Source organism: Callionymus lyra, chromosome 3 (assembly GCF_982586985.1).
Source record: "Callionymus lyra chromosome 3, fCalLyr1.hap1.1, whole genome shotgun sequence".
NCBI classification, from domain to species: Eukaryota; Metazoa; Chordata; class Actinopteri; order Syngnathiformes; family Callionymidae; genus Callionymus; species Callionymus lyra.
In genome coordinates this window covers 21044856-21166751 of record NC_141820.1, presented here as the reverse complement: position 1 = coordinate 21166751, position 121896 = coordinate 21044856, and the positions used below count along the sequence as shown (strand labels likewise).

Genomic DNA, 121896 nt, shown 5'->3' with positions numbered 1-121896 from the left:
TGAATGAATGAGGATGAGAGTCACGCGTCGATGTGACATTAAACCATCTCCATCCTTTTGCCTCGAGCTCGTCATCCATTCATACCTGTTCTAGGCTCGTAGACTTCAGTGATGATCATCACGTCACCACTGGAGTCCACTGGAGGGTAGAGTTACAGGCGGGGGGGCGGGGAGGGAGGGGGTCGAGAGACATAGACAAAGAGCGAAAAGAAAAGGAAAGAGAGAGAGAGAGAGAGAGAGAGAGACCTGCGTGTCGACGCGAGAAAAGGGGGAGGTAGAGCGAGGTAAGACCCAGAGAGAGCGAGAGAGAGGGGAGGTGGGTCCCGCTGAAGTCTCGGGGAAAAAAGCTAATGCTAACTTAGCCATGTTTCTGTCGCCGCTGCCCGTGGTGTGTGTCTGCTAGCGGGCCGCCCTGGACTCCCTATCCGCCCTGAGGTGCATCATGCCCGGCTGGAAGAAGAACATCCCAGCCTGTCTCCAACCGGACCAGGAAGGAGGTAAAGGACGGAACCCGTTGATTCAAGACCCGGCGAATGTGTGTGTGTGTGTGCACGCGCGTGTGTGTGAGGAGGCGCGCGTTATCTCCGGTGCTATCTGTGTTCAGCGTGCGGTCGCTGGTTCGGCGCCGGAGCGAGTGAAAGTTGAGACGGTGTTGAATCGCGTGTAAATCTGACGCAACGGGTGAGGTTTGGATGACGCGACGGTTGTGTTTTTTTTTTTTTTTAACTCGGGCGATAACGTGCTCGCTGACCGCCGAGTCAGCAGCTTCCACCGCCGGTTTAAGGGTTCGGGTCGCAGATGTATGGATGGTCAGCGAGGTTCTGCCCTCGTGCCCTTGTGCCCGTGTGTGCGTGCGTGCGTACCGCAGACGTGCATGTGAGAGTGACACCCGAGTGACGTGACTTACAGGTATGACGCGGACATGTGTGACCCTTCGTACGGTCACTGTTGGTTTCGTATTTATGGTTCGTTTAGTTATGATTTATTGTTTATATTTAAGAACATTTTTAATTAATTGAATGCCGCTTAACCAACACACTCTCGTGGAGTTTCTGATTCCATTCTTTAATCTCTAGTTTGTCCTTTAAAACACAATAAAAATGACACATTTCCACAATATTATATTATGATTCATTATGTATTTATTACATGTCATTCTAATCTGTCAGAATACATGTGAAAGGATCAAACATGTAAAGTTGATTGTGAACTACGTTATGTATTTTAATATCAGTTAGAAACATTTACAATATGTCCACAAATATGTTGATTTAAATAAATCTAATCCCCAGTAATTGACATTCTCCCTGTACTTTTAATTGTTGCTTTTTTATATTTATTATTATTATATTTATTAGTATGTTTTTCCATATATTTTTTACTTTATATTCTCCTGAACAATTCATATTTCCCCAAAAATGCGAGACAAATAAAGGATTATCAATCAATTAATAAATTCCAACGTTGAAGTTACTTCCTTCAAATTTTTTTTCTCGTTGAAAATTTTGCAATCTTTCCAAAACGCTTTCATGTGCACTAACAAAGACACGATTTTTTTTTCTATAGATGACATCACTCAAACCTTTTTAGGAGCCAAGGTCCCTATCCTTTCTTGTCGGTATTTTCCATAATGCTTAACCGTACCATCCACGTACTGCTGCAGAGTTGATGGATATTTCAAACTGAAATATTTGTATCTGTTATTTTAAGTGAAGGGCCTTTTAAGATGATTGTATACTTGCTAGCTTAGTACATAACTAGTGCTAGCCGGGGTCATGGAGGTCAAATTTGTAGCACATTGTATCGTTGAATATTTTATAGATTTGAATCTAAATGCTGTAAATCTGCAGTTGAAATCAATAATCTACAATTCTTATTATGGAATTAAGAATATCTAAAAGAAAACGTAAAGTATTTGATACATTATATCTGAAATTAAGTGCTTCTCGTCTATTATGGGATGAATTCAGCTGTTCTTAAAAATGACACCTGGGTGACAATACAAAAGACAATAAATATGACATTTAATATTATGAGACTGAGGTAGTATTTTTTTTCCTTCCTGAATGTTTAAAAAAAGCTTCTTTCTTTACATGATTTAAAAAAATATATTATTATTAATTGATCCAGCATATACCTTTAAAGTGTAAAGAATGCTAAACATCTTGCTAAAAAGGTTCATAAATAAGATAAGCTGTTCCTAGTGAGGAAATAAATTGAATATGATTCTGAAGTGCCCTAGATGTGTCACCAGCATACCACATTCAGAATTTTTAAGAGGGCCAAACAGTTCCAGAACCGCACATATACGGCTGCTTAGCGAAGAGATTAAATTGTAATCGGAAGGTTGTTGGCATGGATCCCCGTCCCTGCAGGGATTTTGATTTGTTTTCCTAGAGAAAAAAGTCTGGACCTTCAATTAATCTAGTTTTAATTTTCATAGGAAATATTCTCTTCAGAGATAAGATGCATCCACTTGTAAATACTTTTTTATGAACTTGAAGAAATAAAATGGATGAAAATGACATTGAAGGAAGAGTATTTTTTATTCGTTGTTTTTTTTGACACTTTGTGGTTGAGGAGACAAGAACAATTGTAGCCACACAAGAATAGAAGTAATGAACTGATCTGGAAAAGCTGTCAGTTTTAATTAGAACACACTCAGTTCTGCCCAGCAGCCTCTTGTTTTATGATGAAACCTGACAGAAAACACCTTTATGGAGTTCTATCAACTGCTAACTTTGTCCTCTTTTGTATCGTGCTGTATTAGTAATCCCTTCTCTATCTTATTCAAAAATGTTTTTGTTTTGTTTTGTGACCTGATGAAGGATTACAGATACAAATACATGAGACTAGATTATACTAAAACAACTTAAATCCTATTATGTCACTGGCAAATCATATCTTTTTTTAAATTTAAAGCACAATGATGGTCAGGAATTAGTTAAGAGAATGCAGGGGGGAAGTAAAACTGATAAATAAAGTACTCCCTCTCCGCCCTGATACTATTTCTCTGGCTCCCTGCCAAAGATCAAATTTGATTTACACTCTACTTCATCATCCTAGTAAAAAAAGAATACATAAGGTGGAGGAGAAGAGTAGAAATGGAGAATAGGTTTCATGTTCGAGACTGTGCAGAGAGAGCCAATAAAAGCTAACCTTAATAAAAAAATTACATCCAAAACAATAATGTGGATTTAATAAATGTATAATAAACATTTTCTAAGATGAATACATCGGTATATAAATACCAAATTATATTTTGTGGGGATATATTTACACAATGTATATTAAAAAAATTACAAAAACGATGAGTGGGGAATTCAAAATGAATTACGTGGGAAAAAATGTAATTTAACAAGATGAAAAAATAACAACAATTATGTTAAACCGTGACATTTTAAGAAATAGAAAATGTATTACGATAAACACTGATGCTTTTTAATAACCTCTTTCAGAATCTTATTGGAAAAAAAGCAAGATTTAAAATCCTCAACTTGTTGTCTACTGAAAACTCATTAAATGTTGATTCAATAAAGGTGTTAAGCTTCTTTTTACCATGATTTATGAATGTCATTGCAGCTTTTTTTTTTTTTTGCACAAACCTTGCTGGCTGCTCATTGTTCACCTCTTCCTTTTAATCGTGTCATTTTCTGCACTGCCTGACTCATACCTTCCTTGTTCACAGGCGGCACTGATAGAAAAAGAGAATTGTAAGTTGACCTTGAGTAGTTAGTCAAAAAAAAAAAAAGAAAAAGATGTGACGTGTCGTCGCCCAACTTAACTCGTAATTCTCCATTTACACGAGGTGTCGGATTCAACGGACCATTTTTAGCTTTGCATTTAAACGGTTTGAACTCCGAACTGTACACGAGTTGCTGAGGCGGGATGAGGCGAGCCTCAGTTCTAGCCGGTGGATTTAATGAATACACCTTGGTGCGATTCTAACTTTCCTTCCCCTCAAGGTTGACCAGTCAAGTGTTGATCCAGGAGTGTTTGGTTAATCTGTAGTTAATTTCACTCCTGGACGCCAGCGGCGGCTTTTGTTTGCTGGTTCGCGAGGTTTTTTTTTTTTTGGAGTGTGACTCCCGACTAAAGTGTTTTCACTTTACGACCAATAGTCGATTATGTCCTGTAGATAAAAAGTAATTTGCTTTATGGGCTCTCATCGACGAGAGCAGCAGCTGGGAACAGGGAGGTGACGCTCGGCTCCAGGTGAGAGTGAAACATGGAGCGTCTTCAACCCTCCTTCGTTCCGGGGGTCGAAGATGTTCCCGTGGAACATAAGGTGTGTTCTCAAGGGGGTTCCAGAGATGCAGCGAATCTCCCGTATATTAAAGCAGATGACCAGCTGGTAAAAAGTGATGAGAAAGTAAAGATGGCAGCAGAGAAAATAGATGGACACTGAATAATGGATCAACCTATATTTTAACAGATGAATATTTATCTTTATTCATTTTGAATCTAAAATGTTATTTTTCTTTTTCTTATTATTGTGCTTTAAATAAACTGATTAAATTTTTTTTTAGTAAATAAATAGTTTTCTATATTTAGATAATAATTTCAATTATAATATTATTTTATTATGTACTGCCACCACAATAAACCCTATTAATGTTTTTCCGATTCTGAAAACGATATATATATATTCGTTTTATCTGCCCTTTCAAAACACTCGAGCTCACTTTATAAGTACTGAAAGGAATACACAATAAAGTGAGGCACTTAGAGATGAGAATGAACTACGAATTATACGCTATCTGGAGCAGGTTATCTTGGATTTTAGTTTTGAAGAGGATAATGGAGTCATAGTTGCAAAGTGCTTAAGAGTTTCGTAGCTATCAATAATATGTGTACAGAAAGAAAGAATAGTATACTATCAAATAATATGTATATTTAAAATTGACATATTATCACAACACTGAACAAATATACAATAATTAAATAACACTGTATATAACTGAATTGAAGAAACACTGTAGGCCTGAAAACAAATGTGTTTGAGGTATCCCTTGTGTTATCTCCGGGTCAAGGTGACCCGAAGGCCCGAAAACAATTGTGTTTGTATTTAGCTCACCTTGACACAAGGGATACCTCAAACACATTTGTTTTCAGGCCTTCGGGTCACCTTGACCCTGTGATAACGCAAGACTTCTAATTCAAAGAATTCTAATGATTCTTACTGACAATCTAAGCTTCTCAGTGGTTTATTTCGAAACACGTTAATTGTAGACGTTTCTAATCTCTTCTTGCTTGAAAGCAGCCTGAAAGCAATGCATTATAAATATAATATTAAATCTATTTTTTTTTTTAGCAAACATTACATTTTTCAAGCTTTTCATAACGATTTGGCTCCGGGGTCTCGCGTTTATTAAGTTTGGCAATAATCCTTTTGGTAATTCATGTGGGCTTTGACAAGTTGTGGAAACAAAATGTAAATTAATTCTAATATGTAATAGTTTAGACACAGAATGCAACATCAAAGGCTCTGTTTATAATTTGAGGCCAATTTTAACATAAGTAATCTCTATGGCTCAAGGGACTTGTTACGCCAAACACATCCTGAAATACAGGCGTGCGTTGAAATCATTTCCTTTAAGCTTTTGAAAACATTGATTATTGACGGTTAAACCCCGAAAAAAACAAACTGTCTTTTAAACCCTAATATAATGACGTAAGACGTTTTTATTTGTTCAGGCTTTTCATTGATTTTCTGGAACTCCTGTTGTGTTATCAGTTTTATCTTGACCTTTAAAGTATATATTTTATTGAATATTGTTTTGATTGTTTAAGCGCTTTGTGACCCTGGTCTGGAAAAGCGCTATACAAATAAAAATTACTTACTTAGTTAAGTAGCTAAAACATTATGCAATTTTCTTTTGTTGTGCATTAAATATACACTTAAAACGATATAAATTATTACGTTTCATTTTATTTTGAACCATATAAAAAGCTGTTTTCGGGGGCCTCGTAAAATGACTTGGCTGAATTCGTCCCTCGGGGCTTCGAGCTTGACACGTTGTTGTAATGCATCCAGAACATCACCGAAGTGACTCTGTTTTGACTTATGTCTGTTTGTGTTTAATTGGAGCCAGTATACGAGGCCGAGCCGTTCAATCACGAGACGTAATTGTTTCCTCCGCGTGAAGTATAAGCTGTGATTATTTCAATAAATGTCGTTTCATTATGATAATTCATCCGCACGTCGAATAAAACAAATATGGTTTCGGCTCATTGAGTCTCCTCAGCAGGACCTCGGTATTTACAAGGCAAAAAATGTTGGATGAATCCGGAAGAGGATAAATCAGGCGACCCAGAAGGCGAACCAAATAAATATCCGATAACAGTTATGGTGTTTACTCGCTGTTCGCCCGAGCGTGCTGAGCGTGTACTATTAATCACCGCTGGTCATTGATATAGGTCACATCATCGATGTGCGAGAGTTTAAATGTTTTTCTCAGCGCGAGTCATTAGTGCAACAGTGACTGAATGAAGGAGGGAGAGACGGATGAAAAATGGAACTCAAACTATGAAACATTAAAATCTGCTTTAACAGCTAATTGGTCTAGACGTGGAGGCTAATAACACCCTCGTGATTCATGTCAGGGGAGTTCAAACCTTCCCCGCCGAGACATGATGAGGTGCAAATATGTAGAGGGCTTCTGCTCCACCTGGTTTTTTGTTTATACATGAGTGTGTACACTGTTGCAATTACACTCTTCTAACAGCGGGGGGAGCCAGAAACACATTTGTCCAACCTACATAGGGCTGCTTTAAAGGCCAATTTACTTAAATGAAAGTTCTTTTATAAGTTTGCTAACCAAGGCATGCCGATGAATCTCTTCTTTTCCAACATATGTCTTTAAATATAGTTTCTTATATCTGAATTGTCAGGCTATGTTTGAAAACGGACTGATATTGGATATGTGAATGTATGTCGACGTGGTTGGTCATATGTGAGACTGAGTCATCAACAGATAAGGGTTATATTTTTGTTGTTGTACAAGGAGTTGCTATGTATATTTGTATTTTACAATTTAAGTGTTCGTTTTCAACCATTTAAGTAAGTAAATAAGTAAGGGTAAGTAAAGGTTATTTGTAAAGATCTTTCTAGACCAGGGTCACAAAGCGCTTTAACAATCAAAAGAATACACAGTTAAAATATATACTTTAAAAGATCAAGACACATAAGACAAACACAGAAGTTCTAGAATATAAGGGAAAAGCCTGCACAAATAAAAATGTCTTAAGAAGTTTAAAACAATATTATGAGTACATCTACAGAAACTGAATCTAAGATCTAAGACGGGCCGCAGTGAACTCACAGTGGAATAATACTATATGAATCAGAGCAACGTGTACGCTTTGTCCATTAAAATTTCCTGTGGCAGTACGATAAAGAGGAAATGACTCCCACAGTGCTTAAGATGTTTAAATGAGGTCCCCGCTGGGTTCAACTACATTAGTCTACGACCGATTGTTATATTAAAAAGTTATTTCCAGCAATAGACCTCAACAATTAATGGTTTAACACAAACCTGAGGGTGTGAGAAAACTTAACGTTCATGTGTAGAGAAATTCTTCAAATCAGCAGGGCATTTCTTATGAGAAGAAATATCACAAATAATAATATTTAGTCTATATAATTAATAATGACAGTGTAAATTATATATGACCATATTTTAAGTCTAAGCGTCAATTTCTTTTTACCCATTTCCTTCAATATATATCCCTTCTGTCCACAGAAGGTTGTTTATTTTCCTTATATATGGTTCAACAGTGATTAAAAAGAATTCTGAAAAAGGCTACGTGTTTCACCGTAACAATTGCAAGCCCTGCAAACTGCAATTGTTATTTTAATTATTGGTAGAAGAGTTTTAAATGTTGAATTCATGGATGCAATAATAACTGCCTTCTAGTTCAAGCAGCATTATGGAATATTGAACATATTTGTTTCTACACCCCCCCACTGGTAGAACAGTGTAATTGCAACTCTATTGACGGTTGCGAAAACTGCCACAGTCTGCGGAAAAAGGGCGTTTATACACAATTGAAACAAGTGCAACTGTCGGATACTATAGTTTTTAAATAGTTGGGTGGTCACTTGGGTAGCAACCACGTCTGGTTTGGTAACTCAGGTTAAGTTGCGTAATATGGACCACCGTTAAATAGCTAGAGTTCTACAGTGCGAGTCATGACTGTGTAAAATGAAGGTAACCATCAGATTTTTTTTATAAATGATAAAATGCAAGGTATTTCTTATTTAAGTTCATACGTTATTGCTGCTGAAGTGTAGAATGGTTGTTGTGAACACTTCTTATTCTGAATTGCTATTTTTTTCTTTTCATAATGAAAACATGGATTGGAATGTTAATCAATACCTTTTAAAATGTCGGATTTAACTATTACTATTTATTCAGCAAAGTTATCAACATTGTCAACATGTTATTTTCCTGCTATACGTCAGCTTTGTTTCAATAAAAACTTAAAAACAAAGTTTTTTTTTTTTTTCAAGCTTCTCAGTCAGTTTATCATTCCTGGACCAGGTCGTGACCTTTGCATCGGTCTTGTGAATGTTTCGAGGAAAAGTTAAAAAACCAAGCAGTAAAGTACGTTGTGTTTCATTTTCAGGTGGATTGTTGGGTCGACCCGATGCTTTAATAGAAACCGGCAGTGATTAATAATGTCAAAGCTTTTTAGAAAAAGGGAATCTCAAGACGCCGAGTGCTTTTATTAGAACACACTGCTGACTCAGCCGAGAGGCACCTAGATAAAACCGACTGTAAAACAAATGTAAGTTCGGGAAATAGTCTGATGTAAATTACCTTTTATGACATTAATACATGTTGTTCAGCCCTCAGACATATTGTATTAAAAACATATCCTGACAGATAGTTGGCTTTTGTAACCTTCTCTTTCTGTGCTAAACCCAGCTTTTCATCCAATATTACACAATGGAACTGTTCCTGTGAGTAACCACAGGTAGGAAGGTCATGTTTTACAGCCTCACGGCGTTGTGACCTCTATCTTAAAGAGTCCAGAAGGGACCAGCACCTGTTTTTTCCTCTCAGGGTCTTTCTGAACCCATTGTTGGGTCCTCACTGTGTCCTAAATTCTCAGCTTCATCCTCGGGGGTTAATGACGTTGAATTGTTTTTTTTATGATGACGGAGACTCTTATTTACGACATAATCTGTACGTAGGTCTGTGTCCTCACCTTATGTGTGTGGATGGACAGTAAACTGGACTGGTCCTGCAACACAGACCATGTGTATAAGAAGGTTCAGAGTAGACTGTACTTTCTGAGGAGGCTTCGATCATTTAACATCTGCAAGAAGCTCCTCTGCATGTTCTACCAGTCTGTGGTGGCCAGTGTCCTGTTCTATGCTGTGGTGTGTTGGGGTGGAAATGTGTCCAAGAGGAGTGTCAACAGGTTGGACAGGTTGATCAGGAGGGCTGGTTCTGTGGTTGGAATGAAGCTGGACTCACTGGTGACAGTTGCTGAGAGGATATCATTGAACAAACTACTGTCCATCATGGATGATGACAGTCATCCTCTGAACACTGTCATCAGTGAGCAGAGAAGCAGAATGAGTGCACGAATGCTCCTCCCAGGTGCAAAACAAATAGACTCAGGGACTCATTCATCCCTCGGGCTATTAAATTGTACAATTCTGAGTTTGGGGGCAGGAGTGGAGTGAAAGTATCTGGATGTTCTGTTCCATGTTAGTCTTTGTATCTTTGTCTTTGTTGTTTTTCTTTCCTTGACCTATGTCCTTTGTCTTTGTCTTTAGACTTAGATTGTGTCATCTTGTTCTTCCTCTTTATGTTCTTCTTATTTTATTTTTTATGTATTATTTTTTATTGTTTATGAAAAATTGCTGGCTATTGGTAAAAAACAATTTCCCAAAGGAGACCTCCTGAGGGATCAATAAAGTTTTACCTTACCTTACCTTACCTTATAACCTTCTTAAACTGCAACGGAACTGACCTTTGAAATATCCCACTATGGTCGGAACAGTAAGTAATCAGGGGAACAAGTCTTAACAAAATGTTTATACAACATTTAGATGGTAAAGAAATTGATATTGTTACTCAACTAATTATTTCATCTTAGGGCGTGCAGAGATAATTGACATCAATAAATGACTGATGAGTTACAGATGATTTATGTTCAGTATGATTCAAGGCTAAATTACATTTTAATGATCATCGTTCAGTTTTTTTTTTTTACTTGTCTAAATAACATATGGTAATAATCATTTTGTTATGTTCATGAGCCCCTCACGTCTTCTGCATACTTGCTTCTCCACTCGGTACCGGTGGTCCACTTACTACCAACACACTCAATTAGAGTCAAGTGGGAATCAATGAATTAAAGGAAAGAGCCTCGCGACGTCGACACGTGAAGCAGCTGGTGACTGGCGTGGCGACGCCGTCATTACTGCTAATAAAGGCTAATGAAAGCGGGGGGGGAGGGATAATAAAGTGGGTTCACGTTACTGAAGCCATTTTTTAAGGGGTGTGTGCTGCAACCTGTGAGGGATTGTTGTTTAAACATCGTGATGTGAAGAAAATGATGATAAATTGAAGATCCCAGACCACGGAATTTCACAGTCTCAACTGAGAAACACATTATTGATCCTCATCTTTCGTAAATTATCTTAAATAAGATTGTTTTTTACATGTTTTTTGTTGAAATTAAACACAGTTTAATCTCTATAATGGGAAGGAGCCCCTGATATTTTGTGTTAGTCTTTTATGTGATTATTAACTTATTTATTGAAGGTACATTTTGAATAAAGAATTCAAAATATAGATGAAGGCATTTCAATGGGTGAGACACAGTTCAATACTTCTGCTCTACAGCATCTATGTTGTCATTTACTGTAGATGACGTACATTGTTTATGGGATGTTAGAGATTGGAAGTCCCGCCAATATCATCCATGTTTAATTCCTACATCATTTCTCCAGCACCAGGCAGCCAGACTGTAATTTTTTTTCCTTTTAAATTTAGCACAACCATTCATCATACCATGTATATTAATTATTTAAAGCATGAACCTATTATTAGTTTTCTCTTGCCTGGAAAAAAAAAGCCTTTTTTTTTTTCTTGTTCCAATCTGAATACGCATTTAACCTCAGTGCATCCTCTGCTCATTTCCTGATGTATTCTCTCTTTCCTTTTTGCAACTCCACTGGAGTAGCTTTGCATGAGTCACAGTAAAACAAAAAGCAGCGCCTCATTTAACACCGAGTTTTGACAGCAAGTGTGTCGGATACTTTTTTTCTCCTCCTGTGTCTCACGCAACAGTTCCAACGATTTTTATGTCCGATGTCAGAGCATGCCTGTTAACAATGGTCAATTCCTCTTTAGATCTGTAATACATACAATAATTGTGTTGTATCAGTCAATTTTTATACTTTAATATACCACTTTTTAGTCATTTCTAAAACAAGTATTTAGAGTTAATGGTCTGTTTTTGCTCTATTAATAAATTAAGTTCACACTGGAATTTAGAGTGCTCGAGTACTCCCTGAGTGGCTTTTATCGGCGTTAAGTCGTTCAATTTTCCTTTTTTAAACTTTTCTTCGTGTAAAATGGTGTCGAGCTGGGAGTAGAGCTTAACTGTGTGTTGCTCACTTATTTGTTAAAACCTAGAGTTGATTGGAAATCGTCCTTGACGTGTGTTTAATACAAAAGTAGGGTGTGACGGCATTGAAAACGTGAGTCAACATGACATCATGGACCACTTTAAGATTTTTTTCTAATGTCTATAAAAGACGATTTATTAGTATCAACCTCAGCTTAGACCTCAGAGATGCATTTAAGAAATTGGCAACATTTTCATTTTGCAAACATATTTTTAAATTCACTAGCTTTTGCCACTTTATTTCAGTGATTCATTTCACTAGAGACTTCTTCTTGTATTAGTGTGGGGAGGTCATCCATGCCCTGTTGATTGTGAGTTTCACATCTTAAGTCAGAATATCACAATAATAATTTGTCCCAGACTGGTTGTAGTATATATATTTATAAGTTTTTCATGTTACCCTTCGTCAGATGATGCCGCAAATGGTCGGGTTACCTTCATTGTTCTGTACTTGACTGTAGTTTGCCACCAGTGGTGAGTAGAAGCTAAAGAACTGATACTATTAGCATCAACAACTATACAGAAACTTCCAGGAAGAGTAAAACTTGTTTCCAACGGACATTAATTTGATTTAGGACAAACACTGAGATAATTAAGAGCTTCCTGTGAAAGACAATATCGTGATCAGACTCATTATTCTTTTTAAGGGCCTGTGGTTAATAATAATACACATTATTGTTCGCCCTGGAACATAGACTGCGAGAAGAGTTTGACCTGCTGTGGGATTGAGATTGAAACCATGATCTTGTGTGTTTTGATCCACATTTCTGATCCAAATGACATCAAATTGTTATGTCTAGAACAGCTAAAAATGTTATTTTGTAGTGTTTGGTTTTTCATTACTGGTTCAGCTCTTGCCGGGTCTTTTTTTTTCTTCCTAAACATCAAGACTAATTAAAAGAAAAAACACCATTTATATCATGTTTTGACCGGATTGACATTAAGAATATAAAACAAGATCTGTAAACAAAGGTCGCCGGTTCGCTTCCAGGTCGGGAGGGAGCCAACTTCTGACCTTTCTCTGTGGAATTTGTATGTTTTCCCAGTGTTTACTGGTTTACTGTCCCCAGGGTTTCCTCCCCCAGTCCAAAAACATACAGAGGAAAGACAGAAGGAAGTAAATTGTCCATAGGTTTGAGTGTGTGTGTGCGAATGATTGTCTGCGACAGACTGTCTTCCTGTCCAGGGTGTCCCCCGCCTCTCGCCCGTAGAATCTGGGTATTAAGCAAATGAATGTAAACAATCAGGTAATATATACAAATTCATAATAATGTCAGCTTATTTTTTTTATAGTATAATTCCATAGTTACACATTTCAATATTCCTATGACATTAAACATTTGCTTCGGCTCTTCTGTCATTTTGGCCCCAACAGTCTGTGACAGTTCACACTGTGGCCCCCATCACAGACCAACTGGTGTTGTTTTAGTATCATATTCTTTTTAGTTATATGGCATTTTACTTGTCATTCACACCGGCCTAAAAAACCCTTTATTGCCACGAATGCTTAAATGTTGTATTGTCTTACAGTAATTGTTTTCCTTCCCCTCTGGTGGCCCCGTGTTGTGATGGGAAAAATCATTTCCATTCCCTTCAATCCAAAGCCACAGAAATGATTTTTACCCCCAAATTGCCTTTTTTTTTGGTTGCCTGTGTACCTTTGCTGCAGGAGTTTCAAACCTGTGCCTCACAAAGATAAGAGCGTGAGCACACACGCCTGTGTTCTAAAAGAGGTGCTGATGTCAGAACTCTTCTCATCTCGGCTGCGAGTGTGTGTGTGTTTGCACACGTGTGTGTGCATCCATTTTCCTCAGCTTAATGTATTATCCCTATCGTCTCCGACACATTTCACCGAGGGACTCTCTCTCTCCCTCTCTCTCTCGCTCTCTCTCTCCATCTCCCTCTCCGTCTGCAGCGTCGTCTCTGCTTCTCTTTGACTCTGGGATGAAGTGCTGACTGTGTGTGTTTGTGTGCGTGTCACCGAGTGTGCTCATCGCAGTGTGTGTGTGTGTGACTCAGAATTTGTCAATTTAATGACAGTGTATTTTAAGTATGCTTTCGAGTAGCACTGCATTCGTTACTGCAGCTTTATTTTTCCCGTCATCGCTCTTTTTCTCGGGGTCGTTCCTGTCAATCGATCCCAGAGAACACACGATGCTCCCGTGAACGATGCAAACGACATCCGTCATCGTTCGAGTCCTCCGTAATCTTTTATTCAACGGCACCAACGTGCTCAGCACCTGCGTCAGGTGCGCACAAACATCTGTATTCACGGTTTTATGGGGCGGCGTCGCGAACGTTTCCCCAGATGGATTACGAGCGGCAGAGTGTTGCCGACAAAAGGATGTCGACGCATGACTTCAAAAAACATGTGCTGTGTCATAATCCAGTTAACTTGAGTCTACTTGTGCGATGATCTGTCGCCTGTCACACGACTTTTCCCTGGTATTTATATCATATTTCATCCATGTGAAATATTTACTGCCTTGAAATATTTACTGGCCTCCTGGTCATCTGACATCTTTGACTGTGTGCTAGATCTGAGGACTTGCGAGTGAGGACTTCTACTTCTTCTACTTTGCATTAAAGAAATGATCGACGATGGGCCGTTCACTTGAAGCATAATAATCCATATTATGCTTTTTATCGTGGTTCAAGTACCTTTTTACCACCTTGAGACAGAACTAATTTTCACTTAAAACTTCCTCAAATGTCCAAGTATGTAAGCTGAACAATCTCACATAAGTATACTTTTCCTCACATTTTCTGTAATAATTCATTTAACACAGTCGTGACTCATGCAATAGAACTTCCTGGTTATTATTTGAATGATGTTTTTCCCTACACAATTTGCTGCAGGTCACCCAACCGAGCGGCGGCACTACCTACGTGACCACTGCTTACAGCATTTGGTCGGGGATGGTGATTGCATTTATTTCCATATTGGCTAAAGTCCTTTTTTTTAATTTTTCAAAAACGGTAAAGCAAAGATTTCCCCTTGTTTTGTAAAGAAATAAACATGTGGAAAGGGCTGGAGATTGTGTAATTGCAACAGTAGTAACTCTCACTTTTTGTTAGGGAATTCTTAATTCTTTTGTCGGTTTTTCAACTGTTGCAGTTACACAATCTCCAGTGGTGAGAACAATCTAATGCTGCTGTAAACTGTCCTTGACTTACAGTTGGAAAAATTAGTTTGAACAATTGATGCATTTTTTTGGTGTTACGGGATGTTAAGGCTAATACTTAAGAGAAAATAAATTGAACTTTAAATACAGATGCTATATTAGCTTGTCAACAATAGTGCTAGTTTCAGTCGTCCTAAGGTAAAGTGTACGATAGTAAAAATGGCACCTGTGTCTCTATAAAATGAATAAATTAAACTTTAAATACAGATGCTGTATTAGCTTGTCAACAATAGTGCTAGTTGCAGTCGTCCTAAGGTAAAGTGTACGATAGTAAAAATGGCACCTGTGTCTCTATAAAATGAATAAATTAAACTTTAAATACAGATGCTGTAATAGCTTGTCAACAATAGTGCTAGTTGCAGTCGTTCTAAGATAAAATGTACGATGGTAAAAATAGCACCTGTGTCTCTATAAAATGAATATCATCATTAGAGAGCTACATTTTTATTTGAAGTTTATTTGGCTTGTTCTAGATGATTCTTGTAAAGCGGAAATGGCACTGGTTTCAAAGAATGGCCTGTATTTTTAATGAAATGTACTGTCCCAGTGGTGTAGTTGTAGAACAGGCTCGACTTCAATAGAATCAATGGCTGTATTTCTTCTTGACGGGATTCATGCTTTTAAATAAATGTTTGGCCCGGTTCTTCACTAGACGTGTTTGTGTCTGCGTCAAGATTCACTTGGCAGAGGGTCTGGACGAAACCCGTCCCTGTCCCCAGACTGCCACACACCAGTTGTCTCTTTGCTTGCAAATTAGGATATTAATTGGTGAACAAACCGTTTGGCATAATCCCATCCTCAACCCTGCTGAGTCAATCGTCTTCACAAGCGACGGGAGCGACGACAGCGGAAGCTGCCACTGGCCACTGCGTCGAAGTCAGGGACGTGTCGGGGAATCTGGCTTTGATCGTCCTTCTGTTGACTCACACGTGTCCTCCTGAAGCCGACCGACATCATGCCTTCACCGCAAGCTGGACTATCACAACTGCTCTTTGAAGATGTCTCCTTCTCCCTCACACATATGCACACCAAACACACACACACACACACACACACACACACACACACACACACACACACACACACACACACACACACACACACACACACACACACACACACACACACACACACACACACACACACACACACACAAACAGCCCTGGGCGGCTTCCAGGTGGACTGTCGAGCTGTTGGCAGCTGATACACAGTCATTTTCTACATGGATAAACCCAGCATGGACACACATATTAATATACGCTCCTCTCTCACTAAGACACACACTTATAGCTGCACCTTTGGTGTGTCAATTCTAGGGCAGTCCTGCAGTGAAACCTGTGGAGAAAACACAACATACTTTATTTTTTATTATGCAGGTTTTGTTCATCGTGGATCGAAGGGAAATTGGACCAGAAATGAAGAAGAATGTGGTGGAAGGATTGTTGCCTCTGTAAATAAGTGTATCAATCTATCACAATTCCAGTCTCTGCTTTTCTTATAGATGTAGTTTTTCGTTCGGTAACTGTTTCCATGAAAACTGCTGCGATCAAAGCAGAGGTTTCTGGATACATTTTCTTCAACGGATTCAAATGGGCCGTTGAATCTTTAATAATTGCTTTTGTTATTATAGTATAAGCGTTAAGTATTGAAAGAGGTCACCATCACCTTTTAACATTCTTTGTGTTTGTGATAGCTCATCACTACAAGAGAAAAAACATGCACTCTATAAAAAACGGAAGCAAAATCTATCAAGTTTAATTTTAATATCCTTTCTTTCAAAGATGTAATGGTTGTTGCTTAAACATTGCTTTTGCCTACAAATGAAACTCTTACAACCAAATAATGGACTTTGTGAAATTGGTTGAACAACACGTCTGATAGAGAACAAAGAACGAATATTTTCTTAAAGAACTAGTACTAGAGAGTGTGAAAACCAAACTCTCCTGATGTTTCAAATGTTGAAGTCTTCCTCTCCAAGATGTAGTGTCTCATCATGACCATGTTTTGAACTTATTACTTCTGCTTATATTACTTCTTAAATCTTGGCGAACGAGAGGTTATAAGAGCAAAGTCTGATATGATGTAATAATGGGCTTCATGCCTCCTCCAGCCAGTTGTTATCATGCCTGCTTTGTTTATGTACTTTATTAAGTACATTTTGCACATGTAAATATTTCAATGAAAAGAGAGTTTTGTACAAACACATACTGATGATACAATAAAGTCCAACATCTATTTAAGACACACTTAAATCAACACATTAATTGAACTTTAAATTCAAATACGTCTCCTATTGTAATGTGTTTACTTGCATTTTATAAGTCAAGCCATTATGCTATTTAGTGTAGTACAATCAAATGCTATGAAATATATCAAGCATGTGAACATTTGATGAAAATAATCTGATAAAATATTACTTGTCTTCCTTTATACATAAAAATCAATAAATATGTGACAATCTTACATTTAATTTTTAAAAAATCTAAGTAAAGATAATATCATTCATTGATTTTCTACTTCGGGCAAGAGAAACAACATTCAGACATACTTTTATACCTACAGAATATTTAGAAACATGTAAATGAGATACAAATATAATTGATCAAAGTTGTTTAATTTGAAGGCTATATAAAGCTGCAAAAATGAAAATGTAAATTCTCAACAGTAGCACTTTGCCCAGGTCTGCCAGCCATGTCTGGTCAGCTCTATAGATCTATGGACCACAATTCAATTTTTCAATGTTAACTCTCAGTGGTAAAAAGCACTCCAACCACTTAATCCGCAAGTCCCATAATGCACTGCAATGGTGGAAATTCTCATGACATTTCAAATATGGCCTTTGTATACCTTTGGCACTTTACAAATAATGATTACTTACTCACTTTATGTGCATATTTTGGACAATAGAAAATGCATATTAATGCAGTTGCTCGTCCTTCCCTTTTATAAATCGCAATAATGTATTCTTTTTATGCAGAAACCAGGCCGGGGGTTCAACCCTGGAAGATAAAACAATTCCTAAAATAAACGTTAATTTAATTGTCTCACTGATTTAGTAACTGCAAACTCCAACAAGTTGTCCTCTAATTGTGTTCCAAGAAGCTTTGTTACATCACGGATCCTTGTGCGTCCGACTTCTTCACCCACTGCATGTCGGCTCTGCCTGCAGGAAGTGAACGGATGTCAATGAGTGTTTGTCCATTAGGAATCAGGGTCAGTCACTCAGCAGTCCATTAAGAACACAGATTCACTCATCTTTTTCCTCTTTTGTTGTTTTTTTTTTCTTTCTAGGTCTCTCCCTCGGTTTGCCTCAGGCTTTATCAATCGCTTTGTGTTCGCCCCTGATCCTCAGTAGAATTCTGGGCTCAAGTTCTCGCTTCTCACTTTTTTTTTGGTTCACTGATGCAATAAGCTGCAGGAGGGCTACAACCAAGACCCTTATACCGAACACAAAAACCCATTTTGTATCTTTTGAGACATTTAGACAAGTCCTTGTTGACTTCAAATGTACACTGTGATCTTCATTTAATCTTTCAGATTAACCAACCTACCTAACTATCTACCGCCTGATCGACCGCACCCTACATCCATACTATCTAAACACATGTCAACTTCCTTACTACCTACCAACCTACTTGTCACTGTCTGTATTTCATTCTGTTTGTTAAAATTGTACTTTATATGTGAATATTTGACTGCATAATACAACAAATTAGTCCAAAACTATACTCATTTGATGGATCTACTGACTCTTTCAAGAAACATCTTAAGATGTTTTTATTTGTTCAGGCTTTTCCTTGATTTTCTGGAACTCCTGTTGTGATATCAGTTTTATCTTGACCTTTAAAGTATATACTTTATTGAATATTGTCTTGATTGTTTAAGCGCTTTGTGACCCTGGTCTGGAAAAGCGCTCTATAAATAAAAATTACTTACTTACTTACTTAAATGAGAGGTAATTTTTTTTCTTTCAAAGTGAAGTTCATTAAACGTATATATATAATATAAATATGAAATAAAGAACAATACTGCAACAATACTTTGTATTCCGATATGAAACATAAGCACGTCAGATCGACAGAGGTCAGGATGGAGCCGAGCAAGAGGTTTAAAAGTTGTCATAGTCGCCAGCAGAGGGAGCCATAGGGCAGCTCCTGCGTGTGTGAGTAAGCGTGTGAGAGTGTGTGGGGGTGTGTGAAAAGCATGGAGAATATGATTATGTACACACATCTTTGTGGCGCCGAGGCTTCCAATCCGCTTGCAGAGCGGCAGAGGCCTGGGAGCGATATGCAAATCAGCCCACATTTGTCATTTTCAGCAGCAACACTTTTCGTGCATCTGTGTTTCCACGGCTGCAGCATCCACCTACGAGCATCACCTGCGGCAGCCTGTGGGACACTGGGGCCCCTCAGGTGTGTCTGACAGGTGAGATGTGATTAATGTCTCGGGCGACGGGACTGACCCGAAACCTGCATATAAAGAGAATAATTACATTTTCTTTATCGGCAATTCAAAAGATGTGGGTTTATCTGAACCGGCTGCAGACGGCTGGATGAGATCCTCCCGTGAGGCGCTTGAAAGTCGGAGCACAATTCCTGTGTGCAGATGATTTCATTTTTTGAAGTGTGACCAAACTGTCCAGGATTGAGCAGTTAAACCCTTTATAGTTTCTTTTTTTTTTTACGCTCGTTTTAGCTCTTTTGGTGTTATTTATAGTCCAAATCACATTTAGACGTGGCCGACCTTTTTTTTTTAAATTCAACTTGTTCAAAGACTTCACTCGGAGAATTATTCAGGTGAGACTCACAAAATCCTTGAAGTGTGAAATCTGAGAGGTGCCAAAATATCTTTTTGTCCCTGAGTTTAATTAGTATGAAATTGTTTTGCACAGAAATTTTTACTCAAGAACATTTATTTTTATTTTTATCAAGGATGCTACACGCTTTAGCTAACATTAGCTGGTTTTGCTAGTGGTTCATTGCACTATTTGCTTTTGTCTCAGGCCAACATCATTTGTTGTTTGATTCATGTAGCGTATTTTTCGGACTATAAGTCGCAGTTTTTTTCATAGTTTGGCCGGGGGTAAGGGCGACTTATACTCTGGAGCGACTTATGTGTGAAATTATTAACACATTATTACCGGTATATCATTTTACATGTTATTTTCACACTAACCCACAAGAGGGCGCTCTAGGCCTGTGTTGATAATTTCCACGTAGAAGAGGAAGCGCCGCATCTTCTACCTCCGGAGTTAGCGGAGTTGTTTAAAAGTGACACCGAGGATGAAGATTTCATTGGATTTTAGTTATTTGGAGTTACACGGATGGTTAAACTTCTTAGCATGTTATTTATGCTATAGTTATCTGAATAACTCTTAATATGTTATGTTAACATACCAGTTCTCAGTTGTGTCATGTAACGTAAGCATACCGTACAATTATTCAGCCTGTTGTTGCCTCTATTCTATTTTTATTTTAAATTGCCTTTCAAGATGACATGTCTGTTCTTGGTGTTGGATTTGATCAAATAAATTTCCCCCTAAAAATGCCACTTATACTCCGGGCTGGTGCGACTTGTACTCCGGGAACGACTTATTTATTTGCATTCTTTGAGGTCCTTGGCAGAGGTATGCAATCTCAGCGTGCCTCCCTAGTTTTAGACTGTGTCTCAGTTACATGTTAAACACTTTCCATGTTTTATAATTGTTTTGCAAACTTAAATATAAGTGGATCATGTTATCCACATGCTAGTTCGTCTATTGAATCTTATTTTTAACCTTCAATATGAATGTAAAGCTCTCGTGCCGTGGAAGTATATCTTGAGGATTATAGGATTGGCATTTTTGTTCACACACTCTTGGTACAAGTGTATTTCTTTTATTAATAATATTTGACTAGATGCACTCGCAGTGCACCATGGGACTTGGATAACTCACTTTTGCTAAAAGTTTTTTATTCCTTTTTTTTTTCTTTTAAAATGTTACTTCGTTACACTTTTAACTAATAATTTGACATAACTTTTCTTCCCCCACAAATCAAAATGTCAATCTGTTCCCGTTATGAAAGTGAATTAGCTGACATTTAAACTAAATGAAATTAAGGACGCGAGCCAGAAAAGTTTCCCCCGTTAAAGCTGCCCTGACGTCTCGAATCAACATCCCAGTGTCTGGCTCGTGGTGAGAAGCGTGTTCGCTCCGGGCTCTCGTTCAGTCGGCTTTGTTTTCTCGCCAATCCTCTCTCCTCCGCCGTGTGCCTGAGTGGCCGTGACTGATGCTGGTGAGAGCAGAAGAAAAGTTCAACGCAACTTTCCGTCGACGAGTGCCAGGCGACGCATAAAGTCATATCTGAACAAACGACGTATACACAAATATTTGGTTAAATTCAGATTGTGTCAAAGTTTAGACTAGCATTTGTTGTTGTGAATTAAATGTCAATCCAGTGAAAAACATGGTTTAAAGAAAGAGATCATTTTGACTTAATTTTTTTTTTTCTATATCAGACTTTTTCTTTTAAAGCGTACATTTGTTTTTCCAGCCTGTGGGTCACCTTGACCCTGAGATAAAACAAGTGTTAATCATCCGTTATATCAACAACACTTGCATTAACAGACACCTTTTTACTTGTATTTAACCATAAACAAGCGACACTAGTTTCTCTGATAAAAGCAACAATTTAGAATTTCAACGACTCAAGAATTTTTCTTTTACTGTCATAACATCATGTTCCTCACCGACATGTTCGACACAGTTGTCGTAGACGTATTCTTTTGTTCCAACCCTCCGATGGGACCGAGGTTGACAGACATTTTACCAGCTGCGGTTATTTTTACAGCTGATCTTTCGTCGCTAAACTGACCAGATGACCGGAGTTATGGATGATGAAGCTGCTGCTTCACGAGCAGAAACAGAAGTTCATGTTGGAAACACAACGTCTTGTCTTGGACTTGGGTTCAACATTCTGTGAAGGTTCTTAATAATCCATAATAATCACAAACATACTATTTATTTTATTTTGTTTTTAACAAACACACATCAAAATTTGAGATTCACATAAGAATGTGTATAACATGAATTTTTTTGAAAAGAAAGAACAAAAAAAAGATCATATAAAAGTTGAGACATGGAATAAATGACAACAATGGAGGTAAAGAACACAATAAAACAATAAAAAACACTAGTTTACCATAACTAATTGATAAAGCCTATGTGTAGCTTCATAAAGTATAAAGTTTTCTCTGTAAACTTCAAATAAATAATCAAGACTTGGAACTAAAAAGTATTATGCTTCTGTCACAGGGTTACTCAGGGGTCACAGGCATTGTAAGTAAGTAATTTAAATGTATTGTGTATCAGGCCAAAATATAATGATTTGAAAAACATGATCTCAGTTAGTTTTATAAAAAGAGTCTAAACTTTAGACTCTAAAGGTTTGTTGAATATTTATATGTTGGAAATGATTCATAATGACCCTTGAGTGACAAAAACAGAAACAAAAAACAAAAGATTTGATCCATACTCACTATTTTAAGCACTTTTTTGGTATGATTTCTGCCCAAATCTAAGTAATAAGTAATTACTGAACAGGAGGTTCGTACCTATGTATTAGTTAAGATAAAGGAGTAAATATTTCCTCTGAGAACCACACGAGACTCGCAGGAGAAACAAAAACAACAATAACGGATGATGTGGGTTTGGCTCCGGCTAGAGACTGCAGAGCGGATAAAAGAACAACATTTGGTGCAAAAGAGAGAACAGAGCTGAGCGATCAGAGAAGCATGTCATCTGTTTTCAGGCGAGATTGAAATGATGTTTTTGAATGAGAACATCAAACGACTCCGAAAACCAGACTAAATGAAAAAGACCGTGTTGCGTCAAATCTACAAGGTAAGCTCTTTGAAATCATCTCGAGTCTCTCAGTGAGTGAAAGAAGCAAAGTGTCGGACCGGAGCTGATGCAACGTTCACACCAGAAGCACTTTAGAGAAACTGCATTCATGCCTTCGTCGAAGAGGTTAAACCCCGTCACCAGTCCGAGCAACTCGCACCTGCTTTGTTCTCTGGGTGGATTTGTCGTGTGCTCGGGTCTCAAAATGTCAAAGATTCTCTTGATGGAAATTCTCTCGGATATCTCTTGAGTTGAGAAGTACATATCTTAAACTACACGTGTCAAACTCATGGCCAGGGGGCCAAACATGGCCCATTAGGTCGTTTGATGTGGCCTGTCGGATCGGTTGTCTTGAACCAAAGTAGATGGATTGGTTCATGTTGATAATTAGATCTATAAAGATGTCATTGTTTGATATAAGATAAGGAACATAAGATTATTGATGTCAACACTTATACAGAGTAAGAATAATGTTGAAAGAATACAATTAGCTTGGTGAGTGTTTAATGGATTACATTTCATCTTAAATATGATTTTTTTTTTATTGAAATGTAAAATTAATTTATACTATTTAAAAAAAAATGGTGAATATGTTTCCTTTCATGTCCCTCAAGATTTAGAAAACCTTCTTGAAATAACATTAACGTATATAAAAACCCATGAAGCTGAGAATGCAGTATAAACCCCCCGTCCTGGTAAGTGCAAGTACATTTGAAAATGTTAACCCCTTGTTATCTCAGGGTCAAGGTGACCCGACGGCCCGAAAAACAAATGGGCTCGAGGTATCCCTAGTGTCGTCTTTGGGCCGAGGTCAACAACCTCTCAGCTTCCATGAATGCATATGCAGTGGCTGAGGTCGTTCACAAAGGGCAACCAACACAAGGGATACCATGAACATATTTGTATACAGAGTCACCTTGACCCTGAGATACCACAAGGGTTGAAAAGAGTTTGTTTTTCTTTGATTGATGGCAGAGGATTCTCCGAGAGCAGTTGTTTAATTTTAAACTCTAATGTCTTATTCCCAGCATGCATTGCAACGGAGTGGATATTCTGATTATATATCTTAACTTTCTTTTCTAACTACTTTTTGAGGCATTAAATACTGTGAAATTTACACGATAGACTAGAAGTTCCTGTTGTAACGGCCAAGCCGGGCCACTTGTTGATGCTTTATAACAATGATCATGATCATTAAAACACAATTCTATATTTCACATTATTTTTGTCGACTAATACAGTTATCACAAGAGTCACACCAGCTGTGGTACATGATGTTGGTGCTTCTGCCACTGGCACGATTCTGAGCTGTCATTGCAGGACAGGGGTCAGGCTACAGACATACGCACATCCACACACACTCCGTCCCCCCGACAGTCACTGTGCGCCCCCGGAGGCCAACTGTCAATCCCACTGTTGCCCAGAGGTCAGAGGTCATGCGTTTTGCACCGGGTCTGCTTCCCGTCTGCTGCCCGAATGTCACGTCACGAAGTGTGCCTTTGATGACGCAAGCGGAACACCGAGTCTCCCGGAGAACGCTCGGGATCTTTTAAGGTTTAAGCGCGAGGCTAACTTTTGTGTCTCAGAAAAACATTTGCATTCATTTCCCTGCTCGACTACGTGTGTTCTCCAACCTGTTTACTCCCTCGCCGGCTGTGGTGGGAAACACAAACAATGCTGTGTGTTTGAACAGGTGGTCTTTTCCTTATACGTCTCTTCTTGGCTTCACCTATTGTTTCACTGTGTTAGGGTGTGATGTCTGTGACGACACCGTGGCATGAGAACTCGTCTGACAAAGTGTGGAGATGCAGAGCTTCTGCAGGTGTTACAGCTTCTTCTGCTGATGCACGCCCCCCAGGATCGATATGCCCCAAACAAAGATGTGCAGCATGGGCAGTGCCAGGGATGGTTTAAAACCGCAACTCTAAATCCCTGTGAAGAAGAAAAACTCCAAAATATGTCATTTCCCTCCTTGTTCATGGAGACGGATCCATCGCTCAAAGTCGGTGTCGCCCACCTAACAAGACCAGCCTCTGCATGGAGTTGAACATGTTGGTTGGCACTGTTGACGGGCGGTTGACGGGCTGTTGACGGGCTGTCAGGACAAAGTGAAAGGGGAACAAAGAACATTTCTGTTCATATCAGAATCAGAAACAGCTTCATTGCCACTGATGTAAGTAATGGAAGTGAGGCGAGACAATAACAGACACAAAACATTAAATACTGAAGACGACTTGAGAACTAAGACATTTACATTTTAACATTTTATATTTGGTTGTATACAGATTTAATTTAAAAATACTTTGTACAATTACCTTTTTTAAATTAAACCATATAGATCGAAGGAAAAGAAGGAAAAACAAGAAAATTAAATCCAAAAACATAGATATTTAAATATGTATCATAGGTGATGCAAACTATTGACCATTTAATAACAACATTGAGTTGAACCTGGAAACTCAACATTGAATAACTCCCATAATACTTTGCCAACCAATCACAGCTGTCGATCACTTTCAGATATCAACATTGACGTACAAATCAAATACAGCCTTGTAGCGACCAATCAGACCTCACTAAAGAGGCATTATGGGAAGCATGGAAACCATTAGTAAGTAACCATTTGTGTGGTTATGTTTAAGTTGATCTGCTGTTCAAGTAAATCATCTTCAATGTAACATTGTGAACAAAAAATGGGTGTGTTGCAGCTCCTGACTGTAGCTTGATACATATACATGTAAATATGAGAAGCAGTGAGTGAAAGAGAAAACCCGGATATGGCAGAGACCACTTTATTTGAATTTGAAGTAGTAACATTTTTGTTTTACTCTAACCTCTTGCATCATGACAGACAAAAGGCTGCATGGGCCCTGAAGGCCACACTTTTTAAAGGCCTACTTGGTGAAAAGGTTGTTTTAAAAAAAATCAATGAATTGCGAAGAATATTAATTTAATATACGTATTCATGATTTATTTTTTTCTCAAATTAATTAGTTAAAATACCTTTTTTTTCACTCAACTTTGGGGGTTTGAAAAGTGAAGAATAAGCCTTAAAATGTGTCATTTTAAATAAATGTATAAAATACAATTAAATACACTTTATATTACGTATCAATTTATCACCATCCTTGTGCCACAAGACGCATCATTTCCTGTCGCCCGCTCCTCATTTCCTCACCCTATTTCCCCACCTCTCCGGTTAGGATTATGTTACAGACCCCCGTGGAATTCATACCCACCGCCTTCATGCCTGGGGAGACCCTCCCCCCCCCCGATGTCATCCGATGAGCCTGAAGAAGGAAGGAAAGTGAAGGGGGGAAAATAAAAAAAAAGGTGAACGATGCCAAGAAGTATGGATGGTAAAATAAAAGAACAAAGGGGGAGGAAACTCATCTCTGCTGACTCTTCAAGTGCGAGCGCACACACACACACACACACACAAAGCCAAAACCTGGAGGAGGAGTGGTGTGTGTGTATGGTTAGGCGCGTGTGTGCAGCCGGGCTCTGTGATTGGTTGAACGTTTGTAGATGCACCAACAGCCGAAGGAAGCCGAGGACGGAGGAGGAGGAGAGAGGCTGCAGATAGAAGGCGAGAATACAAAGAGAGTGTGAATGTGGGTGTGCGTTAGTGAGCGGCGTGTGCGACCCGACATGTGTGTGGAGCGGCGAGCTTAGAAAGACGACCGGGTATCATCGCCTTCCATTGGACATGACAGCCACTCATCACTATTAGCCGCTAGCCCCGCTAGTTTGGCCCCGGCTCTTTGCCCCCTGGTTCCCCGAGTCCGCCCGAGGGGGGGTGAGGATGGAGCGGTTCCTGGCCCTGCTGCGCCTGCTGAGCAGGAGGAGGAGAGGGAGGAGGTACCGGGCTGACGACGACTACCAGGAAGGCTATGAAGATGTGTACTACTACACCAGCAAGTACAACACACACCTACTGAGTGAGTTCCATTCACAAACATTTTTGCCGACACCGTGTCGCTGGAGATCGTCGCATGGATTACTCTAACCTGCCTTCATTTATAATACAAGGCCGTGCACTCAGGTGGTTTCCAGGTGACCGGGGCCAGGTGGTTTGTGGGTAATAACAAGGAAGGGAAAGGAATGTGAAGAAGCCACTAATACAGGGGTTCGTGAAAGCAATTTTGGATCTTCAAAGTTGTGCTTTTTTTGTAAGTTTCCAACAGTAGAAATGTGTTGTTTGGCTCTGGATCCAAGAAGCTATTTTATCTCCTTCTCTCACGACCGCAGTTAAAAGCTCATACGTTCATGTCAACATGTCAACAAAGAGAATATATCACCAGCTCATAATTGAGGAGCAGGGGCAGCCACAGGGACACAAAAATATGCTTAGATTTATTCTCTCTGGTTGTCAGTAAGCGCCATATTTTATTCATTTGACCCAGATTAGTTTTGCGGTGAGGCATTTGAACTTAATCACTTACTGATGTGTTTGTCATCGCCAGCATTTTGTGTAATTATATGAAATATTTCTTGAACGTCGCTCCTAATCGGAGCCATGAAGAAGAAGAAGAAGAAAAAAATGCTCATTTTGCAATTCATGAACCAGAAAGGGACAGAAGATCATGAATATTGTGATGTGGCCTCTCGTGAATCACGCTGACGACGGATATTAATGTCTTAACTGTGGATTGTTTTGGATTTTTAAAGCGCTTTGTGTCTATTCTTTCATGTTTTTTATATTATATTGAACATTTTTATAATTTCCTCTGTTAAATTCTACTGCAACAGCAACACAAACACTTGTCTGAATGTTAATCATGAACAATGAATAATGGATGACATTTAAATCCATATATTGCCCAAAACATCTGTGGGTTTTGACATCAGAAGGCAAATATTTCAAGCGATTACAGCCTCTTAAGAATAACTCAGAGACCAGCCACTCACTTTCATCCACATATTCTTTTACATTATTAATTATAGAATGTTAAATATCCTTTAATAGCACTGACAAGGTGACATTACCTGATCGTAGACCTCGCTTAGACAATACACACAGTAGGACAAAGAAGAAGGTTCAGCAGGTTGTTTAAGAGAGGTCCTATTACATTCTTCTAAATATTTATGGATCCCGATGGTGATCTATGACGGCAACAAGTTTTTATCTTGCTATTTTTTTTTCACCGAGACTCCATCCATCCATCAATCCATCCAACATACAACCAGCCAGTAAATCTAACTTTTGGGAAAGACATCATCTTGTCTTACAACTTTTTACTTATTTAGTTCCTCATACGAGTCCAGATCGTGTCGGACCATTTCACTATTCTTACTTTATTAACTTTTTCATTTGAGCAAAAGATGGCTTTTAAGGGTCTGTAAGAGATCCAGAATTTACACCATATTTTTTTTTTACCTCTGAAACATTTTCAAGAAATGTTCTTCTCGATAAAAGAAACAATATTGTCTATATAAATATATTCATATTTATTTGGTAAACACAAGATATTTGTAATATATATATACATACCTGCATGGAAATACTCAGACGGGAGCATGCCAACAGGAAACTGAAAACTTAATAGCCATTACTGTAGGAGTGTAACTCTTCCTGTGCTTTCAATACTCTTGGATATCAGCAAAATCTAAAAAGCACTTTAAAAAAAACTGGCAATGGAAGTTCCTGAATTTGCAATATCGCTAAAGATTTAGTAATTTTCTGCTACTACACCACACAGGAACAAGTAGCTTGTTGACAGTGGAAATAATTTGTATAAACATTTTGTAAGGTCAATACTGAAGATCCTCCTGAAGTATTATAAGTTGTCTTTAAAAAAAAAAAAGAAGCATCAAGCCAACTGGTATCGATGTAACTCCATGTAATAGCTTATGACCAAAATCACCTTCACTTGAATTTCAAATTTATTATGGAGAAAAGATGTCTGTGTTGAAAATTCTGTTGAATTATCGATTCATTGCCTTAACTAGGCTGTCGTGGAGCTGCAGGATTGAGCGCTAATCGGAGTGACCGAAGGAGTCTTGTGGTTTTGTAGGTCATTACTTACACACTAACCAGAAGAGAGTGTGCGGTAAATCAGTGCCGTGTGCGGGAATTCCTTTGTAAATGGACTCAAACAACTGCAGCGATCCTGGAGGGGAAACACTGGGAGCTTTATGCAGGGAATGCGGAGCTTCTTGTTCTGTTGGTGGTTCAGACCTCAGAGTGGGCTTGAGCCCGAACGCCCCTCGACGTGTCGTGTCTTGTGCGTCCGTCTTGTTTGTTTCTGACGAGCATCCTGTTTCGTCAAGTGTTGGAGACGCTCCAGCAGTCAGTCAGTCACTGAGCGAAAGAGCAGAGAAATGTGTTGGGGGCTCCTTTAATAACACAACCGGTCACTGTACGCTTCTGTGAGTCTATTTCCTAAATGTTCCTTGAAGCCAGACTGCCCCTGATTCCACCCTGTGTGCTTTATTTGCTGCTACGCTCAAATCTCTTGTGAACTGCAACGTATTAAATAACTCTAGCTCACCCCGGGGAGAGGTCTACAAGCTCTCGCCCTCCCCAAATCTGTTTACACTTGTGGAGCGTATAGAGCCATTAGCGAAACATGTTTTTTCACTTCAGTAATAATGTTCTTTTAATGACATTTAACATTTTAAGTGATTTAATTCATTTATTTCTGTTGAACTGCAGCAACCCTTCCTCGCAGAATGTAGGTTAATCCTTTATCAACTTTACCATGTGTTAATGTAAATTATAAGTCCATCCAAATTGTGTCAGTGGCTTGATCTGCCAAGAAACATCCCTTCAAGCAAGCAACCAGCTCATTCTGTGTCAGCTTGTGTGTGTCGTGTGTGTGTCGTGTGTGTGTGTGTGTGTGTGTGTGTGTGTGTGTGTGTGGGTGTGGGGGTGTGTGTGTGTGTGTGTGTGTGTGTGTGTGTGTGTGTGTGTGTGTTAGCCAGTCACCCAGCATCAACCTGACTTCGTAAATGATCACACGCTGTATTAAACACATCATACATACGCACGGATTTTAGCCTTATTTGACCTTTGATTTTCTTGAGGATATTATCTTACCCTTTTGATACAGATTAACTAGAAGTCATTTCTCAGTTCCTGCCTCTTTGTGTTTCTTTGTTTTGTGGTATCTTTGCCTGCGTTTATATTATATATATAATTCATACCCTTTGAAACGTAATTGATAGTATGAAACGCAATTAGCTGTAATGCCCCATTTCCACTTGCCCACAGTAGGCGAGGAGGAGTTGCTTTAGCGCTCATGCTGCTTGTTTATAGGTCAGGAATGATAAACCAATCGTATTTATTTTTGGGATACGTTAGGATGAAACAGGGATGAAAACACACAAGAAAAATGTTAAACAAGTACAGAAAAGCATTTTTGAAACTCGTCTTTGTATCATCATCAAGTTTTATTGAATCTTTATTTGAAATCGCTTCATGCTTTTTTGTGTATTTTAATTTAATTCGATTTTAATTAACCATTACCACATTGGAAAGGTTAAACTGTAAGTGATCTTTAGTAATTTACTGCAACATTGACCTTCAACAAGATCATTTATTTCCAAATAGACAGTATTTATTGTAAAAAAGTCTGTTTTTGCCTTCAAGTAAGTTGGTTTTTAAGCCCTTATTTTTTATTTTTTCAGCAACTACTTAAAAAAATAAAATTAAAAAAATGCTGGTTATTTTTAATCATCAAGTAAAAGAGGTTTATTACCTGTCAGCACATGGGCTTGTTTACCATTATTTTCTTTCAATATAGTCCTTGCAATACATAAAGTTGTTTTAGTCTTCCTTAAATCATAGAGTGTAGTGAGATAACTTTGTTATGATAAGACACTTTAAATACAATTGAATTAAGCTTGTTTGTGTGCATCAGGAGTGTCAATCATTGAAGGAAGGAAATATTGATCCACCGGCATTTAACAAGAATCTAAATGAAATGTGATAGAAGTTTTGATTCTTGAATGCTAATACATGATGCTAATGCTAGCACATTGCCCGTGTGTGGCTTTTCTCACCATTCAACAACTGTCCTCCTTCATCATTGACTCATAACTCAAGAGACGTATGCTTTCCCATCATTTATTAAATTTCCTTCCATCTACATCAATTTTTCAGTTTTTTAGAGTTTGCAGATTCATTGTGAAAATTGAAGATCTTTGCTTGCAAGATAGCAGCCTCTAAAAGTACAAGGATTGTATCTTGTGATCTCAGCGTGTTACTTTATCAACATGTACTGTTTGTGACACACTTAATACTATTAAATACAGGTTTTACCATTTAACTCGATGTAACTTTCGTGCCTCGAGTTTGTCACATATTATATATGACTCAACTCTGGCTTTTTATATTCAACTTTTATTTGACAAAGATTGTCTCAATCTTTCTTGTTAAATAAATGGCCAAAAGTCATGTGTGCAGACATGTGTAAAAAATGACATTCATTGTACAAAGAGACAGATGTTGGGTCAGAAACAGCTGTCGTTGTAGGTGAATTAAGCAGTCACCGAGGCAGAAGCATGAAAAATAGGTGACTGACTTTATCAAGGGACTGTTGACTGCATGACTCTTGGCTTTGTCACAGTGTAAAGAAAGTTAGGAAGAGAAGAACAAAACACTCTGATCGCTCTATTGTGCTAATGATTCCATGTTTTTTTTTACATTTTTTTATTTAGAAGTACCGTATTTTCCGGACTATAAGTCGCAGTTTTTTCATAGTTTGGCCGGGGGTGCGACTTATACTCTGGAGCGACTTATGTGTGAAATTATTAACACATTATTACCGCTATATCATTTCACATGTTATTTTCACACTAAACCGCAAGAGGGCGCTCTAGGCCTGTGTTGATAATTTCGACGTAGAAGAGGAAGCGCCGCATCTTCTACCTCCGGAGTTAGCGGAGTTGTTTAAAAGTGACACCGAGGATGAAGATTTCATTGGATTTTAATTATTTGGAGTTACACGGATGGTTAAACTTCTTAGCATGTTATTTATGCTATAGTTATCTGAATAACTCTTAATATGTTATGTTAACATACCAGGCACGTTCTCAGTTGTGTGATGTAACGTAAGCATACCGTACAATTATTCAGCCTGTTGTCGCCTCTATTCTATTTTTATTTTAAATTGCCTTTCAAGATGACATGTCTGTTCTTGGTGTTGGATTTGATCAAATAAATTTCCCCCAAAAATGCGACTTATACTCCAGTGCGACTTATATATGTTTTTTCCTTCTTTATTATGCATTTTATGGCTGGTGCGACTTGTACACCGGAAAATACGGTATTTGAATGCTTGTCCTCTTGATGACATGACTCTCAAACATTACTTTAGAATCAAAAACCAGCGTCGATGTCTGAGACTCGGAGGGTCAGGCTCCGTCGTATTGGGAAAATAAAAACACAAGATGTCCCGAGCAGAAACCGGCTTTGTTTTTCCGAGCGTTTGGCGGCGATCAACCGGGTCCAGTCATGAGGCAGCTGCCACGCCCACATGTTCTTTAAACCATCACCACCATCGTGTGCCAGACCGCCGGCACTTCTTCGCTGCATTTTGATCCAAGAGTTACAGATTCCTCGGAGGCGTTGTTGCTCACCGCCGCTCTTCAAACGCAGCTCATCTTGAGCTTTCAAAACCTCCGTTGACCTGTTCAATGGAATACCGCAGGGTGGCTTTTGGCTAATCTGGCGAAGGAAACCCGGCAAAAAACATCCAATCGTCGGAGTTAATGGAAACACACATTTTCACGGAGCCTGGCATTAATTAATCCGGAGGCCCCTTGAGTTCCTCAGCCTTTTCCCCTCATTATTCAAAGAAGATGTTTAATTAGTTTTCTTAATTTAACTACAATTGTCGTCGTTTGCCTTGAGGGCATTTTTTCTTATACTCAAAATAATCCTTGAGTGGAAATAAAGCCGCGCAATTTAAAGAATCCAGCACAGAGGTTTCCAGGCAAACGTGGTGACGCTGGTACCATAAACTGTGGCCCTCTGGATAATAACTGAGGGGAAACTGATAAAAAACACGTTGAATTTTTAAAAGCGCTTTACAAAGAGAAAGGACCCTGGGTGATTTTATTTTTTTTCGAGTGTCGATTTTTGCTTTTGGATTGCTTAAATGAACAACTTTGAGTTCAAAATATGAATAAAGCCAAAGAGCTGTCAAAATAGCTTCCTGCACCGAGACAACTGAAAATAGCTGCAGTGAGAAAGTTCTCACCTCGTGAACTTCACACCAGTCAAGTGTCTGTGATTTTCGCATCTGCCGAAACATTTTATTTCACTTGAGAAAAGTTATCGCTAATTTAATTATATCCTGTTTTTCCACTAGTCCATCCAGGGTTTAGAGTATTAGTTGCTTTGGGTGGAGCTTGATTTGTCCACCACAGCACCAGCGAGAAGAGAGTAGGAACAGTTGAAATCTACATTTCTCTGTCAACAATAGCATTCATAGGTTTAAAGATCTACAGTGCAGAGACCTTCAATTCAAACATAAACAATTCATAAAAAATGTTAATTATTAAAAATAATGAAAACATGTAAGACTCCGATTTTAAACAAGTTTGTCCTGTTTAATGTAAATCTCAACTGTATCAACTTTTGCTATGCACATGTTAAAAATACTAACAGAAAATATTATTATAGCTCAATATTAAAAAAAAAAAGTAATGAAAGCTTGTGTCAATATTTCAAATTATCCTCCATTGATGTTCTGAAGTGACGAATTCAAAGAAAAAGTTAGGAGTGGCTTTAAGGACTTTTTTTTCTGGTTCTGTCAACAAGAAAAGAACCAGACATTTCATCATTCTGGTACCAGATTTCAGAAAGTTGAAAATACTGTAAGTGAAAAGGGAGAATTTATGTAGACAAAAGAACATTCCGACACATAACATGTGCAGATGCAAACTGTTTCCATATCATCATTGTGTTAAACTTGTTCAAAGAAAGGAAACATCCGGCTTTTTAGGATTTTCCCTATTTTTGTCTGTTACTATCATTAAACTCTGATAACCCTTCTTAGAAGGGAAACCTGCAGCCTCTGTCTTTCTGCTCTGTTATGTTGTTTAGAGCCTTACATTCTTTTTTTCCCTCCGATTTTCAAAGAAAAATCATGGATTTTGTATTTGTAAATATCCACTTTGAAGGTTTTTCTGTGGTTAAAATCGTTTTTGTCTAAAGGAAGAGAAATATATAGAAAAAAACCCAAATGATAAGCACACATGTGCATTTTGTTCAAATACCATCAGTGTAAATACAACTATGAACAACATGAAAACATAATATAATTATTTTTTATTTCATCTTGAGATATCACATTAAATGTCATCAATAAATAACTCAACCAGTTTCATTCAGAGTTCAACCAGGAATTAATAATGCAAAGACCATTAAAATGTTAGTTGATATTCTAAATCAACTCTACACTGGAAAAAGTAAAAAGTATTTCTTTACAATATGTTTAATTTGCATTAAGTCAACACAACTGCCAACATTTCTTGAAACAAGAGAGTATATTTAGGCCTAAGGAGATCTTAAAATGATCTCGGAGGAGTGCATTCTGGGAAAAACAACCACACTATACTTGTATGTATCATTAGATGATAAAAAAAAGAGTTATATTCAAGTTGCATCATCTGAAAACAAGATCCTTATATCTCACTGAAATGTTCATCTTTAGGTTATTGTGTCTTATCTTAGGTGTGTTTTAAATAGAAATTAGATCACAGGTCAATACTCCTCCAGCTGAAGGATTTTTGGCTGGAAAAATAACACAAAATAAATAAAATAATGATGAATGTATAAGTAATTCAATCTCAAGTTATGCATTTATAGCGTTAGAGCCAAATGTTTAACTGTTAAATGTATCAAATTGAAAAAGTAATGACATTTTCTACTTTGGATATTCAGTAAACTTGAATATTCAGTTTATTTTTCCCTATTCCTCCATCACAAAAACTGCCTCTTCCCTGTAACAAAACACCTCGCCAGTCGCTGACGTCAACGTCCTCTGAGACGAGGCCAATTTCAAAACTACAAATTGAGTTTGTTCGCCAGCAAACGAGACGACTCGGGATCCCCGATGGGCTAATTGAGACACACACCACCTGAGCCCCGCGAAAAAAACACGTCGAAGGGGCCCACATGGAGTGGACCGGATCCGACCACCCGGGTCCAGGTCGAGCTCGTCGAAAGCCCACCTCAGCCCCCCCCCTGAGTAACCTGAGGAAGTGAAGCTTGTGTCTCTTCCACAAGACTGCTGATATTCCCACCATCCGTCGACTCATCGGTCTGACTGTGAACGTTCGCACTAATTAAAGGTTTGCACTTCCTGCTCCAGCGCCTCCGGTTTTCTCAGCGCTCAGTGGCTTTGTGCGCTCGCCTCAGCGTTTGTGTGCGAGGATATCATGATGACTCAAGCCCACCAGTTTGACTTCAAGAGACGGGTGTTAATGGTCCGTCGCTTTATTTCTTGAGCCTCACGATAACCGCTGCGATGGTGCACATGTGGAAGAAAAAAAAAGTGGGTCTAAGGTTCAGGTGTGTATCTGTTGGGGGGGGTCGGTAAATGTGGAAGTCATATCCTTCCTGGGATCCACGCATTCGTGAGCGCACTTCCTCCACCCTGAGAATCACTCTTTGTGGTGGAGGGTCGCTCGCTCCCCTCAATTATTCATCAGCATGTTTCCATGGTAACAGCTGCAGCTGTGTGTGTGTGTGTGTGTGTGTGTGTGTGTGTGTGTGTGTGTGTGTGTTGAAAGCCATTTTAAATTCCACATCCTTGATATCAGTGATGGGCCGGGTCCACATGTACACCCGTGAGGACTGAGAACTTTCTCTCGTAGTGTAAGAAAAATCTGGTGGACTCATGCTCAGATTGTTAAGTACCTGTGGGAGCAGCTTCACACGCGTGTTCAAACGCTCACACGTCTGAGATACTGTCAGGCCACACGGATTAACACGGTTATAACACAAGGATGAAGGTCACGCATGCGTTTTAAATATCAATATAATGTCATTTTAAAAGTATATTGTTGCTGTTTTGTTTTGAATCCACCAATTTATCAATTACATTATTTAACAGACAAATGACATCTTCCTCACAATGAACTCCTGGAGGTCAGAGGTCAGTAAAAGGTCATGTGGCATCCTTAACAGATCGTCAACCTCGACAACCTGTAACAAAAGGTTACTTAACACAGATTTTGGTGTTTATTCCCGTATGGGTTTTGACATCAGGAAGGGATGAGTGATAACGTTTTACGCCTGTGCACATGAGGAGGAGAACAAAGTACATTCAGGTTAATTATTTATTAATTTAATTGTATTAAATATGGTATAGATGTCATCAATCTACTTGAATCTTCATGCAGATCTTTTACCTCTATTACCATTCCCTTACATTTACAATTAACAACACCAATTCTGGAAATATGTTTTATATATTTATGGTTGATTTTGCCCTGAAATTACAAATATTTGATTATTCATGGGAGTCTACTTGTGTCCCCTTTCCTTTGACCCGATGGACTTAAAATCACACTGCAATACCTTCACTGAGAGGACAATAGTCTACACACACTTACAGACACGCACACACAGTCACACCTTCTATTTTATATAAAATATTATAGCTACTTAAACTGTAAAGTGTTTTAAAATGACTACGTTATAATTTGATAATTCAAATAAAATTTAATCAAAATCAGAATAAAGAAACGTTTCCCCATTTCCATTTTTTAAGTACCATTCCTGGGATTTATTATTGGAAACTTTAATTTATTTACAAGGCAGCGTTAAATATATATAATATATATATATATTGTATATATATATATATATAAATCGAATTTATGTCCCTTTCTATGCATCAACATGTTCATCACAAACATTCTTAGTATTTTACTAGCAGTAAACTACATTTATGAAGTATATGAACCAATAATTTACTCAGAAATATCATCACTAAGTTGTTCTGACTCACCACAGATCCATGTTGCAAACAGTTCAGATGTTGTTCCAGAAGTAAAGATACATGATATCCTGGAAACATTTGTGTTATTTCAGCCAAACAACCAAAGAAAAGACTAAATAAAAAAAACGTTTTTATTTGTTTTAAATTTGACAGGCAGCAACAACTCTCCTGTCAAACACAGGACTCTAAATAATTTTTAGTTTTTCTTTAAATTTCGAAATATTTCGAATAAATATGTAATCATCAGCGCCATGTAGTAGCCACAAGTGTCCAGCAGGGGCCATCGCAGACCAGGGTTAGAGTCGCAGCTGGTTCGTCCAACAGGGGGCAGACAGGACCAGCTCAGAGGACGGATCACGTGACGGCATGTTTAGCTCCAGTGACGAGTGGACACAGACACACGCAGCGTATGGTCATAATATCACTGGTAATACCATCAGCACACAACCAACGGACACTAATCCAGAATAATCTGGTGGAACACTGACCTACATGTGACTGCTGTCACTCACGAGCACCTGCTGGCTGAGGACACGCCCCCTCCTCAAATACTCACACACACCAAAGACAGTGTGACGTGGTTAAGGAACGACACCTGGCACCTGGGTAGCTGGGATCAGTTCCATCTCCTGGAAAGCATGGAGTACAAGAAACATGCATCAAAATCAGACTCAATTAATGTCTGATCCACAGCGCCCCCTGCTGTCTGAATATAGTACAGTCAGATACATATAGAAGTGTTACATGATGTTACATGATGATGTTGCTCTCATGTGTCGTCACGACAGCAGCAGTTTCTGTCAAACATTTGAACTTTGTGTATTTGTTATTCTAACTGACGCACCCTTTTAACAATAAGATGTGGGTTTAGTTTACTCCAGATCTATAAATACACATTTTATCCATGAAATGGAATCGAACACGTCAAACTGACATGACAGATAAAGTAATTGAGTTTATTTTAGTTTAAAAAAACCGCAATACATTGGTCATTTGTTGAGTGGTGTGTATTGTGTTCAGTTGCCTAGGGAAAAAATAAAATCACCAAATTGTGTCAATTTATTACTGTTAAAATACAATTGACTTTAAATCATGCGTCAATGCATTAAAAGGAGGACTGATATATCCTCCAAAAATTGCCTCCAACTACGGCTATAGCTGCACCATGTTCATTGACTAAAGATTAGGAATCAGTGTCTTCTCGATCAGGGGTCCACCACCTTTTTTTTGCATCGTTAAATGGCTTTAATATTGTCAATATATTCATTTATTTTTTGAGTAAACTTGACCGAGAATCACAGGCTAATGTTACTTTCAAGGAAAATCCCATCTTCAAAAAAAAACAAACGACGGTAACAATCAATAAGTACAGAAACAAATGTCAGTTATTGTTACCTGTACCGGTCCCCTAGACTGGTTGTTGAGGACCAAGGTTCTAGAGGACGGGGGAGGGGGAGCCCCCTTGTGGCTAGATCTAGAAAGTATTCGAGGATATGGATCTGTTTTCTGCAGATGCAAGTGGACTGGTGATCTATTTCATCGCACCTTTCACACACACACACACTTATATCTTGTGGTCTGTTGACCAAGTCCCCCCCCCCTCTCCCCTCACACCCTCTCTTTCCTCCCTCCATCTTTTTGATCCGTAGTCATTAACCTTCCATTTATTTCCACCGTGCCTCGCGTCCATCCAGCTGCTGGGATCACGTTACAAGCCTCCCCTCTCATCCTTCCATCCTTCCTTCCCCTCACCCCCTCCTCTCTCCTCCCAGCGCTCTCCTTCATCCTACCCTCTGCGCAGACTCCCTCTCCTCCCTGCCTCGTTTTTTTTTTTTTTTCTATGGCGGCTCCTAACATCTGCAGCACCCCCGCCCTCCTCGTCCTCCTCCTCCCCCCTTCCATCTCCCCCCGCCTCCCCTCGTCATCCGAGTATCACCGGCCGCCTGTGTGACGGCGTCGGTTTGACGAGGAGGTCCGTCAGTCAGTCGTCGGAGAGGAGGAGGAGGAGGAGGAGGAGGAGGAGGACGAGGAAGAAGAAGAAGGGGGTATAGCTGGCGGAGGTTACATCTGCATGGCGCCGCGGGGGGAGACGGCGCTCAGCTCGGCTTCACCATGATCGCCGTGTCGTTCAAGTGCCGCTGCCAGATCCTGCGCAGGGTGAACAAAGGTAGTGATGGAGAGAGAGATGGAGGGATGGAGGGATGGAGGACGCATGCTTTTGCACGTTGGGTCATCGGTGGGAATTGCTGACATTGAAGATACCGAGGCAGGTTGTTGATGACAGGATACACCTGCTAGTGTGTGTGTGTGTGTGTGTGTGAAGATTTGCGGCGTAGTCTGGATCCATTCAGTCCATGGCTGCAGGTCTCAGAGGACGCCAGACCCTCGCCGTGAGTGCAAGAGTGAGAGAGAGATGGCATCTTTATTTTCCTGGATGGAATATTCATGCTGTGTGATGACAGGGGAGACTTCCTGTAGCTTTTCAAGATAATCCTGCAGAGAAGTGTGAGCGAAAGTTGAGCCTTTTTCGCTTTTCTCCGGCGACCGTGAGAGCCTCTGTGTAGTTTATGGGTCGACGTCAAGAGTGATGAAGCTTCTATGGATTTTTTTGTTGGCCTCGGTTGATGAGATTGAGAATTACAATCTTGTTAAATTAGCTGATACAACTTTTTTTTATGGGATGGATGCCGAAGAGATGGATCGTAAAAATGATCTCAGTTTTGATGAGCCGGGGATTAATTTCTAGATTGCTTTCAGACGCGATGAATAATTAAGACGAAGATGAAGATTCATGGCGAAGATTTTAATGACTAATTGTTTTACTACCTATAGGCTAAATTTTACATGAGCTTTCTTGTACTTTCAGGTATAAGTGTTTTCACTTTCATGATGATTTTGTCTGGATGTGTCAGTTTTACGCTGTTGTTTTTAAATATTTTTGAATACCCGCCTCATATAAGTCAGTTTTTCTCGATAGTGAGTTCCTAATTTTAACACTGATCATTGGTGTGTTCGTTTGTTCTCAGTGTAGACGGACTATATGGTTCTTCTTCTATGGTCCTCTTCTTCAGGTGTTAGTTCAGAAGGATTTGTGCGGTTGTATCAGCGTTGTGTGATCTCAGCGCATTTTATTCAAATATAAATGTCTGTTTATTCATCATGAATATACATTTTCTGGTGTGTTTTCTGCTATGTGAATTGTTTAACCTTGAAAAAGGAATGTATTCTCTATGTCCTAGATCTAGTTTATTCCTATTATTTTGACTAGTGTCAACGTTTTCCTCAGTTCTCAATTTCTTATTGTCTGCTGCCATTGAATACTTGCATCAATAAACATATAAAATTGTAATAAAGTAATAAAGAAATGGAGCAGATAATGAATACATGTGGTGTGAGCGGTGACTAAAACAAAAACGTGTGCGACCAATGCTAATGTCACTGCCAAAACTTGTATTGAAGTTTTCTGAAAAATAAATGTACTGCAACTATATTTTGTAGCAAAACAAACGACAACAAAACTTAAGATTTCCGCTTTACTAGATGTTTTATTTGGGAGATTCAACTGAGGCTTTGGCTAAAATGTACCATATTTTAATTGAGATTAAGTGTATTTTTTCTCACAAATTAATGTAAAAATCTTGCAGCAAGAATGTTTAAGTGGTTCACTACCTCAGTCATGTTAAAGTAGAGAGACGAGATAGTTTTTGCTGTGTGGTTTTGAAATGTGATAATTCATTGAATGCCGTGCGAGTGTGGAGCGTCACTGAACAGACTGTTACTCACTGTTGTCAGACTGTTACTCACTGTTGTCAGACTGTCACTCACTGTTGTCAGACTGTTACTCACTGTTGTCAGACTGTTGCCTCCCTTCATCATGGTTGTATGGAAATATGTCACTTTTAATCCGGATTCTTGTGTTTAAAACTCAAAGAGCCTCCCGTCAACTGTCTCACCGGGGTATTATTCAGAGACAGCATGATGAAGTATTTGCAAACAGTTTGGGATTTTTTTTAATTTTTTTTCCCCCTCCCAGGCTGTGCCAGGATTTGAGATTAGTACCGTCAATTAGAATCCAGTCGAAACCAGTCACAGTAGAGATCAGTACATCTGCCCAAATCAAAGCAATAACGCCAGCGTTGTCTCCTCACTTCAGTCGGCTCACGGTAGAAAGAGGAAACTACATAACAGTGGTAAACAGGATGAACGAGTGGGAGTGATATCGCCTCTGAAAACAACATGAATAAACCCTCGGCTATAGTATTAGTGAGATATCTGTGAATAGACACAATTCATATGTTCAGTGAGCCTATTTGAAGTTCTTTTTGGTGATTAATAATATAAAAAAAGTATCAATGAAATACATTTCTATACAATCAAATAGTTGATACAGTCATAGCGTTGCATGTCTGGTCTATATTGTAACAATACCATCATTATATTGTAGCTTTTGATGTAATTGTATTGTAACTTTTTTCCTGGACTAAAAACTATCACAACTAAAAAGACCTTGACACGGTTTTATAATGGATCAGTTTTATATTTCCAGTAGATTTCAACAGTTGATGGGACAAACACAAAATAACAAACACACACACAGGAAAAAGAAACTCATGTTAGGTGTTCAATTAAACACATGGAGGTGATGGCAACTGACATTATTGTGAACCATCACAACTCTTGAATTAATTCCTTGATTTGATGGCTGTGTTTAAAAAAAAAAATTGATATCAGCCCCTTGGGGGAGGCATGCGCTGTCTCTCCGCTTTTTGAATTCCACCTATTATTATATTATATATAATTATTATTATATTATATATAATAATAGGGAGGAGAGGGAATAATGTATATATATATATATATATAATATATTATATTAGGAAGGAGACCTCCTGAGGGATCAATAAAGTTCTACCTTACCTTACCTTACCTCAGCTATGGCCACAATTATGACGACTATTTTGATGGATATTTTTTGTCATGATTATTTATCACGATTATACTTGCTCTTAGGGAAAGTACTTGTATTTGTATCGCATTCCATCAAAACAATATGTACACACTATGTACAAAATGAATAAATAATGAATGGAATAAAAACTAATGTACTAGATTATAATAACCATCAAGTAATTGATCAAAATACTCAGTGTATAAAAGCAGAGTAGTGAATAAAGAATATCTGTCTGTGCAACTCATTGTCTATTTCTGTCAAATCAAATTGGAGTTTAATCTGGCCTTTCTTGGCACGACTTCATCATGGAGGCACGACACATTTTATAAGACGCTTTATTCTGAATCATCTCGACCTTTAAAGACGGAGAAGAAAAAGTGGCACAACATTGAAACTTTAACAGTTTTTTTCCAATTCATTTTAAAGAAAGACTCTTGTGTCCTGTTTCAAAGACTCTTTTTGGAACGATAGGACACCTCAGCCCAGATTACAAGACGCAAGAGATAAAAAGAAGAGCAGCTTTTACAATGCTGAAGTGTAATGACACATGAAAGCAGATGAAAAAGGAAGGAGTGAAGATTTAGACATCTATAGACACCCATTTTAGAGCGTGCCGAGAGGTATCGGGGGATTTATATCCCTCCCTCGGCTGCATTCGTGGTGAAATGATGGTGAATTTACAGCCAAAGACATTTGTCTTTCTTAGCGTCAAGGCAGACCTTAGAATTCTATAGGTCCTATTTCTTCTCCTTTAAAACATGTTACAAATATTTTGAATTAATAATTAATATATATATATATCATCTTTACATTATTTTGTATATCATTATATGAACAAATATATATAAGATATTTTATTTATCATATAAAAGCCATTTTTCTGCTTAATATCTAACTGTATTTGGCTTAACAGCCCCTCATAATAATCGTGTATTTCTAATGTATTTGTATTGTTCTATGGTGAAGTTTTAAAATATTTAAAATATTTCTCTGAAATACTGTCCTCATGTTTTGAAGTTCATTTTCATCTCCCCTCTAGCAGGAAAATGTTAAACCCTGATTTTTCATTGTGTTTTTTAAATCAGTTCTCTTCTGTTTTAGAGTCGGGTCATTCAGTCATTCAGTAAAGTCTGTGAAACGTCCTAAAGACAACCTTAAAGCACCACCTTATTTTATGTGTATATTTAAGAGCTGTAGACCGGTTTTAAATCGTATTTAAAGTTCACCTGAAATGATTTAATAACACAAATACATCATTTTTTCAGATTTTGCTAGACATACATAGGCGGTTTTAAATGTATATTTTCAAAGGGGAAAAAAGACTCGTATATACTGTTTAGATTCTCAGTTATAGACCAGGGATGTCAAACTCACACAAGGAGTCGAAATCTTTAAGGATTCGCAGTCACAGGCCACACAAACTTTGTATTTCAAGCACCATCTTGTTTAATTCCTGGGTAAACACAAATGAAAACACCTGCAAAAATAAGCAGTGATTTTTCAATTTAGTATGAGATATGAGCTGCGTATGATATAAGACTTACGTTGTCCCTGACGTATGATGTCATGTAAGTTATGATACCCTCCTTCCTGAAGCAATATATATTAATTTGAACGCATCATAAGTCTCTGACTATGATTGATGTCATCCATTAAACGCTGTATGTTCCAGTCATCCTGCTGCTTCTTCTTTTGAGGGTTTGAATGGTCTTTATTGACAAACCAGATATTCTTTGATATCATTTGTATTAGTAATTTGTTTTTGTTGAATTGATTTGTTTTTATCATAATGTAAAATGAGCTCCTTGGCAGAGGTATATGCCTACTTTGAACTTTCCAGTAACGTATTTGGGTCATGATGGGCCTTCGTAAGCAACAGGGGTCAGAGAAGTATATATTTAATGGTAAAAAAAAACACACTCCGTCTACATTATTCCCTGTTGATCTTATGCAGAATCTCTGTGACTGGGATTTCCTCTTTTGGTTGTGGAGAAAACTCACAGTTTAAATATTTGATAAAACCGGTGTCTTCCTTTGACATTTCCCTGATTCTTGGTTTTATTCTCAAGTTTACTGTCTGTCTTCAAAATCTCTGCTGTAACTCTTTTAAAGGAAATTAGAAAAGCGTGTCACAGTGACTCTCTGAAGATGGCGAAGATACGCGGGGAACAAAAAAAAAAGAGACTTTCAGCTGGCGGCGGAGAACACGACTGTTGGCTCTGGGGCCTGTCATGAATAAACATGATTTGTTTCCCATTCGAGTCATTCACCAAAGTAAATAAAGCTGCTCTAAAAGCCAGCAACAAACACATTTTCGTTGAAGCGTATGACTCTGGCAGGCAGTTCTTTTGTACAATGTCAGTATCACGGGTCGCACATACGTTCGCAAAACTGCAGTTGAAACACTGGCCGCGCTGATAAAAAACAAACGCATCATAAGAAAACTCATTACAACATTTAACAATGGAAATCGATTGTCTTACACAAGCATACGTGCACTTCCTTTGATTCTTTTTCCACTGAAGTAAATGAACCTGAGTTATAAATTCAGTGGGAGCAGCAGCACATCAAATAATCAACACAAATTAACACAGAACATCAATGAAATATGGAGGATCGGACGTCATATCGGAGCAGATTCTATCACTTATTCACACTCCTGCCATTAGGGAAGTCAAAACATGTGAGTGAAGCAGACAAAAGAAGACGCACTGATGCGTCTTTAGTTAACACTTTGATTTCTACGCAGAGAAAGTCACCGTTTTATCAACTTTGAGTCCATTTTTTATGAACGGGGTTAGAAAAGTGTTGCTTTCTACAATTCCCATCAGAGTTTACCACGAGAAAACCTGCACCTGAACTCTTCACTCGGCATCCTCCCTGCTGACTGCTGTTCTTTTGCTTCTTGAACAGGTCAATGATCTGTTCTATTTCTCAGTTAGGCATTTGTCACCACAGAAAGAATCGATTATATCATTTACTTCTGTTGTTTTTATTGGTACAGTCTGAAACAATGACTGTAAATATGAAAAACGAGCGTATTTTCCTCAAAAATAACTTTTGCTTAGAAACCTCTATGTGTCAAGGCACTATGTTAGTCAAAGAAGAACAGTGAAACAAAGAATGAGTAAAAAACAAACTTAGAAAAAAGACACGGACAACCACTGATATACTCATTATAAAAAACATTGTTTTTTTTAAAGTTTTCTACTGTATATTTTGCTGTCTGCGACTCTTTGAGAGCCACTCAGCCAAAAATAATGCCTTTATTAAACCTGTTCAATACATTGGATATTTTCAATTATTATTTATTAAATGTCTGCCCAACTAAAAGTTTCGTCCCGGGTTGAATTAAGAGAACATCCTCCACCACTGCATATGTATTTATGCAAGCCAGAGAGCTCGTTCACCTTGACCCAGAGACAACACAAGGGTTAAGCAACTACTTTAAACTAACAACGTGAATATACTAAAAGACAAGATGGATTATTTGGTCCAGGCATATTCCAAGATGGCAGGATCTATCGTACTGTGGGCGAGACATGGTCGTCATGTCTGTGATCACTTGTCTGATGTAGCTTTGAGCCAGACATTGAGTTTAGATAAGAATGAAATGGGGAAACCTAATAAAGGCTTATTGATGTCTGCTGTAGAATCAACCGCTCAGTCATCTTCCACGGACTCAGAGTAGAGCTTCTCCATTCCATGGTAAAAGAATCCAGAGCTAACTTGAGCCTCAGGGCAAGCGTCACTGCAGATAAAAACCATTCAATTCAATGTAGTTCAAATCACACCGGCTACATCTGTGCTGCTCACTGCAGTGGATACTAAAGGCTTCTATTTGTGTCACGGCAAGAACATAAATTCAGCTCAGCCCTGCACCAGCACCTTTGACAGTGGAGTCTGTGTGTAAGACAATCTAATCTAATCTAATTTCAATGAAATCTCAAGGAAAAAATCTACAATTTGAGGTTCACTCTTTATTCAACTATTTGCAGTACAATGTATTGGTTCTTGATTGTAACTAACACAGATGCATAGGATTTAAATAGAGACATTTCTTGTGTTTGCATGTATTATTATAAAGCCGTTATCAGGTCAGATTTAAGTTTTATTTATTAAAAGCTCTTAGTTTTTGGTATTTCATTTTCTCAATTTATTCTTCTTTTCATTCATCATTTATGGGTATTTGGTGGGAATATTTTTTGCTAAATTGGGCTTTAATGCCTTTTGTACATTATTATTTTGTGATTTAAATCAAAATTAAATAAATAAAAATGCTATTAAATACTATAAAATAATCTATGAATAAATGAACCATGTTTTTATTTTTATTTTGTCCTGTCAATTAAGTTCCCCCAATATTTCAAAATGTTCTTTCATTTGATTTTTGCTGCCCTTAAGGTATTTAACGTGGGCCCAAATGTATTGCTGACCCTTGATCTAGAAGTAATTATTTCACAAGATCAGGTCTTGGAGGTACAGTTGGGAGGCATGTGTCTGAAGAGCTGAGTTAGCAGTTTTGGACTATTCGGGAATTTTAGGTCAGGAAGTGACGGTGGAGAACTTTGTATGTGAGCAAAAAGGTTTTAACTAAAAGTTACTCAGAATTGTGTGTAAAAGATAAATGTTATATGTCGAGTCAAACTCACCCCCCCCCCCCCCTCCAAGTCATATTACGTGACCCGCTGTTTGACTGACTCAAAGTACATTAATGTTGGTAAAGTTACATTTTGTCTAGCCTGCGACTAAAGGGTTTTTACCTCTTGTGTGATTGAAATCGACACTCCTGCTCTTGATGAAAGAGAAAAACCTGACATTTCTGACATTGAATGTGTGAGTCTGAACTTTAATTATCTTTATATCCAACTCTGTTGCTTCAGTTTTTAATGTTCATCAAGACAGGAAGATGTACTTCTTATTAGCCGTCCTCAGTCAGTCGGGCTCACGATGAGATATTGAGGGTTGGTTCTTAAAAAGGTTGTCACCTCTCATTGCAATCTTGTTAAAATTGGGTTTAAATATTCATTCCTAAAGCGGCGAAACTCACAACTTGCTTGTTTCTTTCACCTCGGGTGAGCACGACGGGCTTCACTGATATGGCCTCCTAATGGACCACGTGTCGTGTTCCATACGTTGGAGTTCAGTGGAGACGCACGGATCACGCTGGCCTACATCCTGAGGAGGAGGAGGAAGGATCCGGGCTTTTATCTCTGCTGAGCTGTGGTGTGTGTTCAGTGCTTCGGAGCGTTGCCGCTGGAACCAGACGAGGGAGAGAAATGGGACGTAATGGACGTGAAGCTGTTTAGAAGCGAGTGGAAGATCAGAGGAAGATGAAGTCAAAGACTGACCTGGTGTTATAGCAGGTGCTGGAAATGAAGGACCGGCCGCTCCTTTTCTTTTTACAGACTATTGTTTCCTTTGACAACTGAGCACTTTTGTAATCAGGGCTTGTGTTTTATCTTGTTGTTTGTGGACGGGTGATTAGCGTGAGCATTGTTCCCCGCAGGAACGAGGCAGCAGCAGCTAGAGGTGCATGAATGATTCGGCGTATGCCGGATGACAGACCGCATTTCTACGGCTCACAATGATTTGAAGCTTTTGTCCGACTAACAATGAGCCACAACAGACCTTCTTTTCTTTTTTTTTCTTCTCCAGTTTGATGTCAATAATTATCAGTTCATTCATGATTTCATCCAAAAATATAGAAAACCCTTTTGATATGTGAGAAATATGCTAGAGAAAGAAAATAAAACGGCTTCAAAAGGAAAACCTTGTAACAGACTATCATCAGATCTATGATCTAAAGCAAAGACTCCTGGCATAGTAGACAAATCTGGACCCCAAAGTCATTTTATGTGGACGCTGGATGTTGGTTTAAAATCAAAGTACGTTCATTTTAATATTAATATTTTGACCTTAAAAGATACATATGTTTAAGATAAGGTATGAAACCAATGTTTTCTAGGTCAAAAATTGTGCAGTGACCTGCATAAGAGTAAAACCGACGTTAAAGGAAATATATTTGATGGTCAAACAAAGACAAAGATATATTTTTTAATAGATTTATTTTCCAAGACTGACAATATGTCGATCAGACTCATATTTACTGTCACACACAAGTTTGGTTAACATCCTTTTTTTGGCCCACGACTAAAACTGTGCCTTTTTAAGTTTGACACAATAACCTTGTTTATAAATTGAGTGAGAATACACACTTTCTGGAACTCCAGTTTCCTTTCACTGTCCAAAAAAAGTGTATTATTGGCTCTAAATCAGAGAACGTGTGATGGTGGCTTCGTGCCAGGTTTGCAGGATTGGCTCCTGTCAGCTTCGTCTTGAATAACAGGAATCTGATTTATTGCCCGTGTTGTAAACACAACAGGATTTGTTTTTGTGTTGTCATTAATAATCTTGATGAATTATTATTAATTATTGAATTCAAACAGTAGTTAATTACTTCATTGTTGGTGTTTATGTGTTGAGTTGAGTTCAGATTAATGTCTACCATCTGTATCTAAAAATGATTTAAGGTTCCATCACTCTCTGTGGTGCAGAAGCAGCTGCTGAAAGCTAGAGCGTCTTACGCGTTTGTCTCTTGTTATAATAAAAATGTATCCAAAATAAATCTCAGAAGTACTCTAGGTACTCCTGTTTTACCCCACACACCAAAAACATGCCTCTATACGAATGAATGAATGAACTTATTTATTTAGACTTTTTCAAAAATGTCATCTATTTGTACAAACAAAATAACAAAACACCAAATAAACAGAAAATATCAGAATAAAAAAATCCTGTAGTTCAAAAAGGAGTAGGAAGAAGTAAAATACTACCCCTTTTTAATTATTCCTTTGTTTGTGGCACATTGCCATTTATTTTTACACAGACATACAATGTGTAATCTATAATCATATGCTAAATAGGTATGAATACAAAAGATATTAACAATATATATTATACATTATTACTATCATCGTTGGTTCTCACATGTCCTCTTCCATATACTTACATCAAGTTTGTGTTTAGGTCTTGTGACATCTAAGTAAGTAAGTCATTTGTATTTATATAGTGCTTTTCCAGACCAGGGTCACAAAGCGCTTAAACAATCAAAACAATATTCAATAAAATATATACTTTAAAGATCATGATAACACTGAGAACAACACAGGAGTTCCATAAAATCAAGGAGAAGCCTGAACACATGGTAACAGTTGTAATGGCACAGAATAGAGTTTTCATCGTTCAACTGCTCAACGTATATTGAGGAATAGAAATAAATGTAAGAAAGAAAATCCCAACATGTTGTCGAATTTCTAGTTCCACAAACATCTTACCCTCTTGTGTGACTCACCTCTTTTATTTTTGCCTTTGTGGTCCACTGAGCCTCACAAGCTCAACCTTTCTCATCCCCCCCAGCCGGGCTCTTATCCTCCTCTCGTGGATTTACTATTGTTTCATTTGTAATTCTGTTGCTTCCATGTTGCTGTATGAACAGCCGTTTCCTTCCATCTCTCAAAAGAATCTACAATAACTTCAAGCACCAGATCTTGATTTTCAATCCAGCGCTTCCTTGAACGTGGAGGGAGGCGTCGAGTTTAGTCTTTTAATGATTTTACTTTTGCAACGCCGCTCACGTTGTAACCTGAATGATCGCAAATCGATAAAAGGCCTGAAGCTCCGACGTCGGCAACAAGACCTCCCTAATTTCCTTTCTTTCTCTTTTCCTTAAATGATTGACGTGTAATCATCCCTCGCTCTTTCTCGTTCCAGATGAGGGGCCGTACACCAAACACTCGTCCGGGTCGAGACCCCCCGACGGAGCGCTGGCCATCAGGAGGCAGAGCATCCCAGGTGAGTCCACCACGGATTCTCAGAGGCAGAAGTTTGAAGACAGAGTTTTTTAAATAGTTTGAAGGAGTTCAGGAGAAACACTTGTCCTTCAGAGCAGACAAAACGTGAGACACAAGATTCTTTTGTATCAGCAGAACCGGAGAGAACATTATGTACATCGAAGCTGGTGAAGAGCAAAAGGAAAAATGTCTAGTGTCTAATGTCTGTATTTGCAAGAGTCTAGTTATTATTTCAGACTGACGCCTCGCTTTGACACGGTCACATTTGTAAAGCTTTCTTCATATCAAAGGCGAGGATTCTGTGGAAGATCAGAGACGTTAAGATGAAGCTGTTTTAACGAAGCCTTTTGTTTCATCTGCTCGGACACGAAGCGTTCACACCGGGCAAAGGTGTGCGCTGATATTTTCTCCTCTGTTAAATATTGCACGCTTTTTTATTAAAAATGGATGAGCGGAAGACTTGGGCTTCACAGTCTGACGAAAGGAAGAGACACCATGTCGGACACGGCTGTGTTTGTGCTGTGGTCCAGATGAGTTCCGGGGGTGTTCGGTGGTGGAGCTGATGAAGAAGGAGGGGACCACTCTCGGGCTGACGGTCTCCGGTGGCATCGATAAGGACGGGAAGCCTCGGGTGTCGAATCTGCGACAGGGAGGCATCGCTGCCAGGTAAGGCACTTTTTGCTGACTCCACACTTTTATGTAGGTGACACATTAAGTTTTTTTTTTTTATAGTTTCATCTTTATTCTCTCATCATTCTGCTGTTCTTGACACGGATGATGGGTTGTGATTATTAAATTAACTTGTATTTATTTATTTACAACACCACTGAATACTGTTCTATTTTTTTTTATTTCAAATCATATTTTAATTTAATAATAGTTATTTAATGGGTGTATAATTTCAAAAAGCATATTCAAAATAAAAATAATGTGATTTTTCTTTTTTAATTTACAATTAATATGCAAATATTCACAGCATTTGTTCATTTTTTTTGTTGCATTTAATCATCTGGCCACTAGATGGCAGCAGTCATTACGTCCTCTGCAGCTTAAGAAACAATGAAACCCTGTGAGATCCCAGTGGTGACTGAGGACGAGAGGATAAAATAGGGATTTGTTTAAGCTGATGGACTGTTGGACCTATTTTGGTTTCAAAACAATATACTGTAAGCCAAGATTAAACTCTGCAACGCCTCTGTCAAGTACTCGGACAATACTAAAAATACAAATCGCAATAAATGGTTTTGCTGCCACTATAAGTTCTATCTATCTATCTATATCGTGATATGTATCGTATGGCCCATACACACCCCTGCTGCTGGTCCTAGTTTGGCCTAAAGGTCACTCATTTCAAACATTTAAAACCTGGAAAGCATTATAATTATTATAAAGATTGTTGTTGGCACACCTTTTAAGGTTTGTATTTTTTGTGCTTCTGATAGTTTCACATTATATGATAGTTTTATTTATTTACATTAAAAAAAGGTGCTTAAGCCCCGCCCATTGAAACACTTGAAACACTTGTGATTGGTCTAGCATTGAGGTTTGTCACCACGCGTCATCAATCTAGGAAGTCTCCACATCCAAAAGACGTGTATAAAGAAAAAATCAGGGCGTTCTTCGCTGCGGGAGGAGGAGTGAAGCTATTATTGAATCATAATGGACTGGGCTATCGTAACCTCTTGTTTGCCGAGATTTCAGCCAGGCAAGAACTTTATAAAGTAATAAGTTAAAAACATTGTCATGATGAGGAACTTACTACATCTTGGAGAGGAAGACTTCAACAGTTGAAACATGTGGAGGTTTTCACATTAGTTGACCTTTAAGGTTTTCCTTCAAGTTTTTCCCGTTCAGTCCTTTTAATAGACTTCAAACTGAGATGATTCAAATAATTGGATGAACAATCTTCTAACATCTTTTCAGAAGCGATCAGCTGAACGTCGGCGACTACATCCGCTCGGTCAACGGGATCAACTTGGCCAAATTCAGACACGACGAGATCATCAGTCTGCTGAAGAACGTCGGAGAGCGGGTCGTGCTGGAGGTGGAGTACGAGCTTCCTCCCGTCTGTAAGTGGAGCCCGGTGGGAGCAGGACGAGGCGAGGGGGGGGAGACGTTTGAGTGACAGAGCTGTGTTGTGTTGCAGCAGTGCAGGGGTCAGGGGTCATGTTCAAGAACGTGGAAGTCACGCTCCACAAGGAGGGAAATAGCTTCGGCTTCGTCATCAGAGGTGAGTGTGACACACTCAGTGTGCGAGGCCGGCGATAACAACACACATGTTCTGGACGTGTAGGCGGAGCTTACGAAGACAGGAACAAGTCTCGTCCCGTCGTCATAACAACCCTCCGGCCGGGCGGACCCGCTGACAGGTGCGAGACAACAGGTCTTCCTGTCCGGTGCACTCGTGCGAAGGGTGAGTCCTCATCCCCGTGTTTCTCTCCCTCCAGGGAAGGAACCGTCAAGCCCGGTGATCGCCTGCTCAGCATCGATGGCATTCGACTTCACGGCAGCACCTTGTCAGAGGCCATGAGTATCCTGAAGCAGTGCGGTCAGGAGGCCACGCTGCTCATCGAGTACGACGTCTCCGTCATGGGTGGGTTGAGTCCTCCTGCTCGGGTCGTAGCTCGACCCCCTCACACAAGCGCCTTTGAGTGTTTGTACACTGTCACCTTCACTGTCATCTTCAGAAGTTTTACCTTCATCAAATCATGTTTTTATATATATATATATAGTGTATAAATATATATATAATAAAAAGTATACTTCCTAAAGATAAACCTATGAAACATGTTTCAAAAATAACTTCTCTATTCTACAATAATAATTATCACTTTCAATTTCCCTGTTTGTATTTTAATCTTTATATACTTTTTTAAATCTTAATTTTCTCCTAAAACTTGTTAACTAACCATGTCTTTAGTTTGTAGTTTTAAAAAAAATATTGTAATTAAAACCAATTTAATAAAATGTAATAAAACATATTTTCCCAAACAGACAGATCTTTTTCAACAAATTCGAATATATATATATATATATATAAATGCTGAATACATTCTTATATTATATAGAAAGCAGAAGTCAAATATATCATAATTATATATATATATATATATATATATATATATATATATATATATAAATGCTGAATACATTCTTATATTATATAGAAAGCAGAAGTCAAATATAACATATATATAAATGCTGAATACATTCTTATATTATATAGAAAGCAGAAGTCAAATATAACATATATATATATATATATATATATATATATATATATATATATATATATATATAAATGCTGAATACATTCTTATATTATATAGAAAGCAGAAGTCAAAGTGAGATTTTATTTCTCACTTTGCAAAACCAATTTAAGCAAAGTTAGATTAGTGTTTTCCTTTTAAAACACTTTTTTTTTTTAACTTAAGTGGCTTTTAATTGTAATATTCATAATGTTAAGCACTTTTTGTCACTTTACTCAAGCTCAATCTTTTACTTTTTATAAATTATTTTCACAGTAATAATAATTTAATATTGACTCATATTGAAACTTTACATTTCATTCTTAAATAAACGAGAAGATAAAAGGTGAATTATGTTTGCGGTTCATCCTGAACATGCAGAGTTTTCCGAGACTTTTAGAATCAACAATGGCAGGTTGATGTTTAACTACATATACTAATGACACACGTCATTCATCAGACTCGGTTGCCACGGCGTCGGGGCCACTGCTGGTGGAGGTTGCCAAGGCGACCGGTTCCAGTCTAGGCGTGGCTCTGTCTACGTCCATGTTCTGCAGCAAGCAGGTTATCATCATCGACAAAGTCAAACCGGCCAGTATAGCGGACAGGTAAAGTCCAGGAACGTCACTGATTTTGTGTGTGTCGGCTTCACACTCGTGTGTGTGTGTGTGTGTGTGTGTGTGTGTGTAGGTGCGGCGCTCTTCACGCGGGCGATCACATCCTGTCGGTGGATGGAAAGTCAATGGAGTTCTGTTCTCTGGCCGACGCGACTCAGCTGCTCGCCAACTCCTGTCAGACGGTGCGCCTGGAGATCCTGCCGCAGCACCAGGCCCGACCGGCCCTGAACGCACCGCAGCATGGTAGAGAGCTCTCTCCTCATCAGGCGTCACTGAGCCGAATCAAACGGACACACACTCCTCGCAGCTCAGAATAAATACTCACTTAAAGCTTGACTGATTTCAAACTAGCTAAAAAAAGCTCGACCGGCCCCTGAAGGCACCGCGGCTCAGTCACTCACAGCTCGACGGTGCGAGGAGGGGACGGGGGGGGGACGGGCTTAAAGTGAGCGTATTTATTCTGACAGCAAAGCTGAAAATGATTCAGTTGTAAACGTGTTGAAAATGTTTGAGCACATGTCTTGTGTGTGAAAAGATGACACACACGCGTGTGATCTTTTCTCTCCACGCCTCCCTCTGATTTACCTGAACCTCCCCGTGTGTGCAGTCAAGGTGCAGCGTAGTCCCCGCCCCCTTCCCTGGGAGACCAGCGCCTCCACCCCCATCCTACCCCCTTACCACTACAACACGTACCACCCTGACCAATCAGGCGCCAGATCCCACAACCGTCATGCAACCAACCCTCGTACGTCCACCTCTCTCTCTCTCTCTCTCTCTCCTTTTATCCTCGAAAAAAAACATGTGTAGTTTCAGGGTCGAGATCATCACCGCCGTCTGTCTCTTCTTCCTGCAGCTCTCAGCCACTCCTTCTCGCCCGGATCCATGTCGGCCTACAGCCTGTCCTCCCTCAACATGAACACTGTGCCCAGGAACATGTACCCCACGAGTCCTCGGGGGACCCTGATGAGGAGGAAAGGCAAAAAGAAGGACTTCAAGAGTTCCCGTGAGTCGAACGCCGATGATTCTCCTCTGCGGTCGGTTTTTCTAACGCCTGCCGTCCTCCGCCAGTGTCTCTGGCCTCCAGCACGGTCGGCCTCGCCGGGCAGGTGGTCCACACGGAGACCACGGAAGTCATGTTGCTAGGCGACGGCATCATGGGGTTCGGCCTGCAGCTGCAGGGAGGCGTGTTCGCCACGGAAACTCTGTCTTCACCGCCGCTGATCGCCTACATTGACCCGGACAGCCCTGCAGAGAGGTGAGCATCACCAGACATCACCACTAAACATGGACACCTCTTTACTTCTCCAGAAGACCTGAGCCATGTGTGCACAACTGTTCATGTAGAAACAACTTATATTAAATCCTCTGAAAATTAAATAGAGTAAACTTGTTCAGTTTTTGGTTTATTATTTAGGTTATTTTATGACTTATTTGATGGTATTTTAAATTCAAGAATATACCACAAAATAACACATAGTATATATCTTTACACAATTGTATATATTTTTATTGTTCTTAAGTTGATCAATAAGCTGGTTTCTTGCTGAACATTTGGTTTCAGTGATAAAACTTTCATTTTTAAGCTGCTGTAGAAGTCCTTTGCTAAAATTCCTGCCATAATGTGGATGAAATGTTGTAATACTACATTAAGATGGTACATGTTGTCTGAAAACGCTAATACAGTTTTTTTAAAAGCATTGTGGCGCTCAAAATCATAATTAAACGTCCCTTTTTGAGTTTTACAAGGTTCATGAAGTCAATGGTGACAGCCTTATTAAGATTTGTGAGAATTTAAGAAGGAGACATTATATACTGAGATTGTTGTGTATTATTTCTTGTAAAGAAGGACAATTATAAGACATACACAAGTATTACTGTGGATAAGAAATATTATTCAAGGAGACTTGGCTAAAAGAGGCTTAAAAAGATGTTGACGAATAAAAAGTATAATTATGCCACAAAATGTTGTTTTTTTTCGAATTTTTATATCTTCAACATCACAAGAACAGACTGGACCTGAGATATAATATAATATTTAACAATCCCACAGTCGTGAACTCCAGATAAACCAGGCGACCTAAAGAGCTACAACGCAGTTTTACATCAATGGTTCGGCATCAAAGATCTTACAGCGAAGAGCTACAGTTGCTAAGAAGGCACAGAAAATCCCTTGACAGGCGTTTGAAATGCACGTCGCAAATATGTATGAATAAAGTTCAAGTAACTCAAGCAAGTCAGGAGCTTCATTGTTTAGTGTTTGGAGGAGATATTGTGGAGAGAGAGCAGACGACGGAGCAGGAAAGAGATGAGAGGACAGTAAGGTGTTGAGAGCAGGACGAGGTGAACCTCCTAAGGATGGAAGTGAAGACAGAAGCACACGACTAGATCCTTCAAGTCAACCACGGAAATGTTCAAGTCACGGCAATTGTTCAAAGAACTTTATGGACATTTCTTAAAATAATTTCAGACCCCTTTGTATTATAAAAGGTGTTGATAATCGTATGTAGTATGACCAACAATGCAACAATATAATGCTTATATTTCCGCTCCTACTATTATTTATTTATTTATTTTTTGTAATAAAATAAAATATAAGATTGTAGTAAAATAGAGTGTTGCACCTCCACGCTGGTAGATGGCGACGAGGAGTTGCCTATTTTCCTGTAGAGCAGTGCTGTGTCTCAAATCGCATACTAGCGTACTTAAAGTTAGTATTTTTAGTGCGTCTCAATTCTTAGTATGCGAAATTTACTGCGCCATACACACTAAATTGTCGTACTAAAACGCCCACAAAACTGAGTATGGTTCGATGGACACTATCTACCCTAAAAGCTCCATCTTAGTGACATTGTAAACGGAAGTTACGTCATATATAAATGCATATATATTCATATACTTACAGGTATATTTTCAGCAGCAGTAGGAGGATGACACTTCTTCGGTGCTGATACCGGTGTAAATATCTCGCGAATATTTCGTTTTTCATATTTTTTCTTTATTTCTTCTTCCAAACTTGCAAAAGGTGCTGCCAGCAGGTGGCGATAGCGTTCAAACAGCTGGTTGCAACATCATTAAATAGAAGTAGAAGAAGAAGCTGTCGCATCACTTCCTGTTAGTGCGTAGCGGCAGAGTTTGATTTGAGACATACTATCTGTGGAGAATTTGCGTACTAGTTAGTACGTACACTATCCTGATGCATACTAACTTCTAGTATACTAATAGAAGTATGCGATTTGAGACACAGCACTGGTCAAATTGCACCAGGTGCCGACATTATAGCAAAACCATTTAAAGCAGATTTTTTAATGTTTTAAGTATGTATGTATGTTACACATCATTTAACCAAATTACAATAATCATTATTTTTATAAAATGGTATATTTGTGTTGGATAAAACCTCAAACTCATCCTCGGTGGAAACTCAAAACACACTAACACAGCTTTTAGAAATCCTCTCTCACTTGAAGACATGTTGATGATCAGGCGTTAAATCAAGATTAAGATTTAATTGTACTAATCTGAGTGTGTTACTGTGTGTGTGTAGATGTGGTATCCTGCAGATCGGCGACAGGATTCTGTCCATAAATGGAGTTCCTACCGAAGACTCCACGCTGGAAGAAACCAATCAGCTGCTCAGAGACTCTTCCATTACCGCTCAGCTCACGCTGGAGATAGAGTTCGACGTGGCTGGTACACACACACACACACACACACACACACACACACACACACACACACACACACACACACACACACACACACGCACACACACTATTTCCGAGCATCTTTGATAAAACGCTCACGCCTGCTCCTCCCTGCCTCTCGGGCAGCTCCACACAGACACTCTCTGTCAGTGACACACAGTCGGCATCTATGGACGCCCACGTCTGAGCTGAATAATGCTAAATGATGTAGTTGCTGACTCACCGTGTGATCCGGACCAGCGGGGAGTGGACTTCACAGCCTGCTTCTGTATATAGTTACTGTGTTTTATATGTGTGTGTGTCGTGGAGGAGAGGTGGAGGATCAAAAAGTTAGAGGGTTGGTGTAGAACTAGTGCAACGTTCTACTCACACATCTTTTTTTTTTTTCTTTTCATTTCGACTCACGTCCCTTTTAGACCTTCCTGTATGTAGGTCATATTTCCTCATTAACTCTATTTCAATGTGCGACGATCACAGTCTAATAAGCCAAAAACTATATTAATGATGTGCATTTCATCCTCGTACATCCATGTTTTAAATGGATGAACTGTGTTTGACCTTCTATTATGGGAACAAACACGTTCGCTTCAGAGCTGAAAACAAACAAACACAATGTTCTTTCTTGGCTTTATTTACCTTAGTTCAGACGGCCCAAACTCTGTGTGGCTGCCATCGTTAATGTCTGTCATTTATACCAGTGTTCCCTGGTCCGAGGACCGGTACTGGTCTGTGAGGCATTTGTTACAGGGCCTCACTGAAAGAAAGAAATATGTATTAAATTTTTGTTCTATTGATTATTACTGTCTTACATCTTGTGTTGTCTCTAGGTCAAGATCACAACACAAGGGATACCACAAACACATTTCTTTCCAGGCCTCCGGGTCACCTTGACCCTGAGATAAGACAAGGGTTAAAGGTGTTTTGTTTAGAAAACAGATGGTATTTTCTCTGCAGTAACATTAGCCACTGAAACTTTTTCAAGTCACAAATATCCAGTGTGTAGTTGAATAAATAACAAGATTTATACAATGTAAGTTACACATGGTATCAACACATCTTCACGTCAGATTCTTCACACACATGTGGAAGGTCCCTTACATCACACCATCCCATAATGAAGTTCTAATATTCCTACAATGACTTAACTTAATGAGTCACTGAACACGAACCGAAACATATTCTCGACATGATCAGTTTTCTATGATATATCATCAGTTTCCTGATTCACTCAGAAAGTTAAATTGTTTTGAAAACTTCCCAAAATGTTCTCACTGTACACAAAGGTTTGTGCAAAGTTTAACACACAAAAGGATGTTATTTATTCCTGTAAACACCATGGTCATCCCTGAAAGCACAAACAAGTCAACAATTAAATTAAATTAAAGGGTAACTTGATATGTAGCTCAAATATGTAAATCCACTTGTTATAGCACTTATATGACTACTTTGCTGTCATAAATAGAGATTATTGATGCAAGTCTTGCCACTTAAAGTTGAGAAAATGTATTTTAGTAACGTTGCTAAATCAAACTATCAGTTCAACTCAAAACTCTTGTAATCCCTCTAATCTCCTCTGTCAACACTTCACTGAATCATTTATCGACTGCGAGTTAAAACTCATTTTTAGAACGTGTGAATAAATTACCATGTCATTGAGTTATTTTTACACTGCTTCCTTTTTTCTTTTCCACTGTGAATCTACACTTCCTGCGGAGAATTAATGTCGTGTTCTTTTGTTCTTCCAGAGTCGGTTATTCCATCGTCTGGAACCTTCCACGTCAAGCTGCCCAAGAAACCCGGAGTGGAGTTAGGAATCACCATCAGCTGTAAGTGTTTTTAGCTCAGACTCTACTCACTGACAGACGTCCGGACTCGGGTTCAATTATTTACCGCCGGCTTGTGCAGCTCCGTCCAACAGGAAACCAGGAGACCCTCTGATCATCTCCGACATCAAGAAAGGAAGCGTCGCTCACAGGTACGCCAACACTGACGCAATACATGTAATCCAGGTTATAGTGTTTGACTTTTATTTTTGAATGTCAAGAATTTGTTAATTAAAAACTCTATAATAGATTTAACAATATGTTAGAAAATAATAATAATTGCACTTAAATAAATACATAAGATTCAATTAAATCCGAAAATCCAGAAAGAACAAAAAGATTTATTATGATGAATAGAAAACATGAAACAGCCTTACACCCCAGCTCGGGCTCTGAGGTCTGTGGATCAGAATCTACTGATGGTTCCTGAACACGGTTCAGGACCAGAGGAGAGAAATCCTTCCAGGCTGTTGCTCCTAAGCTTTGGAACGATCTTCCTCTCCCTCTGTGTTTGATGATCTACTGACTCCTTCAAGAAACATCTTAAGACCTTTTTATTTGTTCAGGCTTTTCCTTGATTTTCTGGAACTCTTGTGTTGTTCTCAGTATTATCTTGATCTTTAAAGTATGTACTTTTTGGAGTATTTTTTTGATTGTTTAAGCGCTTTGTGACCCTGGTCTTGAAAAGCGCTATATAAATAAATATTACTTACTTACTTACTATGTGTTTAAACTTCGTATTTTGATAGAAATCAAAGAAAGTGAGGGACCATTAGTAAGATTTACAGACTTTCAAAATCACAAAAGGACAGTTTTCTAGTAACATAAGGCGTAAAGATGCACATGACTGTAGAAATTGGATACACCAACTCGGCTGCGGTGATGAGTTCACTGGGAGGGTGCCAGAGACGGAGAGAAAACCAGCTTGAAGTGAGTTTTGGAGTGTTTTTTAAGATGGAAAAAGATGATTTTAATCGAGTAAGTAAGCAATTTGGAGTTTTTTTTAATATATTTTTTATCAAAATTCAGACACTGACTTTTCTATAACTGTTTCTAATGGTGGTAAAATGTTCAAGGTTTAATGTATTATTAGTATCCGTTTCATTTATTTCTCTTTTTGAATCTAAAATGAAAAGAAAGATATCCAGTAAAAAGCCTTTAACTCGCAGCACGTTCTTTTTTACCCCATAAAAATCAATATTAGATAGTTATAGTTATAGTCATGGGAGGTTTCAAGAGTCTAGATGGAGTCTGTGTGATGAATTATTCTTTCCTCAAACACACCAGCTTGAAAAACCTCCAGCTGTGACAAAACTCAGCTGCGATCAGACGTCGTGCGCAGATGTGTGTTTGTAGGTCACCGAGAACGGGTCGTCCGGGTCTCATCTGGTTCTCACAGTGCTTTCGAACACAATGGTGGATCCGTGTCATGATAAGTGCTCGCGCCTCACAGGACCGGGACCCTGGAGCTGGGAGACAAGCTGCTGGCCATCGACAACATCCGGGTGGAGAGCTGCTCCATGGAGGAGGCCGTGCAGATCCTGCAGCAGTGCGAGGAGCTGGTGAAGCTGAAGATCCGCAAAGACGAGGACAACTCAGGTATCAGAGTCCAACTCTCCAGATCTAGATCTAGGCTGCCAGGTCATTTGATCAATATAAACATGTTGATATTGTGACATATTAAGATGCTGTGGTTAAGATAAGAGACAGAGAGGTCAAGGACAACAAACACAGATGATTCCACATGGTCATGTTCGTGCAGGAGTAAAGACACATAAAACTCCTTTTTAAACACATTGTTTTGTGTGTCCGTGTTGCCCTTTCACTTGTGATCATTTGTTTAATAGGATGGTCATTAGAATTCAAATCTGATCATTTTATCTGACACCCTCGCTGGAACAAGTCATCGACAACAAAGTCTGCGAGACACAAGAGGTCAAAATAAAACTGACATTTTTCCAATGAATTATTTAATTATTTAACTCTACAAATAACTTACAGATGTTTGTTATGTAGACCTTTTATCTCAAATTTTGTTTTATTTATTCTTTTAATGGTTAATGTTTTTATGTTTTTTTTTGAATGAAATGTATATGAAAAGGAATATTACACAATTTAATTAATGGCATATTATTCTTTTATTTCTAAATTTGATGTATTGATTTTTTATTTTAAAAATATATATGAAATACTCTTTGTTTTTTATTTAAAATCTTAAAATGAAATTAAATAAGACTCAAGCTTATTTTGGAATGTTAAATTTATATGTTTGTTTTTACCATATTTAATTATTTATTTGTCCCTGTCTTATGTGTCCCTGTCTTTTTGTTTGCTGGCCCCGTACAACAGTCAAAATGTTTAATATGGTCCTTGACGAAATGTAATTTCCCTCCCCTGGTCTGCTCGCTGGAAACACGTCATAATTTAAGATTAAAATAATCTGGTACAGTCGGTCCAGAAAAGGGTTTGGGCTTTAAAAATATATATAAATAGAAGGTAAATCTTACTGAGTTGATCAGATACTTGGATACACGTGTTTAATAGATTTGTCTTCTGATGTAGGTTCAAAGGTTGTGCTAACAGTCGGCCAGAAGGAGGTTTAAGATTCGTACTTTAACCTCTAAGAGCGTTTAACTTGGACACACTAGTGTTAAAGTGCTGCTCTCACTTCCATCCTCTTGTAACCAAAGTGAATTGTGAACCTTTCAGACGAGCAGGAAGTTTCTGGAAGCATCATTTACACAGTGGAGCTGCAGCGATACGGCGGCCCGCTGGGAATCACCATCTCCGGCACCGAGGAGCCCTTTGATCCCATCATTATCTCCTCGCTGAGCAAGGGAGGGCTGGCAGAGAGGTACGCCGTTAATGTCACTCTTTAAATAATCATCACGGCGGCTTTTTATTCACTAGAACACTTGCTGTGTGTGTGTTTGACTGGCTCACTTCAAATATCAAAGAAGCTCCAAAACCTACAACTACTAACTTGAAATAATCGGATCAATAACATCAGTTGGATTTTTTACATTTTATTTGAACAAATACTGTTGATTAAGTGATTAATTCATCCTCTGTGGAAATAAGTTGAGAACATCGCCCTCTGCTGCAAGAAACGAGTACTGGAAATAACTTCTCTACTAGGTTAGGTTGGGTAGAACATTATTGATCCCTCAGGAGGTCTCCTTCGGGAATTTTTTTTTTTTCCAATTAGCCACAGCAATAGAGCAATTTTTCATAAAAAATTATATAAGAACAAGAACAAAGAAAAATAAAGAGAAAGAACAAGATGATACAATCTAAGTCTAAAGATAAAGAACATAGATCAAAGAAAATAACAAAGACAAAGGATACAAAGAATACATAGATAAAATACTATTAATGTATTTTAATATACAGTATATATATATAATAATTGGTCATATTTATTATTTTCAAATGATTGTGTTTAAAGGTGTAAATATAATTTTGATGAATGTCAAATCCTAAACATTTAGTTCTTCGGATGACGTCTTTATAAACATTAAGTCGAGCTTGTTTTCATTTTGTCATTAAAGAATGTAGTCGAAGGTCAGCTGTGGTCTGGATGTACGGACCACGATCTAGAACTGCGATGGTTGACGAGTGTTTGTTGGTGCTGCAGGACCGGAGCCATCCACGTCGGCGATCGTATCCTGGCCATCAACAGCAGCAGCCTGAAGGGGAAGCCTCTGAGCGAAGCCATCAGTCTGCTGCAGCAGGCCGGAGAGACGGTGACTCTGAAGATCAAGAAGCAGGGCGAGCGTGAGTGGGAGCGACTGGAACCTGAAATATTCATACTCACTTTAGCTCTCAGGGGCCATGACGGCCCTGTGGTGCTGACCTCCTTGTGGACACTTGTCATTCGCATCTGTGTTTCCTGACCTTTTTGAGTCACGACTCATATTTCACGTTAGGAAAAGTATTTAATTCATCATTTAAAAGGTTTAAACGTTCATTTTTCTATGGAAATTTCGTTTTTAACGCAGTTATTTCTTCTTTTATTTTTTTGATTTATTTATTTTTATTTTATTATTTATATATTTAAGGGTTGAATTAGTTTTAGTTCAATTTAATAATTTGAAAAGGCTGAATTTGGTATGGTTTTCCAAAATCAATGAATAAATCTTTTTTTTTTTTTTTAGTGAATCATTTTTTTAACATAGAGTTTTATATTCTTTTTCTTATCATTAAAAAGTAAACCTTCTGAATTCGATTAATTTATTTTTTTTAATTCCTGGCCTTTTAAATTCAATATAAAAAAATCCAAGCATACCGTTGCTTTGGAATCCACCATCTTGAATTGACCTGCCGGTTCTTTTATGTCACATGATCGTCTTTGTGTCGCATGATTGGCTGAATGTTCGAGTAGCTTGTTACGTTAATATCTGGTTTCAAATATTGAATTTAAAATTGTTATTATTTTTGGAATTCAAATGTTTTATTTATTTTCAAAATATTCTTATTTTGAAAAAACTAAAGAAATTTGACCTGTTTTAATATAGAAACTATTACATTCAATAATAAAAATACAATAAAATGCTTAAAAACATGCAGATGATCCGCTGATAATTTATTGTTACAAGCTTCTCACAAAATATAAAGTATGAAACATTGTATTTGTTTCCTATTCAACTAGATGTTCCATCTGGTCTCTCTCTGTGTCTGCAGTGTCCAGTCCCAAGTCCTGTGTCATCGGCTCCGGGCTGGGTCTGGGCGTGGGCCACCACCAGGACCACCAGGACGGAGAGGACGAGCCTGTCATCGTGGTGGCGCCGCCGACGGGTCAGAGGCTGTTCAGCACTCTGCCCTCCGTCGACAGCGCCGTGGAGTCCTGGGACGGGTCCAACATCGACAGCACCTTCACGAGTCCAGGTGTGAACACGACCTCTTGCCTCAGAAACAGGTGGTGATTCCACCTGACATTAAAAACCATGATGTTCTACGTGTCCAGCAGCAACGTTCCAGTCCTCGCCCTACACCTTCCACGAGTGGCGCAACGCCAAAACCAACAACCACTCGTCGTCCTCTGCTCGCCAGAGAGGGAACCCTCTGTCGGACCTGGGCCTGAACAGCGACGACTGGGACCACGCCACACTCGGAGGGTGAGCGTTTCGCGTGAATAACCTCCTCCTCTAGAACTCAGCTGTAGCCCCTCTGTCTGCTCTGGGAACCACCTCTGAGCTAACAACAGAAACTTCTCACCTGCAGAGCCTGCAATCTGCCCAGCGGTCTTATCAGTGACAGCAGGTATCATGTTCAGTCCCCCTTCTAGCCACAAAACCTCTGTCACCCAATGACCCGACAGACAACCTCACCTTTGACCTATGACCCCAGCAATATAGTCACCTGTGGGTGCATGTTATCAGCGCACACCCGGCTTCCCCTTCTGTCTGTTGTCGAGCATCCGCTTTATCCAGCGTGACTTCCCTGACTGACCTCTGACCCCTCCCCTGTAGGTTCACTGTCGGACATGACGGTACCGAGCCGGACCAGGAGGAGAACTTCTGGTCTCAGGCGCTGGAGGACTTGGAGACCTGCGGGCAGAGCGGAATCCTTCGAGAGCTGGAGGTGAGGAAGTGAATAAGCAGAGAGGGCGAGTGTTTTTAGAGGACGTTTAAAATGATGAAGGTGCCGAAAAAATGCTTTAGAGACTAAAGTCCACCAGTACCAGTTCTTTATGGGTTTTTTCGACTGAAGCAATATTTATACAATTTGGACAACCTTGAGTTGCGCTTTGAATGCGTTATGATCTGCCAGTATTCATTTGAGGATAACTTTTTGAGGAGTTTTTCCAGGTGAGCTCAAGGGCGGTGAATTACAAATCTGTATTTTCCTAGATTTGAAAGATTTTACTTTACTTTTTTTTTTTAAAGTGAAGAGATCTGTGTTGCTTCTCTGGTTTGTTTATACTGTAGCCATCTGCTCTGCTGTTTGTGATTACCTTCTTTACTCCGACCTTCAGAATATCTATGCAAATTTCTGTCACTTAATAAATATATCATAAAATAGAAAAACATGTCCAGCCATATATATATATATAACCAAATAGTTTTACTCCTCTTTTACTTATCGTATTGTTTTGTATCTGATTTAGCTTTCGACACAGCAATGAGCTCAAAGGGACAGTAGGTGGCAGCAGCATTCCAGAACTCACTAGCAGGACACATATCCTACTTAAGATTTCTGTTTCCAATAACAACTCTTCATTATTCCACCATTGTGAGAGTTATTTGGAAAATAAAAACGGAAGGAAAATACTGTCTGAGCTGCGTCTCAAACTCCTGGTCGTACAGCGACTACACCAGAGCTCAGAACTAGTTTTTTGGTCAAATATTTTGCGACCTTTTTTAAAGAAGCTGATGTGAGACTTGAAACTTTTTCTTCCAGGAGTCTGAAGAGGAGACACACCTTCTCCCTCTGGTATCATGATATCAAACCTCTCTTATCGCAGGAGATTTTTTGCTTCTCGTGTGAGATTGTGCTCTGAAAAAGAAATGCAGCTTATCAGAGCCGTGTTGCACTGAGGCATGCTGGGAGCTGGCAATCACGCATGTGTTGGTGCTGATGAGTGGTCTGGTGTGTGAAAAATCCTCAGTGTCGTTTTTTACTTTCTTACTCTTGAGCTTCAAAGCTAAATTCAAGTTCTCATGATATATACACTATACACAAGTGACCTAATGAAGCAAACCTAAAACAATGTGGAAAGAACGACAAATAAAGCTTTTTTTTTAAACACCGTCACATGAAAGCTATGCAATAAAAGTAACTTCATATATTGTTATATTAGTTTTATCACGTTTTTGTTTTCTAAATTGAGGTGGGCGTGTGAAATGCAGCGGATAGATTTCTTAATTGAGATGGAAATACAGAATTTGTTTTTTATTATCAGAATTGACTGGAGATCATTCAAATACCTTCAGAACTTCTGGTCGTCAGACAAGAAAACACTGACGATCACACGACCTCCTTGGGGGAGGTTATAATACATACTTTGGTATCTTTACGATGCCTTTTTATAGAGCAGCTCAGAAGTTGTTTGTTCTGAGACCTCACAGTCAGAAGGTTGTAGGTCACATCCTGACTTCTTGTGTGGGTTTTTTTCTTCCGGCTCTGACTTCCTCCCTCTGTCCGAAAATATATCCAGGTTTATTGATGATTGTTCTTAAGTCTTGAGTTTGTGTGCATGGATGGTTGTGACTTAAGGATGTCCCCTTGTCTCTCGCCCGGAGTAGCTGGGACGCGCTTACGACCCCTGTAGGTGATAAGTGGAAGAACATGAAATGTGTTAAACGTCAGAATGCGTTTGTAGCTTCAAGCATGGAACCAAAAACAGAAACAACAACATCTTTTTAGTCACTTTACTTAAGCATCAATCGCTTCATTAAAAATGCAGCCTGAGAAAAATGTCAGAGTAATGAGCCGGTATTAGATCTCAGCTGAAGGAACAACATCCCGGGAGAGCCGTGAGTGGAGAGACAGTCGACTCTTCATTAAACACCAGCCTGTCGTCGGAACAGCTTCTTGTTCCAACTCGCACAGTGTCGCATGGTGTTTTTAGCTTTTAATTGAGCTTTTGATTTGCATTCCTGCATTGAAACCAATGTGATCCGCTGTTGCCAGGCAACCATCATGTCGGGCTCCAGCCTCAGCCTGAACCACGACCCCACCCCGCTGCGCAGCACCCTGGGACGCCAGGCCAGCTTCCAGGAACGCAGCAGCTCCAGACCTCAGGTGACGTCACATGGGATTGTTTTAAGGTTAAATGTCTGGCGTGTTCACGTGTTCTTGTCCCTCACACAGGTGACGGCGCGGTCCAACACGCTGCCCTCCGACCCGCAGCGCAGAGCTTTCGCCATGAGGAAGATGAGGCAGGAAGTCAACGAGATCCTGAACCAGAATCCGGTGGAACTTCACAAGGTACGTCCAGAGTCCGACAACCACAAGAAAATCAGCACAAGAAGAAACCAGTGTTGTATGTTTGTGTATCTTTTATGTAGCTGCTTTTGTTAGTCCATATCTGATCAGATACTGATCCACAACTTTGTACTGGACTATCCAAGTTCCCTACACCATAAGGTGTCTCTTCTGTTTGAAACAATGCAAATCCATGCAAATGTGACCCAGCCACAGCCACGCAAATGTGACCCACAATGACTTCAACTGTGTCCGTGGTTGAACCCTCGTGTTGTCCTCCTGCAGCTGACTCTGGAGAAGGCCACAGACGTGGAGGACTTCGGGTTCAGCGTGTCGGACGGGATGCTGGACCGAGGAGTCTACGTCAACAACATCCGACCGGGTGGTCCGGCGGAGCGCGGGGGTCTTCAAGCCTTCGACAGAATCCTGCAGGTGAACCACACCTACAACCTTTGACCTGCACTAAAATCCAGAGGGATTAATAAAGTCATTACCGTATTTTCCGGACTATAAGTCGCTCCGGAGTACAAGTCACACCAGCCATAAAATGCATAATAAAGAAGGAAAAAACATATATAAGTCGCACTGGAGTATAAGTCGCAATTTTAGGGGGAAGTGTATTTGATCAAATCCAACACCAAGAACAGACATGTCATATTGAAAAGGCAATTTAAAATAAAAATAGAATAGAGGCAACAACAGGCTGAATAATTGTACGTTATGCTTACGTTACATCACACAACTGAGAACGTGCCTGGTATGTTAATATAACATATTAAGAGTTATTCAGAGAACTATAGCATAAATAACATGCTAAGAAGTTTACCAAAACATCCGTGTAACTCCAAATAATTAAAGTCCAATGAAATCTTCATCCTCGGTGTCACTTTTAAACAACTCCGCTAACTCCGGAGGTAGAAGATGCGGCGCTTCCTCTTCTACGTCGAAATTATCAACACAGGCCTAGAGCGCCCTCTTGAGGTTTAGTGTGAAAATAACATGTGAAATGATATACCGGTAATAATGTGTTAATAATTGCGCACATAAATCGCTCCAGAGTATAAGTCGCACCCCCGGCCAAACTATGAAAAAAACTGCGACCGGTCTAGTCCGGAAAATACAGTATATCTAATCTAATCTCAAATAACAACAAAAAATGCTTGCACTTTTCTACTGGGTTTATATGCTATCACTTGTGCCTGCTTATGTTTTTCCTAAGTACAATTTTCACAGAATGTGTACTTTACTAAACACCCTTTTGCTCAAAGACTTGCCTCCTGTTTTAGTTGATATGTTGTATTTATCAGTAGTTTTCTTTAATACTTGTCTTGTATTTTGTCCTGTCATTTATTGTGGGCCTTGAATTGAATGACTTCACCAGGGATTGACTTACTTCTCTCTTTCGTTCCAGATCAACCACGTCCGGACGCGGGACTTCGACTGCTGCCTGGTGGTTCCTCTCATCGCGGACTCTTCAAACCGGCTGGAGCTGGTCATCAGTCGGAACCCCGCCTCCTGCGTCAACGTGCTCGTCAACCACATGGACGAGTCCAACAACACCAACCACTGCTCTCAGCCGGCGGGGGGTGAGTCGGGGCTGTCGGAGCTCTCCGTGGACCAGGGGGTGGACGTGGGTCCCATCAAGTGGAGCAAGCCCGGGGACCGGCTGGGCATTAGCATCGGGATGGCACAAGTCAACAACAGCTCCTTATAGCAGACAAGACGGGTCACGGAGGAGAGCAGACTGGTTTGAACCCGACTGGAGTCAGTCCCATGGTGCTACCCGCTTCCTGTGGATAAACTTTTCACCTTCGTCCTCTAACCTTTGACCCATGAACTGCTGAAGCAACCCGAAAGCACACAAGACCGACCTTCACAAACTCTGGATCTCCAGGTGTCACTGGAACAAGAACCATCAGGATCCTGCGGGTCGAGTCGGAGCTCCTGTGGTCCTGGTTCTGAAGTCAGAACTTACGCTGCTTGAACATCAAAAATCAGGTCCGTGGTCGTGATGTTCACTGGACCGGAACAAGTCGTCGGGTCTGGCTTAAAAAAAAAATAAAAAAGCACCTCTTCGTGGTCCGAGGTCGCGGCTCGTTGCCGTCGATCCCAGAACCGAGACATTGACCACTGCAGCACAAAGTACAATGGAGATTCACATAGGTTGCCGTGGAAACAGGGGGATGCTCCGATCAGGAAGTTCATTGCCAATAATGTGCTCATATCGTCTTCTGAAAAAAAAAAAAAAAAAAAAGAACACCCTCTGGGTTCTTTATGTTCCTGTCAGACACTGACTCTCCTTCATAGAAGATACATCTGTCCACGTAGATCCATGAAGGCTGGTGAGTGTAAATATGTTGATGACTGAAGATCCCAACATCTGATGATCAAGGCCTGTATTTATCCAACTACTTTACTCACGGTACACATGATTTTTAAAACTATCCCAGTCATCTCTGAGAAAATTGCAGGTGAGGAGAGAAAGATATCAAGAGAAGACGAAGATTGGAAGCATTTTTCTGTCCTCAACCCATTTCTTGTCTTCTTCAACTTCTTGGTTTCATTCTTGGTCTTCTTTACATGAGCCTGTTTTACAACCAGTTTCTGAACTCATCCTTCCAACAAATCTTGAGCTTCTTCAACTACTTGCACAAGCAGTTGTTGGTTTTCTTCAAAAAAAAAAAGTATTTCTAAAACACGTGTCAATCCAGGGTCTATAGTTAGTGGAAGGTCAAAATGGAGGATCTGAGCGACAGAACCTACACTATAGTTTGATAAATACAGGCTTTGGCCTCCATGATGCTTTATGTTATCATTTAAGAAAGCTTTATATTTGAGGATAGAATATTTACACAAGTTCCACATTTTAAAATACGTATACGTGTCGACCTGTTGTGTATATTTTAGGTTTTTTTTATATTTCAATAAGGGTTGCTCAGTAGGAGTTGTCGAGCTCTTCTCATGTGTACGGGTAAAGTTTGTGCGGCCATGACGGACGTGGCAGCGGTACAAAAAAAAAAAGAAGAAACAAACACTGTGAGGACTTTTCATTGACTGTTTTTATTGTGTTGTTTATATTATTAATGGTGTGATCGGAGCATCCCTGAAGAAGAGTTTAGTCGTGCCATGACGGAGCTGCACACAGAAACACTGAGCAGTTCAATAAGATTCTGTTTTTTTTCTACTGTTTACACCTGTTCGACTGGCCACACTGTGTGTGTGAGTGTGTGTGTGTGTGCGTGTGCGTGTGTGTTTGTGTGTTTGGCCAGTAAAACCCACTCTCCGTAAGTCCTTGTCTTGGCCCCCCCCCACCCCGCAGATATACTCCCTCCAACCATAGACGACAAGAAGAGACTGAGCGGTTCTTAAGATTGGCTGGACCCAATCAGAGCAGATTAGAAAACGATCCTTCCCCTGCGATTGGTTGTTCTCCCCGCAAGAACCAACCGATCGTCCAGAGAGGAAGCAACCAAGCATGCCCCCCCCCCCGACCCCCGACCCCCGACCCCCTCTCCGCCGCGTCCACAGTGATCTATTATGCTCAATGATTGGTGTGTTTTTTGATTGATTGTCGTCAGTTTTCTCTGTTCGTTTCCGAGTCGACTGAGCCTAAAAAGATGTAAAATAGATTTTAAAAAGCGGCTCCGTTCGTTGCTGTTCACATGACGCCCTGAAAACATTCACCTCATATCCTTGAAAGTACTGATGTTACAACCATGAAAAAAAACAAGTGCGTGCCTGCGTGTGTCTTTGTGTGTCATGCAGTGATGTCATCGCCTGCATTCACCTCGATCTTAAGAACCGGCAATTAACAGTGAACAAAAGTGATAACACACCTGCTCTGAGAATAGTCCTGAAATGGAAGCTGTGATTGGCTGTCGCTAGCTGACCTGTCGTGGCGCGTTTATGTGCTGCTCGGGTTAGTAAAGTGAGATGTTTCTCTTTAAATTTGAGTTCTTTTTAGGGTTATAATTAGGGTCAAGATGTGTTGCACAATTATAAAGAGAACTTCACAGTTGGAAAATTGGCTTTACATGCAGATTATGTTGACAAACCTGAGAGTCTAAATTTTATTTTATAATCTTATACCCCCCCGAAAAAAGATGTCTGACCAGAATGACCCCACAGTCTGGGCTTATTATTTATTTAGACATAAAATGTTTGATTTCAAACATTTCTTGGGAAAAATGGCACGTGTGTACTTTAATACACGCCATGTTTGTTCCATGAGTAAATAATAATTGACCCTTTTTGGAATTGTTGTCATTTTAAACAAGTTATTTGGTGAGGAAATGGTGCCAAATTGTTTAATTCCTGTATGTAATAAACATTGAAATACACGTTACTTCTCTCACCTCTTATCCTGAGGTTGACTCAACCTGTAACCTTTTCAAAGAGAGAGAAATGAATATCTGATGATGATTTAAAGAAAATATACACTGTGTGAAGGGATACAAAAAGACACGAAGGGTTGTTAGCGTGTTAAGCTAAGACGTAGCACGGCAGGAGTTCACGCTAACGCTAGCAAGGACGTCAATGATCACACGTGAAGATTCAAAGTGGCAATAATGTGAACAAACTACAGCACAAAATCGATTTAACTAAATGACTAACTTGAAAAAAAACTGCTATTTTATGTCTTCAACTGTGAAGTTTATAGCACAGTGCTAGCACATTGTTAGCGTATAGTTACGAGACAGGGCTGACGTAAACATTGGCTACCTTGAATTTAAAAACAGCACAATTTCTAACACTGGATTTGTAAAAACTGTGCGATACTTGATCACTTTTGAGTCTGCGTTTATATTCACACAATTGCTTTCGTGCTAGTAAAGCAAAAAAAATTCAGCACAAAACTAGCATCAGCTTCGCCGGCTACATGTGTTCGGTCTATTCATGGAGATTTGTATCATTTCAGAAGCACATTGTTGTCAAAATCTACTCAAATCCTGCTGCTCCGAGTCAGAAAATGTCTCAATTGACTTGTGTCTGCACACTCTGCACCTGTAACAGCCCGAACGCTAGTGATATCTGAAGTTATACGAGTCAAGAGCAGTTTATTCTCGAGCCATGAAGCTTAAAAGTGGCAGCCGGGGGCCGGACGAGCCAGATAAAGCCATACACACACTGTGTTTGTGTTATCTGCATGTGTGTGTGACTGTGCGTGCCTGTGTGTTACATTGCAGGGATTTGCACTGATTCACCTCAGCCCACACACACACACACACACACACACACACACACTAGTGTTTGCTACATGGTCCAGGACAAACACACACACATGCATTGCACTGCCATTTGAAATAGTGGGTCAGATTAGTTTCCATGTAGCTTCACCAACCAAACTGTATTTTTCTTTAAGGAACAGGGATGTTGTAAAGTATTTTTGTACAAATTTAATACTTTGGTAGCATGACGTTCCTGTTGTTTGTCCTGTCGGGCTCTACTTCTCTCCTCCACCCTCTTTGTATGGACGACTACTGAGTAACAATAAAGTTAATGACCTACCTGCTGGTTCACGTGTTGTTCGTGCTCTTACTTGTTGGTGAAGGATCAAAAGAGTTTAGAGGTGAGGTTTATCACCACATATGTACTGTAAATATGCAAAAAAAAAACGAAACTAATTTGTAATTCTAATTCATATTTATATCAGGAAAAAAATGCATTAGTTCTGAAATGTATCTTTTCAATTCATGGTAGCAAATGTGAATTTATGTGCTTGATTATAAACGAGATGTGATTCACAATAAAAGTAAAAAAAATATTAAACAAAAACATTACATAATACGTTTAAGTTTCAAACATACAGTGTTAATGTATTACAAATTAATTGTTCTATTTGGATCTTGCATGACTTCCTTATAAATAGATACAAGTTTTATGGTGACCTGTAGAGGGAATTCTTACACTGTAGTCAACACATTTCACCGAGCTTTCCTGAAGCATAGTATTTGCATGAAGCATAGTATTTACATAATTACATTTTTTTTTATGTATTGAGTATTGCCCTAGGTACCAGTATCAATATTTGTTCATCTCAATGTATATACAGTGCAAGCCAAACGTTTGGACGCAACTTTTCATCCAATTAGTTTTCTTTTATTTTCAATTTATTTTAATCTTTTATACTTAAACGATATGATTCAAACATGTATAATTGAGTAATATTCAAACAGTTATTTAAAATGCGGTGTTAAATATCAGGTCAACTTATTGAAACAAAACATCTTTTCAGTATCATTTTACTGCAATTTTCATGTTTAAAATAGTCAAACAACAAAATATCTACACGATAGGAATTAAATACGGAATGCCATGTTGTATTAAATAAAATAGGTGTTTTTGAAATGTATCATAATTATTTTTTATTAAAACTGAGGCGCTCGGCTGTGACGTCACAGCGCGACGATCTCTGTTCTGCTGCTCGGTAGTCGATTGCTTTTGTCTGCGCTCGTCGCTGCTCGGCGTGTGTTTTGCGTTCTTCGTTTTCTGTTCATCGGGTTCTCTCCGGTGAAGTCTTCAACAAGTCTGTACTCGAGAAGAGTCGTTTGTGGGGATCATGTCTACCGCCCTGGAGAGCTACATCAACCGTATCCTTCCTGCTTGTAACACAGATCACCTGTTCGTTCATTGAATGGATGCTAATACTTAGCATGCTACAGGCTAGCTGGTACTTTTGCAACAATCTGTATTTCTTCTTCGAAAATAAACGAAGTGAAATGAACGTTAACAGCTTAAAATTGCTGCCAATTCAATTCATGACGTTTTTCCTTCACTGTATTGTCTCTCTGGATTACACCAGAGAAATAACCCAAATTCCGAAGGAGATCTACAGAGGGATTAATATTATATCTATATCTTTATATTTAGACTTAGATTGATGTAATGTTGTACTTTATTTTTATAGAAACTTTGTTCCTATTCTTATTTTTATGAATCTATTGTATGTATTGCATGCTTGGTATCGCTTTTTAAGTTCGCATCATCCTCTTTCAATTTAGTTTGACCTACTATCCCGTTATGTGGATCCATATTTAGTTGTTTTATTCCTGTTCTTGTGCCAAAGCAAGGAGTAAATAAGGTATGAATTAAAAGTATATCAGAGATGTTTAAAATTGTTTTCTAAAGACTATTCGTGTGAGTTGAAATGGATAAATACACTGTATGAAAAAAATGAATCCTTAAGACTATAGGAGTCACCAGGGACTGTGAAAATTAATATTTTTGTCTCGATTGCATTACTCGAATGTCACAACATATGTGTTATTTTGTATTTTGCACCACGTTGCCCTTAACTCTTGTCTCAGGAACTGTGGCTATTGTCACGTCAGATGGCAGGATGATCGTGGTGAGTTTCTTTGAGTGACTCATTCTGTTGATATAATTATTTTTAAACTGTAAAACCTGCTAAGCTTTTGAGCGTGTCACACAAGTTTGGATAACATCAGCAATTTAAATGAATAACAAAAAAAAAAATACAGTTGAAAACAATGAGCATGTTCAAAACAAACTTTATTACACCTATTTAGTTGTATTTAATCATGTGTGTGTTTGGACATAGGGGACTCTGAAGGGCTTCGATCAAACCATCAACCTGATCCTGGATGAAAGCCACGAGCGAGTGTTCAGCTCCAGTCAGGGGGTGGAGCAGGTGGTGCTGGGACTCTACATCGTCCGGGGCGACAACGTGTGAGTTTTCTAAATACTTGTCACTAAATATTATAAAGTCGATCATTTAAAATGAATCTTTTAAACTGTTTGAAGTGGCTCTGATGTCCCATGTATGGGGGTGATGATTAGGTATGCTGGGGGTGGGTCCAGATAAATGCAGGGAAACCATTAGTGTGACACAAGGTGATGCTGTTTATGCTACATGTACCTGTAAGAGTCGCTTTGTGGATTCAAATTCCGCTTTTTTTGTTTGAAACAATAGCCAATCTAAAAGTAAACAGAGTAGTACTGCAGTTGATACAAAATCTGCAGAGAGAATTCTGACCGCTCTAGTAGAAGAACTCACATTTCTCCGATCCTGAAAACTCTTCACTGGCTACCAGTTTCTTTCAGGATCCATTTTAAAATTCTCAAGACATTTTTATTGGTGCAGGCTTTTCCTTGATTCTCTGGGACTCCTGTGTTTGTCTCTGTGTTGTCTTGACCTTTTAAGTACCGTAAATTCCGGACTACAAGCCGCTACTTTTTTCCTACACTTTAAACACTGCGGTTTATACTACGGTGCGGCTTATTCATTTTTTTTTCGTGGCGGGAAAAACATTTTGCTCAGCAACAGTAGACCAATAGAATGAATGAGTAACTTTGTGTCAGCAGCTCCCTCCCGACTACGAGGAGAAACTTACTTCATTTCGTACCTCCACTCAAACAAAGATAGCGGAGAATTCCTTCGGGCCAGATGAAATCATAAATATGGATGAAGTACCTCTGACGTTTTGTAACGGACCTTCTCACATAACTCCTCGAGAGATCGTCACACACACATTCTTCATGGGGCGGAGCTCTGGTGCGGACTTGGTGACGCTCCAGAGTGACAGCATTAATTATAACAACACTGACCACACATGAAGCCGTTATAGAAGTTAATCAAAATATATTTACTTAATAACATTTGACAAAAAGCGCTCCTTAAAAGGAGGATCAATCAAACATGAACAAAACAACAAACACCCACGACACCCCACAGTCAAATCCCCGCGATCAGTGTCCAATGTTCAAGTCCATTATTGTCCAGAAAAAAGGCTGCGTTAAGTGAATCCTAGGTGAGGCGCAGAGACGCAGGACGGCCCGCCGTGAAGTCGCTTTTATCCGCACAATCACTGCGTTACGATCAGGTGGAAACAAGCAAACTACTCATCCGTGTTGCCGGCGTAATGAAGAAATAATTCCCCGGTTGAAGGACACGGACAGTTTGTCCACCTGCCTCGTGCTTTTGTCGCTGGTTCCTCGGACTGTAAATATCTGAACAATGCTTAAGAAGAATAACACAGTGCTTTATTTATTTAAGTGTAAGAAATGGATGTGAATTACCGGTAGTCCATTTTTTTGGCTGTTTAGACCTGCGGCTTAAAATCCGGTGCGGCTTGTATAATTACAAAATTGATTTTCTTTCTAAAATTTGAGCATGCGGCTTTTAATCGGGTGCGCTCTGTAGTCCGGAATTTACGGTATTTATTTTATTGAGTATTGTTTTGACTGTTTAAGCGCTTTGTGACCCTGGTCTGGAAAAGCGCTATACAAATATAAATTACTTACTTACTTGGTAAGTTTATATTTTATTCATAATAAAACAATATAAACCCTTATCTTTGTGTTTCAGTGCCGTCATCGGGGAGATTGACGAGGAAACGGACTCCACGCTAGATTTAGGAAACATCAGAGCTGAGCCGCTTAATTCTATCGTCCATTGATTCTGAGGCTCCATTCTTTTCCCCTGGTTTTCACGGCAACGTTTTTTGTGCAGATGCCGCTGGTTAAAAAACATGTTCATTTTGTTTGTATTTTTATAAATAAAGTTAATGTTCATTAGTTTTGTTGAAACGTTTTAATGTTCGTTTTCTGGTGGTTAATAAATGTTTTATTGATTCAATACTTCTTCACTCGAGTGTCGCTGTGCTTTTATTATTGATCAAAATTCTTAAATCCTTTATTTGTTGTAACTGAAAAAAGATAAAGTTAATCACAAAAAGTGTCATTAATGGATTTAAAATTATTGATATTAAATAGTGCTACAAAACATAACAATGTAAAAAATAATATTTTAACTTTGACACAAATAATTGCACTCTAAGTTTTAACTGTAATTTCACTTTGGTAATCTTTAATTTCATTCAAATACAATCACTTTGATGCATTGACAACGTGAATCAAAGTTACAAACATTATTAGGGTAACAACAATTCTTCCACCAAAGGTCTCTGCTGAAGTCTTTCTTTCCCCACGGTGAGAGCATTCTGCAGTCGATTGATCTGGTCTGCAGTAGGAACGACATCTTCATGATGCAGTCGTATCCAGGGAGTACCTGAAGAAAACAAGTTCAATGATTTATCTGAAGTATAAAATGTTCTGTTGGATTAGCTTTATTTCAAAAGCAACACAACACTATGACGTCTCTTTCAGATTTTTGAGATCAGAGATGGTGGTTGCTTTTATTTCCATCATGGCTTGAATACCAAAAGTACTTCCAGGAAGAGATAATGTACAAAACAATAGATTTTCTCCTGTTTTTTAGCACAATAAACATAAGAATTATAGAGACGCTTTAGTGTTCAATGATGCAGTTACTCTGTTTTAACAGTGGGGGCGCAAGAAACAAATATGTTCAATCTTTTGTATGTGTACTTGAATGTGTTCCACCAGTTTTCTTATGAAAAAAATATCTTATTTCTACAAATTCTTCTTGTGTTTTAGTTTTATACCTTTCTTGACCTCTTGACCCAGTGATACCAGAAGCTCCGCCCCCACGCTGTGATTGATAGGCTGACCAGCGAATTGTCGACCAGCACCTAGTCTGTGAAGTACCTCAGCCAAAACCATACCGTCAAAGTCTGCAACTATCCCTGCAGGAAGATGGAAAATAGTTTTTAGTATTTTAAAGAGCAATAAATTCTCTTCCTCGGACCGAAATCCTCACCAGCCTGAGTCGTGGTCAGCTCCACCTGATGCTTGGCTTTTCTAAAGACGCTGTAGTAGTCGGTGTCTCTGGAGCAGAGCAGTCGAGCCGTCTCGCCCTTCACACCCTGAGCCTCCATCATCTGCTGGAACTTAGTCAGAGCTGCTCCACTACTTACAGCCTCATGGATCTGCCTCTTACCAGCCTCAAGGTCAGAGGCCGAGCCGATCATCTTGAGCAGCAGTCCTCCTGTAGGGGTCGCTACAGTGTTACTCTTCTTTAAATAATCAAATATCGTTGACATACATTGTGTCCACTTATTAAACATGTAGTGAACACGATAGTACTCAAACTGTACCGAGGCATGTGACCAGCTCCATCAAGTCCTCAGGACCGTTTCCCTTCAGAGTCTCCAAAGATTCAATCACTTCCACACTGTTGCCAACGCAGCGACCGATGGTGGCGTCCATCCTGCTGAGCCCCGCCGCCGTCCGTATGCCCAGCGCGTTCCCAGTCTTCACCTAAAATAAGATGGTTTTTCATCATTATATTTGACATGTTGATGTAGAAAATTATTTACAATTTGAGCTCCTGAAAATAGAAAAAAAATATGTATTTAAAAGCATCAAAAATGTTGATTAAAATATGGTATCAATGTTATATAATATACATTATAGCAACACATAATGTTTTCAATGTCATTGTCAATTCATTGATAAATATATGACATTAAATTAATAAATTAATAAAATACAATCTATGAATAAACAATAAAATGTATCCATCTCAGGAAATTCCCACATATAATTAGTACCTAACTTCAGCAAAAACATCCAATTTCTTTAATCATATTTTAATTCATTGGATCATCCCATTTTTTTTTATAATATACAATTTTTAAAGTCATATAATTTTCTTTTAAAATCTTTATAAATTGGGTTTTTTTTATGCACCTGTAATGTTCCATGTACAAAGTTTATTTAAATGGCATCATAGACAGGAGATCCCTCAAATCCTTGCAGGAGCCAAGGTCTCAACCAGGAAAGATCTCACTCAATTTGACATGATTGAAAAAATGGTCAGTTTTGTTTAACCTTAGAACATCTTAACACCTAACAATATATATTGAGTCGCTGTAACAGTTTTCCATATATTGAATATTCTCTCTAGTTTACTCGTTACATTTTAGTTCTTAATATCAAATTGAAGATTTATTTTAAATATGTTATGAAACTTGTCCGTAGTAAAGAGGAATTAATGAAAACAATGGAAAAAAGACAAAAAATATGAGAGAAGCTCAGGTGGGAGAATATGATTTGAAATTTGAGTCTTACATAATTGTTCCAGATGTTTTTTTTTTAAGTGAAAAGAAGTGTCTAGCTGTGGAATTACTCATTCAAGATTTTATTGTATTTTTCATTCTTGTACCCTTCAGTCAGTTTTGGCTTGTTATCCATTCAAACTTTTTATTTTAATCCAAACGAGAATGACTTACCATCATCTGTGCTAGTTCTCTGGCACCATCTATGTCTTTGTAAAGAGCTGCTCGTCCAAACTTCACATCCAGAACAAGCGCTTTCAGAGTCTCCGCCCCTTTTTTGGAGATAATAGATCCTTTAAAAAACATTGAGAAAAAAGTTGTTGTTAATGCAGATTCGGTTAAATCTTAATATAAAATTTGCCTAAAATAGTGGAAATAAAACAAGTATCCATTCATGGCTTACCAGTAATGAGCGGCAAACTGTCCACTGTATTTGTGGCGTCCCTCAGGGCGTACAAAACTCTGTCCGCGGGAACCAATGCCTTTGTCTGCCCGATGATGCAGCAGCCCACTGTTCTGAGAATCTCATGAATCTACAGGAAGAACCGATCGTTCACCTTCTTCTGAAGTCGCTCTGTGAGCCGGTGTTTGTGTCGTACCTGCTCGGCCGATTGATCGACGCTGAATGCAGGTATTGATTCCAGTTTATCCAGAGTTCCTCCGGTGTGCGCGAGGCCACGCCCACTGATCATGGGCACCTGACGGACACACGGTTGAAGCACAGCGGGACCGGACTTGTCTGGAGTTCAGATACCTTACAACCACAGGCGGCTAGCGCGGGCGCCAACACCAAGCTGACTTTATCACCCACGCCACCGGTCGAGTGTTTGTCCACCGTGACCCAGTCCTCGGGCCAAGACATGACATCCCCGGAGGTCATCATCGCCTTGGTGAGGCATTCGATCTCAGAGTCCACCATACCTTTCAGCCAGATAGCCATCAACATGGCTCCTGGAGCAGGATAATAAGAACGACTACTATGAAGGGAAAAGGGTGGCTCCTTCAGTTCCGCTCACCTGTCTGACATTCCTGGATGTCGTCTTTGGAAACGGCTCGAATGAAAGTTTTGATCTCCTCATCGCTGAGCGGCTCCCCATCGCGCTTCTTCTTGATCAGGTCTGGGATGGTCAGCATGGTTCCCTAAAAAGTCATGGTTTGGTGGTCAGGTTATGACGCCTACTTAAACTAAGAGACTAAATCCTTGTGTTATCAGCAACTTCAAATGTGTTCCTGGAAGCCAGGGAGGTCGGTCACCTTGACCCAGAGACAACACAAGGGATACCACAAACAAACAAACAAACAACATTGAAAGGACTTGACTTTCTTATACAGCAGGCGTTTGAATTACAAGTTAAATCGACTTTTTATCTGTGATTAAAAAAACAACATTATGATGTACTCACAGTTCAGATAATACTACCAACACAACTGGCCGCTCAGTGCTAACAATTCTTTCAGCCAACATTATCATTGAATCATTGAAGTTGCTGTTGTCTACATTCAATATAATGCATTTATGTTTATTGAAATACATAAGGAAAAAGGGTTAAAATGATGTTCCTCTAGCTTATTGCTGTTAATGTGTAATGTTACATCACACACCACATCTACCACTACGCCTGGCCTGCTGTGGCGTGAAAAAAAAAAGCAGAGACAGTTACAATTAGGGTAAACGCCCATCAACTTTAAACATCATAGCGCACCTATTTCATTGTCTGGTTTTCAGGTTTTACAACAAATCTAGAAACTCAAACAGTATTTTAATTAAATTATAAATTCTCCAGCCACAAATATTCATTTCAGTAAAGCTGCTCAGGGGTATGTGTGTGAAGGCAGGTTGTAAAAGCAAGTGATGTTTTTACTTGTTTTACTAGATTGTGGTACCTTTGGCTCGACCACTGCGAACAAAACAAACAAGCACAGTCGATCTGCTCTGGCAAATCTTTAGTGTAGCTTTCTCTACTGAAGACTAACTCCCACTCGGTAGAACAACCGTTAAAAACTAATCCAAAAGTGATTATCATGTAATGATCGATGAGCTACTGAACAAGATAAGATACGACCGTACACTGAGGGCTCCACGACCTTGGAACGCTCTTCAAAATGACTTGATAATTCCAGAGAGAAGCAGCAACGTACCTGGTTAGGTTGATCCCTCCTGGTCTATGAGCTGCAGGTAGAATCTCCTCTGTCTCAACCCAGAGAGATATTCAGAGGGAGGAGTAAACAGAAACTCTGATATACAAATCTGTAGTTACACCTAGTGGGCTTGTCTGTATCCTGCTCCTCCAGTATGACAGCTTTTTAATCAAATGAACAACTGCCATGATAGAATAATTGTGTCGGCTCATTGCAAACGTTACCTTTCTAGACCGAGAGTTGATGAAATCATCGATCAAAAACGTTTTTTTCTCATACAGTGGCTTGCCAAAGTATTCATTCCCCTTGAAACTTTCCACATTTTGTCACATTACACGCCACAAACATACATATGTCTTATTAGAATTTAATGTGAAAGACCAACACAAAGTGTCACACAAAGGAAATTATACATGATTTAAAAAAAACTGAAAAGTGCAGTGTGCAAAACTGATTGACTTCTCCCTGATGACTGCTGAATAAATTAATGTTGACCGAATGACTAAATAGTGTGTAATCTAACTAAGATAAAGTTGTGGAGAAGTTTAAAACAGGGTCAGGCTATAAAAAGATTTCCCAAAGCTTTGAACATCTCACAGAGCAACTGTTCAACCCATTAAATGGAAATAGAAAGAGTACAGCACGACTGCAAACCTACCAAGACCCAGCCGTCCACCTGAACTTAGGGAGAGCACTGACGAGAGATGCAGCCTAGAGGCCCATGGTGACTGTGGACCAACTGCAGAAATCCACAGCTCAGGTGAATCTGTCTACAGGACAACTATTGGGCATTGTTAAAAAAAAAAAAACATAAGAAGTCACATTTGCAGTTTGCCAGAAACCATGTGGGGCACACAGCAAACGTGAAAGAAGGTGCTCTGGTCACATGAGTTAAAAAATTAAATGCAAAACGTTATGTGTGGCAGAAACCTAACGCTGCAACCCATCACCCTGAACACACCATCCCCACCGTCAAGCATGGTGGAGGTAGCATGATGCTCTGGGGGGCGGGGCTTCTCTTCAGCAGGGACAGGGAAGTTAGTCATAGTTGATGGGAAAATGGATGGAGCCAAATACAGGGCAATCTTATATCGTATTTAAACCTGTTGGAGCCTGCAAAAGACTTCAGGCTGGGTGGAGGTTCACCTTCCAGCAGGACATTGAGAGCTGTTTTGCAAATAAGAATGGGCAAAAATCTCAGTCTCTAGATGTGCAAAGCTGGTAGAGACGTACCCCAAAAAGACCTGCAGCTGTAATTGCAGCAAAAGTCGGTTCCACAAAGTATTGACTCAGGGGGGCTGAAGACCTAAAATCCTGTATAATTTTCTTTGTACTTTCACAATTGTGTGACACTTTGTGTTGGTCTTTCACATTAAATTCTAATAAGATATATTTATGTTTGTGGCTTGTAAATGTGGAAAAGTTCAAGGGGAATGAATACTTTTGCAAGCCACTGTATTTTTGTTTTCTTCACTACACAACATTTTCTTGATAGATCATTTCTAACTAGTCTTTGTATTGAAACCGTTGCAGGTGTGGTTTTCAGGACCGAGCAATATAAATAGGCCAACTTTAAAGTGATATGATTTTTTGAGTTCTTGTGTTTCATCTGGATTTGGGACGATTTTGAAGGATCCATCACTCACTTGTACATTGTATCAATACATGCCATATCTGTACACATACTTCAACCACTAGTGGACGTGCAAAAGCTGACAAAAAAACATTTTTAATTTGTATTCATTTCTTTCCAGTGTTTCTAAAATACCTGCAGGTAAACAAAACATGTTAATAATAACATTAACAGTCGGTTCTTTGGACCTTTGAGGAGTTTTATGAGGATGATAAACTGTTGCGTAGCTAATGTTTGTGAACGACCTCCGATGAGAGGTCCGTCAGTCATTAACCCCGACGTTGCACAGTCGATGGCCGAACCAGTTCAAAAGTCTCCTGCCCGTGACGCTGCGAAAGAACAACACAGACGGCTCAGGATTGTATTAAATGACAGTTTATTATAAAGATTACAATCTGTTGCACGGCAGAGCTCTCAAGTTGTCAACGTGTGCTCTTCAGAGTTAAAAAAAAAAGAAAAGAAAAGTAAACTACACACACTCGCACACCACTCACTCTAAAGGTACTACCAAGTGTAAAAATAGGAAGCCAGAAAGTAGAAAGAAACTAATATCGGTGGGTGAAATAGGAAGTGGAAGCTGACTGGTTGTCATGGGAACCTTAGAGATGTGTTTTGCTCAGCAACCCCTTGGCATCGCTGTTATTCACTCCATGAATCATATTTTGAACTGAGTAGTGTGAGTTCAGATTGATTTGTTTTCCAATATTGTCACTATTCAAATTCAAATAAGTTAAAGCGAACATTTCAAAACTATTTGGGCCATTGATGGATTGGAGCTGTATAGGAATGCTGTCAATAAACCTTCGGGAAATTGTTTGTTCAAAATTGAATCTGAATTTTGTTGAATCATCCACAGAAAATGCAACATTACATTATTTCACATTCCTGAACAAGGAAGATAAATCATCACCAAACTAAACTGAGTTTGTGTTTTTGTCTGGCATTATTTCCATAACAAACATAACGAATAAACCAGTGTTTGTATTGTCATTGCTTTGGATCCTCTGTGGGGTCAAAACAAGTCCACTTTTACCAGCTAGTTTCTTTGACAGAGGGGTCGTCGTATGTATTTTGTGTGAACCGAAATACATACGTCTTTACAGAACATCATTAATGACATTTCTTAGAGCCACTTTCATGTGGTCTCGTACTTGACATTTAATATTCTTGGTCTTGCTTTTGTACCGGCGGTCACCGGTGTTGGTCTTATCTCTGTCTTAGTTCAATGTTCTTGGTCTTGTCTTCTAAGGTCAATGGTCTCGTTCTTATCTCTGTCTAAAGCATCCATGTTCCAGGTCGAGCAGGTTATGGTTGAACTACTACTTTTTTTTGGTCTCAGTGTTGATCTTGAGAAGTCTTGTTTCTTGATCTTGTATTGTCTGGGTCTTCTTCTCAGTAGTGTCTTGGACACATCTAAGATGGTCTTGTCTACCCTAACATCACCTGCAGGAGAAAGAAGGATGAGCTGTAGCCCCTCGAAAAATGTTGTGTTGTCAATCGCACCTGATGATTCGTTAGCATGTGTGATCTTGATATGTTGTGCACACTTTCACAACAATAATTCTATTCTTGAAGGAATCATTCTTCCTCAACGTCATCACTCTTAGAAAGAGCTCAGGACTCTGATCCAAGCTCTCCAAGTACACTGCTGGCAGATGTTGCCACATTAACCAAACCTCCACTGGAGACTTCCTGTGTCTTCATAAGGTTGTGTAGCATGTTATGAGATTCTTTCATCGAGTCAAGCAGAGATTATCAGATGCCTGTTCAATCGATTCATCACTGAAGTCGGAGATGACGGTAAATGTTTGCTCAGTAATGTGAACGAGAATAACATCTGGATGAAGATGGTTTCGCTAACAGAATGTTTTTGAAACATCTACTGAACCAAGTGGTAGAAAGTATTCTCTATTCTGACAACTGTAATTGTATCCGTTCATGGCTGCGTTAACCTGTATTCAAAAGTAGCAACATGGCTGCCATAATAGTCAGATCGAAACATTTATTCCACAAAATTACTTTTGAAATCTTTCATCAAAAATCTACTTAAAATACATTTTCTTTCCTTTAAATGGCTTTTACTTTTTTGGGATATTTGTGCTCACTTATACTAAATACTTTTGTGACAACTAACTAACCAGTTTATGTAGAGTAAAGTCCACACAACTGAAGCTCTTTTTCTAGAATTCAAAGTTGAAAAAGTAGTGACTGATTGGTTTACTGTTCTGTGAGATATTGATACATGTTTTTATACATTCAGATGGAATTCTACAATCTTGTGGGATTTTCCGTATAAAAGCATGTGCAGAGTTTAAAGTGCGTTGGGTAGCGAGGCTAGCAGGTTAGCGTTATTGTAGGAATAGAAACAGGCCGATTTGTTATTCAAAGTCGTATTAATAGTATTCATCAAAATATGAATATCACCGGTTAATGTTCGCAACACAATTATTTCCCTGGAATCTCATTGGTCAGTGTATTTCCAGAAGGAATGTCCAGGCGTAGATACAGTACACGGCAACACGGAATCTAGGGGTCGCTAGAGAAGAGGAGGAAGGTCGATGATTCAGTGATAGAAGAAAAGGTATTGTCTGTACAGATGGCTTCAAATATAGCACCATGTACAGTAAGCCCTCAACACGCAGGTTAGAAACCGGAGAGGTTTACAGTCTCTGAGAAACACATGGCACGTCAGCACAACATCACACTCATTGACAAATCATCATGAACCCAAGAAGACTTTGAATTCAACTCATTGTCAAATCATAAAGAACTCAAAGTCATTTTCCAAACTGTCACAAACTTGAAGTCATCACCAGCACGTTATTATTACTTGTAGTTCATAAACTCTAAATGAGCTCAAGAAAGTAAAGAACTTAAAAATAAACACGCATTCTATATGATGATTGTTGATCAGAAAGAAAAGAACATATGCAGAATGACTTCCCTAAAGGGACTGAGAGGAATCCTTTAGTCACATTCTGTTGTTACCGAGACTCTCGCTGGATTGCTAATCGCCCAGCCATGGATGAAAAAAAAATCTCTTTTGTATCATATCAGCTCTTTCATCAAAACCGTTTTACAATTTCATTTTGGTGTTCTTCGGTTGAGCTAATGAGCGTCACTATGACGATAACGATGGCCTAGCATAAACGCTAGTGTAGGCAATTCATGTCAGAACAATAGATACAACATTATTCATTTTGTAAGATAATAATTTTGTAAATTTACAAAAATATGCCAACTTGGAATCAGTGTTTTTAACATTCCAACCCTGGTTTGTGCTTTTATTCTAAAATTTCAAAAATAATTGAATAGAAAGCAAGTGCTGTACTTTTTGCACTTCTATAAACAGTTTTTATATTTTAACAAAAAGCTTCATCTTTTGAGGAATCTTGCAGAACATATCAGTTTCTTAAAATACTGTGCAACAACTGGTGAGAGGTTTGTGCTTTTAGTTCAATAGCCCTTTGTTTAGCTAGCAGCAACAAAGACCCTGTTTACTTATTTCCAGAGAAGAACAATGGACTCAAAAGTGAACGGTAGGTTGTTGGATTTTCTTCCTGATGTGAGGATTAGCAGCTGAAAATCCTCCAACTCTTTCCCGTTCTCTCCTTACTTTCTAGGACTCCATTCCCTCAAGTGCAACAACTCTATTGTCATGGTGAGTGAATAAGTCTTGAAGTGGTTATTCATCACCATGTGTGCACGAATCTGATGGTATTGAAGGACCTTTCGGGTCTCACTTCCTATTCTTAATAAAACCTTCTATCTTGCTTTCATTTACTAACTCCACCTGCTTCATCTTTCAGTTTTTGCAATCAGCAACTCAACCACTTCTTCTTTTCTTTGTCTCCTCCATCTCCATCTTTTCACCCAACTCTTGTTTATTTTAAACCCAATAAGCTATTTCATGTAGCTCATACTTGGGTAATAGTTACAAAATGGGCACTTTAATTTGTAAATCAGTCGTTGTTTAAGAGGTTCTGAATAACTTCTTTAGGATACAAATATTGTTCTTGATGTCTGTAGCATCATCAGGTGTGTTTATAAATAAAATATTTTTTCATCTACCCGTCACCCTCACTCAGCACCAAGCCCTTCTGCTGGATTCAGAGGTGACGCTCTTACCTACACTTCTTCGCACACTTGTAGTTTCTGTGTCAGGACCGCAGACTAAATACAAGAATCAAAAATTGATATATACAATAACAGGTAACAAAATAAGAAAATACATTTGATCAAAGAGCTGATGTGAGAGAGATTACTTCAATCACTTTCCTAGTTGACGGGATGGCCTGTTGTCTGAACCGGAGGTCAGGCGTTATGAGGTCACAGTTCTGGGTGTCTTGAAGGAAGAGGTCAAGTAGAACCATCCAGTAGTTGTCTAAGCGCCCTTTCGATGTTGATTCGATGTCCAAGTCTCGTGACACCCAGTTCCACGTAGTCCTCCTTGGTCAGGGCGGGCAGATGGGATCCCTCGATCTCATGTTCCTGGAAGCGCTGGCGATGTTCGGCGAGGCCCACACTCTCCAGCCAGTCACCGACATCGTACTTATTCCACAAGTTAAGGGGGCGCTGCCTCCATGGACGGAGGGCAAGCAAGGGGCCGCTCAGCACTGGAGAGGGGCACGGAGAGGCATGGGGGGACGGCGAGGGGGAACGGGACCTTGTTCGCGCGCTGGCGCTTCGCATCACGAATCTTACTTCTTTTGGTTCAGAGGGGAGACTGAGACTGGACGACTTCAGGATAGTAAGGCCTCGACCTGAGCTCAGATCTGGCCTTTCAGAGCAGGGAGCAGACGGCGAGGGAAGGCCCATGGATCTATCGGAGGGGGAGGGAGAAGGCGAGGGGCTTCGACGGGTGACAGGATAGCGACTCCCCGGTCGTACGGTGTAACTTGCGCCATACCCTCGCTGGGAGATTGTGTGCAGCTCACCTAGACTGGAGAACAACCTGGAACACAGACGACCATCAGTGAGAGTTAGAGTGAGAGTTATGAAGGATCCAGCAAAGTTACACGAACAGAACATGCTGAGGTTGTAAAACAGAAATCTCATGCACCACAACAGAGTGAGCCCCAGTTCCTTCTGTTCCCCGGAATATAGTCCAGTAAGTGCGGGACGAACATAACAATCCTTACTAAAGACTCTGCAAGTGGAGCCACATGGGTCTGTTACTTTGAAAACATTAAAGTACGAAAAACTGTGATAAACCAGTTTAGTACTAGGAGAAATGTTTGTTGATAAATTCGACCATTACTTATAAGTTTGAAACTTGGTAAACCTATACTTACTATACCAGTATAAGCTTTAGATTTTCTTGGATTTGAATTTTCTGGAATCACAGATTTTAAAAAGGAAAAAATATAATGATATAGGATGAGTGACTACGGTATACTGGCCAATATGGATATGGATACAGAACTACTACAAGTTAAACTACAAGTTAAATTCGTTTTTTTCCCCCTCATTTAAAGGTGTTGCCTTTAAAATGTTGTTGATGTGAAACTGATTTTGACCTAATATCTGGCTAGAAACTTCTCTAAAATGTATTCCTCACGTATTTAGTTTGTTAGTTACAGTGAGCACGATGCGTATTAGTTTGTGGTTAGCTCACAAACACCTTCAAGAAATCACGAGAGATGATTACCGGAGATTAAAACCTACGATTTACTCTCGCCACTCGTCACACATCTGGAACAATACAGACGACAAGAGTCTATTACAACCACCACATGCCACCACTAGTGCCACACATGCTGGCTAAACATTCATAATGTACCTGGCTCCTCCCACAGGTGACCTCCGGCCCGGGTCGAGGGGGCTCGGCTCTTCTCCCAAAGAGTGACTGTCTTTATTAAGTAGCTGCAGCCTGTTGGCTAGATCCAGCCCAGACCCTGCTCGGCCACTGAGCTCCAATGCTGATGCAGAACGATTAGTTAGATCAATGGCAGACCCTGAATTTTGACCTCCCAGTGCTGCTGGACGACCACTGTCGTCTGGGCTGAAGCCCCTTCGATCATCTCCACGGTCATCCCCGCCTCCCCATAGCTTGGATCTCCTTTGGAAAAGATAGCGTGGCTGGCGTCCACTTCCAGTGGGCGAGGTCGACAGCGGAGATGTTGGGGAGGAGGAGGCAGCAGATGGTAGGAGCTCGCTGTCAGAGGATTGCTTCAGCAGAGGGTCTCTAAGGGAAGAGCGTCCCCGACCGATGGGAGATCGTAGGCGGGGTTTGAAGCCTGATGGAGAGGTGGAGGAAGAAGATTGGGATGGATTAACAGCAGGGGGAGAAGAAGGAGAGATTGGGGCCGGAGGGGAGACAAGTGTAATGGAGGGTGGGAGTGAACTGGGAGAAGGGGAGCTATCATGAAGTCGTTCCTCACCTCCTTCTTCCTCATCTAATCGTCGTCCCAATGAGTCGGGACCACTGTCGCCGCCGCTTTCCCCGACACGCCGAGGCAGCAAGGTTAGAGAGGATGGAGGAGGATGGGCATTAGCACTAGCGAAGGCTAACGGGGGAGTCACAAGGCCTATTTTGCGCAGCTCCTCCCTTGTTTCTTCGTCGCTGGATGACAATAATGCTGGGGGGAGTGTAACTGTGTAAGCTCCGCCTTCCTCCTCTGAGCTACCAACTGTGAGACTTCTACGCCTGTCAATCAGAGCAGCGTGACTCTCATTGGCCAGGGCTGCTAAGGGCACAGGCCTCCAACGCTCAGGGGAGGGCGCGGCAGGCGACGTCACTCCACCCTCCGTTTCTGGACGCTCAACCTGTCCATCGGGAAACAGAGGCGGGGTGATGCGCTTGTGTCTCAACTCCGGGCTCGTCTGCGGAGTGGTTCGCTTGGTCCTTTGCTCCGGGCTGGTTTGGGGAGTGGTGCGTTTGGACCGCGGTTCAGGGCTACTCTGAGGGGTGGAGATAGGAGTGCGCTTGTGTCTACCTTCGGGGCTAGCAGCAGGTGTTGGGATGGGGGTGGTCGATGCAGAGGGATGTTTTGATCTCGGTTCAGGACTTGGTGTTCGAGCAGTGAGAGCTCGTTCTCTTGCAGCAAGAGCAAGGGCCAGTGGAGATGAAGGGTCTATGGAGAAATAATAATAAAAAAAACGATTAATATTTGGTTGTACCTTGCATGACTCAAAAACATCTGCTATAACGACAAAACAAGACAATACTGACCAAGAGGTTTTCCTGTCAGAGGATGTAGGAAGGTGTGAGGCGTTGGAGACGGGGACAGTACTGGGGCAGGAGGAGGAAGCTCTCCAAGGTCATCCATAGAGTGACTTTGAGTCAAAAGGGGTGGGACCTGGTTTTCAGACCCAGCTCCCTCCACAGAAAGGAAAAGGGAAGAACGGCGGCCCTGAACCCGTGCACGCTCTGAAAGTACCTGCTGCTGGTATAACTCTGCCCTACTGGGGCTAAGTCCACCGTCTTGCTTTCCATCATGGTCTTTCATTCCAAGTCCTAAGAGAGAGCAAAGAATACGCAGTTGTGAGACCGAGTACAAAGAGAGGAATATGGCATAAATCCTCACCCTGCTCTTCCACAGGAAGTTGTTTCAGTAGTGGTGATTTTCTCCTCTGAGGTTTGCTTGGTGGCAATTGTTGGCCCACGTTAGCATACGGGTTTTCAATCGCTCTTCCTCTGCGGCGGGATACTGGCGAGTGACCGAGGGGGGAGTTGGTGTTGTGCAGAGTCAGTGTTGATGTGTGTGTGGCGGTATGCAGCGTGTGTGTAGAAGCGTGATGTGAGGCGGTGGCATGTGCGTCCTGCTGGAGCGGAGGTGGCGTGTCCTGCAAGATGATCATGGACCTCGCCTTTCTCTGGCGCTCGGCATGGGCATGACTTCTGGCGGAGGAATCTGACAGCTCCTGTAGCCGAGGCTCCGCTCCTGGTTTGAAGCTGGATCGCGTTAGACCGTCCCCTCTGGCGGGGGGAGGTGGAGGGAGGAATGAGGGAGGAGGTCCAGAATCGAGAATGAAGTGCGAGGATGTGGTGGGCGTTGGCGGAGGTGGAGGGGCGGTCTGAGGCGGCGGTGGTATAAAGCTGTCTGTTAGTGAGGAGCTCCTTGGAAAGCGACTTTCATGTATCAGAGCAGAGATTCTGTCGTCATCTGGTGTGCCTACATGGTGATCATGGAGATGTCAAAAGAACATTTGAAATACAGTCAGTTAAGTGAGTTATTGTATTATATTATATATATATATCTTACCAAAGCTTTTGGTTCTAGACATTCCTCTTGGTAGAGCCATAGTGCTTTTTTCTGGAGCTGTTGGAGGAACCAGACCTTGGCGCTCGAACAACGACTGTAATCAGAAATACAAGACAAGTGTGAATATTTCCTTGTTTTAGATTCACTTTTGAATGGGAACAAATCAAATAAACGACTGAAGTCGATTTAAAATTTGATTTCAAACAGCTCTGCTTTCCCATCTTTTGCCCTTCAGTCCAAGAATCCCGCTTCCCTGCAATTGTTGGACATGGCCAAGAATGAACAGCCCACAAACAGTTCAGCCTGGCCCGGCGAGCCTTACATTGATCTCTGCCTGTGTGATCCTCCGACTAGTCGGCCGTTGTTTGACAGTCGCGGCTCTGAAGTCATCAGGTGGTCTGGACCGCAGGATGACCTCGTGTGTGTGTCCTGCCAGCATTTCGTCTAGTTTTTCTGAAATCAAATAGAGCACGGTACAACTTTGAAATGACGGTGAAAGCTAAAAAGAACTGAGGCGCTACACAGAAGAGAAATGGACGCTTTTGAAACATGCAACACATATCCATTAAACATCTCATGCCATGTCTTCAATCATCGTTTCTACCATCATTCAGTTTTTACATTAAAGGAAGGGTAGGACAGTGGTAACCGACCACAGGTCCCTGGATTAATACTGAACCAATTACTGTACATTTGTACTTTTTTTTTTATAAAAATGCACATTTGTAGATTCACGTCACAACATTAATTCCACATAGTTGCTTAATGTGAAAACAAAGCCAACAAATCTGCTCCATGGTGCAGAGTGCAGTTCAACCCCTAGTGAATCAGGCTGTGATTTGACTGCAGGGAGAAAGAGTGGCATGGTCAGAGCCGTGCTGAGTCAGCATCGATTTCCTGGCTTCATTTTCACACCGTGACAGAAAACCTAATCTCTTGGACGATCAGGAAGCCGAGACAAGCTAAAACCAGAGGACCACTGCACATGACGACCACAACACCATCATGTGACTCACCGTAGCGCCTCCTCCTGGCTGCGGACAGATTAAAGGTCAGCGCTTAAGGTGAATGTGTGTGTGTGTGTGTGTGTTTATTTTACCAATGTCCTCTAAGTCAGCGGTCATGGACTTGGATCTGAGCGTCAACGAGGTGCTGGGAGCTCTCTTTGGAGGGGGCGGAGCTGCAACCAATCAGAGGCCGGTCAGCCAACCTTCTGCTGGAACCAGTGAACCAGAAGCAGAACCTTTTTACCTTTCTTCCTGATCAGGTTGGCGTCAGACTTCCGAGAGACGGAAACGACCTTCATCAGCAGGCGACTTCCTCCCTGACGGATCAGCGAGACCACCTGCCGGTGTCCCACCTTGACGACGTCGGTACCGTTCACCTTAAATAAAATCAAATGAAAATGTCATCGACGATCCAAAGATGTGGCTTAAGTAAACAATTACCTCTATAAGAAAATCTCCGGTTCGGAGCCCTGACCTCCAGGCCACGCCCCCCTGGTCCACAGACTCCAGGTACTGGAGAGCGGGAAATGCTGGTGTGGGTGCAAACTCCTCAATGGGTGTCTCAGCTTTAGAATGAAAGAAACAGAAACAGTTACAATAACATTTCTTTTTTTAGCATTTAAAATATCGTTTATAGCAATGATCTAAATAGGACAGCAGGTGGCAGTAGCCTTCTAGAACAGGACCATCAAGAGATATGAGAATCCAGACCAGAGGTGGGGGTTTAAATTCCTTGACTATTTGGGGCCATTTTGCCAAATTACGGATCAAAGGTAAGTATAAATAATGAGTGAGTCTATTCACCACGTTATAAAAAGTTAACAGACAGAAGAACACAGACAACCACATTAGGGCCTTGGCGCTCGTAATGTGTTTATCCGACCAGGAGGGGGCGAATCACTTTAAGAAATAAAGATGGATCTTAATACATTGTATTTATTCTCACAGGATCACAGCTGTAGGGAACCGTGAACCTCCTTCTATATCGATGTCTTTCCTGAAAACAAAGAATGATGGGATACGACGGGACGGAAGAAGTGAAGGCGTCATCTGAGCTCTTGGCTTCCGTTGAAATGTGTATTCTCTCCGTCCAACACCTCCAAACACCCACCACTCCTCCATCATCCGCTTTGCCATTTTTACCTTTAGCTCCTCTGAGGACAAAACCGAATCCTTCGCTCTCTCTCTTCTGCAGCACGGCTGTCTTCTCCTCGATCACATAGTCGCTGAAACTCACACACAGGAATTTATTTGAAATGAAGAGCTACACTGTTTTTATTTGTTACATACATTTGTCTGATCTAGTTGCTCTTGGTGGACTATATACCATCATTTGTCGTCATGTAATCTACCGTCAATCAGGGCCGGGTCGAGGCAGGGGCAAGAGGGGGCCTGGCCCCCTCAAATAAATGTTGTGCCCCCTCAAACTTACATGTAAGTAAGTAAGTAACAGCACAATGCCCCCTCAAGATTTGTGGCTGCCCCCTCATACATGCCTGTCTAGACCCGGCCCTGCCGTCAATACCTTACTGGTAAATCGTGATAAAGGTATTTTTCACCACTGGACAAGCTTATTCACTTCCTGCTGCTGGATTGAACAAAATTTCACTTGTTCCTTAAGATTGAAAAATATATATATTTTTTTTAATATTTTTTTTATAAAGGAACGAAGTTAGATTCCAGCAAAAAAATGATGACAAAGAGTTCCAGCTTCATGTGTGAGACATTTTATCCAGAAATTTGTAGGGAAAAACCGCTACATCTGAGCTGTTAGTGCTAGCTAGCGCTGGTTTGCTGCAGCTGATAGCTTTCGTGTTCTTTACTCTAATACTACTACTTATTTTCTCGAGCTACGATCTCCTGTTTCTCTTTAAAACATTGTTGAAGTCATATTTTACATTATATTGGAATTTGATTATATTGTTTTGTTTTTCTATTATAAAGTTTAAACTTTTTGAAATTGTGTTTTGACTTGAATAAAAAGTACTGTTACAAGTAGTTATTGGTATCGCCCGGTGTTTCGAGTTTTACCTGTAGGAGGTGTAGTTGTCGTAGGATCCAACAGTGTAGTGTCTGAACAGTCTCTTGGTGCGGTCCTCCCTCGTCTCTGAACCAAACAAGACAGTTGACGTGTGAGCCCAGAATTTTTATTGTCAGTTTTTCTGGGTTTTTTTGGCGGTGTTTACCAGTTCTCGGGTCGTATTGTCTCATCTGGACTTCTTCCACACAGTCAGCAGGAAACCAGCCGGTCCTCCCTTTGACGGTGCCTTCCCAGAATCCTCCTTCACCGATGGACAGAACTGGACAGAAGACCGGGACAATTTAAATGTTTTGATTTAGTGAGAGCGCCGCCCTGCAGGACAATGGTTGTAACCACATAGTAACCTTTAACTCTCTCTCCGCGGTGCAGCTGGATTTCTCCTGGTCCTTGAGGGACATGTGAGCGGGTGGCGATGAAGGTGCGACCAGGTACTGCACTGTACAGCCTCCTCTTCCTCATCTGGGGGGTGTGGGGGGGCGAGGGCGGCGGGCTGGTCTCGATGTGACCTCCCCCGCTCGGGCTGCGAAACCAACCTCGTGATTAGGAAGCGTCTGGAAAAAGCTGATCTTAACACGTGCACACCTGAGGCGGCGCGTGTGTCTCCTGAGGGAGTGTGTGTGGGTGTCCAGGTGGGCCTCCAGGCTCTGCAGCGAGGGTCCGGGCGAGGAGGCGGGGCTGTCCAGCGTGTTGTCGCTGATGGAGCGGATCAGGGAACGGGGCGAGGAGAGGCCGTTCCCGGGCGACGTTCGGATCAGGCCCATGCGGCGACGTTTGGTGTAGGACGGCGCTTCTCTGAAGGGAACTACTTAGACGCACACGTGCTCAGAATTAATGTTCAGAAATGTGAAGACAAAACATCATCGTCAATATGAACATCATTCAGACCAAGAACACGATCACCCTGTATCACATTTAGGGAATCTGAACTGAGCGATATACTTGCAAGCTTAGCTAGTTGATAGCTGTACTAGCTACAGTTGTTTAGAATCTGAATTGAGCTATCCTTGCGAGCTTAGCTAGTTGATAGCCTTACTAGCTACAGTTGTTTAGAATCTGAATTGAGCTATCCTTGCAAGCTTAGCTAGTTGATAGCTGTAGTAGCTACAGTTATTTAGAATCTGAACTGAACTATCCTTGCAAGCTTAGCTAGTTAATAGCTGTACTAGCTACAGTTATTTAGAATCTGAACTGAGCTATCCTTGCAAGCTTAGCTAGTTGATAGCTGTAGTAGCAACAGTTATTTAGAATCTGAACTGAACTATCCTTGCAAGCTTAGCTAGTTGATAGCTGTAGTAGCTACAGTTATTTAGAATCTGAACTGAACTATCCTTGCAAGCTTAGCTAGTTGATAGCTGTAGTAGCAACAGTTATTTAGAATCTGAACTGAACTATCCTTGCAAGCTTAGCTAGTTAATAGCTGTACTAGCTACAGTTATTTAGAATCTGAACTGAGCTATCATTGCAAGCTTAGCTAGTTGATAGCTGTACTAGCTACAGTTATTTAGAACTAAAATGTAAAACCCTGTAACACTTGTGTTAATATTTTTAAGGTGAGAATCTAAATCATGTTAATCTCCAGAATAACAAGCCAATAAGTTTTAAAGTTAAATTAAGGACACAACAACGCGACATATTTTTAAATAAATGTAGGTTTAATGTATTTAATGTAGAGATTGTTTTCTGTTACGCGCTGCTGAAGATGAATTCTCCATCTCTGTGGAAAAGTGACATAAGTGTTTAAAAAGTAAGAGGATAATATTAATTTGGATCCGTCTCACATGCGTCTTATATAATAATATAAAAATAATGTGAATGCCTTTAATAACCTCTTGTCCTAGATAGACATTGTTTTCCACGTTTAAAAGGTTTCATAGAAAGACTTTAAGTTCATCAACTCACCAACATCGGAGGTTTTGTGGACCTTGATTATCTCTGCAAGGTCAAAGTTTCCAGCAATAATTGCCACCTAAGTGGGAAAAGATCAAATTATTAAGCAGTTTTTTTTTTTGCTCTTCTCTTCTAAAGTTTTTTTTTTCCTAAGTGGTTCCTGAAATTAAAATGGAACAGTTTCAGTATTTATGAATGTACTCCATGTACTCTATTTAGAACAGTGGCATCTTAAATTAACATTAAAAGGATATATTGAAAATAAAAAAATAAAAAACATTGGTTAATAAAACGCAAATAAACATATTTCTTTACATTCATTTTTCCATTACAGTGTGGTTTTCTTATTGTAGTAAATATATAAAAAATTAAATAGGCATTAAATGTGTATTAAAAACTTGATATCAAATCCGACAGAGATTGTTCAAACTTTGCTAATTTAGGGTCTGTTACCCTAAAAATCTTAAATGAGTCCAGTAATCTAAAAAGTCAGATGGAAAGAAATACAAGAAAAAAAATATGTTTTTAGAGAGAAAAAAACTACTTTTTTCTATATCGAAGTAAAACCAATCATGTCAAATCACAGACATGCTATAGCTAGCATTAGCATTCAATGACAAAAATGGAGGCTATTAATATTCATATTGACTTCTGTTGAGACTTTCTGTTCAGAAGGGACAGTTTTAAAACTACCAATCAATTTAAAAAGAAAAACATTTGCCGTCCAGCTCGACTTTAACACGTCTGGCCTCTCTTAGAATTATGCTGTGTCTCAAATCGCATAGTTCTCTTAGTATACTAGAAGTTAGTATGCATCAGGATAGTGTACATACTAACTAGTACGCAAATTCTCCACAGATAGTATGTCTCAAATCAAACACTGCTGCTACAAACTAACAGGAAATGACGTGACAGCTTCTTCTTCTACTTCTATTTAATGATGTTTCAACCAGCTGTTTGAACGCTATCGACACCTGCTGGCAGCACGTTTTGCAAGTTTTGAAGAAGAAATAAAGAAAAAATATGAGAATCGAAATATTCGCGAGATATTTAAGCTGGTATCAGCACCGAAGACGTGTCATCCTTATACTGCTGCTGAAAATGCACCTGTAAGTATATGAATATATATGGGTATATATATATATGACGTAACTTCCGTTTAAAACGTCACTAAGATGGAGCCGTTTAGGGTGGTTAGTGTCCATCGAACCATACTCAGTTTTGTGAGTACTTTGAGTACGCTAGTATGCGATTTGAGACACAGAGACTAGTGTTCACAGCTCAGTCGCACACAGAGACTTGGAGTAGAGCAGCAGAGACAAGATGAGGTCATGATCACAAAAAGAAGCTCTACTCCAAATCTCTGGAGGATGAAAGAGCCCGTTACACGTTTATTAGCCGCCTCTCATCTGGGCAGCAACATTGTGTGTCTCTGGTTGTGCGTCACTCGCCCCCAATCCTGACGTGGATGCCCATCAACACTAGTGTGTTCACCTGAAAGGCCGTCTGGTTGTTGTAGTTCTTGATGTCCTTGTTGGCTCCTCTGAAGAGCAGCACTCGAGCACAGCTGTCCTGCAGGACTCACAGCAGCTCCCCGTTAGTGTTTCCATCGCATTCGCACAACAACAGCCCGCGGTGGCTCGTGGTTCTCACCTGGTTGTAGAGCGCACACAGATGCAGCGCAGTGTTGCCTGATGCGTTCAGGGCCCCCATGTCGGCCCCGTAGAACAGCAGGTGCTCCAAGTGCTGAACGTTGCCATAGCGACATGCCTGGATCCATCACGCACACACATCATCAGGTGTGTGCTATCTCTGGTAAGTTGTGTGTAGTTGTGTCACTTTGCCTGAAAGTGTTTTTCTATGATTGAGCGACTGTGTGTGGGTGTGTGTGTGTTTGTGTGTGTTTGTGTGTTTCATGCAATTGTGTCTTTCCCAGAATCAGAATCATGTTATTGACATTATTAGTGAAGGGTTTCACCAATTAGCACTTTGCTGTGTATTTGTGCAACATTAAACATAAACTTAAATGTAAATACAAATACAGTTAAACTATTTACACAGTGAAGATTAAGAATTAAAATTGTGTGTTACTATAATTACTATAATTATAATATATTTCTGTGTACGTTTGATGACGTCTACAGGTATGATTGTGTGATTGTAATTGTGAGCATGTTTTACAGTGTGTAACTGGAGTTTTTTTATCATCTGTTTGATCCTGCTTTTAAAAAATGTGTCACTTTTGATTAAAAAACAAAACAAAGGTGCAATGCATTTGTGTGTGTGTTTAACATTATTGTGTGTTTTTCTGTGTGGGTTGAATGTGGGTTTTTTTTGTTTTCAGTTTGCGTGTTTGTGCTGAAGTTTGTGTGTCCATGTCACTGTGATTTTGTGCATGTGTAGGTAAGCGAATACTGTTCTGTACAAAACTGTGTATAACAAATATGAAGTGTGTGTCGGTGTGTGTGCGTGTGTTACCTGGTGAATTTCGTGCCAGCCGTTCTCATCAGTCATTCCTGCAGCCATGACAACAAGAATCCTCTCAGCTGTGTTTTTTCATCAACAATAATTCAATAGAAAAGTAATGGCAAAGTTTTTGGAGCAGTGACGCCATCAACCACACACACACACACACACACACACACGCACAAACACACACACACACACACACACACACACACACACACACACACACACACACACACACACACACACACAGCTATGTTCAGCGTGCATACCTATAGTGGCGTGGTCCTGTAACAGCAGCTCGCAGCAGTAGGGGGCGCCACCCACCATGGCGGAGTGATAAAGGGGGGTGAGACCTCTGCTGTCCTTGTAGTCCGGCGACGCCCCGAGGTCCAGGAGGGTCTGCGATGGAACCAGAACATGAGAGACTTCCCGATGTGTCGCGGAAAGACTCCGGAGACTCTCACGCTGAGGGACGAGCTGTTCCTGCACAGGACGGCCCGGTGCAGCGCCGTGATCCCATCTCTGGTCCGGAAGTCCAGGTGAGCTCCGCCGCTGCGCAGGACCTTGATCAGATCGGAGCTTTCTTCCAGCTGGACGGCCAGGGTGAGGGGACACTCTGAAAACGGACACAACGAGACCCTCACCAGTCCGTTGGTTCACCACAGAGAAGAACGGGACTGAACTCTCACCTCCGCTGTCGGAGTCGTGGAAGTTGGGGTCCAGACCTTTCTCCAACCACTTTGCCACTTTCTCCACGTTCTTCTGGTGGACGTGCTCCATGAAGCGCTTCAGGTTGGCCTGCGATTAAAAAGGTATAGCAGTTATAAGACGCATTTATAGATGTTGCATTTTTTTCTTCTGCTCCTCGTGACTCAAGCAGCGTCAGAACCAGAGCGACTGACCTTGGTGTGCAGCTTGGCCAGTTGTTTGTCGTCAACATAGCTCTGCGTGTAAACTCTCCTCTTGTAACGAAACTGCAGGAAAAGACAGAGAAGTCAGTGCATCGTCGAACCTGCCGGCCCGACGCCTTCACTCGTCCTAACTAGAAGGAGCGTTTCTGCGACAGCTCGGGTGAAGGTACCTCCAGGTATGGGATGGGGGTGATAGGGGGGAGGGGGTACTCCTTCAGCAGCCGCTCCTCATCCAGAAACTTTCCAGCTCGGCCGTTGAACGCCGGCTGGAAGAGACCGTAGTTCAACACATCTGACAGAGACTGAGTGAGCGTCACCAGAACCCTCTGTTTGCTGGTCCAGACCGGTAACTCCGGGTCCAACCGCAAACACTTCTGAAGCAGACATACACACACATATATACATTCAGTGATGCAGGAGTGTCGGGGGGCACGCGCCAGCCGCTGTGTGTTACCGTCTGCTGCAGGTCAGGGATGCCGATGCGGACGACGACGCTGCTTCCAGAGGGAGAGTCGTCCGGGTCGTCGTCCCTGGCAACAGCAGATCCTGTCGGGTTGCCGTTAGTAACCGCCTGTTGCCGTGGGCGATCATGTTTGGTGTCAGCAGCCGGACTCAGAGGCATGTGGCTGTCAAGTTGAGAAAAATGTTTTAGTTTCACAAACATATCCTCTGATGACAATGTGCTGACAAATGATAATACACAAGATTAAACTCTGCTTGAGGGGGAGGGCCTCATCCTTATATATATTCCAAGAAAGACAGTCAAAGTAAAGACAACTATCAAAAACTTTTGCTGCTGTAAGTAATGTGATCCCTGACATGATCCTGGACATGATCCTAGACATGATCCCTGACATGATCCCTGACATGATCACTGACATGATCCCTGACATGATCCCTGACATGATCCTGGACATGATCACTGACATGATCCCTGACATGATCCTGGACATGATCACTGACATGATCCTGGACATGATCACTGACATGATCACTGACATGATCCCTGACATGATCCTGGACATGATCCCTGACATGATCCCTGACATGATCCCTGACATGATCACTGACATGATCCCTGACATGATCCCTGACATGATCCTGGACATGATCACTGACATGATCCCTGACATGATCCTGGACATGATCACTGACATGATCACTGACATGATCCCTGACATGATCCTGGACATGATCCCTGACATGATCCCTGACATGATCCTGGACATGATCCCTGACATGATCCTGGACATGATCCCTGACATGATCCCTGACATGATCCCTGACATGATCCTGGACATGATCCCTGACATGATCCCTGACATGATCCTGGACATGATCCCTGACATGATCCTGGACATGATCCCTGACATGATCCCTGACATGATCCCTGACATGATCCTGGACATGATCCCTGACATGATCCCTGACATGATCCCTGACATGATCCCTGACATGATCCTGGACATGATCCCTGACATGATCCTGGACATGATCCCTGACATGATCCTAGACATGATCCCGGACATGATCCTGGACATGATCCTGGACATGATCCCTGACATGTGGGTAGTTTGTCTGCGTACAAGGATTTACAGATTTGGGGTACACGAATATTATCTTCGCCTTGGTATATAGTCAACAGATCTGCTCGAGGGCTGAGCATGCACGATGCAGATAAACAAGCAGCAAAGCTTTACTAGACGGCTTCGCATGCATTCATAGAACCGAGGTTACATGGGTAAGAGTTTTACATTCAGTAAATCAAGGTCAAACAACCCTGAAGTGCCTTTATCCACCAAGGTGTGAAAAACCATGACATTCTACAGAACCTACTTACATAAATGTAGCAAAATATATTGGAAAAAAACAATCATAGAATGAGAATATAAAATAATGAATATATCCAAAAAAAATGTTATGATTATTTTAGTCCAGGAATGGACAATATGCACGTTTAATAAATGTTTCTCTTCACCCCCAATTTTTATTTTATAGATAAAGAGTCAAACGCAAGCAGAGAAAGGTGAAAATGATATTAAGCCTCATGTGAGAAGTTTCAATAGAAACATTAAAAATGAAACTGTACCGTTTGAGCTAGCTTGTTTATTAGCTGGTGCCAACGTTAGCTATAAACTGAATTTCAGTTTTTAAGGGCAACTAATGTGTTTCTTAAATAGATGTTGGACCTCTATTGTACTCATCAGTCTGTTTGTACAAAACTCTTTTTTCATTTAAATATTTACATTTATTTTCAGTTTGCCCCACCCACTGAAAACAGTCTTCTCTTCTCTAGGGATAAAATCTTGTTTACCATAACCACACCAACTCTGCTGTGATTGGTCAAGCATCGAGCTATCAATCCAGGAAGTCTCCACCTCCAATGGTGGAATACTTGTTTATTTTTAAAGCTACATTATAGACTTAAGACCTAAAAATACAGTTTAAATGGTTGAAAGAACACACTTTTATATACTAATATCTAACATGAAGCTATGAAAAGTTAAAGAAATTATGACTAGAAAATTGACTCAGTATGAAATTAAATGATATACACTCAATAAACCTAATACCATTCGTGTCAACACTGTATATGTTGTTCATTTTTGATTGGAGGATCAACTGAGTCTTCACCATGTAACGGCCTCTTCATCTTTTCTTATCTGCTCCTGTTCAAACTCCTCTTTGAAGTCATGAGGCAGCGTTAATTTGAAGCTGATCACAAGCGCTTTGAATCTTCTGAACATAATCTTTACCCTCCGCTCACTTTGCTTCCTACCACGGGCAGTCATCGTCACACATATATTCAAATAGATGCAGACAGATCTGGTGTGCCACAAGGCTCTGTGCTTGGACCAGTTCATGTGGCCACTTTTGACCTCTCTCTGTCTCTGACCAGATCCAAAACATTTGATCCTGACCTCCTGAGATCTAAACCTCTTGAGAGAGACGTGACTATATGTACAAATCACTTACATAGAATGGTGAGTTATGAGGATATGAGCAAAATATCTCTCTCATTTCTCACTCAAAGAAATCCAAAAGGGAGACAGCGTATTTGTATTGTAATTAAAAATCCAGGACTTTGTGAATAATTCAGAAGTGAAATGAATCACCCGCCCACTCTTGTCTTTCCCAAACAGCGGACATTTTGTTTCTCCACATACAGGTGTGAGTATAAAAGAGTGGTGTAGTCACGTCCACGTCAATAGAGGAATCAAACCTAAGATGGTGAACGTTTCAAATCTGATGATTTTCGCTCAAACTCTCTTCATAATGTTTCGAACTGGATTCAATCCTTCAAACAACTCGGAAATGTGTTGCCTTCGCCAGACTTCCACCTTCTCCGCGGCTAATAATGGCCTCGGGATGTTGCATCATATCCTGTTTTTCAACCCGGAGCAAGATTTGGGCTCGTTCTTCAGTTCAGAAGCTGTTTGGAGATTTACTGAATTAACTGCTGATTGTCACTCAACAAACAAGGGACCTCTTGGTAATTCAAATATTATAATTTTTATATTCAGGTTTCTTATATTTATATACTAGAATGTTGAGATTTTTCACTCTTTATACGAGTTAAATTAAATATAAAACAATTCAAAAACCGATCTATTCTATGATCAGAACCATTTTTATTATCAAGGACATTAATCTATATTAATATTGTCATTCATTCATCTTCACCATCCCATAATGCAGGAAACGCCAAGCTTTTTACATGCCTGTTTACTGACCGACCTTCAGATGAAAAACATAAAAACAAATCATATGGAGTTTGTATTTTATACATTCCCGCTGGTTAATAGACTTTTTTTTTTTAGTAAAATTGACTGAAACGAGCGTCTTCACATGTAAAGAGTCACAGGCTAATGTTAATTCTGAAAATTAATGATCCATCCCAGAAGCAACACTAATAGACTAAGGGACTCAATTATTCCTCGGTTTTGGGGCCAAGACTGAAAAGATGATATTCCATGTTAATCTTTGTATTCTTTTTCTTTGTTAGTTTTCTTTGATCTATGTTCTTTATACTTAAATTTGGATTGTGTCATCTTGTACTTTCTTTTTATTGCACTTTGTTCTTGTTCTTGTTGCTGTATGCTGGAAAAACATTTTCCTGAAGGAGACCTCCAGAGGGATCAAAAAAGTTTATCTATCTATCTAGAAAATAAGATCCTTTAAAAAACACTTTTCAGACATTATTAATCAATAGAATAGAAATGATATCAATGTTTTTTTCTTTCTATGTGGCCAATTGTTAGGAACTACTATCTGTGGGCATCTTCTTCGTAAAAATTACAAAAGAGAAAGGTGTATATTTATATTTATATTTAAAATGAACGTGAAAATACATACAAATTCATTAAAGTAGTTATAGTCAAGCAATTGTTAATTATTTATATTAGTAGGGAAGCTTAAAAAAACACCTGTAAAACAATATTACTATAAGAAGGCCACAAGTTTCTCTCTGAGTTTATCTTCTGACGTTAAGAACTATCACAGACAACTTCACTCCAGGTCAGGTCTGTTGTTGCTTCTGGATAATAGAAATAGTTTGTGATCAGTATTGAAAAAAAATTGTTTTAAATTAAACTTGTGATTTGGATATTTTGTTAAAATTAGGCCTGATTTAAACCATGACATTTTTTCATAGCTGGTTAATCACAGGATTCCCACGATTCGTCATAATAAATCACATTGTTAAACAGAATCCAATAAAACATTCAAATGTAGTGTAAAATACACTTTTATTTCAATGTTATTCTGCCATGTGAACTTAAGTGCCACAACATTTGTTGCGCAAACACACATCATCACTTGTCAGTAACACATATTTAGTTTAAATCTCAATTTAAAAAGAATAATTACATATAATAATCTTAATACTAATAAATCAAAGTGTATTGCGAGAAATACTTTGAGAGAAATTTAAAGATCTACCACCAAAATCCTCAGTTACAATCATAACATTAAAACAATCGTAGAGGCAACAGCAGAAACCTTTGACAAATATCCTTGTTTAGTTAAGTTTAGTTAAAAAAATAAAACACTATTGGCAGACGATGAATACCACTTTAAACATAAAGATTAAAGCACAGCAGGCCAGGTGCATCAAACCCAAAGATGAGGCTTTTAAAAAAACTGCCACAAGTGCAGAAATGCACCTTCAATTGGGAAGTGGGACGTTGTGCTGACAAGGCATGTTCGGAGGTAAATAAAAAAGTATCTTCATCTTCGTGCAATATTTCAATAATTGAATGCTCTCCGCAATGGAGGAATAAATCAACAGATCAAATGTGATAAAAGCGCAGAAATAAAATAGTGATCAACTTCGAGGTTTGAATCCAACAGAAATAACATCTAAAAGGAAAAGACGGAATTGGACGCCGGTCTGCTGTGCAAATGCCTCCTTTGAAACGCAACCTTGGCATTAAATAAAGAACGAAAAAAGATGTTAAAATGTGGGAAGTTAAGATGTGGTCAGTTTATGTTAATCAGGGAAAAATCCATCCACACTTTAAGATCATTCTCAGTTGTCAGTCGTTCAGACCTTCAACTCTGAGACTCCACACCTGTTTCCTTGTGTCCTCTCATTGTGTTTATAAATACTTCAATCCTTTTCACACATTACACCACAATAAATAAACTTGATTATTAGACCTTTTTTTTCTTTTTTCAAACGTGGCTTGTTCTCTTAAAATGCACCAGCGATCTCGCATCTGGTCAACATGCATTAATGGACGATAATAAAGTTAATACTTTCATGCGTTAACTTGCCCAGCTCTAGTAAAAAATAGTACTATTCCATAAACCAAGTTAGTTTGAGAACCAGGAGCCAAATCCAGCCCACTAAGACATCTTGTGTGGCTTGTGAGAGCACGAAAGCTACAAGGAATCTTGGAGTGACCCAAGAAAAACTGCATTTGGAAAGTTCTTGTGTTGAAATAGGAAAGTTTTGGAACTTAAATGCGGAACAAGTTGTTGGAACATCAACATGCTAAACAAGCTGATCCCCGTGTTTTTGTGTCTCCTAATTACAATCACTAATGAATCATCACTTCGTCAAATCCTCTGATTACAATGAGGCAAATTAGCGAGTGGAAGTCGACGTCTAAGAGCTGCTTCCGCGTCAACCCGGGAGATAACTGGGGGGAGGAAGAGGAGTTGTGCGTCGTCATAGAAACTGGAATAGCAGGGAATCCTGTGCTAACCTCACTGTGTCACTTTTGGTGTTTAAAAAAAGCCCCCCTGATCTACATGCTCGCTGTTGCCATGGCGACACAGTTGGGTAATTTTCGCAGCCCCCCCCCCCCTTTGAAGCAGTCCGCCTAACGAGTGACTTTCCCAGCGTCGAGTCCGCTGACACATCTGGGACGAGGATGATGAACAAGAAGACTCGATCAGTCGATTGCCGATACCTATCAGAGGGAGCTGACGGTTCACTGCTAGTTCATGACACCCAGAGTTTGAAATATTTGTCATCCAGATGTTCTCCATCGTCTCCAACCATCATCGCTACTCTAGGAGAAGATTAGAACATCGCTCGGTTCTGTGACGGTGAATCTTTTAATGATGGAGCTGAAATCTTCAGAAAATGTTGCTGAGAACATTTAACACAACTTAAAAATAAAGATACACACACCATGAGCTTCTTGTGCTCTCGTAACCAAGGCAACCATTTGACCGAAGCTACGTTTTCTTGGCTATGATTTACGGGTCATTCGGGGTTTACTGTCTGGAATTAGCCTCCTCACGCAGAGATGGACAGAAGTGGTCCAGCCACAGCTCACGGGACAGGTAGGAGGAGCCACGGCACCTGACCACGGAGGTCTCTAAAATACTAATGTCATCATTGCATTGTCTTCATACATATCACCCATTTCTGTGGGCTAGTAGCCCCTGCTGGGCCTTTCCATCACTGCACACATGACCATGGACAACTCTTCTGCTTGAATGGTTTCAAGAGGAGAACCAAGAAAGAAGTTACCTTTTCAAATATGAAAGATAGTTGATCGATGATGAGCTTATAATCCATGCTTTTGTGTCTTCTCGTTTAGACTATTGTAACAGTTTATTTACTATTGTAACAGATTATTAAGGCAGTTAATACAAAACTCTGCAGCCAGAAATTCTGACCCGCTCTAGTAGAAGAACTCACATTTCTCCGGTCCTTAAAACACTTCACTGGCTGCCAGTTTCTTTCAGGATCAACTTTAAAATTCTTACTTTCAGATCTATTCATGGTCAGGCTCCTCTTCACATCAGTGATCTGATCCAGACTTACACCCCAGCTCGGGCTCTTAGGTCTGCTTTTGATAAAGTCTACTGACTCCTTCAAGAAGCATCTTAAGACGTTATATTTGTGCAGGCTACTGTGTTTGTCCTTATGTTGTAATGACCTTTTAGAGTTTTAAAATGTGTATGTACTTTGAACGATGTATGGCTTTTGATTGTTCAATAATAACTCTTACTTACATTACTACTTACTACTGAATGTATAAGATGAAAACAAAAACTTTATGAAATCTTCAGTAACTGGGTAGTTTTTGTTGGAGACAGACAATAAACAATGAGCTTCCAGCCGTGAGCCATAGAAAAGAGTGATCAGAGCTATCAGTACCGACTAGACTGGTCCATATGAATGTTTGAGTTTAAGGGTATTTGACTAGATTCATGAACATGAAAGTTTATTACAGAGTTATAAAGAGTAGGTGAGAAAACAGCCATTTAAGGAACTGATAAAATCAGTTTAAGTTGAATATGTATTAACCTTTTTTCTACCGTGGACTGGTTAAATGCCAGGATTTTATTCACAGACCGACATTCAGATAGAAAAAGGAAAAATTGGAACCGTCCAAAAGACGTGCAGGATAAATACATTTGACCATAATATTAATTCAGCAAGAGCTCTGGACTGGTCGCAACAGGCTAATCTTATATAATGTTATATCAAAATAAAAGACCCTCAAGCCAGTAATAATCAATAGAACAGATTATCATTTGTTTTTGTTTTAATTTTGTTTTGTTTTTCCGGCCCAGAAACAAATGTCTCACAGACCCATAATGTTACTGCTGTATATTGTTCATGAAGTGGATTGTTTAAATAAAGTTATTTAAAAGTTTCCAGAGTGGACACAACATGTCAACAAGTTCTACATCTGTTGTCAAGCTCTGCAAGTTAATGACAACAATCATTATGTGCGAGTACAACAGCAGAGTTTAAGTGGATTTTAATGTTCACAAGTCCCTCGCCGTTTCGGATAATTACGTCTTAACATTTTTCACCAACACCTGCTGCCTTCGTCTCAGAAGCAAGTGTTTCATATTCATGGACCTCTGAAGACCACAGAAAAGATTGCCTCTGGTTTTGGACCATGACTTTGAATTATCTTTTAACTGTCACAACAGAAATGTGGCTGGATTATAAAGAAACACCTTGCTGTGAGTAACTACCACAAATTGTATTATTAAATAATAAACAACTTCATTATTTCAATGAAAAATGTTTGCTTCAACTCAATTAAACTGAATGCTTGTGAGGGCCATGATGTTAATAGTGTAGTAACTTCAGTAAAATATTTAATATTCTTTTCTTCTCTGCTAGTAACTGCAGTTTGAAATATATCTTTGTCATGGTAAATTGATCTGTTTGGGCAAGTTTTCTCTACTATATTTCAGAAAATAAATGGAGTTTATTACAGAGATCTAATACTTAACACTTACAGTTTTAAAATACATTGAAGGCAAATAGATGGCCCATTTAAAACTGCATTCAGAAAGTTAAAAAAGAAGCAATTGGTAGGACTTTAATCTACCCAATATTAATAAAATTACAAACCAATATTTATAAATGCATTGCTTAAAGTGATGTTTTCACTGTACTTTTACCATATCACATTTTGCAACAGCTGTACAAACTATCTCACCTTTGTGTTGCAATATTTAATGTATTTGCTGCAATTTATTTATTTTTAAAATAATATCTTAACCGTCCTTCCAATAGTGAACAAATTAAAAGGAGAAAGCGAAGAGTTCTTTCATAGTGACCTTAATATTGTGTGATGTCAAATACTTATACAGATACATTTGATATGATGGACTTTTTAAACTTTCACATGAAGTTTAAAGCAGCAGTGAGCAGTTGAACCTAATACTTGGTCTGCTGTGAGGATCTAAATATGATCAGAATCGTGTTAAGAGTTGAATTAAAAAGCATAAAAATACAAACTGTCAGGTAGCGACAGAAAGTACATATAGTACGTATAGTATATCAGACCTGATGGAAGCTATAAATATATAATATAAGGTAATAATACATGGGGACCTAATTCGGCTGAGTATCTGATTGTGGTTCACAAGAGCTTCAAGTGGTTGAAACATTGAATTGAAGTTATGAAGGCACATCAAAAACCTTCAGAGGATGTCATTGTGTTTCACTACTTAATCATTTAAGAAAGTATTGATCATCATTTTTGGTATTGCATAACGATGGTAAGAAGGGATTAAATGAAGAGTGTTAAAGTGTTAGTATCATGTATGTATTTATGTTGGTATTTGAACCTACAACGGAGAAGTTTTGTGATGAAGCCAACAGCGCACTATGAGAGAGGGCTACACACCAGATACACAATGAAATAAAAGGGGTCAAGGTTACATTAGTAGGTGTGCATTAAAGTGTTTCGGGTGTGGAGGCGAAGAGCTGTGACAAATCAAACGTGTTTAAAAAAAAATGTTTTCAGGAATATGACGTCACAGCCTCTTAACTTCTCCTGCATTGTTCTTTATTTAAACCGAGGAAGATTCGAACATCACAGATGTCTTTGTTAGATAATTAAACACAAGGCCATTTCTTCAAGAAACTTTTCAGCACAGACGACTGTGCTTCTCGTCAGGTCATGAACGCGTCGTCCAGACACGCCTCCTTCCTGAGTCGAGCGAAGCTGCCATTTATGATGTTGATCACAGACTAATTATAAGTGAGCTACTCAGAGAGACTGCTGTTGTCTTCCTGATATTCAGGGACAGATTGTTCTCTCACAATATTCTCATGCTCCCTGAAGGATGCTTGAAAATGTAATATATTGTGGTGTGTGTGTGTGTGTGTCTGCGTGTGTGTGTGTGTGTACATTATCTGTTTGTCTGCCAAGGAAGGGATGCATGAACAGTGAGGACAGCAGAAACAACAATAAAGAAAACTGTAGAAGAAAAATTATATTCTTTTCTTCTATGTTCATCTAACGAATACAAACCCTGCCCTTTATTTTAGGAAATTAAAATAAAATAACTAAATATCAGTTTAAAGAACATGTTTAAATTAAATGAGAATATATAAAACGTGTGGTTATTTGATTTAAAAATGTATAATATAAATAAATAAGTGAAAATTAAGTAATGTTCTCAGTCTAACCCAAAATTAAATGTATATATATATATATATATATATATATATATATATATATTTAACTTATTCTGTGTATTTTGGAAATAAACTTCACTTTTCTATAGTTTTTATTTAAATTCAATTTTTAATTATTTCTAAGACGAAGCTTAACGCTAACACTGTATTTATTTATTATTATTTATTGATTTATTATTAATTGCTCTTAAAAATGTATTACTCTATTTTAAAAGGGTCTGTGTAATTTTTTAATTAATAATTAATTAATTTTCCTTTTAGATTAATTTTCTCATCCTAAGCCCCAGAACCTACCCCTACCCCTAACCCTACCCCTAACCCTAACCCTACCCCTACCCCTAACCCTAACCCTAACCCTAACCCTAACCCTAACCTAAACCCATCTTTGATTAGCCTAATATTGCCTGCACTAGATGAATGTGTTTTAAAATGAAGTCACCGGATGTTGCCCTAGCAGGAGGTAGCTGAGTGTCGCCTGAACAGGAAGTAGCGGACATGCACTGGTTTGATGTTGCATCAAATGGAAGTTGCCGACCTTCTTCCTAACAGGAAGTGTTGACCCTACAGTTGCTAGTTTCATGAAATATATAATGTGAGTGAAAATTATTTTCTTTTTTACTCAAATAATTCCAAAGAAAAAACATCAACATATTGGAATCTTAACTTAAAAAGAGGAGCAGACAAGAGACAGAAGGATCAGTACCTGACTGAGCCTCCGCTCTGGTAAAATGACAAGCTGCAAATTAAACATCTTTCAGTTCCTCACAGCATCTCCTCAAAGTGCACTTAAAACTCTGTGACAACACCACGCTCACTCCCAGCAGGCTCGTCTGCTGCTCAGCTCACAACCTTCGCTCGCGACTACAGAGGAAGAGTTGGGATTCTAAATGTTTCTAGAAGTAGATTCTCGTCTCACTGCGACCACTTCATGAGGCTCTCTGGAATGTTCGGCGTCCGGTTGATCACATACATCATTGTTGAGCTTTTGTCTGCCTCGGACGCTTCCTACCGAAATAACGCAGGGTCACGGGTGTGAACGTTTCCACGCTTTGTCCGGCCAAGACACGCCGTCTTCCTTCATGGATTCCGACACTCTTTATGACAACCATTTGAGAATGAACCACTCAAACCACACAAATGCTGCCACATTTGTGTGTTTAATGGACGCTTAACTCTTAACAGCTTCCTTGTTGTCAGTATTATCAGTAATCTTTTCTAGATTTAACTAAAATACGAAGAAAAATTGGATTTATATACAACATCATTGTCCCACCCCCAGAATTGAAATAATAATAAGGTAAAATATGTGTTATACTTCAAAATTGGACTTTGATCCGATTGAATCAATGTAAATTAGGTTCATAATGTAACGTAGAAATAGTTAAATAATTTTAAATACATTTTTTATAGATCTGGAGTTCTTTCATTTTTGCAACATCCTTAAATATAAGATGATACTTTTTTTACATTCTGAATATTGAAAAATAGTTTTAAGAAGTTTGGTCATCAGGGAGAGATTAAAGTAGAACCTTTTTGGTTTTTCTGGACGATTTTCCCCAATAATTTTGAAGATTTTGAAGAAAATCCCTTTAAAGAAAAAAATTGTGTTCACACGCTCCACTACGGCCTGGAAATTGTTGTTGTGTTGCTATTTCCAGATATTTCAATTTCTTTTCAAGTTTGTGGCCTTTTTGAAAATTTCTTTAAAGATTTTTTCATAGATCCGAGAATCACATTTTCAACGTTTCCGGACACTTCTCAGTGTTCAAATGACCCACCAGAGTCTGAAAAGTAATGGTTTTGCAATTTTTTAGTTATTTACTTTTTATTTACCTTTTTGAAATATAGGGAATTTCTTTTTTTGGGGGGGGAAATCATAAAATCAACATTTATTTGTTGATAAGAAGCACAATATCTGAATAATACCGTTGTTGCATTTTATGCTATTTTCAGATTATTTCGTACATTTTTTGGCATTTTGGAACTTTTAGCCGTTTTTTCCAGATTTCCAAGAAATCATAAAATCACAATTCTTGATATTTATTTCTTTTCACATGGTCCACCAGGGCCTGAATTTTTTGAAATATTCATTTCATGTGAATAAAAGGTATATCATTTTATAAACTTTAATAAAAGGGGGTCAAAAAAAATAAATGATCTGCTTGGCAGAGGGCTGCGCTCTCTGTGTGACTCTTCTTGTTTATTGTATTGCCGTCACCCGTCACTGTTTAAATACTCTTGATTCGTAGTAGATGATGAATTATTACTCAGCATGTTTTGTGTTGTCACACTTCATTAAGAGCTGTTTTTGTTCTCCTCCTCGGTCTTCTGTCAGACATTCTTTCCCTTCATCCCTCTTTCTTCCAGCATGTCCGTGTCACTAATGACATGTTCCGTCTGCTCGTCCTCGACGTCCCTCCCTCATACTTTTGTTCCTGCTGTCATCTCACTCCTCCTGCTCCACATTTGCATTCTCAGATACTCGAGCTGATTTGTCTTTGGGATCTTCTCACGACGGCGAGACTGTGATCATTGTCAGCTGGCGACGCAGACGCTGCTCTCACTATAACGGAACATCCAGTCTTTCTGAATTATGCAAGGAAAGTTGGCCTCCGAGCTCCTCGGGAAATTAATCCTGCGATTGTTAATAATCGCTGATGTCACACTAAATTCAACAGTCCGTGTGACTTGTCCAATGAAACTTTAACAAGGATTTCTGGATTTTGCTTCCTTCAATTACTCTCAGTGCTCCAGATACTTTTATTTTGAAGGGGGAGCGATCGCTCTTTGCACCTCCTGAAGTCATTATATCACACAGACTGTTTTTGGACACGGTTGTTACATAAGCTGCATCTTATCCTCGTCTAAACTCAACCCTCTACCTTTTTATCTGCTGTCAGGTTACACAGAGAGAGCGGATCAATCTGACCAGACACACTTCACAACAAAACATTTATCTATTTATTCTGTTCATAACACACTCCAAATATAAAACACATTCGACCATACTTAAAAATGCTATTTGTAATTTAGTAAAACACACAATGTTGCAGATTTCAACCCAAATTATGTCATAACCCCACATTTAATTGATATAACTCAACACAAATGATTTGTTGCCTGTTCCATTAAAAAGCTTTTATTATTATTTATTATTAAAGAATTATAACGTGTGTTTGATACAATGTTGTGACGTGATAGATGGGAAGTTGCACTGGGAGACGGTCATGCGTTGTTATTTTTGCTTAATTATTTTATATTTATAATAGCATGTAATGTATCCATTATGTCTATAATGAGGTGCAATTAGACAGTGCATACCACCGCCAAGGAGATCATTGCTTTCACATGCATATATACAATAGTACCCATGTCGTTCTATCTGTGACATGTGATATGTTTGTCCGACTGATCTTAATTTCTTATAAACTTCTAAATAACTTGTCAAATGTTGTCTTCTATCTTGTCTATCTTGTAGATTTCTGATCTCTGGGTTTATTTATAGGGCAGGTCAGGTCTATCAGGTCAAGAGGAAGTCGGCACAAGTTGGGCACAAGTCCCCTACATAAATGTAATTATGTGCAATTTAAAAAAATGTAAACAATATTTAGTACATACAAAGTAAGGGAGGGTTAATGGCCAGAAAGGGGGTAAAGACCCCATGAAAATTCGAACATGTCCGATTTCGATGGAGAAGAAATGTGGTGAAAAGGACGAATATGTAGACGAAGTTTCATTGTCAGTACATTCAGAACTTTTTCATGTAATAATGCCGCCAGACTAAGGTGTCATGAACACATCATACCCCAATAGAGATGAATGGGTCTGAAGTGAGAAAGTGGAGCTTCAGGAAGTGTCACTTCATTTCTAACATGCAGCTCTCAGCAGTGATCAGTCGGTTCTGGTCCATAAGCCGCGGCAGAGGCTGAGAAGCAGCATCACTGATGGACGCTCGCCTGTGTTGTGAAGAGTAAACATTAGCGCGTCTGCCACTGTGAGATATGAAAGAGAGTTCATCCCCGGAGCCCACACACAGCCTCGCTCTGTCCTCGACTACACCGACAGATGTCAGGAGGTGACGCGAACGCTTCTTTCCACAGAGGAACTTTCTTTTAACAGGTTCTCCTGAAGTATTGAGGCGACCACGTGAACATAGACGTGCACACGCCACCAACACGAGGAAGCCAATTACACACTAACTATCTGACCCAACTTTTTCTTTTGCTGCAGTCCTGCTCACTTTTCTGCTGACAAGCCACCCCGTCATGAGTTTAGTCAGCTAAACTGTCCACACTGATCGCCTCCTTTTTAACCCCAACATCTGCTTCTTCTAATGGTACCCCATGAAGAAACATCTCAAAGATCAACCAAAGCCACGACTCATTTGTCAGAGTCGCAGAGTTGCTGTCATTATGACAAACTCAAGGCCTGTGGGCATAAACTGGCCTTCAAAGTCATTTCTTGTGGACCACAAAATGATCAGCTTAAAAATAAAAAATCCGATCTTGTTAATACAGTCGCCTATAAAGATGTATTCAAGATTAAAAAAAAAGATTTCAACAGCTTTATAATAAACTTGAAACTTGATATGGATAGAATTTGAGAGTATATAATATTATTGTCAGGTTTTGATTGTACTAACAGTAAATAAAAGAAAAATACAACAAGATTTTCTTTCACTTTATAAGATGTTAAAAGGTGATTCTTTAAATCAATCTCAGTTGATACATTTGAAACATTTGACATATTTATGATGACAACGTTCTTGGAATTTTTCCAGTTTGTCTTCCAGTTGTCAAGTCAACGTTGAGGTGTTTTAGCTGCTGTGGTAGGACTTAAAACATATTAGTGAACTAAAACTGAAATGATAATGTTGACACAAGACTTTAAGAGAGACTGACACTCAAAAAGGGAAACAAAACTATCATTCTTACTAAAATAAATTTAATTTTCCACTCGCCTTTTAATTTAATCAACACTCTGCAACTCACCCCCTCTCTATGAACTCATCTCTGTAGAGTGGTTACCATAATTATATAAGAGCCTTGATTATCTGCCTTCATGTGATGTTTTGATTTCTCTCTACAGAGTCACGTCCTGTCAGTGGTGACAGGATTACTAATGGGTTTTGATAGAAGACTTTGGCTCTATATGTGTTTGAGTTAAACACTGTCACTCAGAGCTGGAGTCTGGAGAGTTGAAGCTACACATGGACTCACACACACCTCAGACAGCACAACACATAATAAATGTATGTGATCACAACAGCAAAAAAACCTCACAACTCAAGTAATTTTGTGTGAAACTTCCGATGGTTTCTTAAAATCAAAGTATATTAAATGTATGTAAGTAAAAGATAAAAGATGTCAGTGTTTAAGATGAGATACGGGACAGAGAAAATTAATTTCTACAATACCAGAAACTAGAATTTCTTTTGGTTAAAGAGAACAAACAAACTAACAATTTTTGTGCGTTGATTGTAGAGTAAAACAAAAAAAAAAACAATAAAATTTCGATAAAACATGTGAATCAAATGTTTTTGTTGAAAGCTAAAATACTTTTTAAGGGGAATCCACCAACTACTGTGGACTTCCTTGTTGTTGAATATACATTTTGGTGACACAATCGTAGAACCGGGGGCTCTGGGGCCCCTCACTGGTGACCCCCTGATCTACACACTCAATAACTATATTCTAATTACAGTAAAGAACACTTTGAATGAATCAAACTCACCAATCGGCAGCAGTCCCATCAAACTTTTCCGACAGCCTCGACAGATTTCTTCTCGACTGTCCGGGCCGGTCCTGTGCTCGTTCCTGGTCCAGCGGGGGTCAAGTACCGATCCGGGTCCAGCCTGACACTCCTGAAGACGGTGAGGACGGAGGTTTTGTTTAAATCCTGAGAGGTTGACTTCAGGCTAGATTTGAGGCCTGCTGCTGACTTTCAGATTGTCTTCTGTGAGCTGCCCTGCCCATCCTGTAGGAAGAGAGGAAGAGGGGGGAGTGGAAGAGTGGGAGGAAGACAGGGGGGGGAGGAGGAGGTGAGTTAGAGGTAGGAAATAAAAAAAAGAGGGAGTCCGGGGTGCGATGGAGAGAGCGGGAGAGGTGAATAAAACCGCAAGACCAGAGGAAGGTGTCTGGGGTCCGCGGAGCTTTGCTGTCTTGCAGTTTCGAATCACAACTGGGTCAATTTGTGGAGGCCATTTCAGCACTTTCACGCCGTTACACAATAAGAGGCTGCTGTATCAACGTGATCTCATGAGGAGGATTAAAAATAGCAGCACACTTAAGGATTTATGGCGTTCACTATCTGCCTTCAAACACTGAACGCCGTCGGAGGAGGAGGAACGCACCAGCAAACTTCAACGCACTTTCCCCGAAGGTTGGTTCGGCCTCCGAAGGGTTAAAAGGGACGCGATCGTAGACGAGACGTGAAGACGCGACGGTGGCGTGTTTTACCTGTTGTCATGGTAACCACGTCTCAAACTAATGTTGCTGATTTATTGAAGAAGTGTGGGGGCGTTCCACAGGGGGAAGTTAAAGCCTTCCAGTAAAGGGAATCGATGTGAGTGAGTCGGATAGACTTCCAAGACGTTGTGTTGCAGTTGGAGAATTAGACAATACTTTTGGCTACTTCTATAATTAATCGTCCAGTTGGATCGGATTCTATCAGAGTTAGATGTGCCAGAGATGAGGATCAGTAATGCCTCAGTAAAGGGAGGTCACCAGGGCTGTTTTTTAACAACACAATAAAAAAGTGTTTAGAGCAGATCTTTGTATCAGGATGCCAACATTTAGCGGGAGGATCTATGACTTCAAATTTCGTAGTTTAGATTTGAATAATTGTATTGATGTTGCAGCTGCAGTAAACCACCAAGAGAGATCGCAACTGTGGCAGAAACCTTCAGAGAACCGTCCCTCTCCTTCCAAACAGGTGTTGCTGTGATGTTTCAATCTGTTTGATGCACCATCACTCTCCAAACCATCAAGACTTCTTCCCTCCTCAGTCTTCTTATGGCCTCCTGAGTCACTAGTGTACTATTCTACTCTTCATTCAACATTCATGAACCTCATTGGTTGTATTCCTCATCTCCCTTTGCGCAGGTATCTTCCATCTCCTGCATTCTTCATCCAAAGCCTTTACATGTCCAAACATTCTGGTCTTTGTCTTCTCATTTTTAATATATTTAAGGATTTACACCAGGAGGAAGCCAAATCTGCACCGAAATCTTATGGTGTGTCCCAAATTGCTCGCTTCTGCAGTTACACTTCATAATTGAGTACACAAGTGCATTCACACTGAGCAGTGTGATGGAAATGTGGTGCGCTATCGGACTCAATTGGTGCATTTAAACGGCCATAAAATTGAGAGTGGATCAATATGGACACTTTCCACCCTCAACAGCCGCCATCTTAGTGACGTAGATGATGCTGAATGGAAGCTACGTCACTCATTTTACCGCAAAACAACACGACAACATGATAACACAATGAAACACAACTTAATAACTTGTTCCGATTGGCGAAAGATTTTGTCAATGGTCTGTGATAGTTTTCCAAAAGCTGGTTGTTAAAAAGTAGTAGAAGAAGTAGCAGGTGTCAAGTCATTTTGTGTGTGTAGTGTCAGTGTTTGATTTGAGACAGTACTACCTGTCAAATTTTTCCAAAAGTAAATGCATGTCTTACAGTAAAGCAGTGCGAGGTTTGAGGCACAGCATTCAAAAAGCATCTCTCTCTGCCTCTTTCTAACTCTTCTCCTTGTGCGCTTGAAGTCATGAACGCCATAGTTCACCAGAGTATTAGATTCCAGCCAAAATGATGAAGGCCTGTCAGCACCAAATAACTGAGCAATTCACCATCAAGTTTGAGTCGACATGTCAAGAAGGAAGTGTCTGTGTACAAATATGTTGTTTTAACGCAACAATACACAACAAGCCTCTTTATAGATCGTCTGTAATGAGCGGTTTTAAAACAGTCATGACTCATGTAGTAGAACTCCCGCCATTGTTTTAATGATACTCATAACTTTGTCTGGACTCTGTCTGGAGAGTCTGCGAGTGTCATGTGACCACCAGTGTTTTTTTTATATGAAGTACTGAGACACTTCTTGAAAATAAAACAAGAAACCAACACAAGAATCTGTATCTTGATCGTCTACAAATGTAAACTCAGGGAATTGGCTGCAGAGAATTAATACGACATTGCAGTCCCACTATTCTGACACTAAGGGGAGCCAGAAGCACTTTCCTAAAGCCTACAGATTGGGATTTTTTCATTTCCAATCCACTCAAAAGCTTTTGAAGACTGAACACAACTGTGACGACTTCTTCCGAAGACGATTGTAGAGAAAATAATGCCCTCCTCATATCTATTGGCCATAGCAACAAAAAGCTTGATGAAGTGGTTTAGGTATCTGGGTCTAGCAGACACCTTCAGTTAGGAGTAAAGCCAGAAGTACCCTGGCAGTTCTGGGACCTCCTAAATGTGTCTCTGATTTCTCCTTAAATTATGTAGTATTAAAACATCAATACTTTTAATAGATTTACGATGAACACAACAAAAGCAGCGTATGACATTGTTGAAGTAGACAATTTTTGGCATTGCATTTTTTCTCCAGCATGATAATACCAACCTTCGCTGACAGCAAAATACAAATGAACGTCTTGACGAAGTTTAGTCATAATCTGCAAACAAAGCTATTAGCATTCAGCGTCCAATTAGCCGATGACTGATACCAGTGATCTGCTGTCTTCATACTGGTCTACCAGCGGGAAGGTGATGAGTAGCGTTAGCAGCATGTTAACCGGCTGGTCTATGTGGGTAACCAGTTTGTTTCCATGGAGACGCTTGACAAAACACTTGACAAAGATTGAGACTACTTCCCATGACTCACGCTTCCCTTTTCCTGTCACGGATAGTTGGCAGGAAAAGGCTGAGGAGCTGGACGACACTGATAATGCACACAATAGCAGCATAGGGATGACTCCTCCTACGGAAGATGTGGAAGAGGGACGCTCATTTAAGTCGGCTACGCTAATTAAACAATCTACCAACTAGTCTTTAAGTTGTGAACTTGTTGGCTTGTTCCTTGTTTTGGGTTTTGAGGGTGTAAGCTATTACTCCCTCGCTACAATGTAGAGAAACATCTTTCATAGTAATACATTCTACTAGCTTACATGAAACATACATTTTAAAATGATAAATGACTTAATGACATTTTTAATAAAACAATTAAATATGATCTATAAAATGTGTAAATTATTTACTCGAAAAAAGAAAATCACTTTGAGTGTCTCTTTAAACAACAACAAAAATTGTATCTTTAAAAAGTTTTTATTTATCCGTCCTATGCTGCCTCTCAAAAGGTTTTCTGTGTATGTTTTACTAGTACAGAGTTAGCATTGGAGTAGCAGCCATGCAAGTCAATTAGAAATCTGTCAAAACCTTCCTAAACCAAGATGGGACTCCATAAAATAAACTGAATTTAATTAGTTATTTTTAGTTTGATTATAAAAGTTTCCTTAAAATGAACGCCATCCGTTTAAAAATGATGTGATGTTTTATTAGAACAGTTGTTCAATACAAAGCATAGTAGTGCAGAGGCCGCCATCTAGTGGGCTCTGAAAATAATGACACTGTTTCATGAAGCTTCATCAGACATTCACTAGGTAATAAGCAGTATGTATTTGTGTCTACCTTCCCCCCAAACAAATAAATAAATATATATAAAGACAGTTTTTCGAGTTTATTCAATAGGAATTTTGAACGAACCTTCCTAAATACAGATGGAACTACAGAACACCACATAAATTAAATCACTAAAAAATCTACAACACAAATTAGACTTTTTAAACTTTAACTGTAGCATCTTCATATTTTTCCTTAAATAAGTAATTAATAAAAAGTACAATGACTGAGATGAGAATGTTTTAAATGGGTGACTCTTGCAGGAAAGAAACATTTCCAACTGGCAAGTGAAAATCGAATTTAAAAACAGTTATTTTTTTCTTTATAAGTTAGTGGAAATATAAGTATGCCTACAACACCTGCACTGATATTGTTTTATAAAACAATATTATCTTAAATTAGACAAAGTTACAAAAGTAGTTTTTCTCTGACCTCACCAGGGCCTGACATTTTTTTTGAAAGGGTCAGAGTTGCTCAAACCAAGTACTGTGGTTCAGACGCAGCATAACAAGTAACTGTTGCTTCTCTTCGCGAGTGAAAACTACTGCTGCGTATTTAAAACACTCATCAAAGCTACACATTGTTCAGACACATCCGAGCCTCTGGTCACTTCGTCCAATGAGCTTTTGAATCATTATCCACGAATATGAGTGTGTCCTGGACATGTCGCGCTCTTGGCCATCGCCATGGTAACCGATGGCAGGAGCTGATAATGCTCACTGTATTCTCTACACTGACACTTTCCCTTGTCAACTTTCACACTCATCACTCCTCCTGCTGCCAGCCTCAGAGAGCCCCCAGCGGTACTGGGAATTATTTTATTTTCCAAACTGACTTCATTTTGCCACCGGAGTTGGTTAATGACGACGAACTCACTGAAAGAATCAGTTGACATGGCTTGGGTGCGTTGCCACGGCAACCATAAGATGATTAGCCAAAAGAAAAGGTAGAAGATCTACTTCCTGCTTGAATTGGGGTACTTTTCTTCTTTTTTTTTTGGAGCGAGCAGATCATCTCTTCAGTTAGACGGTCTGAGACGACAGCCTACACACTCTCTGCTCCACTTACGTAACACACACACACACACACACACACACACACACACACACACACACACACACACACACACACACACACACACACACACACACACACAGGGTGAAGCAGAGCAAAGGCAGCATCCAAAAGAGGAGAGAGAAGAATCAGGAGAAGAGATGGTTGGCATGTGAGACAGAATGTGGAAATAAAAAAGGGGGAAAGTCATAAGATCGGCGGAGGATACAGGTTGGAAATGGATGAGAGGAAATGAAGGAGTAGGAAATGAAGGAGTATTTGGGAAGGAAATGACGGAAACAAGTCGAGGAAGTTTGAGGGAAACATGCACTGGAGAAAAGTGATGATAAGAGACACCGGATGGATCAGGCGGTTGAGCATGAAGATGCGAAAGAAGAGCAAGAAGACACACTTGGGATCAACACATGCAGGTAGGAATGCACATCTGCAGCGACTCACCCGGAAGATCTCCGACTCGTTCTCCATCATGAAGAAGTGAGGAGAGGAGGCGATGAGAAGAGACGGAGGAAAAGGAAGGAGAAGGAGATGAAGATGGAAAGAAAAAGGAAGAGGTGTTCCAGTAGACGAGGAGAGGGAGCGAGAGTAGGCGAGGCAGGATGAGTGGAAGGCTGGTCGCGTCAGCCCACTCACTTCAGGCATGACACACTCGGCTGGTGTGTGCGTGCGTTGTCTCCCACTCTTGTGCGTGGGTTAGAAAACACACCTCTCGATATCTCGCTGCCTCAGTCACTCACAGGCACGGGGAGAGCGAGCGAAAAGAAGGGGTACGCAGCGTGGGTGTGGAGGAGCGGCCCCGTATCCATGGCAACGATGCAATACCAGGAAGGGAGGTGGAAGGCTCGTTCGACCTGCTGCATGATGGGACATTTTTATACACTCCAGGGTTTTTTTTTTGTTACTTTATCGAACGTAAAAATGCGTCGGAGGTCGATCACAATATCCAGCGGAGGCAAGAAAAGACTAAATTCATTCAGTCTATTGTATGAAAGAGCAAAAGTACTGAGTCAAAATCTAATGATTGTTGCCTCTGCAGTCCATCAAGATTTGAAGTTCCATCTGGATTCACAAATGTTTTGAAGTATTGGCCACTCACTTTTGTGGCTTTTAACTAAGGGTTTGTACTGTCGAGAAAATCTGGGGATACAATACATATTACGATACAGAGGCAACGATACAATTTATTGTGATACTGTAGTAACAAGGATATATTTGTAGTATTGTCTGAGTACTTGATTCTAGTGTTGTTTCTGCGGACCACGTGACTCTTGAAAAAACTACTTTAATTTGTTTTGAAACCAAAATGTGTCGAAACGTCAGCTTTAAAAGCTGCTGGAGTCGACGGTATCCTCTCGTCCTCAGTCAATCTTGCTGGATGATATCAATATTTGCATTTTAATTTTGAAAATTTAGAAAATATTTTATTTTACGCAAACATTATGGAACTATAAACCATAAACAAACCATAGTAACACATAAAATATGATTAACAAGCCAATAATCCAAAATTGTCCATAGGTATGAGTACTTGGGTGAACAGTTGTCTGTCTTTGTGTGAAATGTGATGGACTGGCGTCCTGTCCAGGGTGTCCCCCACCTCTCGCCCTATGATACTGGGATAGGCTCCAGTCTCCCCACGACCCAGATCCCGGGATAAAGTGGTAGACAATAAATATAT

General features: G+C 39.7%; 4 protein-coding genes across 12 annotated transcripts; 2 read left to right on the top strand and 2 right to left on the bottom strand.

Moving 5' to 3' along the window:
- The first annotated feature begins 262 nt into the window (after positions 1–262).
- Positions 263–72314, top strand: grip1 (glutamate receptor interacting protein 1). Of its 4 annotated transcripts, XM_087786972.1 has the most exons (26): positions 26500–26663; positions 49408–49488; positions 50018–50153; positions 51411–51556; positions 51634–51717; positions 51781–51856; positions 51935–52080; positions 53196–53343; positions 53426–53595; positions 53960–54097; positions 54206–54355; positions 54421–54607; positions 56897–57042; positions 58802–58882; positions 58962–59031; positions 60333–60478; positions 61589–61733; positions 62517–62656; positions 63563–63766; positions 63846–63996; positions 64103–64141; positions 64351–64462; positions 66515–66625; positions 66695–66811; positions 67094–67240; positions 68220–72314. In XM_087786972.1, exons 1-26 carry the CDS (start codon positions 26528–26530, stop codon positions 68520–68522), a joined length of 3510 nt encoding a protein of 1169 aa, XP_087643098.1. In that variant the 5' UTR covers positions 26500–26527; the 3' UTR covers positions 68523–72314. The 4 variants fall into 4 exon arrangements, with proteins under 4 accessions (XP_087643099.1, XP_087643098.1, XP_087643100.1 ...); XM_087786973.1 differs by lacking the exons at positions 26500–26663; positions 64103–64141 and adding an exon at positions 263–497; XM_087786974.1 differs by lacking the exon at positions 64103–64141.
- A 947-nt stretch (positions 72315–73261) lies between these two features.
- lsm8 (LSM8 homolog, U6 small nuclear RNA associated) lies at positions 73262–76416 on the top strand. Its single transcript, XM_087785815.1, has 4 exons — positions 73262–73398; positions 74116–74156; positions 74370–74497; positions 76137–76416. Exons 1-4 carry the CDS (start codon positions 73368–73370, stop codon positions 76225–76227), a joined length of 291 nt encoding a protein of 96 aa, XP_087641941.1. The 5' UTR covers positions 73262–73367; the 3' UTR covers positions 76228–76416.
- A 199-nt stretch (positions 76417–76615) lies between these two features.
- On the bottom strand, positions 76616–80924 carry tymp (thymidine phosphorylase). Its single transcript, XM_087785814.1, has 10 exons — positions 80890–80924; positions 79767–79890; positions 79505–79701; positions 79350–79448; positions 79154–79283; positions 78925–79043; positions 77788–77950; positions 77451–77678; positions 77236–77376; positions 76616–76838 (listed from the first exon to the last, which is right to left on the bottom strand). Exons 2-10 carry the CDS (start codon positions 79882–79884, stop codon positions 76702–76704), a joined length of 1332 nt encoding a protein of 443 aa, XP_087641940.1. The 5' UTR covers positions 79885–79890; positions 80890–80924; the 3' UTR covers positions 76616–76701.
- Positions 80925–82875: 1951 nt separating this feature from the next.
- shank3b (SH3 and multiple ankyrin repeat domains 3b) lies at positions 82876–121075 on the bottom strand. Of its 6 annotated transcripts, none has more exons than XM_087786964.1 (27): positions 120660–121075; positions 115195–115437; positions 99499–99670; positions 99215–99418; positions 99036–99107; positions 98823–98931; positions 98598–98749; positions 98403–98532; positions 98143–98180; positions 97318–97434; positions 97159–97236; positions 95677–95743; positions 94360–94582; positions 94122–94297; positions 93923–94036; positions 93768–93843; positions 92880–92962; positions 92178–92302; positions 91981–92113; positions 91829–91909; positions 91746–91763; positions 91052–91182; positions 90730–90823; positions 90052–90639; positions 89697–89981; positions 88305–89598; positions 82876–87476 (listed from the first exon to the last, which is right to left on the bottom strand). In XM_087786964.1, exons 3-27 carry the CDS (start codon positions 99664–99666, stop codon positions 86882–86884), a joined length of 5151 nt encoding a protein of 1716 aa, XP_087643090.1. In that variant the 5' UTR covers positions 99667–99670; positions 115195–115437; positions 120660–121075; the 3' UTR covers positions 82876–86881. The 6 variants fall into 6 exon arrangements, with proteins under 6 accessions (XP_087643090.1, XP_087643092.1, XP_087643095.1 ...); XM_087786966.1 differs by having other exon boundaries at positions 94122–94291; XM_087786969.1 differs by having other exon boundaries at positions 99215–99310.
- Positions 121076–121896: the final 821 nt, after the last annotated feature.

What these genes read in the sequence shown, in the direction of transcription:
- grip1 (XM_087786971.1), top strand. Translation starts at nt 26,528, where the DNA reads ATGGAGCGGTTCCTGGCCCTGCTGCGCCTGCTGAGCAGGAGGAGGAGA. An exon ending in CCGTCATGCAACCAACCCTC is followed by an intron (nt 54,098 to 54,205) that starts GTACGTCCACCT and finishes TTCTTCCTGCAG; the next exon opens with CTCTCAGCCACTCCTTCTCG. An exon ending in CAGCACCTTCACGAGTCCAG is followed by an intron (nt 63,767 to 63,845) that starts GTGTGAACACGA and finishes CTACGTGTCCAG; the next exon opens with CAGCAACGTTCCAGTCCTCG.
- lsm8 (XM_087785815.1), top strand. Translation starts at nt 73,368, where the DNA reads ATGTCTACCGCCCTGGAGAGCTACATCAACC. An exon ending in CCTGGAGAGCTACATCAACC is followed by an intron (nt 73,399 to 74,115) that starts GTATCCTTCCTG and finishes CTCTTGTCTCAG; the next exon opens with GAACTGTGGCTATTGTCACG. An exon ending in ATCGTCCGGGGCGACAACGT is followed by an intron (nt 74,498 to 76,136) that starts GTGAGTTTTCTA and finishes TTTGTGTTTCAG; the next exon opens with TGCCGTCATCGGGGAGATTG.
- tymp (XM_087785814.1), bottom strand. Translation starts at nt 79,884, where the DNA reads ATGCTGACCATCCCAGACCTGATCAAGAAGAAGCGCGATGGGGAGCCG. An exon ending in CAGTTTGCCGCTCATTACTG is followed by an intron (nt 79,044 to 79,153) that starts GTAAGCCATGAA and finishes TGTTTTTTAAAG; the next exon opens with GATCTATTATCTCCAAAAAA. An exon ending in GCTGACCACGACTCAGGCTG is followed by an intron (nt 77,377 to 77,450) that starts GTGAGGATTTCG and finishes ATCTTCCTGCAG; the next exon opens with GGATAGTTGCAGACTTTGAC.
- shank3b (XM_087786964.1), bottom strand. Translation starts at nt 99,666, where the DNA reads ATGCCTCTGAGTCCGGCTGCTGACACCAAACATGATCGCCCACGGCAA. An exon ending in TGGCCAAGCTGCACACCAAG is followed by an intron (nt 98,932 to 99,035) that starts GTCAGTCGCTCT and finishes TTTTAATCGCAG; the next exon opens with GCCAACCTGAAGCGCTTCAT. An exon ending in ACAACCAGACGGCCTTTCAG is followed by an intron (nt 95,744 to 97,158) that starts GTGAACACACTA and finishes TTTCCCACTTAG; the next exon opens with GTGGCAATTATTGCTGGAAA.